This window comes from Myodes glareolus, chromosome 7, assembly GCF_982192425.1.
Source record: "Myodes glareolus chromosome 7, mMyoGla1.1, whole genome shotgun sequence".
NCBI lineage: Eukaryota > Metazoa > Chordata > Mammalia > Rodentia > Cricetidae > Myodes > Myodes glareolus.
In genome coordinates this window covers 17,352,839-17,495,009 of record NC_142032.1, presented here as the reverse complement: position 1 = coordinate 17,495,009, position 142,171 = coordinate 17,352,839, and the positions used below count along the sequence as shown (strand labels likewise).

At 45.9% G+C, this 142,171-nt stretch overlaps 4 protein-coding genes and 1 non-coding gene across 17 annotated transcripts; 2 read left to right on the top strand and 3 right to left on the bottom strand.

Moving 5' to 3' along the window:
* Positions 1–36,957: 36,957 nt before the first annotated feature.
* LOC125403649 (5S ribosomal RNA) lies at positions 36,958–37,076 on the bottom strand. The gene has a single exon (XR_007233016.2). It is a non-coding gene; the product is annotated as a 5S ribosomal RNA (ribosomal RNA).
* Positions 37,077–50,360: 13,284 nt separating this feature from the next.
* On the top strand, positions 50,361–53,839 carry Wnt8b (Wnt family member 8B). The gene is made up of 3 exons (XM_048438978.3): positions 50,361–50,454; positions 51,169–51,311; positions 51,472–53,839. The coding sequence occupies exons 1-3, from the start codon at positions 50,376–50,378 to the stop codon at positions 52,015–52,017; spliced, it is 768 nt and encodes a 255-aa protein (XP_048294935.2). The 5' UTR covers positions 50,361–50,375; the 3' UTR covers positions 52,018–53,839.
* On the bottom strand, positions 53,723–86,091 carry Sec31b (SEC31 homolog B, COPII component). Of its 13 annotated transcripts, XM_048439169.3 has the most exons (27): positions 85,823–85,887; positions 83,560–83,809; positions 83,149–83,272; positions 74,438–74,633; positions 74,155–74,250; positions 72,789–72,932; positions 72,297–72,439; positions 71,211–71,310; positions 70,947–71,108; positions 70,381–70,515; positions 67,398–67,628; positions 65,341–65,415; positions 64,999–65,100; positions 64,617–64,716; positions 63,920–64,098; positions 63,553–63,679; positions 62,883–63,028; positions 61,651–61,824; positions 61,033–61,194; positions 59,703–59,877; positions 58,640–58,957; positions 58,349–58,407; positions 57,992–58,117; positions 57,623–57,733; positions 57,111–57,182; positions 56,804–56,920; positions 53,723–54,567 (listed from the first exon to the last, which is right to left on the bottom strand). In XM_048439169.3, the coding sequence occupies exons 2-27, from the start codon at positions 83,636–83,638 to the stop codon at positions 54,508–54,510; spliced, it is 3,513 nt and encodes a 1,170-aa protein (XP_048295126.2). In that variant the 5' UTR covers positions 83,639–83,809; positions 85,823–85,887; the 3' UTR covers positions 53,723–54,507. The 13 variants fall into 13 exon arrangements, with proteins under 13 accessions (XP_048295126.2, XP_048295129.2, XP_087763990.1 ...); XM_048439172.3 differs by lacking the exon at positions 56,804–56,920; XM_087907864.1 differs by lacking the exons at positions 53,723–54,567; positions 85,823–85,887 and adding an exon at positions 85,988–86,091 and having other exon boundaries at positions 55,672–56,920; positions 83,560–83,683.
* Positions 86,092–91,439: 5,348 nt separating this feature from the next.
* On the bottom strand, positions 91,440–96,817 carry Ndufb8 (NADH:ubiquinone oxidoreductase subunit B8). Its single transcript, XM_087907861.1, has 5 exons — positions 96,660–96,817; positions 96,284–96,410; positions 94,667–94,766; positions 93,791–93,946; positions 91,440–91,629 (listed from the first exon to the last, which is right to left on the bottom strand). The coding sequence occupies exons 1-5, from the start codon at positions 96,742–96,744 to the stop codon at positions 91,537–91,539; spliced, it is 561 nt and encodes a 186-aa protein (XP_087763987.1). The 5' UTR covers positions 96,745–96,817; the 3' UTR covers positions 91,440–91,536.
* A 6,396-nt stretch (positions 96,818–103,213) lies between these two features.
* Positions 103,214–117,166, top strand: Hif1an (hypoxia inducible factor 1 subunit alpha inhibitor). Its single transcript, XM_048439162.3, has 8 exons — positions 103,214–103,422; positions 103,656–103,906; positions 106,496–106,644; positions 109,120–109,265; positions 110,235–110,341; positions 110,700–110,763; positions 111,051–111,161; positions 111,936–117,166. Exons 1-8 carry the CDS (start codon positions 103,246–103,248, stop codon positions 111,978–111,980), a joined length of 1,050 nt encoding a protein of 349 aa, XP_048295119.1. The 5' UTR covers positions 103,214–103,245; the 3' UTR covers positions 111,981–117,166.
* Positions 117,167–142,171: the final 25,005 nt, after the last annotated feature.

Here is a 142,171-nt window from a genome sequence, read left to right as displayed (position 1 = left end):
TCCTCGTGGCAATGCACAGATTAATAGAAATGGGTTAATTTAAGATGTAAAAGCTAGCTAGGAATATGTCTGAGCCATTGGCCAAACAGTGTTGTAATTAATATAGTTTTTGTGTGTTTCTTTGGGACTGAACGGCTGCAGGACTGGGTAGGACAGAAACTTCCATCTACACCTTGGTAAAGAACCTTTATGGTTTACTGTCTAGACTCCTAATTAAAACCACTTGGTGCTTGAGTCCAACACACAGTCAAAGGGAGACAAAAGTTTAAGATATTTTACCACAATTATTTAGTCTCTTTCTCTTTTATTATATAATTCTATCCTCAGAGTTTGAGCTAATTTTAGTTTAGGGGTGTGGTTAGTTTGAATGTAATTGGCCCCCATAATCTCACAGAGAGTGACACTATTAGAAGGTGTGGCTTTGTTGGAGTGGGTATGGCCTTATTAGTGGAGGTATGTTACTGTGTGGCAGGTTTTGAGGTTTCCTATGTTTAGGATACTGCCCAGTATGTCAGTTGACTTCCTATTGTCTTCTAGATGTAGGTATCTCAGCTACTTGGTCAGCACCATGTCTGCCTGCATGCCACCATGCTCCCCATCATGATGGATATGGGCTGAACCTCTGAAAGTATAAGTGAGTCGCCCAATTAAATGTTTTCTTTATAAGAGATGCTAGAGGTCATGGTGTCTCTTCACAGCAATAAAAATCCTAACTAAAGCCATGCGGTGGTGGTGCCTGCCTTTAGTTCCAGCACTCAGGAGGCAGAAGCAGGTGGATCTCTGTGGGTTCAAGGCCCGCCTGGTCTACAAGAGCTAGTTCCAGGACAGGCTCCAAAGCAACACCAAGAAACCCTGTCTCGAAAAAAAACAAAAGAAAAACAACAACAACGAGAAACCCTAACTAAGACAGGGTGAGTGTGTGTGTGTGTGTGTGTGTGTGCGTGTGTGCTTTATTGTCAATATTGGGACATTAACTTAGGGCCTGGCATGGACTAGACAAATGCTCTACCACTGAGCTGTATTCCCAGTCGACACATTAATTTGTATCCATGTATCACCAATTCTAATGACAGGCCACGAGCTTTATTTGTTACATACACCAAAGTTGTTACCTTGTGCATAATCAACATTCCATCTCCATTTTATTCTCTCATGCACTTAGCATTTATTAGGGGGTTTCTAAAGGGCAGGCTTTCCAGGACCCAAGAATGTATCACTGAATGAAACAGACATATGCCCCTGCCCCATAGAGCTGATGTTTTAGTGGGATTTATATTTGTTCTTGAATAGCCCATTTTGAGAAGGATTCCACTTTTGGACTGGGGGAGAAATAAGTGGACAGAATCTTATATCAGTGGGCAATGGCAGTCCAGCATAGGGACAGGGCTTCTGCAGCTACAGTGCAGGATAATATGACTGCATTTATCTCTGGCTGTGAAGATCCTCTTTGCTATTTTTGGCCTTAGTTTTTTTTTTAATGTTTTATTCAATGGTGTTAAATTTCATGAATTTGAAAGTCCTAGAAAAATGAAGGATTGTTCTGTTATTCCAGGATATATAACAGGCATTTATTTGTTTATCTATGATAAATTTGCATACACTGAAAGACACAAATTTCATAGATTCATTATTTTAATATTTGTTTACTTACGCCATGCTGTGCCAGCCAGGCGAGTGTTCTACAACTGAGCTCTATCCCCATCCTGTGCTTACATTTTTAAGTAAGGATATGTATACCTTCCGAAGCTACAGTGCAGGATAAAATGACATATTGTGTTGAGAGCAATGATCCCGAGACACTGCAGGATGCTGAATCGGTAAGAGGAGATTTAATTATGTTCATTAGGCTACTTATTAAATCAAGGAAATGGACTGAGGCAGTTTAGAGAGATTTCAGACAGAAAGTGTCTTCTCATTAACCCATAGTTTATCAGAAACCCAATTAACCAGCATGCTCTGCTCCAGGATTTCACTCCTTCCAGACTCACTTATTCTTCTTTACAACTGTGACCAAATCACTGGTCCAGATCCCACCAGCTCACAGTTACACCACAGAAATCAATGCATGACTTTGCCCCCAACAATATGAAAAAAAAAAAAAAAGCTTCCAGAGAGAAGCAGTCACCAGTCACCTCAGAGACTGGGAGCTGTTCTGTTTAGAAACAGACACAAAATGGCACATAAGGTTTGAATTTTGCTTTAAAAACACTCTAGAAGTAGCATATTGGGTATACTAGTTAGGGTTACTATTGATGTGGTGAAACATCAATGGCAAAACAATCTGGGGAGGAAAGGGTTTATTTGGCTTTTATTTCTACATCATAGTTCATCACTGAAGGAAACCAGGACAGGAATTCAAACAGGGCAGGAAACCTAGAGGCAGGAGCTGAAGCAGAGGCCATGGAGGGGTGCTGTTTACTGGCTTGCTCCCCAAGACTTAGACTGCCTTCTTATAGACCCCAGGACCACCTGCTGAGGGATGGCACCGCCCACAATGGTTTGGGGCCTCCCCCATCAATTACTAATTGAGAAAATGTCTTACACGCCTGCCTACAGATCTCAACAGAGCTTCCTTTCTCTCAGATGACTCCAGCATATGTCAAATTGACATAAAACTAGCCAGCAGAATAAATGCATGCAAAAATGACTTAAACAGTTATTTTTCAGGTGTGTTTTTATTTTAAGTTGGCATGCAAAATGGGGTTGCATTGTGCATTTTCACACCTGCATGTGACATAGTTGGCTTATACTCAGTTCCTGCAAATGACCCTCCTGTGCCCCCACTATAGGAACTGTATTATACAGGCCTATATTTTTATACTGTATGGCAGCCAGAACTTTAGGGCACAGTTTGTACCTGCCACACAGAAGGTGGTCACCTAGCCCTTTGAGACAAACTGATGCCACCCTAAACAAAGGATCAGCATATGCTAATGTTGCTCTGCTCCTTTGATTGTAAGGAGGTTGTCTGGGAAAGAGATGTTAATTTAGTCTATGTGACAGAGCAGTCATAGTTGCGACTGTGACCTAAGTCCTGCTACCCAGGAAATAGAATGCTAATGAATGTTTTCCTCAGTTTACCTTTTGATAGGAAAGCTGTTTGGATAATAAACATGGGTGAGCGTTAGGATTTAAGTGAATGCTGAGACTCCCTTCTGACATTGCCGAGTAGACTGTGTCTCAATCATCTTTACACCCCAACTCTGGTTTGAGAAATGGTTTGTGTCTGAGCTGGACCCCGACATAGTGGCTGATTGTTAAACCCTAAAAACACCAAAAAAGTGACCAGACATACAAAAAAAAGTTTAAAAACCTGCAAAAAGTTATGCCACAGGTAAAACCATGAGTAATAAATGCTCAAAAATAAAAATAATATTAAAAAGGATAAAATAAAATAAAACAATAAATCAATTTTTTAAAAAAAATTATAAATATATAAAAATATGGAACAAAACCCAAAACAATCAAATGGCTATACAGTTAATTAAAATATATTAAAAAATAAAAAACAAAAGTACAAAATTTTTAAAATTTATAAAACAGCTATGCCCTTGGTTTTCTGAGCACAAGACTTTAATGCTACAATGTTAAAAATAAAGTTAAAATAAACATTCAACATTATTATAATTATAAACCAAAAAGCATCCCTAATAAATATGCTTCATTTCTAAACGCTAATACAAAAAAATTGAACATAAATCCCAAACAACAAAAAATACTTCCCTTTAAGTCAATTAAAAGGGAGATAATACTCTTTATACCACCAAAGGAGTTGCTAAATACATTTACAAAGCTGAGTAGTTACAGTTAATCAAAGCCTAATAAATTAGACTATGAAGGGGACCCTGAGACCCACCTATCCCTTTACTTTCATGGTCTTCATCCCCCGCTCCCTTTCATACACATAGGAGAGAAAAACGTGATCCCTTGCTTTCTGCTTGGCTTACTTTGCTTAACATAGTGATCTCCAGTTCCATCTGTCTTCCTGAAAATGCATCCATGTTTATGACTAAACAATACTTTATGAAGTCTATATACCACACTTGCTTTATTCGTGTTGATGGACTCTTAGGCTGATTCCACGACTTAGTTATTGTGACAATACTGTAATGAACAGAGTGTATGGGTACTTCTCCAGTGAGCCGTGATTCTTGGGGGCATATACCTAGAAGTGGTCTTGCTGGATCATGTGAAAGTTCTAGTTTAAGATTTTAGAAGTGTTCATGTTGCTTTTCATAGTGGCCAGACTTACCCACTGCAGTTTAAGCAAGCACTATGCTTGCTTGCTGTTAGCTTCTTTAGCACGACGGACTCTTGTCCCTCTGGAACTGTAAGCCTAATAAACCCTTCTTTCTATAAATTGCCATGGTCATAGCAATAGAAAAGTAACTAAAGTAGAAATTGGTACCGGGAGTAGGGGGTTGCTGCGGTAGACCTGACCATGCTGTGTTTTGGAAAAATGTGGAAGACTTTGGAATTTGGGATTGGGAAACTGGTTTAACACTGTAAGCAGAGCTTAATGGTCCAGCCTAGTAGGAGCTCAGAAAACAATAGTGCTGATAGCTATGTGGGCTGAGGAGGCCCAGCTCAAGAGGTTTCAAAAAGAGCAATACTTGAAACTGGACTAGAGATGATTCTTGTGAGGCATCAACAAAAACTGTGGCTATTTTTTGCCCCTGTCCTAAGAACTTATCTGAGACCAAGTTTAAGGGAAAAAGACTAAGTTATTTGGCAAAGGAGTTTTCAAGATAGCCTCATATTGATTCTGTCGCATGATTATCGGTGATCACTCCTATGGTTTACAATGAAAAAGATCAATGAGGCAGAAGAAAATGTAAATTTAAAAATTTAAAGAGGAAAAGTGCATCAGGAAACTTTATTTTACAGCCAATGTTTGTGCTGAATAAGATATTTTTAAAAAGCCTGATCTATTCTGGAATAAAGGGAAGTACCCTCAGGAAAAGACCCCACTTGGCTCAGTCTCCAACTTGGGAAAGGAAAAGGCATAAGCCTTTCTTGATCCTAAAAAGAAACTACAAGCAAAGGCTGGTGCTACTGTGGTTCCACGGGGTGAGGATCTGTCCAAGCTGGCAGTGCCATCATGTGGCGAGGATTCGGGATCTTCACGGCCTCAGAGAGCTGCTGAGGCCAGGCAGTGTGTGGGAGGAATCCCTAGGCCCCATGTGAAAACCTTGTGAGGACCAGTGACCCTAAGAGACCATTGCGGAAAGCTGTGTAAGGGAAGCTGGGTTGTGCTTGAGACCCGAGAATTCGGAGGCCCCAGAGCTGTGAGGCGTTCAACGCAAAGAGCTGCATACAAGGAGTGGACTGCGTGCAGCAAGGCTGAAGAAGCAGGGCCCTCTAAGTAAGCCCTTTGACATTTGCACATAAAGCTACAGGATTTGGAATTTACCCTGCTGGGTTCCAGCCTTGCTTTGGGCCTGTGTTTCCTCACTATGCCTCCACTAGTCCCATTTGGAATGAGTGTATTTTCTGTGCCATTGAATGTTGGAAGTTTACAATTTGCTTCTTGATTTTAAGGGACTTACAGTTAAGAAATTGCCTTGAGTCTCAGAAGAGACTTGGACTTTGGACTGACTGTGAATGACTGCGGATATTTTTGTAATTGTACTAAATATATTGTGTATTACGCTATGCTAACGAGCTGGTGAGGCCTTGGTAGTGATCTGAGAATGGCTTGTCTGTGTGAATACTCATTACCGTCTGGTGGGACAATTTGAAAAACTTTAAGAGGTGTGACGCTGGCAGCAGGCTTTGAGGTTTGAAAAAACTCATGTTATTCCTAATGTGCTCTCTCTCTTTCTCTGTCTGTCTGTCTGTCTTGAGGTTATAGATTAAGATGTGAGCTTTCGGTTGTTCTTTCTCCTCATCACCAGGTTTCTGGTATCAACCACCTCCTTTCCTTGGTGAACTAATATTTTAGAGACATTTAAAAAATTTCCTCCCTTTCTCTCTTAGTTTCTTTTCTCTCTCGCTCTTCAAATGGCTTTCCTCATCATTCAAAGCCTCAGCCTTAATATTTGTATCGTTCAGGCAATGCAAGTTCACTGATGTGAGGCAAGCATTCTGAAGGCATGAGAGATCTCGCTGTGAAGCCTTCAGTAGGAAAAGTTCAGAGTCTAAACAGGGAGAGAGATAACGTATCAGAAGCAACAAGTGGACCCAGAAACCATCCCAGGAAAGCACAGGAACTTGGCTTTGAGGGTAACTCTAGAGTGCTGAGCAGATAGAAGGCAAAGTGGAGAAGCAAACCAACTGACCATCTGCCAAAAAGCTTTATGCCAATTCAAAAATAATGGCAACCTTCTTAGGGCTCCTCCCCACGTGCAGGCCCAGGTACGTCTACTAAAAATAAAGATCTGGAGATCTAGGCCAGTGGAACAGAGTTTGCTTAGCATACGCAAGGACTGGGATTCAATCTCACCCAAAATAGAGTTAGAAAATAGGATCATTGCTACAGAGAATGAAAATCAGTGAGGTATTATGAAAACATTTTGGAGGTTCCTCAAAAGTGAAAAACAGGGAAAAGGTGCTGGGACATGGTTAAGTGTCCCCATTGCATTTGCTGTGCAAGCACCAGCACATAAGTGTACACATGCGTGTGCACACACACACACACACACACACACAATTAAAGATAGGTCTGCAACCCCAACACTAGGAAAGTAGAGGCAGGAGGATCAGAAGCTGAAGGTCATTCTCAGCTATATAGTAAGTTTGAGGCCAGTTAGGGCACACAAGACCCTGTCTCAATTAAAAAAAAAAAAAAAACAACAACAAAATGCTGAAGTACTGAAACACCCTACTACTGGAACTCTATGCCAAAGAGACACCTGAACTGTCATGTTTATTACGCCATCGTTCCCACAAGTCAAGATCTGGAAGCAACCCAAACGCCAGCCAAGGAGCCAACGACTACAGACTGGCAGGGGCGTCCTTGCATTCTCTGGTGCTCTTGCTGTTGCTGACTGCTGTTCTCTCAAAGCTTGATGACTTCTCTTAAGGTCATGTTCTCGGGGAAAAAGGGCTTCCTGCCCCTGCGTGGAGACACGGACCTTGAGAAGATCCTCCATGAGTTTCCCGTGGTTCTGCAACTTCATTCCCACTTCTCTTTCACGGCAAACTTGCTCTTGTAGCGCCCGGTTTTGAGAAGCTGCTCCAACACCAGTTGAGAAATCATCTGCTCCTTGCCCCGCTTTTCTGGCTGCAACCACGAGGCAAACATCTCCCAGGGAGTTTTCAGCAAATGCTTAGCACAGGAGTCATTGCCATTTGGGGGAAATTCTGAGCCGAGCACTTGGCGTGTGAGAGGTGTCTGCTCCAGACCTCACAGAAGAGATCTGGGTTGGAATAAATCTCGCGTTGTCTAATACGCTGTCATTTTCTGGTAACTGGGACTTAAAGGAGTCTCTAAGGTGTGAAGCCATTCTGCTGAGAATCCTCAGAAAGATTCAATTACGGCAGCCCAGTGTCTGTCTTGTGACTTGAAGATCTCCTTCTAGGGTGGCTTTCGAGGGTGAATCCAGGAAGCAGTGGTAGCTGATGAGTCGGCAGCCCTGTGCTCTGCTTCATCTGAGGTTCTGCTCTAGTTGATGTCCTTTGGTAGTGCCTGACTTCAACGAGTCAAGGTCAACCAGAGCCAGGAGACTGCAGATGGAGCCCTCTGTTTCCCAAGCTTATGGACATTTGTCTTTGTTGAGAGTTTTGGTTACAAGTTATTATGGACAATGGTCAGGGGGGGAAAAAGCTAAACAAAGGAGATTAGATTTAGAGTTCTTGTTTTGAAAAGAAAAAAAGGGTAAATGCTGTGGGATAATGCTCTTGTACACTGTAAAGATTTACCACACATATTTGTTAAGAAAACGCTGGTTGGCCAGTAGCCAGGCAGGAAGTATAGGTGGGGTGACCATACTAAGAGAAATCAGGGAAGAGGAAAGGCAGAGACACAGTCACTAGTCAGATACAGAGGAAGCAAGATGAGAATGCCTCACTGAGAAAAGGTACCAAACCATATGGTTAAACAGAGACAAGAATTACGGGTTAATTTAAGTTGTAAGAGCTAATTAATAATAGGTCTGAGCTAATAGGCCAAACAGTTTATAATTAATATAAGCCTCTATGTGTTTCTTTGGGATTGAACAACTGCAGCATGGGTGGGACAGAAAATTCCGTCTACAAGCATGAGAGCCAGAGTTTAAATCCCAAGCCCTCACATAAGAAGCTGAGCATGACCATGTGTTCCTGTACTACCTTAGCACTGGAGTGTAAAGACAGGAAGATCCTGGGGCCTCACCCAAGTCAAAACACTGGGCATCAGTACACATGCCAGTAGCTCCAACCATCTCACTGGCCAACCAGCCTACTCCAGATAGCAAGTACAGGTTCAGTGAGAGGCTAAGCCAGAAAGTGACTGAGGAAGACACCCAACATCCTTCACTGGTTTCCACATGCATATGCATGGATACACATACCGGCACACACGTGGACACTCACTTACACCACATATACACACGCACACACACACACACACACAATTAAAAATAGATCTTCAATTCTAGCACTAGGAAGGTAGAGGCAGGAGGATCAGAAACTGAAGGTCATTCTCAGCTAGCTATATAGTAAGTTTGAGGCCAGTTAGCGCACACAAGACCTTATCTCGATAAAACAAACAAAACACTGAAGTATTGAAATACCCTACTGTATACCAAAGAGACTCCTGAACTGTTTATTATTATTTATTATTATACCATCATTCTCACAAGTCAAGATATGGAAACAACCCAAATGCCAACCAAGGAACAAATGACTAAACAATTCAATCAACCAAAACAAACAAAATAAAAACCTATGGTATCAATATATGGGATATTATTCAGCCATAAAAGGGTGAAATCTTGCCTTTTGCAATATGTGTGGGCCTGGAGGCCTTTGATCCACTCTGAGCTGATTATTATGTACAGAGAGCAGAGGACCTAATTTTATTCTTCTGCGTGGAATGGATATGCAGAATGCATAATGAATCCAAAAGCTAAACACCAGGGACTGGAGAGATTGTTCAGTGGTCAAGAGCACTGGATGATTCTCCAGAGTACCTGGGTTCAACTCCCAGCTCCCCCATTATGCAGCTCACAATTGCCTATAACTCTAACTCCAGGGTATCTGATGCTCTCTTCTGGTCTCTGTAAGTACCTGCACACACACACACACACACACACACACACACACACAGAGCATACTCAGACACATATGCATACATATAGGTGAAATAAATACATGCCTAAAAATAATAAAAATAACTCTTAAAAATACACTCATTGACCTTCGCCTCATCCAGTTAGGATGGTTATCATCAAAGAAACAGAAGAAACAGCAAATCCCAACAAGGATGTTGTTATAGGGAACATAAATTATAATAGCCATAAAAACAATATGGAAATTCCTCACAAGACTGAAAATAGAAAGCTATAGAAATCAGTGAGTCCACTTCTGGTGTAAGTCCAACCATTACTATGGCTATTGCCGAACAATTCATATAATAAAAATGTGGGATCAACCTACGTGCCTTTTAGTGGATAAAAAAGTTTGAAATGTGGTGTGTACAATGGTGTATACAATGGTGTGTACAATAGATTATACAATGATGTGTACAATGGAGTATACAATTGTGTATACAATATACAATGGTGTGTACAATAGAGTATACAATGGTGTGTACAATAGAGTACACAATGAAGCATACAATGGTGTGTACAATAGATTAAACAATGATGTGTACAATAGAGTACATAATGGAGTATACAATGGTGTGTACAATAGAGTATACAATGGTGTGTACAATAGAGTATACAATGGTATGTACAATAGAGTACACAATGGAGTATACAATGATTTGTACAATAAAGTACACAATAAAGTATACAATGGTGTGTACAATAGAATATACAATGGAGTATACAGCAGTGTATACAAGAAAGTATACAATGAAGTATACAGTGGTGTGTACAATAGAGTATGCAATGGAATATACAATGGTGTGTACAATGCAGTATTATTCAGCCACAAGAAAGAATGAAGTCCTGTGATTTGCAGCAATGTGGATGGAACTGGAGGTAATTATGTCAAATGAAATAAGCCAGACACAAAATTACAAATACATTGCAGTCACATTTATTTGTGGAAACTATTAAGTTAATTTTTTATAGAATGAAATTGAATGGTGATTACTGGCAACTGGAAATAGAAGGGGAGAATGGGAAAGAGGGGCAGAGGAAGTTCAATAAGGGCTTTCAAATACAGGTAGGGTGAGAGTCTTCAAACACAGGTAGAGTGAGGGAATCACTTTGGTTCTTCTTTACCACAGGTGACGGTAGACTATTAAAAAAAAAACCCTTCCATCTATTTGAAATTGACTATAGAAGGATTAAATTTCCAACATATAGAAATGATCAAGTTTGGGTTGACCAGATGGTGCCGTGGGTAAAGACACTTGGTATGCCTAATGGGCTGAATTTGATCCTCAGATCACACAAAATGGAAGGTGAGAACCAACTCCCACAAATAGTTCTCTGACCTTCACACGTGTGCCGTGGCTCATGCATGCCCACACACTTACACACAATAAATAAATTAATGCAATAAAAATTTAAAGTAATTAACTTGTGTTTGAAGAGAAATAAGTATTTATTATCCCGATTTGATTACTATACATTGTATTTTCAAAAAGAAAACAATCAGGCAGTTGGCAGATTTATGTACACTTCATTAACTATCACCCTAGGTGTATTGATTTAGCACGCCGCTGGAAGGGGTGTGTCCAGGTACAGACATCAGAAATGTATAATGGAAGGGGAGAGGAGAGGGAGGGAGGGAACTTTGCCAGGTGGGAACCGATAAAAACAAGCTCAATGTCCCAGTACTAGGGAGGCAAAGGCAGGTGAATCTCTGAGTCCGAGGCTAGCCTAGGCTACATACACAGCAAGTTCCAGGATATCCAAGAACACACACAGGAAAACCCTGTCTTGAAACAAACAAACAAACAAACAAAACTCCCAAAACATGCTTAATTAAGCCAGATGTAGTGGCTGATGCCTTTAATCCCAGCAGAGGCTGTGGAGCTCAGAGAAAGAGACAGAGAGAGACTAAAAACAAACCAAGCAAACAGCAATGAACACAATTAAAACAACTTTCCCTGGGCTGGAGAGATGGCCCAGTGGTTAAGAGCGTGTACTGCTCCCGCAGAGGAAGGGTTCAGTTTCCACACTCAGATGAGGCAGCTCACAATTATAGTTCCCATTTAGGGGGTAAGAGTCCTCTGGCTTCTGAGGGCACATGCATGCACGCAATACTCATAAACTCATGTATCCTCACACATATACAAATAAAGAAAATCAATAAATAAACCTTAAACAGACCCACCCCACCACCACAACAAAACCAGTACTATAAGTCACCCGACCCTGTCCCACCAACAGAAACCTATGCACCATCTTGAAATATCACTAGAAATCAAGCCTACTGTGTTCATTAATGTCTGATTCATGAGCACACAAAAAGGAATTCTCTCCAAGGAAATGTCTGACAGTGGGTACTTGTCAGACTTGTATTTAGAAAGCCAACCAAAACATTGGTGGTGGTACCACAGTCTAACACCAACCAGGACGGTCATACACCATAGGTTTAACTTCAAGACAAGGCTTGTTCGTGCCGCTGCACTTGGTCTCTTCCAAGTTTATTCTAGTTTCACAACGTGAAGGATTGAGGTTTCAGACCTAGCACAGATCTCCAACCTCACATCCTCTCGAGGGATTGCCTAAATACGTAGGGGCGTGCTGCCTCCTGCAGGACACGCGGGCACCTGCAGCCCCTGGCTCTACTAAAGAGCCTTCCGGCTGTGCGCGTAGCGCTGTAGTGTTTGTTCCTTTCCACTGTGAGGCGCTGCTGCTCCAAATGTCACTGTCCTGCTCTCAAGGGTCAGGAAAAACTTCATGACTGTAGTAACCAAACATAAAGAGGGGGACGACAGAGAGGTAAGAGAAGGGGGAGGTTGAAGAAGAAAGCTAGCTGGTTTTCTGCCCATAGGGCTTCCTTAGGCTCCCCCATCTGACCCCTTCAACGAGGAAAACTCCCTCCGCTCGTGGGATGCATCCAACAGTTCCCAAATCTGGTTCCCCACACAATTGCCAGGGGAACTGTCTTATACATAGACTCCCAAATTGCATCCCAAGAAACTCTGATTCCTAAATCTGGGGAGACACCTGATCACCTTTCTCTAAAATCTCTTTGAAGATCTTGATGTGTGGTTTATAAAGAAACGCGAGAACAGAGGCCATTTTAAGGGGCTTGGGCCTGTGGGACTCTGAATACAGCCTCCCTTTCTCAGCTCAGTTAGTTACAACCAAAGCATTGCCCATGCACAGGCGCTCTCCGGCAGACAGGCACTCAGCTGTGGAGGATGCCCACTGTATCCCTAGGGATCTGCTTGCTGAGTATAACCTGTTCAGTTTCCTGCAGCCCATTTAGTGCAGTGACCCCGGGGACCCACCACGTCCCCGACTACAAGAACCAGCTCGCACCGTCCGTCCCCCTCTGTGTGCGGGGCTCCCTAGGGAGGGAAAAAGGGCAGGGCTTGGCTGTCCTCAGCATCATTCAGACCTGGGTTTGAGTTCTGACTTAACAGTTGGTTACCTGTGGATGATTTTAAATGTCTCCTAACATTTCCTAATCCTGACCACAACCGGAGACAGTCACCTGCCTCAGAGGCTGCAGTAAGCCTCAAATGTGATCCCGGCTGTCCTGAGCACCCTGGCTGCCTGTGGTGTCCAGGGCTAGCTCTTCCCAGCAGTGGGGACAGCCTTCTTCCCTCCAGCCTGCTGATGGCCCACTGAGCAGACTGCTGTTACCACCCAGTTCGTCATCCTGCCTCTACTTTCTTTGCTTTCAGTAGGAATATAACATACCATTTATAGCCTTGACCACTTTAAGTACTATAAACCCGCAGAGTTGTGAAACAATTCTGTCCCACTTATTTGACCTCCAGATCAACGGTTTTCAGTATCTCACTTCCTCACGATGGAGCCTGTCATTCAGATGCAACGTCTCAGTGTGGATCTCTGAGCATTTCCATCCCACAAACTGACCCTCACTGGTCCCGTGGTGTTCTGTGGGTTTCCTCAGCCTCTGGGATACCATTTATCTCATTGCTCCCTGTCTGATTCTGGTAACGCCACTCTAATCTAGATCTTTATTACTCCTCCTGTCTGATGCAAGGGTCTTCTCAGTGAGTCCCCTGCCGCGGGGGCTCTCACTCCAGTCTCTGTTTTATTAACTGGGGCAGGGAGGGAGGTATGGCAGGGATAAAACCCAGGGTGGAATATTCCTGTACTCTGTGTGAAGATGTGTCATTGTGATTGGTTTAATAAAAAGCTAAATGACCAATAGCTAGGCAGGAGGTATAGGCAGGACTTCTGGGGACAGAGAGAGTGTGGGGAGGAGGAAGGCGTCAGCAGTCAGATGCAGAGGAAGCAGGATGGGTGAAAAGGAGATGAAGAAACGAGCTCATGAAAGAACGTAGATTAAAAAATATGGGTTCATTTAAGTTACAAGAGCTAGTTAGAAACAAGCCTAAGCTAAGGACAAGCTTTCATAATTAACAATAAGTCTCTGTGTTGTTTTTTTTGTGAGCTGGCAGCCCAAAGAAAAATCCATCCACACTCACCAACTCTAGTTAACATTGTCTATAAATGCTTTTAATCATGACTTTCCTTTGTTCATAAACACTTTCATTGAAGCTGGGCATGGTGGTTTGCCTGTAATCTCAGTACTCAGAAGGCTGAGGCAGGAGGAGCAAAAGTTCAACACCAACCTAGCCTACAGTCCTACAAGGTCAGCCTTGGCTACATGGCACGACTGTTTCTCAAGGGGCTAGAGTGGTTAAAAGCACTTTCTTCTCTTCCAGAGGACGTGGATTCTGTTCCCAGTGCCACAAAGTGGCTCACAACTACCTGCAGCTCCGGTATAAACATGGTGCACATGTACTCATGCAGAGTAACTTAAAAGGATTATTATTATTAAAGATTTATTTTTATTTTCTGACTGTGTTTTGCCTACATGGATGCATATTCGCCAAATGGATGCCTGGTGTCCACAGAGGCCAGAAGAGGGCAGCAGATAGCTTAGTGGTAGAGTACTTGCTTAGCTTGCCCAAGGCCCCAGGTTTTGATGCCAGATACCACAAAGACAAACATCCCTCTGGCACACAAGCTTCTGTTGACATGCCCTAACTCAGCCTTCTGATCCTATTTCCAACAGGCATGGGATGATTCCAAGGGTGCAACCAAAAGGAAGTACCATTGCTGATGTAAGAAGCATAAAACATCCCCATCAAGACATTCTCTAACACCACAATGACACTGCCTTGGCTGGGGCTCTCATTTCTAAGAATGGCCTTCCAAGCCTCAGATGACAGACACACACCTTTCGGAAAGCATTGATACAAACCAGTCTGATCTGGTTGGGAACCCCTTTAAATCTCAGCACTCACAAGGCAGAAACAGGGGGAAAGTTCTGCGTCTGAAGCCAGCCTGGACTACATACCAAGTGCCAGGGCAATCAGGACTAAATAGAGAGACCCTGTCTCAAGCAAACAACAATAACAGCAAAACAAAGTCTCACACATCTGATTGCTTTAATTAAAAAAAAAATAGAAACATTGATTCTTTTTGCTGTCTGTTGCTTCTGCCAATGGCAAAATCACCCTTGTCTTTTACCTGGACAAGAGCAGAGCCTATCTACATGGTCCTCCCTGCTCCTGGACCACTGGAGAGCCTGCTGGCATGATCCTCCCTGCTCCTGGACCACTGGAGAGCCTGCTGGCATGATCCTCGCTGCTCCTGGACCACTGTAGAGCCTGCCTGCTTGGTCCTCCCTGTTCCTGGACCACTGGAGAGCCTGGCAGCATGGTCCTCCATGCTCCTGGACCACTGTAGAGTCTGCCTGTGTAGTCCTCCCTGCTCCTGTCTCACGAGTCCTTTAATCCCTTCTTTGCAGAGCAATCCAGTCAGAGCACATGTGTCTGAATACAAGCCATGGCATCATACCTCCCTGCTTAAAAGCCTCCTGATGCTTCCAAGTGCTCTTAAAACAAGACCTAAGCCTCTAGAAGGTTCTTCACTTCTCTTGAGTTACTGTGCTTCACATAAAGACCTTTTCCTTATGCCCACCCCCGGACCTGCCTAACTCTCTGTACTCAGCAGGGATGCCCATTTGACACATCTACAGAGGCCTTTGGTTGACACGTTGTTAAGCGTCTTTTCTTCATACTGTATATCACATGAAAACCTTTGCCACTGACTCATTTTCCACTTCTCCATGACATCACCAGTTCCATGGCAACAAGGGTTTTTGCGCATCACTGCTGACTCCCTAGCGCCCAGACACGACACACACGCTGAGTGGATGAACGGACTACGTTTGAGCAATGCTGGTGGAAAGCAGCCTGCTTCCTCCTTTGACATCTACAGGGAAGACGCTATGTCTTTCTGACAGTGAAGCTATCAAGTTACCCTTTGCAATCAGCAAAAACCTTAGCCTTCACAGCACCAGTTGCGGCTCTCGGGATCCTAACATTGCTGCTCTCGCCCACTCTTTGTCAAAGTTCTCTATGAAGTCCAGCTGTCATGCAAATATCCTGCTCGAAATAATGGCCATGTGAGAAAGACACCACTCCTAAGTACCCATCTTAGAGAGCAGTTTTTTTTTAAAAAATAACACCACTTTTTTTGTTGTTGTTGTTCTCACTATGTAGTAGTGAGTTCTTGGTTGTCCTGGAACCAGGCTGGCCTGGAACTCACAGAGATCCACCTGTTTCTGCCTCCCGGTGCTGGGATGAAAGACGTCACCACCATGCCAGAACCTTATCCCGTTCTTCGTCTTTGTCCATGGGTATTAATCTTTGTGAAGATACTTGGATAGTCTCAAGAGTCAGCAGGTTCAAGCAAAAGACTTGAAAGTACTGAAGGATGCAGATCCTATAATTTCCTACCTGTGTTTTGACCACTCCACTAAAAACAGGTTATAGGACTGGACCGTGAGGGCACTCATCTCCATCCCAGTACTCGGGAGGCAGAGGCAGGGGATCTCTGAGTTTAAGGCCAGCCTGATCTACAGAGTGAGTTCTAGGACAGCCGGGGCTACAGAAACCCTGCCTTGAGAACAAAACAACAAAAACAAAATAATAATAACAACAACTGATGTGGGAGGTCCTTCTGTCTGTGTGTTGTTTTTATTGGTTAATGAATAAAGAACTCTTTGAGCCTATGGTAGCTAGGCTGTATGCCAGAAGAAAGAGGGTGGAGTCAAGGAGCTATGGATCCACCCCTAGAGATAAAAGTGCTGAAACTTTGCTGGTAGGCCACAACCTAGTGGTGATGCACAGATTAATGGAGATGGGTTAAATTAAGATATAGGAGTTAGCCAATAAGAAGCTAGAGCTAATGGGTCGAGCAGTGATTTAAATAATATAGTTTGTATGTGATTATTTCGGTTCTGAGAGGCCGGGATGAACAAGCGGCCTCCTCCAACAAACAACAACAATAATAAACATGTTAAATAGGGACAGGACTGAAATTTGAATTTTCAGTGGTCTAGAAGCCAAAACAAATAATAGTAAGGGGATGGCTCAGTGAGCAAGGGCTTTAGCCACACAGGCCTGAGGACAGGAGTTCAGTCCCTGGAGCCTACATTAAAAGCGATATGGAAAAGGGACAACCCAATGCAGACGCACACATCTGTAATCCCAACACTCCTGTGATGAGATGGGAGACAGAGACTGAGCTGCCTGGAGCAGTGGTTCTTAACCTTCCTAGTGCCGTGACCCTTCACAGTTCCTCGTGTTGTGGTGACCCCCAAGCATAAAGCTGCTGTGGTTGCTCCTTCATAACTGTAATTTGGCTACTGTTATGACACATAATGTAAATATCTGATATTTGACTCAGTGAGAGTCATAACCCACAGGTTGAGAACTACTGGCCCAGAGGCTTTACAGACCAAACAGCCTGGAGTAAACCTGAGAGCAGCAGAAGACCCTGCTTCGACAGAGTGGAAGGCGAGAGCCGACAAGTGGGCACTGGGAATCAAACCTGGGTCCTCTGCAGGAGCAGCAAGTGCTTTTAACCTCCCAGCCATGTCTCCAGCCTCTGCACAGGACATCTCAAACACCGTTGTGAAAACTCTATGTCTCTAAATCCAGTAACCTCCATAGGTAGAGCTTTTATTCTTCTTTTCTCCTATGGACGTTTCTATTTTCTTAATTTTTTGTTAGCATGTGTCACTTTTATGCATCTGTCATTATGCCTTCTTACATGTCCTGTGCAGATATTGACGCCCTGCTAGACGTACAGCTGGCAGAGACATTCTCCTAGTCTGCAGGCTGCCTCTCCGCTGCGGGGCGTTGCCACGGCTAAGCAGAAGCTTGTGTATCTTATGCAAACGGATCTATCATTGTTTACTATTATTCATGTGAACTCCAAGCACTTCACAAAGTCCTCGCCGGTGTCTCGGGAAGCATTCTGTCTGTATTTCCATCCAGCAATCTCAGATCTAGGTCTTTGTTCCATTTTGAACTGATTTTTGTGCCAGGCGAAAGGTAAGAATCCGGCTTCATTCTCTCACACATGCTGACTCATTTTCCTCAGTATCGTTTATTACAGAGACTGTCTTTGTTCATCTGTGTAATTTTGACACCTTTGTCAAAGACGGACCAGTCATAGCTGTGTGGCCTTGTTCCTGGGCCCTCTATCCAACCTCATTGGTCTATGTTGTTTGATGTTTTACTCTTTTGGCTTTTGGGAGGGACAGCACCCAGCTCCCAAATAAACCACACACGGAGACTTATTTTTAATTATGAATGCTTGGCCTTAGCTTGTCTTATTTCTTGCCAGCTTTCCTTAATTTAAATTGTACCGACTGTCTTTTGCCTCTGTACTTTTTACTTTCCTCACTTCTGTGAATCTTATTTTTATTCTTACTCCTTGGCTGGCTGGGTGGCTGGCTGGCTGGCTGACAGGCTGGCTGGCCCCTGAAGTCCTCCTCTTCCTCTCCTTCTATCTTGCTCCTCCTCTTCCTTGTTTTCTCCTTTCATTTATCCTCTCTGCCTGCCAGCCCCGCCTATCCTCACTCTTGCCTTGCTATTGGCTGCTCATCTCTTTATTAGGCCCATCAGGTGTTTTAGACAGGCAAAGAATCACAGCTTCACAGAGTTAAACAAATGCAGCATAAACAAAAGCAACACAGCTTAAAATAATCTTCCCCAACAGGCCTACCTGCCCATCTTTGTGCCGACACCTTGCTCTTGCTGGTGTTGTTCCTGCGGTTTTGTAGTGTAGTTTGAGATCAAGTATTGTGATACATCTAGCACTGCTCCTTCTGCTTAGGGCTGCTTTGGCTATGCCAGTGTCTTATGCTGCCATGGAAGTCTTAGGATTGTTTTGTTACTTCTATGAAAAATGTCATTGGGATTTTTGTGGGGATTGCTTTGAATCTATAGATCGCTTTCTGCAATGCAGTCAGTTTTACAATATCAATTCTGCCAAGCCATGATACCGGGAGGGCTTTCTATCTTACAGTGTCTTCCCTGGTTTCTTTTTTTAGTATCTTAATGTAGATTGTTTACTTTCTTGATTATGTTTATTTGCAGATTGCATTTTTAAAAAAAAAAAAAAGGTCTGGTTATTGTTACCACCCTTTTGTGAGGTTTCCCCCCGAATTCTTCCTTGCCAAGTATTTTACTGGAAAGCTACTGATTTTTGTATGTTGATTTCTTTATCCTGCTATTTGCTGTACGCGTTCACCAAATATGCTTTCTGGTGGAGTCTTTAGGGTCTGTCAAGTAGAGTATCACGCCGTCGGCCTTTCCCTTCCTGTTCGTATCCCTTTCAATTCCTCATCTTGTCTTCCTAGCTAACTCTGGCCAAGACTTCAAGCATCTATTAGGAACAGAGACGGCAGGAAACCTTGTGTGGTTCCTGATTCTAAAGGAAATACTTTTTTGCTTTTCCCATTTAATATAAAGCTGGCTGTAAGCAGATATGTATGTATACGTATATATGTATATATGTAGCATGTGTTCATGTATAATAATTTATTTTTTCAGATTGAAGCAGTAGTTTATTTATCATTTTAGTGTTGTTAAAATACTTTTTGCATTTTTTATTGAAAAAAATTCCACATGGTGCATTCTCGTCACACTTTCCCCTTCTCCAACTCCTCCCAGATCTTCCTAACCTCCGCACTTACCCAGCTCCACACCCTTTCTTTCTCTCCTTAGAAAACAATCCAAGAGGTAAACAAACAAAATAAAATCAAACAAACCAAAACCACAAACACAGCAGTTAAGATAAAACACTCCCCCCAGAATCCACAGAAAACTCTCTCTCTCTCTCTCTCTCTCTCTCTCTCTCTCTCTCTCTCTCTTTCTCTCTCACACACACACACACACACACACACACCAAAAAAACAAAGCCAAAAAACAAATCAACAAGAAAATGAAACAAAAAATTTAGAAACACTACATTGGAGACCATAATATACAAGCAAAACACCAATAAGACAATTTAAAAAGAAAAGAAAAGAAAAGAAAACCCAAGGAAAGCCATATGCGACCAAAGGTCCACAACACTGAGTTTGTACTCTGCCGGCATCTGCTGCTTGTGGACTGATGACTTTCTATCTTCTTCCTTCCTCCTTGGCTCTGGAGTGTGATAGCATCCTTTCTATTTTATGACAAGAGATTCTGGCAGAAATAGACCACAAGTCCATTTAGTCCTGGGCTTTCTTTTTTTAGGAGACTGCATTAGCCTTCCCTTGTCTCCCTCATTTAATCCTCCTGACTTATGTTTTGCAGGTCGTATGTGTCTAGGAGTTTATCCATTTCTTCTAAATGCTTTTTTTTCTGCTTTCAAAATATTCCCTAATGATCCTTTGGGTTTTATTAGAATTGATTGTAGCATCCTTTTTTTTTTATCATCACTAAGTTTATAAGTTTGGGGTTTTTTTTTCCTTCTCTCTCTTCTGTCTCTAGCTCTCTTCCTCTCTCCTCTCCCCCTTTCCCTCAGGTTGGCAAGCAATTTTTTTGATCACATGACAGACATCAGGAAATTGCCAACTGAAGGACATGAAACAAAATATTGAATAATACTTCTGGGAACTGCCACAGTCATCAAAAACAAAGAAAGTCTGAGGAGCTATCAGAGCCAAAAGGACCATAAGGAGGCATTCCCATTCAATGTTATGTGATAAGCTGGACGGATCCTACAACAGAAAAAAGATATTTAAACTAAAGCTAAGTAAATGGGAGTATGTTGTAGACTTCAGCACTGTTATTGACTGGTTAATAGGAGTATGATGTAGACTTCAGCTGATAATACTGCACTGTTATTGACTGGTTAATAGGAGTATGTTGTAGACTTCAGCTGATAATACTGCACTGTTATTGACTGGTTAGATGCACCATATTAATCTAAAATGCTGGCAATGGGGTTAAGTGAATGTGGGGCCTGTGAGAACTTCATATTACCTCTGCATTTCTTCTATGAACCTAAATCTGTCCTAAAAATGAAATCTATTTTTAAAAGCAAAGGGCATATGTGGAACTGGAGGGGTGGATCAGTGGTTAAGAGCACTGGCTGCTCTTCCAGAGGACCCTCGTTCAATTCCCAGCACCTACATAGTGGCTAACAACTGTCTGTAACTCCAGTTCCAGAGGCTCTGATGTACTCTTCTGGCCTCGCCAGGTCTCTGTATACACATACACCAATGCAGTCAAAACACTCTGTACATAAAAATACAAAAATAAGTAAATCTTTATTCTAAATTGGTTGGCCTATTAGCTCAGACTTATTATTAACTAGCTCTTACAAATTAAATTAACTCATGATTCTTATCAATGCTTAGCCATGTGGCTTGTACCTTACTCAGTGAGGCATTCTCATCTTGCTTCCTCTGTATCTGGCTGGTTCAGACAGAGCCTTTCCTCTTCCCAGAATTCTTCTAGTCTGGTCACCCCACCTTATACTTCCTGTCTGGCTACTGGCCAGTCAGTGTTTTATTAAACCAGTACAAGTGACAAATCTTTACAGGATACAAGAGCATTATCCCACAGCAGGGAAGTTGAGTTTAAAAACCAGGTTTTGGGCTATAGATGGCTCAGCAGATAAAGGCACTTGACCCTGAGCTTGGCAACCTGAAGTACATTTCTGGGCTCCATGTGATGTAAAGAGAATTAGCTCCCACATGGTGTGGGAGGTCCCTCTGTCTATGTGTTGCTATCATTGATTAATGAATAAAGAAACTGCCTTGGCCTGTTGATAGGGCAGAACTTAGGTAGGCAGAGAAGATGGAAATGAATGCTGGGAGGAAGAAGGGTGGAGTCAGAGAGAGGCCATGGATCCTCTGCCTGAGACAGACACCAGTTAGAATCTTTGCTGGTAAGTCACTGCCATGTGGCAATATAGAAATTAATAGAAATGGGTTAAATTAATATAAGAGTTAGCCAATAAGAAGATAGAGCTAATTGGCCAAGCAGTGTTTTAATTAATACAATTTCTGTGTGATTATTTCGGTTCTGGGCAGCCAGTAGAAACAAGTGGCCTTCCTGTTACACCCACAGGAGGTCTGGTATAGGATGTAGGAAGTCCTTCTGTCTATGTGTTGCTTTCATTGGTTAATAAAGAAAGTGCCTTAGCCTGTTGATAGAACAGAACTTAGGTAGGTGGGGAAGATAGAACTGGATGCTGGGAGAAAGAAGGGTGGAGTCAAACAGAGACACCATGGTGTAACAGGAGGAGGGAGGGCCCACTTTTTTGTCCAGCTGCCTGGCTAGTTTAGCCCTGAAATAACTACACAGAAACTGTATTAATTAAATTATTGCTTGGCCCATTAGCTCTAGCCTCTTATTGGCTAACTCTCACATCTTGATTTAACTCATTTCTATTAATCTGTGTATCATCATGAGGTCATGGCCTATCAGCAAAGGTCCAGTATGTCTATCTCTGGCGGCAGATCCATGGTGTCTCCCTAACTCTGCTTTCTTCCTCCCAGAATTCAGTTCTGTCTTCTCCACCTACCTAAGTTCTGTCCTATCAAAAGACCAAGGCAGTTTCTTTATTCATTAACCAATAAAAGCAACACATAAACAGAAGGACCTCCTACACCACTATGGAGCCACCAGAGACATGCCGAATCTTTGCTAGTAAGTCACTGCCATGTGGCGATATACAGATTAATAGAAATGGGTTAAATTAATATAAGAGTTATCCAGTAAGAAGATAGAGTTAATGGGCCAAGTAGTGTTTTAATGAATATGGCTTCTGTGTGATTATTTCGATTCTGGGCAGCCGGCACAAACAAGCAGCCTTCCTGTAACAGAGGTCTTCTCTGTTATAAACAAATAAATGTAATTAAAGCTAAAGGCTGGAGGGAGGGCTCAGCAATTAAGAGTACTTACTGCTCTTCCAGAGAACCTGAGTTCAGTTTCCAGCTTTAGGCTGCTCACAACCATCTGTGATTCCAGCTCCAGCAAATACCTTTGGCCTTCACACACACACACACACACACACACACACACACACACACACACCATTTTTTTAAAAGGAGAAGTTGGGTAGATAGCTCAGAAGTTAATACACTGACAGCTTTTCCAGAGGACTCACGTTCAATTCTCAGCACCAGCATGGCAGCTCACAGCCAACTCTAGTCTCAGGGGATCCTGATGCTGTCTTCCCATCTCTGCAAGCATTAGGCACACACATGATATACAGAAGTACATACAAACAAAACATCAATACACACAAAATAAATAAATGAATTTTTTTTTCTAGACAGGGTTTCTCTGTAACTTTAGAGCCTATCCTGGAACTAGTTCTTGTAGACCAGGCTGGTCTCTAATCTACAGAGATCTGCCTGCCTCTGCCTCCCGAGTGCTGGGATTAAAGGCTGCATTACCACTGCCTGGCTTGAATATTTTTAAAAATAAAAGAAGGCTGGCAGAGGCAGATAGGCCAGTGTGAAAGGTGTTAACAGCTGTATTCTGATCCCACATGAACCTCCGCAGCCCTCCACTTCCCAGGGGCTCTGCTTCTTCTTACTTCCTCTCTGCCACGATGCTCCGCCTCACCTCCGCCATGAGGCCGAGAGACAAGTGCTCAAGGGCACTGAAGCCATGGACCAAAATAAATCCATTCCCTTTAAGGCAGTTTCTCTCCAGCATTTTATGAGAACGACAGAAAGCTGACTGACACATAAGTGATGTTAAAAATACCCAAACACAAAGGCAACGGACCGGCTTGAATGGGAGCTAGGAAAGTAGAATGACAATAGACTCTTAGGAAATTTAGATAGTCGAGGGATGGCAAGATGGCTCAGTGGGGAGAGCTTGAGCACTGGCCTGAGGATGTAAACTGTTTCTAATCCCAGTAATACTTGCTTTACCATCGGAAACGTCCAATATAATTCAGCACATTTGCATACTAAAGATAGATAATCTACTACATGGGTAAACTGCATATAAAAAATCAATTCACTTTTTATTTCAATTTTCAGTTATTATTTTATGCTATGTATGTAGGTTTGTTCCTCTAGAGTATATCAGATCCCCTGGAACTGGAATTTCAAATGGTTGTGGAATTTCATAATGGTGCTGGGAATTGAACCCAGGTCCTCTGCAAAAGCAGCAAGTACTTACAATAACTGAGCAATCTCTCTACCCCCCCCCCATTCATTAAAAAAAATTATATGAGAGGCTTGACTCTAGAAGGGTTCCCAGGTGTCCACAGGGATGTCCCCAGCTAGGACCCTGGGCAGTGGAGGAGAGGGTGCCTGAACTGGCCTTGTCCTGTAGTCACAATGATGACTATCTTAAATAACATCATAGAACCTTCATCCGGTGACAGATGGAGATTGAGACAGAGACCCACATGGGAGTACTGGACTGAGCTCCCAAGGTCCAGTTGAAAAGCAGAAGAAGGGAGAATATGAACAAGGAAGTCAGGACCTCGAGGTGTTGGTCCATGCACTGAGACAGTGTGCCTGATCTAATGGGAGCTCACCAAAGCCAGCTGGACTGGGACTGAACGAGCATGGGATCAAACTGGACCCTCTGAATGTGGCTGACAATTGAGGCAGACTGAGAAGCCAACGACAATGGCACTTGAATTTGTCTCTATTGCATGTAATGGCTTTTTTAGGGATCCTATTCTATTTGGATGCATTCCTTCTAAGCCAGGATGGAGGTGGGAGGGCCTTGGACTTCCCACACGGCAGGGTACCCTGCCCTCTCTTAAGACTGGAAGGGGAAGAGGGAAGGGTGAGTGGGGGAGCAGGAGGGAAGCGGGAGGAGGGGAGCAAGTGGAAATTTTGAATGGTATTATTTATAAAGTAATAAAAATTATTAGAAAAAAATTATATGAGGCTAGACATAGCCATTACTGTCTTTAATCTGATACAGTCTGCAAACCTCCTTGTACCAGCTGTCCTTTGGTGTGCATGACAAACCAGTCTGAAACTTAGCAGAGTAACTCTGTGATAAGAATCTGTGTTCTGTCCCAGTTTCTACGGGCTTGGAATTAGGGAAGTCTGGGGTGGTCTTAGCTTAGAGTTTCTCATGAAGTCAGGTCAAGAATGCTAGACAGTATGGCAGTCACCTGCAGGCTTGACTGAGGCTGGCCCCAAGGTGACTTACATTGGTGTTACACGTTGGTGCTGGCTGCTGGCAGGAGCATCTTTGCTGCACTGATGTCTTCAAAAGGGTGCTTGAGTGTCCTATTGTTATTCCCAACATGGCCTCCTCAGAGCAAATGAGCCAAGAAAGCCAGGTAGAAACAGCGCATTTGCTACACCCAGCCTCAGAAATCACATGTGATTGTTTCAACAGTCTAATTTTGTTCTGGTTTGGGATATGAATATCATGCAAAGATCAATAATGCAAAATTGTCTTAGTTTGAGTCTATTGCTGTGAAGATACACCATGACCACAGCAACTCTTATAAAGGAAGGAAAACATTTAATTGGGGCTGACTTACAGTTTCAGAGGTTTAGTCCACTAACATCATGATGGGACATGGCAGCATGCAGGCAGACATAATGCTCGAGAAAGAATTGAGAGTTCTACATCTCGATTCACAGGTAGCAGAAGAAGACTGTGTGCATTACTGAGGGTAGCTTGAGCATATGAGACCTCAAAGACCACCCCCATAATGACACACTTCCTCCAACAAGGCCACACCTCCTATTTAGTGCCATTCCCTATGGGCCCAGCAATCAAACACATGAGTCCATGGGGGCCATACCTATTCAAACCGCCATACACATCAAAAAAATGTTTCTTAATAATTATGTGTATGTGTGGGTATATCAGTGTTGGTACCTCTGAAGGCGAGAGGTGACAGATCCCCCCTGCCGGAGCTGGAGTTACAGATGACTATGAGCAGCCTGGTGTGGATGTCTTGAATCAAACTCAGACCTTCTTCAAGACCAACCCATGGTCTTCACTGCTGAGCCATCTCTTTACCCCAATACAGAGTATCTTATTTCATGGCGAAACAGGAAAAATTCCCATGTCATTTCACAAAGAAGTCAAAAGTTATCGCTATCACCATTTCTGTCCAACACTCAACCAGCAGTCTTAGCTGGTAAATAAAGCAAGAAAAGGAGATGGACAGAAGAAAGAGTATGTGCCTTTTTTTCCCCACTTGACAGAAGCAAGCCTGAGGGATGGAGGGCTGAGACAAGTGACCATAGACATGAAGGCTTAGAACAGCGCACATGCATCTTCTTACATCAATGAGATCAGCTTCAGTGGACCAAAGCTGAAGTGACTACAGGACCACAGTCCCTCCAGAGGCGCTTGAGGGAAACCTGTTTTCTTGCCTCTACCTGCTCTGAGAGCTGTGTCCCTGACTCACAGTCCCGCCTGTCTTCAAAGCCAGCAGCAGGACATACTCAAATATTCCTCCCCTTCTGTTGTCAAACTGCCTGCTGCTTCTCCCTTAAAAGGACAACTTCGGATTCAATATTGAAGAAACATAAGCGTATGGATAGATAAACAAGAATTCTCAGACCATTCAGGAGCAAACGAATACTTTGGTGAAAAATTCGACTAAACCTGGTAAGATGGAAGACCACACTTTAGATCAAGAATTTCATTGGTAGTTAGGTATTCTGCAGAAACTCTGAAGCTTCGGTTCCACAGACAAGACCGTCTGAGTAAAAGAAAACCTAAATAGCCACCAAAAGAGAATGAATACATCGTACACACAAAGGAAATGCTGAGCAGTCTAAATAAAGGAGCTGGGGCTGGAGAGAGGGCTGAGCAGCTGGGAGTGCTTCCTGCTCTTTTCGAATTCGGTTCCCAGCACCCACATCAGGCTGCTCACAGCTCTAGCTCCTGATGATATGAAACCCTATTTTTTTTTTTTTGCCTCTGCAGAATCGGTACAGCATGAATGTGCACACATATGCACACACAGTCAGGCACGCATAATCACATAGATGTGGGATTGAGATCAGAAAATATTTAAATGAAGAAACTTGGGCATAATATGAGAAAGCGAAGATGCAGGGCTAGACAGGAGTATGACTACGTCGGTGTATGTTTCAGCAACGTGCAAAACAGTGCTATATATCGATTGCAAGCACTGCTGTAAATATGGAGCATGCATGGGAGTTATAGCATCAAATCATCTGGTAAAGCATCTGGGGAGAGGGGAAATGGCCAGCAAGTCTGGGACATTTGTTTATTTAACTTTTAGGTGAGGCGCAGACATCTAAGCGTTTGAATTTGATGGAGCTAGATAATGCATGCAAGCATTTTTTATGCCTCTGTTCTAAATGTGTTGTATTTTAAGATACTTAATATGTAGAAAACCCAACAAGAGTGATAGTTAAGGAAGGCCAAGGTAGTCAGAACTCTGCCCCTCCCAACCATGGCACCTGACCCAGATAACATCACGGGAGAGTTCTTTCCCTGCACCAGCGAGCACTTCTATCCGCTCAGTCATCTTCATGGCCAATCCCAGCGGCTTTCAAAGGCTCCTTGGATTTCATATCTCTTTTGAACACAGTGTGTTGAAAATATTCCCATTTCTGTCAGTCTTTCTATTTGGTTTGTAAGAAGAGGTTTTTGTTTTGGGAGAGTTTTAATTCCTGGTTAAATTTTAAAGGATGCTTTTATTTACGTCAGTGCCAAGCTACTCCTGGGCCTAGAAGCCTCTGTTGTCTCAGCTGGTGACCTAAACCAGGCACCTTCTGTTCACTGCCACACATCAGCCTTTGTCTTTCTTTACCTGGATTTCTAAAATTGGGCTAAACTGTCTTGGCCCCTGGTTCTACTCTGTTCTATCCATCTCTCATCAACGCCGAAAAAGTCTCTAAGCCACAATAATTGTATATTGCTTAAAACTTCCGATGGGAGCTGAGGGATGACTCAGAGGCCAAGAACAATACCTGCTCTTCCAGAGGCCCGGTTTGGTTTCCAGAATTCCTATCTGATGGCTTTTAACAACCTATAATTCCAGTTTGGGGGATTGATACCCTCTTCTGGTCAATGCTAGCACCCCTGACCATGTGCAAATACACTCCATTTATCCATGAATAAATAATAGAATTAACGTGTATGTGTGCTCATGTGCATGTGTGTGTGCGCATGTGCATACGTGTGTGTGTGTGCATGTGTGCATGTATTTCTCCTAGCTTTTAGATGGACTCCAAACTCCTTATCACAGGGCCCTTCTACACCTGCACCCTACCTTATGTTCTGGCCCAGTCCTATGCTGCATGTATTTCCGTCACACTGACCCATGCAGCTTCCCTAAAGAGGACTGCTGTTTCACACATTTTATTCCCTTACCCTCCATGTAATCTTTCCTTTGGTTTTTCATTAGTTTGTTTTTCTTTCTGTTGTCTATGTGGGCCGAGCTGGTCTTGAACTCGAACTCCCTTGCTTCAACTCCCTGACTGCTCCGTGGCTAGGAGGGCTTGCTGGGCAATCAGGGAAGCCAGAGTTTGGATCCCAGCACCCACATAAAAGCCCAGAGACCTGCAAACACCTGTAGCTCCAGCTCCAAGAATGTGGCATCCTCTTTTGTCTCACACACACGTACACACACGCACGCCAGTAAATAAAATAAATCTAAACAAATAAGCAGAGCCAGGTATGGTGGTTCATGCCAGGATTAAAGAATCCTGACATTCAGGAGGCAAAGGCAGGCGGATCTCTGTGAGTCTGAGGCCAGCCTGGTCTACAGAGTGAGTTCTAGGAGAGCCTGTAATGTCTTACACAGTAAGACCCTATCTAAAAAAAAAAAAAAAAGTAGAAACTAAACAATATAGTATAGAGTCAGTATTAATAATTTAAACTGCAATGTCACTAGGTGTGGTCAGTGTTTTGCTTCTTGGGTTGTTTACCGTCATTGTCATATTTTTAGGTCTAAAATATTTCCAAGAAAACCCCCCCACATAAAGTAAACTAAATAGACAAAGATTGAGAAAGCCAGTTGTTCAGAGGGCAACAGGTGAGAGTAGGGTGAAGAATGGGATGCACACGTGTGGGAATGTCAGAGTGAAGCCTATTTGGTACAATTAACACACAACAATATCAATGCCTCAGTAATGATTGGGTTGTAAACTGTTTCAATGCGTCAGTTTTTGGTCTATCCCGGGAGATTAAAGAGCATCTAGTGTTCTGAGTGGCTATGGTGCACTTCTTTAATCCCAGCACTCAGGAGACAGAGGCAGGTGGATTGCTGTGAGTTCAAGGCTAGTCAATTGGTGCAAAGTGAGTTCCAGGACAGCCAGGGCTGTTACACAGAGAAACACTGTCTCAAAAAAAAAAAAAAAAAATCTAATGTCTCTATAATGGTAAAAACAATCAAATGAGAAAATTGCTGATGAATTATGCAAATGAATGTAATTCACTGTGGCATAAGGCCTCTGATTTGAAGCAGCAGGAAGGATCTCCAGCCTCAGGACCTGGAAACGATGAAGGGAAATTCAAGGGGCTATGAAGTTCAAACAAAAGGACAATAGGTCTCATATCATAATATATTGTATCTAATCCACTGAGACAGGAGCTTTATCTCAATAAATCAGGGTCTTTTATTCTATGCCAAACTAATTGAAGTACCAATACTTAAAACTGAAATGAATTTGAAAGTTATTAAGTCCTTTATTAGAATGAAAACAAGCCAAATATTCAGCAAAGCAAGGTTTCTTATTACACACCTGACAGCTTACATAATCCCAAACTTAAAACACATGCGCACAAAGACTGAGCTCAGATACTCAGCAAAATAAGATTATCTGCCTGGTATGGTGGCTTGGACCTGTATCCCAGTGCTGAGGAGACTGAGACAGGAGGGTTGCTGTGAGTTCAAGGGTAGCCTAAACTATCATGGGAGACTCTATCTCAAAAACAAAGTAAGATCGCTTGTAATCTAAGCCAATTATACTACCCCAGTATGGAAAACAAGCCCACAAAAGAGAAAAGAGGAGCAGATATGAACCCCCAGAAATCTGCTGCTGTATTTCTCCAGGGGGACAAAGTAGCTAATGTGGCTGAGCTCACGGTGATCTCAAATGAAGGCCTGGTCTAGAGGTTTCTAAGCGGACAATAAATTTATCGGAATACCAAGGGCTAGACCTCTAACTCATCTGGCCTGAGCAATGCAGATAACAATTCAGCTCAGTAATTCTTTGACTTGTCGGTGGCATCAGTCAGGCCAGAGAGCTGGAAAGTCAGAGGAACTCTAAAAGAGGAGCGCGGACTCTGGGAAGCCGGGAAGCAAAGTGGCAGGAATGCTCAGACAGAAGATGGCCGATCAGTGTGAGCTAAAGCAACCGTCCTGGCCCCAGAACCTGAGTTGAGAAGCTCAGGAATCTGGGACCACTTCCGTCTACTTGAAATCTCAACCCTTCTTTGAAACTCATGTTTTATGTCCCTTAGAAAACTTTCCCCGACTCTTCCAGTGAGATTTACAAAGTCTGATACTTCATTCACCCACACCATTTTATTATCACAGTACTGTGTGTGAATACATAACAGGTCGAAATCATGTGTGTGTGTGTGTGTGTGTGTGTGTGTGTGTTTTGCGGGGATGTGGGTGCAACTTTCCAAGTGTCTTGTAATGGGCAGAGGATGGAGCAGGTGTGCCGTTGTTAATGAAAAAGTTGTCAGGGCATCAACTTGCCCCAATTCCCAAACTTTCTTTTCATCTAGAAAGATACACAGGCTGCAACCCCAGATCAGAGGGCCTGTGGCTCCCGGGTGTGAGGAAAGCTATCCCAAATGCAAATCCAGCCCGAAAGTGCTACAAAGACCAACCAGGAAAGCACAGTCCGCTCTAAATCCCTCTTGGGGACCAGGCTCTCCCTGTGTGGATCTGTCTGTATAGACATGTGCTTGGGTAGGGGGACAGTTGTGGTGCGGTGGGCAGAGAAAAGCAACTCCACGCAGTAATTATGTGGAGGGGATTTGCTATGTCTCTTTCTCCCTCCCTTCTTTGTCCCCTTTCTCCCCGTCCCCTTCTGCATTTGTCTGGGAGGATCCTGGAGTGTTCTTTTGATCGACTCAATCTTTCTCTGGCACTTGAGTTCTGATTGGCTGAAGGACTTAGAGGGGGAAAAAACTTTAATTAAGTAGATAATCTCTTCTTTGGATGTTAGGTAGCTCCATTTCACCTCCCCTTAACTCTGCTTGGGATCGCTTACACACCAAGGAAGTCGAGCTCTGAGGAGAATTCCATCCCTCTGCCTCCGAGAAAGAATACTCTCCTCTCCCTGTCTCCCAATTTTTGAGAATCTCTGCCTCTGTTTCTAAGAAGACTATGCTCCTCATGAAGCCGGTCTTTCTTCTCGCTTGTGCCCTCCACCTCAGCCGCGCCTGGTAAGTAACCTACTTGGTTGTGGGATGTGTAAGGGTGTATGACAGGTTGCAGAACGTTAGCTTTCATGTCTGGACAAGTAGGAGGCCTTGAGATCTCTCTTGGGAAAAGCCATTCTACGCAGTAGGGCTTGCCCTGAGTGTGTGACTGGTCTCAGCAAATCTTTAGGATTCTTGCCTGTAAAAGATTGGATTTAAAAACAAGGGACTTTGTATAGTTTTATAAATGACTATACTACAAATTTTGAGTGATTTGGGGAGACACAGACAGTAATCTGGAGCGGACTCTGCTGTGACCCCAGAGGGCACAGGCTCCGGAAACATCACACCTCTGGAGACGGAATGGACAGGATCTGATTCTGCGCTTCCTGACTTTTCTTCAGAATATTATAAGAAAACACTCCTGCTAGCATTCCCTAGACATTACAAGTCTGTTGGAGCTACTGGTATTGGGTCAGTAGTCTAGAAACCTGAATATTTCTACAGACATTTTTAAGTTGCTCAATGTACAGAAATTCCTAAATCGCCCCCCAAAGTCCGATAACATGTGAAAGTGCTTTGCACACTCTGGGGCAAATGCTAGGTAATATTATCCTTGATCTTGGGAACCATGAAAAAAGCATCAGCACATGCAATTGTTAATAAGCAAGAATATGATAATACGGGGAATGCATGTAGCTAGGCAATTTGGAGCTTCTCCTCAATTCAGATGTTCTCTGAATCAACGCCCCTCCCAGCCCCCATCAGTTCTCACTTCTACTTAAGACACAAATCCAACTGCTTCACATCCTATCCAGCAAGCCAGAATAGAAATGCCTTTGCTGGAACCCGCTTCCTGTGCTAATTGAGAGTGTATTCTTATCGTAAATGAGCCTAGCAATCTCTATTAAAGTGTTGATTTCAAAGTTCGCCAACTTAGCACAAGTACTCACCGCTAAGCGTAATGATTTGCAACATTCCTGATTATGAGCAAAACCGCCAAATAATTGGTCAGTTTTAATTGGCTTTTTAATTGAATATTTCAACATGAAAAGGGGGAGGGAAAAAAAGCCATCTCTGCCTCATGAGAACAAAACCACAAAAGGACCGGGAGATTATTTCAGGGCGTTTCTACTGGTGTCCAACGTGCTCTTCCGTCGCTTCAATATCAGCAAAAGAGAAACACGAGCTGCCCCTCCCTTGTCACCAGGGCAGTGGGAAGAATTGTTCCATAACAAGCACCTTCCCCGCTGAAGGGGGTCATGTGCACTTCAGCCCGGCACTGACACAGTCACACTGAAGGGCGGTTGGGCTGCTTGTCTGTCCAAATTCAAGTGTCTGGATTCAAAAAGAAAACAAGAGAAAAGAAATGCTAAAGTTCATTCTAATTTAAGCCCAGGGCTTGAGAACCCCTCCTTGCCCGGCCTGACTTAGAGGGGAAATGCCCGGCTCTCCAGTACAGCACGCTTAAACTTCAATTCCTTTCTCCTGTGAGTTTCACTTGGAATTAAAAATGTATACTTTGCCAAGATTCTGCTTTTAGGTAACATTTGAAAGGTGATTTTTAAAATTTAACGTTTTAAATATTGGTTATTCCTCTAACGAAACACTCTGGGTTTTGTATAAGGTCATCATCCCCATTGTACCAGGCGGAGAAATTTGACAAACCATAGCCTTTGACATGTCTCTCTTAGCACTTCATTATCAACCTTTTATGTAAGGACCTCAAAAGCATTTGACAAACAGAGAACCGCAATTTCTGCTTGGCTGTTCAATTGTTGGGCCGCTTGAAATTACTGTCGAAAAGAGTCCGGTAACAGGCGTTCCCGGGCGTGAAAAGAAGAGAATGACGCCGACTTTTCCGTACAAGGTTCAGCTTTGCCGAGAGAGCAGCGGAAGAGGGATTTAAAAAAAAAGAGGATTTGCCACCATCCCTTGATGGTGGGACGTTTCTGGGGAGCGTTATTCCTCAGTAACTTTAGAAACTTTTTTTTTTCTTAATCTTTATGGCTCCTTAAAATAGATAATAGGAATGTACAAAACAGCCAAGGAGAGACATAGTGACAGCTTCAGTGGGGCCAGAAATGAAATGAGGGCTCCTTCCTGATGCACTTTCTCATTGGGGAAAAAACAGACATGAAAGGTTTTTCTTTAACCATTCACCCCACTTCACTGGAGCTAACATCCCATAATAACAGTGTGTGACCAGGTCCCCATTTCTATTCTGCAACAGGGCAAGAATTTCTATGAAATTATTGTGTCGTAAGACAATATTTGGAAAACATTACCCCTTGGGTCTCAGTATTTGGGTTTTTACAGTAACTTTTTAACGGATATTGAATTTGCATCTGATATTAAAGTGCTGAAGCCCTGATTAGGAAAGGGTTCGTTTTTGGTGATGCTGGGGGTGAAGCCCAGTGTCTTCCTGTGTTGGTGAGCGAGTCTACTCCTGAGCGAGGGCTCAGAACAGGAGTCAGCTACTGTCAGGATCTTTACACGCCAAGAGTGTGCTCTCTGAAGACATCTGCCACTATGTCCAAATGGGTGTTTTAGAAAGTAAAATACAAATTCATGCTTGGCGTGGTATTGCACGCCTTTAATCCCAGCACTCAGGAGGTAGAGGCAGGTGAATATCTGTGAGTTTGAGCCTAGCCTGTTCTATGTGGTGAGTTCTAGGACAGACAGGGCTCCAGAAAGAGACTCTGTCTTAAACTAAGATCTCCCTAAAACAAAAACAAAAATAAAAACAAAAAAAATACAAACTTACTTAAAACTGTTGAACTCATGAGTGAGTTTTCCCACTAGCATAAATAAAAAGAGGAATCCAGTCAAGGACAGGTCCACTAAAGCTGGTCCCACCAGCAAGGCACACTCTTCCACGGAGAGCCTGCGGGTCTCTGAAGTGACAAAAGAAGCGGGATGTGAGGAGCTGCTTTGGAATCTAGGCAAGAGCCTGCTAATGTGAAACATGCCCTAGCCAGTAGCAACCCTGGACTATCCACAAGTACATGGTTCAAAACCAGCCAGGACGGTGGAGCAGCTGAAAGGCAGCCTAGCCAAGCAGCTGCATGGCTGGCCTCCAGCCAGAGACAGGACCAGCAAAGGTCAGCTCCCACTAACCCTTCGTTTCCCCAACAATGGGAGCCTGTGCCTTCGTTCAGCCTCTCTACCTCTCCCATCATAGATGGCAACAATGCTATTACTATTACAATAACGGGGATGAAACTCATGAGGGACTGAGAAGAGACAGGATTGTTGTTTTCCTTGTGATGAGGAGGATGCTCTGATGTCCGTGGTGTGTGCATGTGTGTATGTGTGTGTTTGTGTGTGTGTGTGTCGAGGATAATATGGCACAGAGGGATGTTTTGGAACATTATATAGAAATAAAGAGGACTGAAAAAAGGACCGGAAACAAAGGCCTTTTCATCCACACCTGCTCCCTTCCATGCGAAGAGATTGTTTCTTTTCCCCGGCTGGATGGCTGGTTCGATTCTGCTGTTGGCGGTGCTTTCTCTCACAGTTCGATTAATAACGACCCTTTTTCATGGGCTCCAAGGACCCTCTCCTATTTCCATCAGAAGACAGAGAATTTGTACAGCTTAGGGAGTGAAGTCCAGGCAATATTGTTTAGGATAAACCCTTTTATTTCTGAAAATGGATTTTTTTTTCTTACTAAGCAAAAGATCAGGGTGGGTTAGCAGCTGGGGGAAACCATGTGCTTGGTTCCTATCAATACAGTCCCCATTGCTCCCATTTGAAATGTGCCTGAACCCTGAAGCCTCTTGAAAGAAATGGCCATCCACTATCGACAGACCCACAGCATTGTTAAGAGTCAACCTCTTATGGCTCGTTTTTCCTCAATCTTTTCTGCAAGCCCCTGGTATTGATCATACCATTTTTTTCTATGCTTCTGAGGTTAGAGTTTTCTCTCAGAAAAAAAAAAATCAGACCATAAGAGGGCATTTAAACCCAGCACTATTTAACCACTCCCAAATTCACTGTTTTGAAAAGTTTGTGTGTCCAGCATCCCCATCCTCCATCCCAATAAGACTCCGTAAAAAGGGGGCTGTCAGTCTTTCAGTCAGCCTCTGGGGATGAGACTTTCTTACGGTCTCCAGGCCAGACTTAAGCCATTCCGCAGAAGGAAGGACTTCTCTCCATTGGGCAGCGTGATGGTCTTCTGCTGTGCTACACCCCAGTCTGTTTCTGTACACTCAGACCCCACGTTCCCTACCCTGCCAGTTCACGACAACAGCACAACAGGCGGTTCCCACTGTGCTGCCTGGCCTTTCTTCAGCTTCATCCGGGTGTCTGTGGTGCTCAGACCAGGAGCAGCCACCTGTTTAATTGTAAGTTTGTATCCCGGACTCTTCTCCTCCGCGTGAGCGGATACTTAAGAAACCCCTGCAAGTGAGCTTCTCCCAGTGTCAGCTCCTGTCCAGGCTGCCTCACCTATGTTCATGTAGCTATGTTCAGTAGCATTTCCAGCTACATAGAGTTCCCTTACCAAGCAGTTCAAAACAGGAAGAGGAAGGGCACGGAAAGGAATCTTCTGTCTTACATCTGAGAGACATGGGGTCAGCAAGCAGAACGAATCTTGGGGAACAGTATACAGCTGGTTGTCCTTAGAGCAGCCCAGAATAGTCATTAAGGCGAGGAGGAGAGCCATTCAGATACAGGCTTTGGTTTATTTGTACTTTGGGCAGCAAAGGTAACAAAATGAGTGGCCAGGGCAGACTGGAAGAGAGAGGTTTCCCTCTCCGCTGAGTTTAGTTCCATTAGGGTAGTGAAAATGATCCTAAAATGTGATGTCTGTTGATTCTGTTGCCTCCAGCCGATCACCTGCTGGTTTGAGAAGGGGGGTGGGTAATCCCTACGATTACCCGAGGTTTCTTGTTTTGGAAATCAGTGGTTTTGTGTCCATCTGTGCAACAGGAAGGAATACTTTCAAGTCTAAACCACAGAGACCCAGATGACGAGGTCGGGAAACATAAGCTGGTTGCACAGTGACGGGGCCAGAAGCTGCCATGATGTCAGGCTTCTAGGGACAGGGGCCTGGACTCCCCTTCAGTGGCCTTCACTTGGAGGCCAGGGAGAGGGCAGCTGCTGTGTCCCTTCCCTCCTCATTTAAATGCCAAGGGCTGAGAGCTTTCCTGCCGCTAGGCTTTTGGCTTTCTTGGCAGAGCTTGCAGCAATACACAAAGGGTGGAAATGGGGACGAAAGGCAGTCATGGCTCTGTAAGATCCCCTGGACTAACGGCATGTCCCTTGGCAGGGAAAAGACTACCCTTGAAAACTGGTGATTTCCTCAGTTGGGGGAGGGGGAGAAAGAAACCCTTCCACACCTGATTGGCAGAGTTTCATGTCTTGAAGCTGTCCCAAAGACTGGCCACTGGTCTCTGCCAATAATTATTTGGCAAGGGCTGGATTTGAACTGATGTGGCATTTTAAGGCCTATATAACGTAAGGATGGCCATTGAAACTGAGACTCCTGCTTATCATTTAGTTTTAGCCAACTAGCTTATAAACTAACTTTCATATAGTACCATATAGAAACTTCACATTAATAAAAATTTTTTAGACTTATTTGTAGGACTAAACTGTGCTTGCAGAGCATTTTAAGCCATGAAGCAGTTATGAGAACCAACCCCGAAGCCATGAACTCCTGAGTTTTGCCTTTAAAGCCATCATGAAAGCAACAATAAACCTTCATTTGGCCACAGTGGCCACACAATTCTGTCTGCTTTCTCTCAGCTCTTCCAGTGCCCTCTTCTCCCTTGAGGCCACATTGGCTGCTTTTCCTGTTTAAGTACTCCATTCCCAGAATTCAGCTTGTGTTCCGTACCCTGAACAAGACCTGGTCCATATGAGCTCCCTCTCACCCCTCCCTCCTCCTCTGCTTCCCCATCCAGTGAAGGGGATGTGAGCTAGGGCCTTACTCCCCCAGTGAGCTCTATCCCCGGCTTCCTTATGACTGTATTTTTATCTTTTTGACACATTTGTCTTTTTTTTTCTTTTTTTCTTTTTAAAAAAGCCTACAGCACCCGGTATTCCCAGGCAGTCTCCCATCCAACTACTAACCAGGCCCGACCCTGCTTAGCTCCCGAGATCAGACGAGATCGGGCGCATTCAGGGTGGTATGGCCGTAGACGTCTTTTTAACACATTTGAAGGTGGAAGGAAATTGATCTCTGAAATTCTACCTGCTTTCTTTCCTCTAAGACTTCAGATGTCTGTCCTCCTGTCTGTTCCCTTCCCCCAGCCATCATAGGGTCAGTCCCCATGATTTACAGTTTACAGCGTAAGAATTAGTCACCCAATTGATTTCTGAAAACCTTTGACCTTTTTCAACTCCTTGTGCAGTGGGAGGCTCCTGGTTTAAATATCCCTGGACGTTGTCAGAGGGCAGTGAAAGGAACTTCTGGAATCCAGTTTCACAGTTATTAGTGAGACCCTTGTCTGTGTAATAGTGTGTGTGTGATTGTGTATGTGTGCTCATGTGTTGTGGGATACAGAAAACCATCAGGAAAATTCCAGAAGGTGTTGACGACTCAACTTTCCCCAGCCCCAGGCAAGATGTGAACTCCATTCCGAAAGAAAAGTTGTGAGGGAAGCCTTTCTAGCTGGAGCCCCAGGCAGCTTCCAGCTCTGGAGCCTCTGGCCCTCCTCCCAGAGGTGCCTCTGTGCGACTCTGGGTGAGAACAGCTGTTCACCCCTGCCCATCACACCTCCCCCCCTTAGCCTGCCACCCCACTTTAATAGAACCCCATGGTCTGAACCAAGAGAGACCAATGGGCATACCATCCCTTTTGTGGGTGCTAGGAGATGCTAAAAGATGAAGGAGAAGCTAAAAATGTCAAAGGCCTGTAAGGAAAGCGAAGAGAGGCTGGACCAAAGTGGGGCAGGAGGGATACGGATGAAGGTTGGATACTGGATAGAAGACATGAAATTCTAGCAATTCACACAAAAACCTTTGTCTTTACAAAGCATGAGTGGGTCAGAGCTAAGGGATCTGGTCTGGACTGGAAGCTGGTCAGACAGGTCTGGCACAACAGCCTCCAGGGCTGCTGCCTGTGGGGAGCTCACTGAATGAGATGGAGTGGCCTTGTGGGCCAGGTGCCTGAAATTAGCCCAGTTACAAGGTTCTTGTCATGCTAAGAGACAATGCAAACAGAACACTTCTGGTCCAGGCCCATCAGTCCCACAGGGAGGCAGTATCCTGACCATGGCTGAGAACCTGCTGACCCCAAAGTGATGTTGTTATACAAACTACCTTGAAGACTCTGCAGGTGTGAAGGGTCATCCCCAAACTGTGGTGAGGGCTAGTGGCTTCGACCCCTACCAACCGCCCCATGCTTAGTTCCAACCGGCAGAGACAGGGGCTGGCAGTTGTCTCGTAACTCCCTGAGCTGGATAAACAGTGCATACCTCTTCAACAAGTGTCGAGTAGAGAAGGATTTTCAGCGTGTGTGTGTCTTTGTGTGTGTGTGTGTGTGTGTGTGTGAAATATTAGGGGAGAAACATACATCCTTAGGAAAAGAAACTTGGAGACTTTCCAGACATTGACAGAGCAGCAGCGTCATTCATATTTGAATTGTTCTGAAGTTCCTCCTCTCCTGTTCCACCTCCCTGAGGAAAACTTTCCACTGGGGTTAGGCTGATTGTGGACTAGGGTCCGGTGGGTAAACCAGCTCACAAGCGTCGTGCCCTAGAGAAAAGCCGTGTGAATCAAGCAAGGCTAGACTTGGCTACTGTCTGGTCTCTGAGGTTTCTCCACGTGAGAAGGTCCCTGAGTAGAGAAGCAATGGGAAGGGAGGTAAACACAGCATGGCTCTGCTGGGAAGACCACCCACACAGCCTCAAGGGAGCCCTGCGCCAGAGCCTGTAGCTGGATCCCAGATCCAGCTTAAACGACGGGAAGGATAATTACCATGACAAGCACAGCGAGGATTTAGAGACTCAGGAAACGAATAGAAAAGAACCTCTTCACCACTGCCTGAGTAAGCGGAGCTGTGGCTGCAGGGGTTGAGGTCAAGGACAAGAGGACAGGACCTGGCTAAGCAGCTTGGCTGGGAGCCTGAGACAGCAGAGCGGAGATGGGGATCTGACTGTTCTCCCTAATCCTCGTTGTAGATAAACTTGCAAAGAAAAACAAAACAAAACAGGGTGGCACTAGTAGAGTCTAAGAAAAGATAAAAGAGCAAATCTTGTGTTGAAGGTTCATCCCAGGAATGGTAACTGGAGCGGAGAGATGGTCTAGGGGCACACATGAGTAGCTGCTGCGTTAGAGACGTCCAGAAGGAGAGGCAGTGAGCGGAGAACCAGAGAGGGATGGGTGGGCTTTGACCAGGCTCAGAATCCCTCATGGCACAGTCTACCTCGGCAAGCATTTTGTTGTGCTTTGGGGAAGAGGCCATGAGTCAGTCACAATGTGAGGAATCCCCCCGAAGTGCTAGGAGAGACAGAAGCCAAGAGCGAGAGCTGCGTAGATGTGCACATGCGCAGACATCCAGTCCTGCCTCAGCCTCCCGGCAGCCTGCGGGAGTTTGGTGGAGAGCAATTGTGGGGTGCAGTGAGACCTGATGGCTCTCTGGGAAAGATACTGTCACCAAAACCACCTCAGACACCTGGGACATTGACAGAGCTGGACTCTATTGAGGAATTATATTAATCTGGGAGACCCTGGTGCCTATCCGTGGGTTCACTTTGAAGTCTGTGGAAACTGCTGACCCCCAGGCCTCAGAGTCTTCTGTTATCAGCAAGTCTTGGAGTGGTTCTCGAGTGCCAATGTAGGGTAGGAAGAATGTAGATGAGCTGAAAATAGACCCTATGCCAAGGCTGAGCAGACCCCTGTAGTCGCCAGACCCAGGAAGTGCAGTGCCAGAAACCAGAGACAACTTCTGAATCCCTTTTCTTTGCAAGAATGGCACTCTTTGAATGGACCACCCTTGGCAAGGCTCTGAGGTCGGTACTACTTGGATTTGGCACATCTGGGCACACCTGGTGCTTCAGGCACAGGTCAAAACCAGGGACTGAGGATTTGCTATGAATGCCTTTGGTCTAATGGGAAGAACTGAAGGAGGCCACAAGAAGGGCTTACGTAATTTTCTTTGCAGCTACTCAGCCAATGAAGGGCTTGGAGAGTCACGGATGAGGGGGGGGGGCACTAAACAGCAAAACTCAAAAGAATTGAGCAAACCTTACCACTCTCTTTTGCAGAAATGACAATGTAGAAACCCACACAGGAAGATTAAACTCCAAGGGGATACAAGACATTTTGTATCTTTACTGCTTTAAAAAAATCAATACACATTTTTGTTGTTGTTGTTTTGAGACAGGGTTTCTCTGGATAGCCTTGGCTGTCCTGGAACTCACTCTGTAGATCATCAGACTGGCCTTGAACTCACAAAGATCCGCCTGCCTCTGCCTCCCTAGTGCCGGCATTAAAGGCATGCACTACCACCGCCTGGCTCAATATACATTCTTTAAAAGTCAGTTTTATGTTTGTAGAGAAAAACTGAGCAAGAAGTGTAGAGTTTCAATATAATCTCCCTATCTCCTTCCATAAACCCCCCTTGTTTATTTCTATGTCGTCTACACAAGAATCAGTGTGAGCAGCATCAGTTATGGAGGGATCTGGTAGTTCCCAGAACCCTTGCTCCTATGGGCGTGGAAGCTTAGAAGGGAGTACTGGAGCATCGCAAAAAGAAAAATGTAGCCAAGACCATGTGATCACCATCTGGACTTCCTTACTGAGTACAGACGTCCATCACACAGTAGAACGTCATCAACATTTCCAAACTATCCATTATGACTTCTCAGAAACGAGAGTCCTAGATCAGCAGAGGGACTGAAGCGGAGGAGGCAGGAGTCCCATTTTCAGCCATGCATAGTCTAGACCAGTGGTTCTCAACCCGTGGGTCATGTCCCTTTCGGGGGGCCGAGTGATCCTTTCACAGGGGTGGTGTTTCAGAGATTGACATTACAATTCATAATAGAAGCAAAATTACAGTTATGAAGTAGCAACAAGGTACTTTCATGGTTGGGGGGGTCACTACAACATGAGGAACTGTATTAAAGGGCCACAGCAGTAGGAAGGTTGAGAATCACTGTGCTAGAAGGAGATAGCGTATAACCCTGACCTAGTGTATTATACTGCCTTGACATACCACAGTGCAGCTTGTGTATCTGTGGAGAACAGATCCTATAACTCTTGTCAGGCAATTGCATGAGCTTCAAGCATTAAAATACTTAAATAGATGTGCTGCGCACAACATAAACACTGTGTTGGGTAGTCATGAAAATTCATAATGTAACAGGCAAAGTACTGCTACCCTGACACATCTGACGACACCGGCTGTTATAATGCGACACGAACTACATTTTATGTGACAGCATACTTTTCTGGGACAAAGTCTCATTATAGAACCTTGACTAGGACTCATTCTGTAGACCAGGCTGGCCTCAGACTCACAGAGATCTGCCTGTCACTGTCCCTCCCAAGTGCTGGGGTTAAAGGATTGTGCCACCACCCCTGGGACTGTGACATCACACACGCATATGTTTATAGATTATATATCATGTATAAGAGTAACAAAAGGAAAAGAAACAAAATATTTACTTGGCAATATAAAAGAAAAACTACAGTTATTTGTGCAAACTGCGTATGCCCGTTCCTAATTACTACGAAACACAATGATGATTATCCATGGCCGCCTACAGATGCTACAGATGTGTCTACACTAACCACTGTGTGCACACTAACCACTGTGGGCATTCACTCTGTGCTCCTGGCTTTCACCTTTGTCATATGACCCCGTGCCCAATTAACAAATAAGAGGGAGCTCTGCTTGCCCCAGGGTTCTCCCTTGCATCCCCCAAATCTTTTCTTCACCAGACATTTTAGTTAAAAGTGTAAGCGTTCCCTATGAAGAGTCCTGAGCACAAAGAACATCCCAGTACAAAGATCCAAGATCTGGGTCATGCACACTTCTTGGTTTGTAGGTTCTGGGGGGCATTGCCTTCTGGACTGAGTTTGGAAAGGTTTTAGAAAGAATGGAAAAGGAGCCCCTAGTTTTGCAATCTGTGGGTTCCTCTCTGTCTCTTCTTTCCCCATAAATCTTTTTTTTTGTTTTGTTTTTGTTTTTGTTTTTTTGAGGCAGGGTTTCCTCTGCAGCTTTGGAGCCTGTCCTGGAGCTAGTTCTTGTAGACCAGACTGGCCTCGAACTCAAAGAGATCCACCTGCCTCTGCCTCCCAAGTGCTGGGATTAAAGGCGTGCATCACCACCGCCCAGCCATAATCTTTTTGTAACCCCTTCCTTCTCGAATTCCCCATTGGCTCTAAAGAGCCCTCCATTACCTTCCCTTTCTTAACTCTAATCCAATGCACTTACACAGAACACTTTCTTTTTTAAAACTTTTATTTATTTAATTATTATTATTATTAAATAATTTTAACCTCCTCCTCTCCTCCCATTTCTCTCCCCCTCCCCCCATTCCTATGGTCAGAGGAAGATAGAAGAGAATCTGGGCAGAAGGCAACAGATACCTCTGGCAAGCCATACTTTTCATCAGAAACAAGGCCATAAAAGGAAACCAAGGCCAGTCTGAGCTAAACAGTGAGACTTGGTAGGAGGTGGGGAGGTCACTTTGATACCAACTATGGTGGTACACACCTATTATCCCAGCCCTTCGGAGGCCGAGGCAGGAGGATTGTGAGTTCAAGACCAGCCTGGACTATAGGGAGACCCTAACTCACAAAAGAAAAACAAGCAAGGGCTGGGGTGTAGTTTGTGGCCGAGCAACTACCCTGGATTATTGGCATTAGGAACTTGTCTAGTTAGGGTGAGGCCTTGGGTTCAATATCCATCCCACTTCCCCAAACACCTGTAGTGAGGCTTCAGGAAGTACTGACTGTGGAGACTGGAGAGATGCTCCAGAATGTTCACTGCTCTTGGAGAGTACTCGGTTTCGACTGCCAGCACCCACATGGCAGCTCATACCTGTCTGTTAACTCTAGTTCCAGGGATCCAGTATACTCTTCTGACTTCCATGTGCTCCTGCATGCATGTCATGCACACAAAGTCATGCAGGCAAACACAAGGGCACATAGATAAAAATAAGCACATAAAGAAATTAAAAGAAGTAAATATTTGGACTAGATATTTACCAAGAATAAGAAAGACTTATAAATGGTGGCTTTATTGACATAGACTCCACACATAAAATGCACCTTTTTGAAGAGTAAAAACTAGTGACTTTTAGTAACTCCACATGCCTGTGCAACCCTCAGCACAATCCATTTCTGAACGTTCTCACCAGCCCTGAAAGAAATTCCCTTTCCATTCACAGTTAAGCCCCAGTGTCTCCCCTGGGTCCTCGATAACTGCCGATCTATTTTCAGTAGCTATATAATGGTCTTTTCTAGAAGTTTCTCATAAAATCAAGAGCAAGACTTCACATAGTTCTTGATCTTTTGCGTCTAGGTTCTTCCACTTAGAGCAATGTTCATCTGTGTTGGAGCATGTACCAGTACTTCATTTATTTTCATGGTTAGATAATAGTCTGCCGTGGATATACCAGATCGCTTGCACCCGTTCATTAGATGCTAGACATGTGGTCAGTGTTAGTTTTGACTCCTCTGCTGTGAATATATATATATGTGTGTGTGTGTGTGTGTGTGTGTGTGTGTGTGTGTGTGTATGTAATATTTCTATGAGCACATATATATGTTTTGTTGAATATATGTCTGCCTAGGAGTAGAACTGCTGTGTTATATTTAACCTATGGAAAGGAATTACTAAACAATTTTCAAAAGTGCATGCATGTACACATGGGACAGTGGTGGCATATGCCTTTTGTCCCAGCACTTGGGAGGCAGAGGCAGATGAATCTCTCTAAATTCCAGGCCAGCTTGGTGTATAGAGTGAGTTCCAGGACAGCCAGGCTACACTAAGGAATCTGGATGCTTTGAGTTTTCATCAGTATTTTTCTTTTTTTTTCTTCCTTCCTTCCTTCCTTCCTTCCTTCCTTCCTTCCTTCCTTCCTTCCTTCCTTCCTTCCTTCCTTTCGACAGAGTCTCTCTGTGTAGCCCCCTGGCTGTCCTGGAACTCACTATGGAGAGCAGGCTGCTATCTAACTCAGAAAGATCCTCTGCCTTGAGTGCTCCTGAGTGGGTCTAAAGGCACACACACACACATCCAGTCTTCTTTTTGTTTAGCAGCCTCAGTGGGCATGATTCTTGTGATTTTGTCCTTAGATGGCAAGTGATAGTGAACATCTTTCCATGGGTTCAAGGGAGCATCTTCTTCGGGAAAAGGTCTATATGCAAGTCATGTGCCTGTTTGTAAACTGAGTTGTTTGTCATGGCTGAGTGTAAGGAACTTTTCATATAAACTTGAACTCAAAATCCTCCAGATACACCCTCCCCAGTGCTGGGATTACTGGTGTACAACCCCACAGTGAACCAATTAACAGACTTTCCCAATAATCCAGACCAAAGGTGGTGGTGGTTTGAACCAGAGTGGAATTAGGTGAGATGTTGAAAACTCTCACTACATCATGAGCTGCAGTCAACAAGATTTGAGGACATATTGAGTACAGAATAAGAAAAGAAGCGTCAAAGATGACTTGCGGGGACTTTTATCTGAGTGAGGAGGGACTTTCCGGTTTTGTGGTGGAGTGACCACTGATGGAGCAGGTTGAGGTGAGGAGTGGGCAAGAGTTCACTCTGAGGCAAATGAATTCGAATGCCTACCAAATCAAGACTATTGTTGAACGTACAAGTCTGGAGATTGAACCAAAAGGTCTGAGAATAGTTAGGAAGATCCAGGAAGACAAAAGCCCTTTGGAACGGTACTCAGTGTGGGCAGCGGCAGCGTTCTCATGGGGAATGGGAACCTCCATCTGAGAGTACACATCATGACCACCCATAGAGAAGCTGCTATCTACGAAACAGACATTGTATCGTCCATGTCTGTTAGCAGTGTCTTCCCTTCAGTCATGTGACTGTCTCCAGAAGGCGCCGAGCCCCTAACAGCGCTCAAATGCCTTCCCTCCTCATTCTCTCCATATTACCACACTATCCTTCCACTATGCCTTCCACAATCTTTCTTTTTATTGGCTCAAAGGACAGCATAGCACTGTCTCGTTAACCACACGGTCCTGCTCTGGTGCTCGCCACGAGGACACAGAATCTTTTCTTGATGCTGGATGGTTTGCATCCAAGTGAGGCCATCACATGGACAAAATATATTTACAAATAACAACATAAGCAAGGGAATATTGTCCAAAGAAGGCCCAAGTCTTGTCCCATGACAGGTGTATAGCTAAACTTGTCACTTTAATTGGCTCAGCTGACAAGCATGTTACACATGTCTTCTTACTGTAGGCTGTAGGAGGGGAAAACCCACCAGGTACTCCATCCCTTACTAGCCTGCTTTCCTAACTTAGATTCTTTCATGGAGAGACTCTTGACCCAGGCTCAGCCTTGGTAAAGCTTCATCCTTTGTCATCCATGTTTTGTTTCATTCTGTCTTCGTTCCCAATAATGTCTGTCCTGTAAAACAGAAACTATTCTGTCTGGTCTGGCAATGCCTAGCTTACAAGCTCTTCCAAACATAAAGACTGCTCTTTTGAGGCAGGGTGAGTGCCTCGACTTTCCTGATATTTTGGCACCAGTCTTTTTTTTATTGTAAATAAATTTTTATTTAAGGGATTTGATTCCATCTTGAGTCGCATGGTTTCCAGATTCTTTCATTCCCCTTTCACTCTGATTGTGCTCTTTAGCCCTTTTGGTACCAGTCTTTTAAGGGTCAGAAATTTAGCTCTGAACCTAGAATGGCTTTGACAATCGTGAATTCACTGAAATCATCTTGAATCTCAAATGTAGGTGTGGACTCTTTGGTACAGATCCCAGGAGAGCACAGCTTTGTCTTAGTTGATTGAACTGTCTGCCAGGCTCTCATAGGCAGGCCTTCCTTTTGCTGACTCTGTGGACTTCTGTAGTTTTCTATGCTTTCTTTCCCCCTCTTTCAAAAATCTCTGTCTTTTCATACGGAAGCCTTCCAACCTGCTGATATTGCTTCTCCAAAACTACCCACATTGTGGATGCTGTGTTTCATGTGGAGAGTCCACCAATCCCATTGGTCACCAATAAGAGAATGACTTTCTTTAGCTATTTTGTTTCTAATTTCCTTTTTGAGGTTAACTACCTTTCCAGGCTTCAAAATTGCAAGGGGATATGAGTCTTTGGGGTACAGCCCAAGGAGTCCCATGTTACTTGCCTATGATGGAAAGCTATCAGATAATATATTTTGATTGATATAAAATGTCTATTTTGAAGTCATTCCCCAAATATCCAAGACTTCAGATCATATGTGTCTAACTTTACATTTTTATATAACTATAGATTTGCAAAAGTTGCAAAGAAACGTTTAGGAAGTTTCTGTACCCTTTCCACAGTCTTCGTTGATGTTCCCATCTTACAATTATTATCCAGTAACCCTAGAATTTATTCAGACACTATTTTTATTGCATCCCGATGCTAATATATTTGTGTGTGTAGGTGTGTGTGTAAGAGAAATCCTGATGCAAATTTGCCATGCTGTACCCTTGTGTAACCATGACCGTAGTTAAGACCCTTACCATCACTAAGGCTCATGACTCTTAATAGCAGCATCCATCTCTCCATTCCAAACACCTGGCAAAACACTAGCCTGTTACTAGCTACACTACTCTGCTTTTAGCTCCATAATCACATTACTTCAGCGTTGTTATGTAAACATCCCCCTTTTGTGGTAATGAGAATTGCATGTTTGGTGAGTGTTTAACTAAATTATAACTGCAGCTTTCTTTTTTTCACTTTGAGAAAAAGCCTCATAAATTGACCATTCTGGGCTCGAACTTGCTCTGTAGCTCATGAACACCTTTAATCTGTGATCCCCCTGCTTCAGTCTCCCAAATGGTAACAACTACAGGACCAGACCCAGAAATACATATTCTTTTGATATTGACTTGTTCAGGGGGGTGTATGTGTGTGGCATATGTGCATGCGTGTTTATCTGTGTGGCACTGCACATGTGCATACATATAAAGACTATAGGTTGACATTGGATGTCTCCTGAAACCCTCTCCATTTCATACAGTGAGGGAGGCAGGGTCTCTCATTGAACCCAGAGTTCACTGATTCAGCTGGCCAGCTAGTCAATTTACTCTGGGATCCTGTCTCTGTAATCACACAGATGGCTAAGCCATCACCCCAGCCTGGGATTGACTTTAATTTCCTGAGGTTCATCCAAATAATTGAGGGTATTAATAGTTCCTTTTCTTTATTGCTGAGTAGTATTCCATGGTGTAGATGTTTGTTTGTTTGTTTGTTTTAAATACATGGTGATTTTTGTTATTATAATAATTTTTATTGTCGCAGTGTTAAGGCTTGAATTCAGTGGACTTGTGTATGATAAGCAAGGCTATAATTTGCTTTAATTTTAATTTGCTTGTTTTGTTAGTTTGAGACAGAGTCTCAAGTGGTTCAAACTGGTTTGGAATTAGCTATGCAGATGGGGCTGGCCTTGAACTTCTGGTTCTCCTGCTGCAAGCACCAGCAAGTCCAGCAAAGGCTCTGGCTGTAACTTTCACACTCAGAAGTTCAAACACATGAATTCCTAGGTTAAACAGTTTTCATTTCCCCGAGATAAAGTCCGAAGAGCGAAGCCATTTAGTTTTCAAGTAGACATCAAGCTACTTTTCAGATTCAGCTTGATTTGGGGATTAAATTATTGAGACCCTGGACAGGTTTTCCACTGTTTTCTCTTCCTAATTAGGCAGGTGTTCTTCTACAGTCCAGTGAAGTCAGATAAACCTGGATCAGATCCGTCATCCCCACTTATTAGCTGAGTGAGCCTGAACATGTAGTAAGCTGTTTTTCCTTAGATCCACACGGACAAAATCGAGATAAAAATGTATGGGACAGAAATGATTTAAAAGAGCTACATATGAAATACTGAGTAGCGTCTGGTACCCAATTGTGAGTTAATGCTAGCTCTGTCTCCAGACTGTGGCAAAACAATAATCAATCATTATTTCCAGTTTTTATGGTATTGGAAGCTGTAATTTTAAATTGTTTATGGTACTGGAAATTATAGCTGACTTTAAAAATCCAAAGAAATGGGGCTGCAGAGATGGTGTAGTGGTTAAGAGCACTGACTGTTCTTCCAAAGGACCAGTGTTCAATTCCTAGCACCCACATGGCAGCTCCTAACCACCTGTAACTCAGATCTAGGGGATCTGACAGCCTCTTCTGGGCTCCTCAGGCATGTGATATGATATGCACACACAGGCAAGCACTCATATACTTAAAAATAAGCCTTTTTTAATCTAAAGAAATATATACTCTCAATTTATATTTTTAACTAAATGGGTTATCTTTAATTTTTAAAACTATTTTAAAATTTATTTAGGATGCGCACGTGTTGGAATCAGCATACATGCTACAGCACAGGAGTGGGGGTCAGAAAACCCTTGCAGGAGCTGGCTCTCTCTTACCATGTGGGTTCCCAGGATCAGACTCAGGTTGCCGGGCTTGGCAGCAGGCACGTTTACCGCTAAGCCGTCTTGCTGGTCCTGCGAAGGCTATCTTTATTAACCTGCTCATAAACATCTTATGAAAGCTAATTGTCCTTCCTCAGTGATATTGTGGTAATGATCTCTGTGACTCTTGGAAGCAGAAACAAACTGGCATCTCTCCACTGTGCTCCTTCTCCTTCTTCTAGGTCAGTGAACAATTTTCTGATGACCGGCCCAAAGGTAAGAAGTCTTTGACGAACTCAGGTGTCTCTAGCTTTAACTTGTTGGCTGAGGATAGCACAGGTGGTTTCATTACACCTACAGCCTCCATCATGTTGCAGTGCACAGCACAGACAGAGACTTACTTGCCTGCAGCCTCAGCAAATCCCAGAGCTCAGATGAGAACTTGGGTGGGTTGTTACTGAATGTATGGCTGGAAATCTCCAGAACCAGAAAAGGCACCAGCTTTGACAGGAGTAGTGACCCCCTAATGTTCAGGAACTGCACTACATGGAAGTAGTTCCAGAATAGCAATCCTTACCTAGTAGTGGGGTGAAGAGACCTGAGATTTCAAGAATTTTAGAGAGATGCTTTAGTATGATGAGCAAAGACTGGTGGGAAGTAGGGCTTGATAGACATCAGATTCAACCCCTCCTCTGGCCTTCTGCCAACTGTGAGGCTCTGGGCAAAGCAGTTCTCTCCGAGCCTTGGCGTCTTGACCTCGCGATGGACAAGGACACCGACGCTATGAAATGAGATAGTACCTGTAGCCTGCTTTCTCAGCCCACGCTTTAGGAAACTGGGAGTGTCAGAGTGTCAGAGAGTTGCTCGGGACAAGGGTCTCCTAAGTTGAAGCTAAAGTTTGAGCCCATATTCCTGTAGGCTTACCTCGTCTACTCCAGCAGTGTGGCAGCTGGTGCCCAGAGTGGTATTGAAGAATGTAAATACCAGTTCGCTTGGGACCGCTGGAACTGCCCCGAGAGAGCTCTGCAGCTGTCCAGCCATGGCGGACTCCGCAGTGGTAAGGAAAGCCTTGGCCTCTGCTCCAGAAACCCCTGGTCATAGCTTGGGCCCCTCTTTTTCTACATCCTTAATTTTCACCCAGTCTCTTGGCTCAGTACATCACACTCCTCTGCAATCTTCTCTTTTCCTTCTCTGCCCCATTTGTTTCCTACTCTCCTCCTTTCTCTTCCTTCTTTCCTTCCTTTCTCTCCTCTCTCTGTCTCTGTCTCTGTCTCTCTCTCTCCCTCACTGTCTAATACACTTTGCTTCATCTCCCGTCCTGTACTGCCCTTGGCTGCCCAGCTGGCCAAAGGCTTCGTCACACTCTAAGCAATACCAAGATGTAGGGTAGGGTCATAAACCCTCACACTGCTTAGTCTGTCCTTTCAGCAGGCTTAGAGAGCGGGGCTGAGCCAGGAGAAATGTGGAGACCAGGTTACCACAGAGAAGATTAGTAGTATTGAGAAGGCAGCCCATTGGAGGAGATTTCAAGACTGACACAGGCTTTCTGGACTTTCCAGGAGGAAATGGGCTGGGTTCTTTGCCTTCAGAGTCATCTCTTCTTCCTCGGGTTCTTTCCGACCTAACTCCTTTAGGAGCACCCATCAGGGGTCTAGCCAACCACTCACAAAATGTGTGACTTGGAAAGGTGGGAGGATGGAGGTGAGGACTGAGCGCAGGGAGGGGATGGATCCTGAAAGGGGGCAAGCTACAGGATTCCTCTCAGTAGAGCTGAGGAGGGTGCCTGTGACTGTGGCGGTAAGAGAAAGTAGCACATTAGCATTTCTTCGGGCTGCAACCTCTTCTTCTAACCCTCGAGGGACTTTGGCTCCCCAGCTAACCGGGAGACAGCGTTTGTACACGCCATCAGCTCTGCTGGAGTCATGTACACCCTGACGAGAAACTGCAGCCTTGGAGACTTTGACAACTGTGGCTGTGATGACTCCCGAAATGGACAACTGGGTGAGTAGAAATGTGGGAATGGGGAGCGTTGTGTTCACTAACATAACGAAAAGCATGGTGGGGACTTGGAGGAATACAACTGTATTCTTCTAAACATGAGGGAAATTCTGCCAGAGCAGGGCGAGCCAGTTCCAGCCCCCACACACTGCAGTGACAACCCTGCTTAAACAGTTTAGGCCTCCTCTCCCCTCAAATTTTCCTTAACTTAAACACAATAAGAAGGGAATCGTATGTAGACTCACAGGGGGACTTCTCCTGTTGCCTTGTCCTGTGCTCATCCCTCATCCCACGATTTTCCATGGCCTTCCACATCCTCTGGGCCCTTTCACTCCATTTCCGGCTTCGTGTCTTCCTGTTATCTCTGTTTAGTTCCTCTTCCTCTCGCAAAGAGTTGAACTCTTGTCCCTTCCCAGACTCCAACCGCCTACCCACCAGACACGTGCACCCTCCTGCGGAGAAGCATGCAGGCAGAATCCATGTGCCAACTAGTTCTGTCAACTAGGCCTGAGAGGGGATTGGCTCAGGCTGAAAGAGGACAGAAAAGGTGGTAAAAACGAATCAGGATTGAAACTAATCCAGAAACATGGCACTCAACCAACCTTAACCCTTTCCTATTCCAGAGTCTCCTCCACAGATCCCACCACTCTACCCAATTAGAAACAGGAGTCCCGGAAGTTGTAGACTTAATGGCCTTTCCTGCCCCTGCCTTTATAGGAGGCCAAGGCTGGCTCTGGGGAGGCTGCAGTGACAACGTGGGCTTCGGAGAAGCAATTTCCAAGCAGTTTGTGGATGCCCTGGAGACAGGACAGGATGCCCGGGCAGCCATGAATCTGCACAACAATGAGGCTGGCCGTAAGGTGAGTCCTGCAGCCCTTTACTAGACAGCTGGCTTCATCCACTCCCAGCTCCAACACCTCGGTTCTTTAACAGACTCTACCCAATCGACTGGCTACTCCCTAGCTAGGCTCTTTGCAATTCCTCCGGGCTGGGACGGCTTACGCGCAGCTCTTTCCCCAGGCGGTCAAGGGCACCATGAAACGCACGTGCAAGTGCCACGGCGTGTCTGGCAGCTGCACCACGCAGACGTGCTGGTTGCAGCTGCCGGAGTTCCGGGAGGTGGGCGCGCACCTGAAGGAGAAGTATCACGCGGCGCTCAAGGTGGACCTGCTCCAGGGCGCGGGCAACAGCGCGGCGGGCCGTGGCGCCATCGCCGACACCTTCCGGTCCATCTCCACGCGCGAGCTGGTGCACCTAGAGGACTCCCCCGACTACTGCCTGGAGAACAAGACCCTGGGGCTGCAAGGCACCGAGGGCCGAGAGTGTCTGCGGCGCGGACGCGCCCTGGGCCGCTGGGAGCGGCGCAGCTGCCGCCGACTGTGCGGGGACTGCGGGCTGGCGGTGGAGGAGCGCCGCACCGAGACGGTGTCCAGCTGCAACTGCAAGTTTCACTGGTGCTGCGCGGTCCGCTGCGAGCAGTGCCGCCGGCGGGTCACCAAGTACTTCTGCAGCCGTGCCGAGAGGCCGCCGAGAGGCGCTGCGCACAAACCTGGGAAGAAACCCTAAGGGTCTCCTCCTGCCTCCTTCCCTGTTCGTCCCCGGAAATAGAGGGACCCAGATTGGGGACCTCGCACTCCCTAGCCCAGCGATCCTGACAGGCAGAGGCCGCGGTCTCCATCGAGTGCCACTTCTAAACTGTTTCCCGGATTCCTCTGCATGGTCTTCGTAGCTCACTCTTAGGTCTCAAAACTGTTCTAAAATTCTGCACAGTTCCTGAGAGAAGGACGAAAACAGGCGATTCTCCTCACCTCACCCTACCCTACCCCGGACCCGAGCTGTCTTAATGCTGGACCTAGTTTACCGGGCCGGGCTGAGGAAAGAACCCTCTCAGATACGCAGAGTCCAGGTAAAGACATGGCCCTTCTGCCCACCTCAGCTGCACCTCCCTCCCAGGAACGAGAGCCTCTAGGGCCTACAGTCTAGACGTAGATCCCGAGGTTGACGCCTCAGGAATCTAACACTTTGTCTTCCCATTTCTCTACTTGCCTGGAAAAAAAAACCAAAACAAACAAAAAAACGGGGAACAAGAAAGCATTTGAATATGGGGACGAGGTAACCCCAGAGCCCACGTCACTGATGGACTTCATCAGCTGAGCAGTGACCTTCCTAAACACCAAAGAAGATCCAGGCACACGCAGGAGGTCTGGGTGGTAGAGGGCGGCAGTGGGCAGGTTGGCGATCCTTTCCGGGCCACAGCAGTCTTCTGTGCCTTGTCTCCTCCTCCAAAGGAGCTGAGACACTCTGAGCCAAGACAGGTAAATCAAGACAACTTTTGGGTCTGTACCTGGGAAGGCAGGGTCTAGGGAGGAGGAGCCCCGCCCCAACACCTGGTTCTCAAATGGGCAGGATTCAGAACCTTGGATGCTTTCCTGGATAAGTAATCCCCCTGCTATGAAACTGTTGCTAATAGGATGTTCAGATCCCTTGACCTTTTAATTTATTTCAGTCTCTGATACGTGCCCCTCCCCTCAAATCCTGAACTCACTGGGATGGTGAGGGGGAAGGCAAAGTTGAAACTTAACTTCTAAGCTCTCTCTCCTCCCTCCCACTTTGGCAGGATACCATCTCCCTGGAGCCTCCCCTGATGGCCTAAGTAGTTAGCTTGATTTGACTGAGGTTAATCTGCCAGGGATTAGTAAATCACCCACGTAAACCTTCCACTTGGAAGCCATAAGCTTGCTGCTTCTGGATCTGAGGTTCTTTTCTCGGAGAAGGGCAGTCAGTCTAGCAGGGGCTTGTTTTGAGATAGGGACTTGGCAACAGGTGAGCCAGCTCAGCCCAGACCTTCCCCATAGCTGCTGCCACCCTAGGCTAGTCCTGGGTGTGGGCAGCCACAACATTTCTGGAGCAGAGCCAGCCAAATTCTTTACTTCATTCCCTTTCTCCTAAAAGAAGAGCTGAGCTCGCAATGCCAAAGCCCCGGGGGCTGCCCTGAAGAGTAGACTGCCTCTGGCACTGGCCAAGTCAGACCACTATGCAATTTCTGGTCCTGTCAACACTTAATTGGGGGCGTTTTTCTCTTCTTTAACAGGGGATCCACTTCTCCTGCAGCTCTATCAGTAAAGGGCTCTTTTTTTCCTCCCTCAGTTTTTATCTGTGCCTTCTTAGTCTCCCAAGTTATCCTTTCTTTTCCCAAATCAAGCAACAGTATAGTTAATCCCACGGTCTCGCCCGACAGTTACTTGTACAGAAGAAAGTGTGGCAATGCGACTGAAAACTAAAGATTCAGTGTTGGAAAGTAAAGCTGCATTTTCCAGAGCACTCAGCATGAAGTAGAAGCACCGTGCTTCAAATTTCAGAACTTTAAAGTCGGACTCTAAACTCTAAACACTGTCATTTCTTTCGTTGGTTGCTTTGTATTTGCAAGCAGGTATGACTGACATCCAGTTGATCCCAGTTCTATAAAGAAATACTGCTCCCTATACACTCCGCCTTCATGCACTCTTCATGCAGAGGACCCTGGAGTGGAGATGGCTAGCAACACCATCAGCATCCCTCAGTTCAAGGCTTCTTGGCTTCACTAAATCTCTGTGGCTCTGCAGACAACTCTAGACTGCTGATGGGAAGGCTAGGCAGCTCTGAAGTCCGCTAGTCAAACCTTTTCTCTACACATTTGAACTGAAAGGCCCAACAGGCTTGTAAGTTAGTGTGGGGTGGCACAGTCACCCAGGCCCCTTCCCTCCTGTGTGCTCTCAAGGAGCCCATCTGTCTCCGTCTGAGGACAGAAGTAGAGGAGGCCTTGAGAGAACACTGGGTGGGGTGAGCAAAACACTGTCTCTTTCCTGCCCCTGGCCTGTGAGCCTACACATAAGCAGGCTTTCTTTTCTTTAAAAGAATCCCAGCCTCACTTGGCCTTAGGAGCAGGTCAGTGCAAAGAGAGAAAGGGTCGTCCTTGGCAAGCTGGTAGCGCGGGTGGTGGTGGGAGGGAGGGCAGGCCGGGGCACTCGCCTATTGTCGGTCTGGATTGGATGCTTCCAGTCATTCGTTTCCTTTTAATTAACCCACATTCCTGGAGGAGAAATATTTATGTTGGCTCCCATAGAGGCAATCCTCAGACTGGAAAGAAGAGGGAAGAAAGCCTGTCTTAGCAAAACAATATCTCTAAAGAGCTCAAGAAGAGAAAATAGGGGAACAAAATGCCATTAAAACAGCCTTCTACCCCCGCTGGAGTCAATGAAAACTTCATTTCACATGTTAATCCGCCACTCCGCCCCCTTCTCTCCTCACAACACCTTTTCCGAAAGTGTTTGGGAAAAGTCTCCGCAGTCAGTACACAGCTCCCTGCAGCTCAGACTTCTCCTTGTGTTAGTTCAGGGCCCCAAGTGGGGCTCTTGCTCCAGCAGCAGCCCCCACCCCTTTAATTTAAACAAAGACTTCAGAGTTCATCAACCTCCCACTGAAATTCACAGCTGCTGAACAAACTAATCCCCTCTCCCGGCCTTTCTTCCCTTCAATGGGCTCTTGGCTTCAAAGACACTTTGGGAAAGGACTTTGCTGGGGCTCACACTGCTTCATCAATAGAAGTTAGCACAAGTATTATCTGAAGAGCAAGTGGCTTTACAAACAAATACTGCCTAACAATCCCTTCCTCCCAAACACACACATCTAGCCTGCAGACATGATGGGATCGACAACAGGATTAGGGCTGCTACCCCCTGGCTTCACACCCAGGCCCTTTGTGCAGCTGAGCTGGGCCCTGAAGTGGTGTGGGGGAAACCCTGCAGCTAACTGTCAGGCACAGATGGAGACAGTCAGAAGGACAGACAGACAGACAGACAAACAGACACACACAAACACAGCAGTGTGCCTACAGACATTGCCAGGAAAGGCCTGCAGTACAAGTCCATGAGACTACAGATAAAAAAAATTATTTTCTTGGGGTGGAGAGATGGCTGCTTTTCCAAAGGACATGGGTTCAATTCCCAGCACCCACTAGGTGACCTCTTCTCGTTTTTGTAGGCACCAAGTACTAAACGTAATACACAGAATATATGTAGGTTAAAACATTCATACACATAAATTTTTAAAAGTTCTTTCCCTCCACATTTTAGTTCTTATCTCTCCCCAGAACTCTCTCCTGCCTGCCTTAGTACAGGAAGCAAGACCTCCCAGTTTAGCCAGGGAAACATCAGCAAAGAAGGACCCAGAGGAGACGAGGACTGGGAAAGGACTTCGGAAAGCAGATAAGTTTATTGCACTGTTTAAGAGGTCAGCATGAAAACGTGGCCAGAGAAAGCAGTTTGGAGACATAAGGCAGCGGAGGGGAAGCCGGGCTCTGATTTCAGAACTGGCCTTAAAAATCAGACTGGATAGTTTAAGATCTAGGGCCAGGCTCAAGCCTAGGGTCAAGGGTCAGCCTCTACAGCAGTGGTTCTCAACCTTGCTCATGCCACGACCATTAATGCAGTTCCTCAGTGTGATGCCCTAACTATAAAATTATTTTCCTGCTACTTCATAATTAATTCTGCTACTGTTATGAATTGTAATTAATATCTTTTCCCATGGCCTTAGGGATCCCTGTGAAAGAGTCACTCAACTCCCAAATGGGTCGTGACCCCAGGTTGAGGGCTGCTGCTCTACAGGCTTCTACCTCACAGTCTCAACCAAGGCACTGCACCTCCTCCACTTACCACCCAACCCTGCCAGCTCTGAGGAATGCTAAGACATGGGAAGTTCCATTTTTAAAGGGCCAGTTTCTTCTCTTGATTTTGCTCAATACCCACACCCAATCCTCATGTCCATGACTTGTTGAAAAAGTGAACATTAACCAATTCTCTCCAGATCCCTGAGGCTGCAATAAATGTGAACCTTAAAATATAAAGACAGAGGCAGGGGGAAGTACAGTTAGAGAAAGAACAAAAAAAAGAGCTATCAGATGAGTCATGGCAGAGACAGACTGAACTAATGACACGTTTCCCTCTCTGAAGCCATCCAAACAGAATATGCCTGTGTGAAACATTCTGGTGCAGGCCCTGCAGGACTGCCATTAGGGAAAGTAACACTTGACTCCACTCTACCTCCCAGGCTGAAAGGCCAAGAAAAAGCCCCAGGTGGGCAGGCAAAGGGTAAGAAGCAGGCACTCAGCTGGTTGGAGCCAAGCCCTCAGTCTCATATACCAAGCAGCAAGGGAAGAGGACTGGGAGCTAAACACAGTCCGCTGAGAAACTCCCCCTTGCCACCAGGAGCTCAAGAAGAGCAGAAATGGCCTCCTGGTAGAGTGGCTGCTGGCTCAGCCCTGCAGCTTGTGTGCGATGGTGAGAACAGCCTTTAGGACAGGCATGAAGCTGGATACCTCGCTAAAGCTGCTGCAGCCTGCCACCTGCGCATGCACTGCCAGTCCCTGTTCAAAGTGGCCTGCATCCACACATCGGGCAACTTCATGGAGCCCGGCCAGGACGTGCGGTGAGAGCTGTGGAGGGATTGACCCTTAGATTAGATGAGTCCAGCCCAGCCCCGACCCTGACAGTATCAGAGGACTCGAGTCCCAGACCCACGTTCAGGAAGATGGCTCTGCGACTCATGGAAGGGGCACTGGACCTCCTCTGAGTGTGGGTGGCAGTGGGGAGGCCCCAGGCAGAGGCAGTCAGTCAGGTACTTACTGTCCCCTCGCAGAGTTTTTCATATAGACATTCTAGACGTTGGGCTGCCTCCTCCAACTTCTTTTTTGTTTTCTGCAGGGAGAAAAAAATGAACTCTGACCCTCCCCTAAGGCTCACACTGCACCGCACTATAAACACCCATGAGACACAACAGCTAGAATGGCCGGCACAGTGCCATTTCCTTTATTTCACAGATGAAGCAGAGGCCCAAAGATGGCAAGAGACTTGCTCAGCTGACACAGCTAGTGAGTGAATGGCAGTCTTCTCTGCCAACTCCACCCATTTTCTAATACATCTTGCTATTGTAAATCCCGATGCTCTTTGGCCCTGCTATTGAGAAATGGGACTTAGGGCAGACTCCAAGCCCTCCCCTACTTCATTTGAACATCAAAGAAGTACAAGATACAATCCGTGTGTTGGGGACAGTAAGAACCTCCCTCTGTGGCACTGGAAGCCTACTGAGCATGCTGTAGGAGGCGCTGTAGGAGGCGCTGTAGGAAGGTGGGACTCACCAGGTCAGTGGCAGACAGGGAACAACGCTGAAGAAGAGCCTCAAAACTGTCCTTCAAGCACTGGTGTTCTGGGGGCAGCTCCTTCTTTTCCATCTTCCCAGGAGGCAGCTTCTGAAGTTGTTAATGAGGAAACCGTGAGGAATAACTGGAGGCAAGCTGTCCTCATGTCTTCCCTAAGGCTTAGTCCCCCGTGACTTAAGGCCCTGCTTCCCATCAAGGCAGAGCTGAGAGCCACCTCTCGCCTTCTCTGCAGGAAGGACATCCTCAGGCTCAAAGGTTACTTCTACCTTGAACAAGGAATCCAGTTTCTAGGATCTCACTTTTCTTGCCCAAGTAGTGCTGGAAAGCATCTCAGCGGTGGGGACTCACCTGCAGGCTGCGTTCTCTAGGGGCTCCTGGAGGAGACCAGCTTACACTAGAGGCCTGTCGTGGCTGGGGGCCAAGGCTCCTGACTGGAGCCGTAATTGGTGCTGGAGGCACAACTGTCTCAGGCAACTAGCGAGATAAAGAGAAACATATGAGGGAAGCAGGAGACACTACAGCTCTGATTTTGAACAAGAGACAGCATGGTGAGTAGGGAACCGGGAAACAGAAAGATGTGTGTGGGAGAAGAAGGAGCTGCTGAGAGGCAGAGACGAACTCTGGGAAGAGTAAAAACGAGAAGAGTGGCCCTGAAATCCTAATGAACTAACAAGTGGGTCACTGGGTAGGGAAAGATGCGGTGACCTTTTTCCTCTGGAGGTTTTCCCGGGTGGCTGGAGCAACTTGCCAGGCATCCTGGGGTCCTAAGGAACAAAAAATGGGGGATCTTAGTGACATGGTTAAGGACCTTAGAAATGTTTATCTAAAAGCTGGGAAGGTTATTTCAGAGTTTGTCATACCTCCCTCTGTACACCAATCACACTCCTAGCTGACAGGGGCCTTAGAAGAAGAAAGACTCCCAAAGCAGGGGTAGGAACGGGAGGAGAGGATGCAATGACCCCCCCGCCAGGAAGAAGCTATGGAAAGAAGACTGACCTGGAGGAGGAGGAGGCAAGATGCCAGTGCTCGGGAGAGTACTGGAGCACGAAGCCCCTGGCCCTCCAGGAGGATAGGCCATGGAGAACCTGACAGGACAGGCTAAAGGCAGGGAGCTCAGCGGGTTGGGACCTGGTGGTCCCACAGGAGGCAGAGGGAGCAGTCTAGCCGTCTCGGGCAGCAGGGGGGAGCCGGGCTGCACGGTGTCTGGGGATGCCATGAGCGGAAGGGGACAAGGGAGAGGCCATGTTCCAGAGAACCCAGCCGGGTTTGCAGCTTGAACACTCGGTCCTCCTAATAGCGGCAGCTGGGATAAAGCTGAAGGAGAGCAGACATGGAAAATTCATCATCAGACCTGATTTCGGGAGAGACTCGCAGAGTGTCATAGAGGGCAGTCAGCACCGCGAGAATAAACGTGTGCTGTATGGTGTGATGGCGACGGCGCACAGTGTAGTGACACCTGGGGGGCGGAGGAAGGGCTTTTGAGACCAGGAGTTTGAAACCAAGGAAGAATCCATCCCCCCAAAAATTGTAAACCCACAACTGATAATAACAAGGAATGGCTAGCACATGCAGAGAGAAATCTACAGTTTTCACAGTGCTTTTAACTGTAGTCCTTATTTGACTCTCAAAATAATATTAGTGATTTTAGACGACGGATGTAACTACTTTGATATATTGACCAGAGAGAAAAACAGACACAGAGACAGAGAGACACACACACACAGAGACAACATGAGAGGGATTCAGTAAAAGACACTATTAGGAGTTCAGACTTCAATCTCAAAGCAATTTCCTCAAATAGGAATTGTAAAAAGTTATTAAAAAGACAAAACAAGCTGGGTATACTCCTGTAATTCCAGCACTTGGGAGAAGCAGAAGGATCAGTTTGAGGTCATCCTTAGCTACACAGCAATTTTGAGGCTAGCCTGGGCTACACAAGACCCTGTTCCCAAACAAAACAATGTTCTCTCTGGGCATTGTCAGCATGGACTGAGGAGGCAGTATGTCTGTCTTTCCTGAAACCTCCTTAGTCTGCCAGAAGAGAGCTTCACTTACTCACCGGGCCTTATTTCAGGGCCAAAATGCAGAGGTAGAGTTGCCTGGGGCCCAGGTACCCTGTAGTCACCTGTAGATGGTGACTGTGAACCCTGAGAAGGGCTGGGATGGGAGAGTGTGAAGGGTATCACTAATGATGGCTGAGCTGGGGCCCTTGGCCCTCCAGATGGGGCTGGGACCTGTGAAGAGAGGAAAGGGCCAGGGAGCTGGTACGGTACAGACGTTTCTTCCAGGCACCCTCTCCAGAGCAACACCAGGGTCAAGCCTAAGTTTTTCCATACAAAATGCCAGATTCTCAGTCCTCTACTTCCCACCCATTATTCCTCTATTTAACTCCATCCCAAGACTACAACCCATTGAAGTTTTAGTGGTTCCTCAAAAAGCTGTTGTTTCCTCCTTTTTTGGGGGAGGGGGGTGGGTTTGCACATCTGTCCCCTGTGCCTGAAACAGACTTAATGTGCTCACTCCCTTGTCCAAACAAATTAATCTTTAGTATCAAATCAAGGGCTGATGAGATAGCTTGATATACATGGTAGGGAAGGAGAGAACTGGTTCCCACAGTTTGTCCTCTGACTCCTACACATGCATACGGCATATATGCATCCCCACACATGTACATATGTGTGTGTGCACGTGCACACATACACACAGAGGAAATTTCTTTTTCTTCTATATAGTCACATAACACTCTGCCCATACTGAATCATGACTATTCTGAATTCTACTACATTCTCAAATACATCTGTGGTGGTTTGAAAGAAAATGGTCCCCAAAGGGAATGACATTATTAGAAAGTGTGGCTTTGTTGGAGTAGGGTGACCTTGTTGGAGGAAGTGTGTCACTGTGGGGGTGGTCTTTGAGGTCTCATTTGCTCAAGCTATACTCAGTGTAGTACACAGTTTACTTCCTGTTGCCTGTAGATTCAGATGTAAACTCTCAGCTCCTTCTCCAGTGTCATTGTCTGCCTGCATGATTCCATGTCCCGACATGATGATAATGGACTAAACCTCTGAACTGTAAGCCACTTTAATTAAATGTTTTCCTTTATAAGAGTTTCTTTGGTCATGGTGTTTCTTCACAGCAATAGAAACCCTAACTAAGACAACTTCTATCTTTCTACTAGATGAACTACTTGAGGACAATGATTATAGTTTGTGTCTCTTATATTCTAATATCCTAGTGTTTGTTCAACAAACAGTTACTAGAAAAATAACTGAAAGCTAGGAATTTTCAGCTGGTTTTGTTCACTAAAATATTTCAAGTGTCTATAACCATGCCTGGTACATAAACATTTCTGAACAGATGAATAAATGAATTAACAAATAAGTTCTTACCTGGTGACGAGACTGGGAACCCATTCTGTATGATAACGTCTCTTTTGGGTGGAGGGTAGTTCCCACAGCAACCCGGGGAAAAGGGAAAGTTGGAGCCTGTTGGCCCAGGACAGCAGAACCTTGGGCATGAAAAAGCCGATCTCTCAGCTGCTGAACTGCTGGCTAAAGTTGTAGTAAGGAAGCGCTGTTAGGAAACTAAAACAAGTGCACATCTTCTTACAAGCTCGGCCTCAGTCAACAAGCTTTGGATTACTCTCTCTATTCCTCAGTAACCTCAAGAGACCCAAGGTTCCCTAATCCCTGTCCCACACTTCTCTCGGCCAGGAGTGCCCTACAGGCACTTCTCTTTGAAGGTCCAGCTCAACTGTTTAAGCACGGAACACCTTCCTTCACTCCCCTAGAGAAATTGCCTCTTCCCCGAGGTGCCACAGTGCTCAGTGTAATCTTCTGTTATGACTCTGTAAGTCACTGACCTGATCTCTCCCACCAGATTGCGAGCTGCCTAAGGGATCTTATTTCTCCAGGAGCTGCGGCCTTAGCACAGTGCCTAAAGCATGCATGTGCTCAGTGTTAGATAAAGGAATAAGATGATGTGGCCTTTATCATGGCCACTCTCACCTGGATGCAGTCACTGGGTAGGAAGCTCATGGCAATGGCCAGACTACCCTGGGCTGCCAGGAGATTGGCATACTGGGTGAGCCTGTAGGTTGTGGCAGGACCTGGGCTCACTTTGTCAGAACCCTGCAGTAGCTCCAAGCTCCTGATAAGGACCATCACCTTCTCCATCAGGTCCTACAGGGACAAGGATGAAGGTGATCAAAACGTCTTCCAAGTACATCTTGCTCTGTCCAGGTGGCTCACCCAGGAAGATCATACCATGGAAAGGAGAGCACCTGGACACGCCATGATGAAGGCAGCAGACAATCACTTGTAAGAGACATGATAGAGGAGGTCTCACTTCCTAGCCTGTTAAGACTGGGATTGATGGGCTGCATCCAGGCCTTGGATTCTTATGCCCCTCTGTCTCTTCTTAACACTTTTGGTCCCTTTCTGCTAGTGTGTCATCAACCAGACTCTGCTATACTAATTGTTTCCTGTGAGTCTCTAGTCTCCTCACATGGCTATGATTTCACCTTCTCTGCTTACCCACAGAGCACCTGATACTGTTCAGATCTATAGAATGTCTCACAGAAACTACTAATCAAATATTAAATTGACTTGTATGATGAACCCTTGAATGGGAAAGGCTTATGAAGGCTCATGCCCAAGCTCGGCATCCCAAGGGAATAAAGTGGTGAGTCCATCCTTGGAGAAGGCATCTTGGTGCGGGAGAATTGTCTATATTCTGTCAATGTTTTAAATAAACACTGACTGGCCAGGCAGGAAGCACAGGCAGGTCAACCAGACAGGAAGTAGAGGTGGAGCAAAGAGAAGAGGAGTATTCTTGGAAGCAGGAAGCTCCCTCTGCACTCCTGCCCAGACTCCTAAGAAGCAAGATGTGAGCTGCCCTCCTGAGAAAGGTACCAAGCCATGTGGCTAACATAGATAAGAATAATGGGTTAATATAATCTACAAGAGCTAATAAGTAGCTTGAGCTAATGGGCCAATCAGTTTTATAACTTATGGAGATCTCTGTATGATTTTCTTTGGGACTTGCCAGCTGTGGGGTACCGGGTGGGACAAAAACCCCAACAAGCCGGCCCTCATATTACACATTTGATACGGAGGGCTCTGTTCTTCCTAATACTCGGCTCTAAATGGCTCACTTCTCTTATCTGCACAACCCTACCACTAGGGATATATCTCTGCGAAGAGCCTGGAGTGGCCAGAGCCCTGCAGAGAAGAGGTACCTGCAGAGCCAGGGGGCAGGAGGCTGGCTGGAATTTTGCCCAACTCTCTACCAGCCGCTCCACACTTCCTGAGCACACGTAGCAGAGTCTGGCTTCAGAGGTGAGTGCCCTGCCTCCCTCCTGCTCCAGTCGAGTTCCCAGCATGTCTGTGGAGAGAGGCAGACTCAATTAACAGCACGGCTTCCCTGTGCTGTTCTTCCTTGACTGGAAACAAGCGGACTACTGTGAGCTCTGATGCGAGAGTCTAGAACAGCTGGTGAGGAGCACACACTGCTCTTCTACAGGGTGAGGCTTCAATTCCCAGAGCCCACACAGCAGCTCACAACTACCTACAACTTCAGTTCAGGGGATCTGCCTACTTCCGTCTTCCATGGAGACCAGGCATACACATTCACTTATATACATGTAAGCAAAATATCCATACACATAAATAAAAATAAAAACAAAATCTTTTAAGGAAAAGCTAACTTAGATTAACCTTGCTCTACAGAGAAAAGCAAAGGACTTGCCACAGATGTGACAGTGGAATAGAGAACACCCGCGACACTCCAGGAAATGAGAGGCTACCAACCATCCTTGTCTCCTGACTGAGCCCGCTCCAGGGTCCAGGCTGATGGACCCTTGCCTCCTCCTTGCATAAGTCTGTTGACATGTGCTGGGTCACACTCACCACAGAGCTCAGGGAACGTCTCTGGTCCTGAGTATGTCAGTAGTAAGGCCAGTGCTTCTTTCCAGTTCTTCAGGCTGCAGGCACATACCAGGTCTCTCCAATTCTTCTTTACAACACAGGCGAGAAGCTGTACTGGGCAGAAAGAGAGAGACCCTCCGCCTTCCACCCAGCACAATCAGTAGCTGTCACATGCAGGGATGTTCTAAGAAAGCCACTCATGTCAGAACCCTCAGCAGGGCTGGCAATGAAGTAGAGGCTGTTAGCATAGGGAGGCAGTGGACTCCAAACACCAGGCCCAAGGCATGGGCCTCCACTTGTCCAGGCCCAGGCAATCCCATTCCTTCCTCTCCTGCGTGATTGGCAATACCGGAGAGATTCTGGTTCTCCTCTTGGCCAAGTAGTGCTCTTGTGTCCACTTCAGCAGCTCTGCACCCCCAGCCTGAGCCAGGATGATGGCATCAGCAAAGCGTTCTTCCTTCAAACACAGCTCCACGGCAGACCGAAGCTCCCCGAGCAGCAGGGCCTGGCTCAGGAGTCCATCAGAGTCTGCACACAGAGCCCCCCACCCCATTAGCCGGCCCTCACACCCTACGTCTTGTCCCCCAGCCTGCATTACCTCCCCCTTTGGTTTCAACTTTTCAAAGAAGGCTGAGGATGTGTTTGGAGGCCTGTCTGCAAACTCTAATTCAGTCTGCCTGGCTCCACGAAACTCCCACGTTTCATTTCTGGGCAACAAAACAGTGTCCCAGAGTGTGCTTGTCCAACTGAAACTTTCTAAAATAGGATTCAAAACAGAGAGGGCCTCGTGTGCAGGATCCCAGGCACAATGTGTGCTTGCTTAGCATGGGGAAGGCTGCAGTCGTTTTAACAAGAAAACTAAGGGATGGAAAAAGACCACACTAGAAGGCCATCCATAGGCAGCACCCATCTAGACTCTGACTAGAGAGCACCCTAGTAGGTAAAAGACCTACCTGTAGTTGAGGTTTTAGGTGGGAGGCAGGAGACAAAAAGGGACTCCTTAAACCAAAAACTCTGGGCCCACCTTTTTCCCCAGAGCAGGGTACCTTCTGTTGTGGGGATCTCCCATGGAGTCATGCTCTGAGGAACCAGCTCATCAAAGAAGGCTGAGGATGCAGAGGTTGCCTCGGCAGTGTGTTTGGAGGCCTGCACACAGGAGGACAGATATGACTGCAGGAACCGAAACCAGAAAACAGCACACGTTATCACCAAAGCTCTGCTATCTGAGTCCTAGTGGATAAAACTAAAGAACAGACAAGTAGGTTTGGGAAGTACCCCATGACTCTGTGAACTCCTCTGACTCCAAGAGAGCAAAGACTTCTCCAGAAGCTTACCGAGAACAAGTGAAAGGGCCAGCAAGGAGCACATTCCCTAAAAGGCAGGTCTGCTATGCCACCTCAAGTCAGGTGGCCTGGCCTCCTACCTTACCTTGTGGCAAAAGGTGTGTGGCCCGTCGCTTTTGAGGTCAACTGCCTCAAACTGAGAAGGGCTTCCCCCCAACTTCAAGTCTTTCTTCAAGCATGCGTCCACCTGCGAGGAGAGTTATGAATGCCACCCTTTCAGGGCAGGCTCCCACAAGTCTCTTGCCCCTCCCCCTTGCCCCACCCACTATACTCTCCAAGACTCTTCACCAACTTTTCTGGAGAAAAGGCTAATTCAAGGAAGTAAAATACACATCTGAGGTGAATTATGGCCAGATGACCTGGGGCAGTTCGCCAACAGGGTTATTTGCTCTCTATGGCAGGCATGTTTCAGACGAGAAAGGCTTACCTTCTTCTGAAGCTCATCTTTGCTGAACCCTAATAGCCTGAGGAACTGCAGCCTAGAGTCATGCTCTGAAGTCACCTAAGGACCGAAAAATCCAGAAACATTTTCATTAAATGAGTGTGAATGACCTTTTCCCTATACTACGATGGACAGCTATATGAGTGTACCCTCAAATACGTGCCACCAAACGTACCTTCTCAACAGTGATGTCCCCTTACCTTTCTTACTCACATCTGGTTGCTGGGCTGTGGACAGAATTATCACAACCCTTGGCCACTTCTACATGAGAATTGTACCTTCAGTTGACTCTCTAACCCACTTACCCTGGTAATCTGATGGCTGTCTGGAGACACTACTGCTTGTGATTGATTGGTTACTGCATCTGGTCTGGAACTATGCAACCCATAAACAACTGGCATGGACACCATGTCAGTTTTTTGCCTTCACAGACTCTGGTTACTACTGGGCATATCCCTCCGGGAACTCTGAAACTGACCCTTGGCCTTTCTGCCTGAGCAGTTCCAAGTGAGGGCACCTTAGACATCTGCTTGTGTCCAGCTGGGTCATCTTGCAGCTGGTCTGTGTGGGGAGCGACGGCAACTTTGAATTGCTGCATGAACTACTGAAAAGACTGTAGAGGGTGCCGCTGGCACTGCCCTGTGATAAGCTGTGCTCTGCTCTCCAAACCCTCCGAGGAGACTGACTCCACGTGTAACTACAGTGGTCTTGGGAATCTAAACACCGAGTTGAGAGAACACTGGCAGATGCACACACAGGTACAATGCATAAAGTCAGAGTCCCACTCAGAATCCCAGACACCAAGGGCCAAGAAGCTGGGTCAGCTGACCTCCATTCTTTGTTTCTTCCACAAGGAATAATAGATACTGACTACAATCTTTCTGACAACCTCTTGACTTCCCCCTCCTTCCATGCTATAGTGATATTTTATTTATGTTTTATAAATAAAGTTAGCCTGAAGAGCAGAAGGTAAAACTAAGCCACTAGAGGCCAGACAGTGGTGTCACACACCTTTAATCCTAGGATTTGAGAGACAGAAGCAGATGGATCTCTGTGAGTTCAAGGCCACCCTGGACTACATAAGATCAATGCAACAGATCCAAGTGGTGGTGGCTCACACCTTTAATCCCAGCACTAGAGAGGAATATAAACCTGGATGGGACAGGAACTCACTCTCTCTCAATCTGAGGATTACTTAGAGGTAAGAGCTCTTTACTGGCTTGGTTGCTTTGCTTTTCTGATCTTCATATTGAACCCAATATCTGTCTCTGTGTTTTATTTATTCTTGCTACACTATGCTTTTCTTCGGAAATGGCCCTCCACACCCAGCTTCAGAAACCATCATGATGGACAGTTTTGATATCTTAGGTAACATTTATTCACTTATTTTGTGTGTGTATGTGTATGGGCACATGTGTGTGAATATATGCACATGTGCTTTTATATGTGTTCATGTGTGTGTGTGTGTGTGTGTGTGTGTGTGTGAGAGAGAGAGAGAGAGAGAGAGAGAGAGAAAGAGAAAGAGAGAGAGAGAGAGTTATAGTACCAAGCCTCACGCACTAGGCCAGCACTCTGCCACAAGCTAGTTCTTGCATCTGCTGACAAGCACAAACTCCTCCATGTTATAATTTGACACAGCAAAGACTAGAAATACATCCCTGGTGCTAAAGTAGAGTGGACCAACAGGGACCTGCCCTGGGTTACATCAAACAAACCCCAAAACTCCTTATGTTCATGTATCCCTCCAATGAATCTTCCCTTTGGCATAATACTATGAAAGCATTTGCCTTGGCTGGTAAAATATCCAGGACACCAACAATAGCAGTAACCCCCACCCTCTGCCATCTTTTCAAGTGACCTTTTGAGTCTCTAGAAAGGGTAAAGGATAAAGGCCCTGTGTCCAGAGAACATAAAAAACATCAAGTCAGGGGATGGGCTTCTTGAACGTGTCCATCTTGAATGGGACACTTGCTACACCTCCTAGAGTGACAAGGCTAGAGTTCTGGGACGTTAGGGAGATCAGGCAGCCTTCAGCCTCCCACCTTCAGGAACTGCCAGAGCATCTTCTCACAGGGCGGGGAACCTTGCTGAATCTTGCTCTGACAATAACTAAGGAGATTCCCGGATCCCAAGGCCTCCTGCAGCACAGTCGATCGTGTCAGGAATTCTGATTCTGTGATGACTTGACTGATATAGACAGGACGGGGACAAGGCTGTGGCATCTGCTGGACAGGGATGCTGGGAAGGCCAAAGGTAATCAGCTTTCCCCCAAACTGGTAAGGAAATGTAAAAAAGGAAAAGGTTACAATTTCAAGCCAATAGCTAACACCCAGTTAAGATTTCAGAGAAGGCTAGCTGTTGGGCAAGCCTTGGATTCAGAGAGAGAAGGCTAGCTGTTGGGCAAGCCTTGGATTCAGAGAGAGAAGGCTAGCTGTTGGGCAAGCCTTAGATAGTGTAGTGGTTTGAAAGAGAATAGCCCCCATAAGCTCAGATATTTGAATGGTTGTACATCAAGGAGTGGGAAGGATTGGAAGGGATGGCCTTGTTGGAGTAGGTATGACCTTTTGGACGAAGTGTGTCACTAAGGGTGGGTTTGAGGTTTCAAGGGCCCAAGCCAGGCCCAGTGGCTTTCTCTCTTCCTGCTGTCTACAGATCCAGGTGTAGATCTCTCAGCTGCTATGTCTGCCTGCATCCTGCCGTGCTCCTCATCCTGCCATGCTCCTCCACCTTGATAATAATGGACTAACCCTCTGAAACTGTAAGCAAAATGCTTTTTTTTTAAAATAAGAGTTGGCTTGGTCATGGGTTTGTTCACAGCAACAAAACAACGACCAAGACAGATGGAAAACTAACAAAATTGTTAGGATGGAACAGGACCAGGAATTGAGTGCCAAATGGGTCCTCATTATAATAGCAATTATTATAATAGCAATCTTACTATCAAAAGCGTAAAATGTCACCACATGGTACTCTCTCCCACTTCCCACTCCTAGTACGACCATTCTCAGGCACTTAGCACAAACAAGGCGGTTCTATCACAGGCTATATATACCTCTATATACCACCACCGCCAAGCTTATGTTCAGTGTCTCCGATGCAGACACTCTCTTTCCCATACCCTTTGCTAGCACATCTACATTACCAGAAGTGCTTGCTAGCCTTTGTCTTTTTCCATTCTTCTAGTCCAAGGCTTAGAGTCTATCCTATTGCTCACACAACCCTGTTGCTACCCCCGGGTGGATAATGGTTTGACAGACCACAGGAGAACACTTGCATACCTCTGGTACTCACAAAACCCCAAAAAGTTAGGGACAAACATGTCTACCCCAGCATCTTTCTTCTTGGTCATTTATGTGCCTGCTCCACACTCCCAAAATGATTGGTTCATCCCCGCTTCTGTGCCTTTACCTACAACACCACTCCACTTGATGTATCCAGCCAGTCAAATCTGACACTTTTTATCAAGCAGATGGCACAAAATCAAAGGTTAATCAAAGGTTTAATCCTTCCTCTGCCCATTCTCAACCTCGGCCACACAGCACAGCTCCTGGGAAGTTCTCCAGTCGCCAGGCCACATCCCAGACAACGACACCATTGTTTCCCTTCCTACATCCCACTTGCTTAGTGACTTTTCTAGTCATAATTATATAACTTACAGAACAAATTTTAGAGCACAACTTAGTGCTCAACAAAGCCATTTAAATGATTATAACTGGCACAGTATTTGACAGTGTTACAGTATGCTGGGCAGGCACTACTACTTCTGTCTTATAAATAAAATCCTGAAGTCCTGAGGGTTAAATGACTTCTCAGAGTCATCTAACTAATCAGCCTCAGAGCTATGACAAGAGCTCTTCACCTTACTGTCCCTGCCCTTTTTGGTGGTGGTGGTGGTGTGGGGCATTTAAACCCAGGGCCATGGGCATGCTAAGCAAGCCCTCTCCCAGTGAGTTAGATCCCCATGCCTACTCTTCTTCCTTTATAAAGACATTCCTAAGTCACACCTTCGTACTAAAACTGCTGACTCTAAACATGAACGCCTCCTCCTATACATCTTTTTTTTCAAATAAAATCTACTATCTAAAGTAGTGTGTTAGGTGCTTCAGGGCCTCCTTGCTACTCAAACTGCTGGTCCTCAAACTATAAGCAAACATACCATCTGGGAACTTTCTGGAAAACTGGAAATCTTGAGCCCTATATCAGATCCATTGAACCAGATCTTGAGTTTTAGTAAGATCCTCAAGTGACCTTTATTCACACTAGAGGGCTCTCTTCTGGGGATATGAAAATCAACAAGGCACTTCCTAGCCTTGCAGGATCTATTGCTTAGCAGGGTCTCCAGATATATATACAAAATATGTTTTATATTATATTATACAGAATATAGAATTACAGGAATACAAATCTCTATAGAATGGAGGCTGTTAACTAAGATTAAGAACAAGTATCATGGAGGATGTGGTATTTAAGTAGGAGGTCTTCAAAGTCCACTATGGCGTTCAGTGGGCACAGGAGAGAAGATGAAGGATAAGACACACGAAAGATGAGGAGTTGCTCATAGGACAGAAACAAGTCACATGTAACTGAAACACAAGGAACTCGTGGGAATGAGACAGAAAAAGAAACTGGGAAGGTCAGTGGAGCCCCATGGTTGTATAGCCTTAAGCCTATGGGGGAGGGGGGCTCAAAACTTTTACGTAGAAGAATGACAGGAAAAAAATCTACCTTTTTTTTTCCTTCCTTGCATTCCTTGCCACAAGTCCAGATATTTAAGAGCTACAGAAATTTCAGGTAGAATCTCGGGCTGTTTGAAATAAGCAGAGTGTCTAAGCAACAGGTTTTTTTTTAGATAGGATTGGCAGGTCAATCAGGTTGCAGAATGGTGACATTCAAGGGAGAAGCTAGATTAACCCTCTGCTTAAGAGGCAGAGCGAGACAGGTACCGAGAACAAATGTCCTGAAGTTAGCTCTTGATGAGCACCAGAGAGGCACTGCACACACACAGCACACATGAGCAACACTTACAGCAAATGAAACGCCGGCTGGCCTCCTCATCCACTTGGGAGGCTTCTTCAAGGGAGGTATTAACGAGGCTTGGGCCACTGGCTCAGGCACCTGCACCACTGGGAGAGGCTGGCCTTTGCTAAAAGAGGAGGAAATCTAGAGGGAAAGGACACCTGTGTCACCAACCTATTTAAGAGGCATCTTCGTGAGGAACTCCACCTACAACCACAGTTTGGGATGAATCTCTGTGGTGCCCAGTTTGCTCCAGAAACAAAGAATGCCATAGTCTAGGAGACGGGGATTAGAGTGGAAGCGAACGGGAGACTCAGATGTGCGAGCCTCCTGGAAAGCTATATTTAAAGTCTACACTGGACTGTGACATAAAGCAGGTGTACAGCACAGGAGTTATACCAGTTCATACTATTAGATAACAGGAAGTCAAATATTAATGAAAGCTATAGCCCTCTTAAACCCACAACCTGGTCTCCCTCTCTTCAATAGCTCCCATTTCTTCCCAAGCTGTGTCCTCTTTTCCCTAAAACACAGACAGTGCCTCCCTCCAGCACTCTCTACCAAGCCCTTCAAACCTTGTCAGCCTGCCTCATGTGCTGGACCTCCCAGTTCCTACCCATCACAGAGTACAAACTGATCCAGCCATCGAAGGAGACAGCAGAGAACACAGGAGGGTTCCGAGGGCACCACTGAACATCAAAGCACCAGCTGTTCTGTGTGGGTAGCTTGTACACCACCTGCCGTGAGAGCATAGCCATTAGCAGTCCAGGAAACACATAGCTGGGGTCCCTCTACTGCCACATCTCCATCACAGCATGTCCACAGAAGGTCCAGCCTACCTCACTGCTTGCCAGACTCCAACAAAAGATCTGGTTGTCTTTGGCACTGCTCAGCAGCAGTTCAGCATCCGCCTGGCTCCATGACATCGACAAGATCCCCCTAAAAATGAAAACCAGCTGAGTAGGTGCCATATACATCTTAGATAAGGCTCAGATCTCCAAAACAGATGATCTATTAATCTTTTAAGCAGAGGTCCTGAGTTCGATTCCCAGCAACCACATGGTGGCTCACAGCCATCTATAATGAGATCTGGTGCCCTCTTCTGGCCTGCATGCATACATGGAAGGAATGTTGTATACATAATAAATAAATAAATCTTTAAAAAATGAAAACAGCACTGTGAAAAGTGAGTAACTGCCAGATATAGGCAAGAGGACTTGAGATCAATCCCTAGCACCCATGTAACCAAGCTTGACAAGGTAATACATACAATCCCAGCACTGGGCAGTCAGAATCACGAGGATCCCTGGGGTTCACTGACCATCTGACCTTTCCCAGTTGAAGAGCCTAGACTCAGTGAGAGGCCCTGTCTCAAAAGACAAGTAGACATCTACTAAGGAACACCTGAGGTTGACCTCATGCATGCATGTATGACCGCAAGCTCCAAAGGAAACTCCTCTTAGAGAAAAAGCTAGTATTGGCTGTGCTCTCTGAAAAGGCTTTGAAGACATGGAAGACATTAGTAGCTAAGATGAGGCCCGAATGTGTGCATGGGTTAGAGATGTACCTGATGTGGGATTCCCCTTTGCATGCTGTGAATACCATTGGATAATAAAGAAATTGTCTTGGGCCTGCATAGGGAATAGAGGTAGGCAGGGAAACTAAACTGAATGCTGGGAAAAAGAAGGGCAGAGTGAGAGAGAAGCCATGTAGCCCCTGCTGGAGCCAGGCAGAACTTTAGCCGGTAAGCCACAGCCACGTGGTGGTACACAGATTACTAGAAATGGGATAAATTAAGATGTAAGAGTTAGCCAATAAGAAGTTAGAGCTAATGGGCCAAACAGTGTTTTAAATAATATAGTTTCTATGTGGTTATTTTGGTTCTGGGTGGCTGGGACAAACAAGCGGCCTCCTCCTACATCTACCTGCTGTGGCTTTCCAGCACCGTCAGGGGTGAGGAAGCAAAGCGCAGGTCCCACAGCTGGATCACCGGAAGCCGGTCATCTTCTGAGCACAGCACTAACTGGGTGGCTATGTCTGGGTGCCACGCCAGGCCTGAGCAGTTCATCTGTGGACAAAGTAGATCTCGATGTCTGATAAAACCTAATCTTTCAGATTATGAACCCGTTCTGCCCAGCAGCAATGAGACTACTCCAGGGTACCTTTGGTCTCTTCTCTCTGGCTGGGAACAACCTAGCCATCAGAGTATATGGAATGACATGATCAAGCAAGGCATGCTATGAGACTCCAGGTCATCTGGTTAGCTTCCCAAACAGTCACTCTAATAGGAACTCTGCTTTGGGGCTGAACCCACACTCCAACACTTGAAAATGGATCCCTGGCCTGGCGAGAGCAGCTCCAACCGTCTGGCACAGAGAGGAGCCAGGGCCCAGGCCTGTGTTCTGACCACTGCTCACCCTGCTGCTGTGGTCACTGACTTTGATGATGGGCTCATTCTTCCTGAGATCCCACACAACTGCCTTGCCACTGGGGTGAGCAGAAGACAGAATGTGCTGGACTTGGCGGTTCCATGACAGTGCTTTGATGTCTTCTGGGGGGACCTGAGACCAGATAGTGAAAGTGACAACCTGTCATAACCTGATTAAGAGACAGCTACCATTCTGTTCCTCGCAACAACCCACACAAAGCCCGAGGGAGACAAGAGGTTCCTCCCACTAAGACAGCCTCAGGAGCTGAGGGTACATTTCCCTAAAAAGATGCATTAAGATATTGGTACAATACTCTTTTCCCATTATGTAGGGTGGTATTTTGTTCTATTGATGACATCCTTTGCTTTATAGAAACTTTTCAATTTTATGAGGTCCCATTTATTAATTTTCGACCTTAGTGTCTGTGCTATTGGTGGTCTGTTCAGGAAGTTGTCTCCTGTGCTAATGTGTTCAAGATTATTTCCCACTTTCTCTTCTATCAGGTTCAGTGCATCTGGATTTATGTTGAGGTCTTTGATTCACTCGGACTTGAGTTTTGTTCAGGGTGATAGATATGGATTATTTGCATTCTTCTACATGCTGGATCACCTTGCTGAACCTTAATACAAGTCTTACTAAACTTGATATGCCATGTTTTGTTGATACTCATGGGGGATTTGCCCTTTTCTAAACAGAAATGGAGGAGGAGTGGGAACAAGGAGTGGGGCGGGAGGGAGGGACTGAGAGGTGAGGAGGGAGGGGAACTGTGACTGGATGTAAAATAAAAAATTATTTTTAAAAAAGATATTGTTATGGAAGTGGGAGGGACCAGCTGGCACACCTGGGTTTATCTCTACTCATGGGTTCTCTTAAAAGTATAGCATCAAGATTGAAAGATAACCCCCCTCTCTAGGACAGAGGAGAGGAGGAGAAAAACAAACACGAAGAGCCCCAGAAAAAGTGAAGCAGAGAAAAAAATATGCATATCTCTCAGGCCACCAAGTGATAGCCAACTCACATTACTTCACAATACAGCAAAGGCAGAGAAATGCAAGAAGACAAGCCAGCTCCAGACTGACGGAGAGGCCTGCCCGAGGCACATCTGCCCTTCACTCTTCCAGGAATTCTTTGAACAGCTAGTGACCATCATGAACCAACTTCTAGGCATACCCTCTCCTGACTCTTCGGTGGCTAGCAGAGTGTCTGTGTCTATCTGTGGAGTTTTATTGCCCTCCAGTGGTAAAGCCTGAAATCTCTGGTACTCTGCAGGCTCCAGAATTCATAATTTTACCTGAGAAAACCGGCTGCACACACAAAGCCATCCACAGCCCGAGGCTGGTGGGAGCCTCCTCACCTGTGACTTGGATCCAGGGGTCATTGGAACGCTCAGGTTGTTCAAATCCCAAATGAAGATTTCAGAATCACTGGCTCCTGAAGCCAGGAGATTTCCCTGTATAAGGATAAATATAAAAGATATTTCTAAAGACTCTCCTCCCATCTCAGAAAGAGAGAAGGAGGAGACCCACATTTGGGGAACACAGAGCCTCCCTCATTGCTCCAGCCTGGAGGCTACGAGAGAATGCTTCCATTCAGACAAACCACACCATGCTTTGACCAGATCAACTAAAACACAGTACCTGGAAAGGATTAAAGTCCAGGGCCCTGACGGCCCCTGTGTGTTTCTGTCTCTGGGCAATTAAGGGCTCCTGTCCTGAAGAAAGGATGTGGGTCACATTGTACAGAGTAAGCAAGCCATTGTCTCCACCACCGGCAATAACCTCAGAACTTTCCTGAAGCCCATGGCCAAAGCTTCCCCAGATTAGTTTGTGAAACCTACAAAGGAAAATAATTTAGTTACAAACAGTATGCAAAGGACAGACATCTTTGCCTGCATCTACTCTCCTGTAGGCTTCCCCAGCCCAAGCCTGTATCTGTTTGTTTTCCTTATTCTCCAAACCCAGAAGGGAAGTCTCCTCTGCCCGGACTTGCCCTTTCTTTAGAAAAAAATATTTTGTCTATGTTAAACTAGAATCCAGAAAGCCACTGCTTGGGTAATGTGGGAGTATTTTGTTCCTTTTGGTTTTGTGTTGTTGGTTTGCTTGGTTTGGTTTTCCGAGACTGGTTTTCTCTGTGTAGCCCTAACTGTCCTGGAACTTGCTCTGCAGATCAGTCTAGTCTCAAACTTACAGAGTATCCACCTTCCTCTGTCTCCTGAGTGCTGGGATTAAAGGTGTGTGCCATCATGCCGGGCATTTGTTTTTTGTTTTATTTATTTATTTGTTTGTTTGTTATGGTTTTTGGTCTTTCTGTGTATCCATGGCTGTTCTGAAACTTGCTCTGTAGACCAGGTTGTTCTCAAACTCACAGGGCTCTACCTACCTGTCTCCCGAGTGCTGGGATTATAGGCATGTGCCACCACGCCCACCTTGTTTTTAAGGTAACAGGAACTATATAAACACCATGATAACTACTTCATATAGAGTACATCACTTGGTCCTCACATCTCAAACAGTAAAACCTGACCAGGCATGGTGTCTCCTGCCTGTGATCCCAGCATTTGGGAATTAGAGGCAGGAGGATCAGAAATGAAAAACTATCCTCATCTATATAAGCAAGTTCAAGGCTAGACTGGACTGTATGAAAGAAACCCTGTCTCAAAAAAAAAAGTCAAGCTGGGCAGTGATGGTGCACATCTTTAATCCCAGCACTCAGGAGGCAGAGGCAGGCAGATATCTGTGAGTTTGAAGCCAGCCTTTACAGAGAAAGTTCCAGGACAGGTTTCAAAGCTACACAGAGAAACCCTGTCTCGAAAAAAAAAAAAAAAGTCAGCCTCAGTTATTGACTACCTGTCATGTAACAGGGAGTCTTTCAAGTGTTTTACAAGTGTTCACTAATTTAACATTTAGCAGGTGTAATGATATTTCATTTGTATTTTAATAAATAAAGCTTGCCTGAAGATCAGAGAGTAAAACAGTCACATTGGTCAGCATTACAGACCAGGCAGGCACACACCTTTAACCCCAGCAGCCACACTAGATAGCCATAGAGACCAGGTGGTGGTCGCCTTTAATCCCAGCACAAAAGAGGAATATAAAACGGGAAGGGGTCTCATCTCAGTCTTATTCTGAGGATCGTGGAGGCAGTATCACCATTTCGGTTTAAGGTAGAGGTAAGAGCCAGTGGCTGGTTGCTTTGCTTTTCTGATCTTCAGTTTGAACCCCAATATCTGTCTCTGGGTTTTTATTATTCATGCTACAGCAATTCTATGAGGAGGTTCTATTACATCCAATTACAAGTTAAGGAAAGTAAGCTTGGAGAAGTTATAAGCTTCTGTATGCAGAGATAGTATATCAGCTCATCTTCACAAAGCTAAGTGAGGAAGGTTTAGAGTCCAGCCCATCTCACCCCAGAGCCCACCCTGTCTGAACTAGAACTGGGCTCCCCAGAACAACTGTTGTCCCATCTCAAACTGGGAATGAGAAAATCTTAGGGCCTCCCATCGCCCTGTCTTTCCCATGTGGCTGGCCCATGGGAATGGGCATGCAATGGGCCAACTTTGAGACACAGAGGCACAAATACTAAATCCCCCAAGTAGGAAACATTTTCCTGGCTTTCTTAGGACGCTTATAAAATAAAAACAAAAACAAAAAAAAACTAGTACCAGAGTTTTGCATAAAAGAAAAAGTCAAACCCTGGGTCTCCTACAAAAAGTTTGGGTCTTACACAAAGCCCCACAGGAAAACATTTGAAAGCCAGAAGGCCTGAGTGTGTGTGTATGGGGGGGGGGGGGTGAGGTGTCTTGTCTCTCACTTTCACTGTGGCTAAGCCACAAGAAAAGATGTCACATCAAATGTCACAAGATTCCTAAGTGCAATGGAACTGAGTGAACACGAATTGGCAGAGCAAGAATTCTTTCCCAGACCTTTGAGCAGAGAGAGCTTGGCAAGGGCATGAGGCTGGGCACTGGTCCAGGCCGGGCCCACATCTGAGGAACAGGAAGAAGACACAACTTGAATGGCTCTGCGGCTGCCACCAGACAGCGAGCAGTGTCTAAAGCGGCACCAGTCTTCGTGGGCAGAAGAATGAGCTCACATGGACTCAAGAGGGCGTCTGTCGTCCTGGAACTGGAACTCTATGGGCAAACCATCAAGGCTGGCAGACACAGGTCACACAGGAACCAGAGATGAGAAGGTGGCAGAAACCAGAGCACAGCGTATTTAGATAAGAGTAAAAGGACCTGGACCTCAGGAAGAAATCGCCGTACGGCAGGGAAAGAGGAGAATGACTTGGGAGAGGCAGAACACAGACTATGACAAAGTAGTTCTTCATGCACACAGCAAATACATTGCTGTTGTTCACTGCCTTGTTAGTGAGGTGAAACTAGCTCCCGGAGAGGCTGTGCTGGGGAGCAGCTCGGAGAATGGGCACACATGGTCAGTTACTCACACATGGCCTCCAGGACTGTCACTACTCTACCCTCTAAGTGGACAGGGAATTAGAGCATCATGGGGCATAGGGAAATATGAGAGCACATATGATAAAAATGTTAGCAGCAATATATTTAAGTGAAGGTTACAGATTGTTTGTTATAACTTCTATAATCTTCCTGTAAATTTGGGATTTTAGAAGATAGTTGGGCTGTGGTGGCATTTACTTTTGATCCCAGCACCCAGGAGGCAGAGACAGGTGGATCTCTGTGAGTTCAAGGCCAGCCTGGTCTGCAGGGTGAGTTCCAGTACAGCTATTACACAGTGAAACCCCGTCTCAAAAAACAAAAACAAAAACAACAAAAAAAGAAAGCTAAAGGCTGGAGAGAAGGCTTAGTGGTTAAGAGCACATACTGCTCTTGCAAAGGATCTAAGTTCAGATCCTAGCACCCAAGTACGGTGGCTCAAAGCTGCCTGCAACTTCAAACTCGGACCAGGGGAGCCTACACCTCTGGCCATCTTAGGCACCACCAAGCGCTTACATGTACACACCCACACATAAACACAGATGTGCAAATAAAAATAAATCTTTTTTAAACAGGAAATGCAGGTAAAGGTAAAAATAATAGAACTGATCGTGAAAAGAGAAGACAGGTTTGTATAGGGAAACAGACTATATTATGAGACTATGTGGAGTTCTCTGATAAAGGTGTTCCTACGATAATGATGAGCTATATCTAAAGAATACACAGTTCACTATTCCTACAAAAGGCCTGGAAACCGAAAGTCCAGAGAAGAGACAGACCACCAGAATCTACATTTTTAACAGATGCTCTAAAGTGATTCGAAGAAGCAGCCAGGGATGAGAGTCAATGGACAGGATATCAGCATAGAAGTGTCCAGGTCCAGCCTTAATGGGGTTGCACATCCAGGATAGGGGCATGAGGATTAGAAATACTAGGCAGAAGGAACAGAGATGCAGAATAGAGCCAGGAGGGCAATCCAGGGAATACTGAATTCACCCGAGTTTATTTTCCATATGCTTATAGACCACAATCCAAAAGGGGATGGGAGGGAGAAGGCAGCAGACTGCTTTAACACGATACAAGGAACAAACAGAGCAATTGCCTGCTTTAATATCTGAAACATCAAGCAACTATATCCTGAGTTAAGTATTCTGTTGTTTAGGCAGGAAATGCAGTGACTACACCTTAGACTAAGCATCCTCTAGGCAGCCACTCCCTGGGTCAAACCTCCTGTCATATTTTTGAAGGAATAGGAATGGGCCTGAATTCACTCACCTTTGGTCAGGGTGGAATGGATTCACCTCTGTGGGCCATTTCAATACCCAAAACACCAAGTAATCAGACCCTAAGTCAAGAAATCTTGTTTGTAGCCACACCTTAAGTCAGACCTCTGGCCAATAACCTTGAAAGGGCAAGAGTAGACTTAAACTCTCCGACCTTCATTTCAGTCAAGGAGTGGACTCACTTCTGTGGGCCTCTGCCGAGGAGATGCTAGAATTCATAGGTAGGCACAACCCTAGCAGCCAGATCACATTTCTGACAAAACAAAAAGAGATGAGAATAATAATAAACTGAAGCCTACAAGATCAGGAGGCTGAACTAGCTAAGCTTATCTGAGACCAGAATTCAGCACCTCGTGATTACAAACACTTGCTAGATAAATTCTGCCATAGCTTGATTCACTTCTTCATTTTAGATTTTGCTTTCATTTCACTGAGTTCCTTTTGGAAAATTCCAACTTCATAACAGTTAACTAAAGTTTGTCCACATCTGGGGCAAAAGAGCGGGAGAATCCAGTCTCCTTAGGAGGCAGAATGGAGAAAGCAGGCCCTCGCTGGAGAATGGCGGCGGGATGGACGGGGCCACTGGAGAGGCAGCACGCTCTTCTCGATGCCTGGCGTGAACAGGCATTGCTGTGTTTCTACTTTATACCCTGAATTAATAGTGGAGAAAATGCTCAGAAAGGTTGTATTCCATGCCCAAGAAGACAGTAAACAGCAGAACTGAGGTTAAACCTGCATGTATGAAGCAATAAAGGCCACATGCTTTCTACCATATGATTTCGATGCAGCTGGAAAGTGAGTCTTGAGAACAGAACCACCAAGCACACAGAATGACTTTCTTTACAGCTTAGTGTTTATTGCCCCTTAGCACCCCAAGAGAGGCCAACTTTGTTCTCAAGTATCCAGAGAACTAAGACAAAGGTACAGAGCAGATGAACCACCACTGTCCCCTATGTTGTTTTTAAACAGGAAATGAAGGTAAAGGTAAAAATGATAGAACTGATCATGAAAATAGAAGACAAGTTTGTATAGGGAAACAGACTATATTATGAGACTATGTGGAGTTCTCTGATAAAGGTGTTCCTACGATAATGATGAGCTATATCTAAAGAATACACAGTTCACTATTCCTACAAAAGGCCTGGAAACTGAGAGTCCAGAGAAGAGACAGGCCACCAGAATCTACATTTTAACAGATGCTCCAAAGTGGTTCAAGACCAGAAATCTCTATATTAGAGTGGGCAAAAAATTTACTGTGCTGTAAGAAAAAGATTTACATACTTAGTCTAACTACATGTGTGCATATATTATCAGTAGTACAGTAATTACTTATGTATATTACATATACTAAATATGAAGTGGACTGTAATGAATATTGACATATTTTCTGTTGGTATAAAAACTTACAGATTATTATATCAGACTATAAGCACCATCTTCACAAAACCCTTAAAACAGCAACGAAGAGTCAGGTACAATAGCACACACCTGTAACATCAGCTGCTCAGGAGGTTGAGCTGGGAAGATTTTGAGTTCAAAGCCAGCCTTAGCAAGACCTTGTCTAAAAAACAAGAGCGGCAAAATAATAGGAAGTAGACTTAGTAGGCAGATGGGAACATACTTAAATTCCAAGCCCAGCTTCTCACGGTTTCTAATACCCATGTAAAATGGAAATGATGGCATTTATAATTTAGGTTTAATCTGTGGAATGAATAAAATACACAGGGTCCTGATGCGGGAGAATTGTCTGTATTCTGTCAATCATATTTTAATAAAATGCTGATTGGCCAGGCAGGCAGTATAGGCGGGAAAGCCAGACAGGAAGTAGGAGTGGAGCAAAGAGACTGGGAGTATTCTGGAAGCAGAGCTCCCTCAGCACTCCTGCGCAGAACACCGAAGAGGCAACATGTAAGCTGTCACACTGAGAAAGGTACTGAGCCCATGTGGCTAACATAGATCAGAATAATGGGTTAAGATAAGTTATAAGAGTTAACAAGAAGCCTGACCTAATGGGCCAATCAGTTTATAATCTTATGGAGTCTTGTGCGTGATTTTCTTTGGGGCCTGCCTGCTGTGGGGTACTGGGCAGGACAGATACCCCAACAAGCCAGCCCTCATACGACATATGGCGCCCAGACGTGGATAGGTGAGTCCACGGAAGGCCTGGGAGAGTTTGGGAAAGAGTAGAGTGGGGTATGTTTTCTTGGTGGCAGCAGTTTTTCGGTTCTGCTCTGCTTGCTAGAGGCGGGCAAGTGCTCTCATCTAGGAGAGGCTTCTTGACTCAGCCTTGGCTGCAAAACCTTGCAGCTCATTGGGAGGTCCTGCCACGAAACACTTGGATGCTGTTGGTGGAGAGCTGAGCGCATGCTTTTCGGTCGTAGCAGGAAAAAAGCTGTGCTGTTTTGAAGTGCCGGCTTTCTGGGCTGTCCTGCCAGGACAAACTCTGACTCTTGCAGGCAGGCAGTCCGACTGAGTGTGGTCTGTGAGCAGAATGATGCAGCTTGCTTGCTAGCAAGGACCTTGAAACACGACAAGTTGTGGCAGTGAACACAGCTGTGGCTGGTATCTCAGCTATGAGTCTGGAAAGCTAAGGAATGAGCTGGATCTAGCTGTCAAAGCCACGGCTTCCCATATTGCTTTGTAAATTAAAGGCTCATGTGGTCAGAAAAAGAGAGATAAACAGTAAAGAGAGATTCAAGGATGAAGAAAACCTCTAAATGGTTTACAGTGTGTATATGCAGGCTAAAAGTTAAAGTTCTTAAAAGTTAAAAGGAAAGAAAGAGAGTAGTTGGGTGTGGTGGTACACACCTTTAATCCCAATGCCTGGGAGGCAGAGGCATATTGACCTCTGTGACTTCAAGGGGTAGAGGTAGATTGACCTCTGTGACCTCAAGGTGTGGTAGTACACGCCTTTAATCCCAATGCCTGGGAGGCAGAGACAGATCTCTGTGAGTTCAAGGTGTGGTAGCATACACCTTTAATCCCAGCACTGGGGAGGCAGAGACAGGAGGATCTCTGTGAGTTCAAAGACAGCCTGGTCTACAGAGTTATTCCAGGACAAAGATATACAAAGATCCTGTCTCAAAAAGTAAAAGTAAAAATAAAAGAAATAGAGGTTAAAATAAAGCCACATAAAGATGGAAAATGCACAGAGAATCTTCATACTGTATGCTATTATGCTCTCTTTAAATTGTTTGATTGCTGAGGAAGGAGCAACAACTGCTAAAAGACTTTTGTTTATAAATGCTGCTGAACTAACCCAAGATAGGAATTTTGAAAATACCTTGGCTTCAAAACTGAAGTCAAAAGGTATGTTACTTTGGAGAAGAGATTTTGCTTTTGTTTCCACAGAAAACGAGAGACTCTGGATTTATTCAGAGTTAAGAATAATCACCTTTGACCAAGGGAGGCCACCTGAAAAATCTCCGATAGGAACAGATGGCCCAGATATCTGAGTTCTTCATCCAGAACAGGTTCAAGACTGCTGCCTGAGATGATCAAGACTCACAGGATATTTCAGTCAGGACTTGATGATAATTCTAAATTTTCTTTAGGTCCCCATAAGATTATCAGCGCCCCCAACCAGCAGGAAGTAGCCTGAAATACTACGCCCATATTCCCCAACAAATGGACTATGGGTATTTTCCTTTGTTAAAAAAAAAAAAGAGGGAAATGATGCGGGAGAATTGTCTGTATTCTGTCAATCATATTTTAATAAAATGCTGATTGGCCAGGCAGGCAGTATAGGCGGGAAAGCCAGACAGGAAGTAGGAGTGGAGCAAAGAGACTGGGAGTATTCTGGAAGCAGAGCTCCCTCAGCACTCCTGCGCAGAACACCGAAGAGGCAACATGTAAGCTGTCACACTGAGAAAGGTACTGAGCCCATGTGGCTAACATAGATCAGAATAATGGGTTAAGATAAGTTATAAGAGTTAACAAGAAGCCTGACCTAATGAGCCAATCAGCTTTATAACTTATAGAGATCTCTGTGTGGTTGATTTTCCTTGGGGTATGCCAGCTCTGGGGTACCGGGCGGGACGGAAACCCCAACAAGCTGGCCCTCATGTTACAGGGTCCCAATGATTTTGCCTTGCATACTGAGCTCTACAAGGAGTTCCTGTAGATATTTCCGCCAATAAAGGAGACAGTGACTCATCCCCCTTTTCATTGCTGTTACACAATATACCCAAGAAATCCATGGCATCCAGCTTGCCAGAGCCATGAAATCTAATGCATACCAACCAGGACCTAAGAGCCATGAGGAGAGATCATTCATTCTCCTGTTGGCAGAATATGACATGGTGTAAGGCTGCTGCCTTCACAAAAGCCGAGGGAGGAAGGAGTCAAGATTCCTGCGTTCAAAAAGAGTCCTGGTGCGCATGTCCTGGCATCCTACCTAATAGTACTGCTGCTGCTGCTGCCTGGTACATGAAAGGGATTGGTTTTCAAATCCTTTTGCACAGAGTTAGCTCCTCTGAGACTTAACAGAACTCCTGTTCTCCATACGTATTGCATCGTGATCCCTGAGTTGCACACACCACCCCCAGGACCCTCTATTAGTATATCCATCAGGGTCTGACCTGCAAACCCATGCATAGTCCCAACATAGTACCTGCTTGAGACAGAAAGAATCCCTTTGTGTTTCAAGTCCAGAGAAGAGTCCCTGAAATCAATCTCAAATATTTCCAATGTGGCATTTGTGCTAAAGGAAGCATCTAGTTGCTGGGCAGATGTTCCTAGTCACAGGAAAAGTAAGGAAAAGGCAAATGAACAACAATATCTGCATGGATTTAGTTCATAAATACTGTAGGGAGTGGAAAGCAAACAACAGGAGAGTTAGGAATATCCTTCCTTGAGAGGCAACTCCAAGGAAAGTATGCGAGGCCACCTGTAAGCCATGGTCCAATGTGGTTACCAGCTACCCAATCCTACAGCTTCCTCTCAGGTTCATTAGAGTTCCAGATACTAAGTTTTCCTTTGACATATGACTCCCAGTAACTCCTGATCCGAATTATCATCATACCTGTGGCCAGATACACAGGGTACTGGCTGGCTGGGCTCCATGCCTGGACAGCTGGCCTCTCAAGTTCCTTCAGCTTCATGGTCTGTCCTGTAGGTTGCAGAAAACATAGATGGCCCTTGGTTCACTGAAAATAGAAACCAAAATTCTTAGGGCCAGAGATCCAGGGAGCATCTGCGGACACAGGTATTGTATCTCTTCTCCACAAGATGAAGTTTTCAGACAAAATGCAGGATGAGAAAAACAAGATCGTCTGTGGAGTTAAGGACAGTTCATTTATACAATTGCTAAAACAAAATTCTCTAAACTCCCAAGGTATTTAATCACACTGGTTACCACAGGCCTAATGATAATAACCACCAAACTAGATAATTTCTCAGGAACTTTGCCTGAGATTTCCTTGGCTTTAAATACTGTTTATGAGCCAATGAACCCCATATTTATGTTACTCCGACACACAGCTTGTCCTCGGAGCACCAATTTCTATATGAAGCTGCTAATTAAATATTTCTCCTTGTGATGCACATCTATAATCCTAGCACTCAAGGGGCTGAGGCATTAGGATACTAAGTTCAGGCAAACCTGGGCTACACACATAGTAAGACCTTATCTGGTTTTCCTCTTAGGCTCTGTACCCCAGCCGCACAAGCCTTTTTCCATCTCGTGGCTTTCGCCCACACAGGAGCCTTTGCAAGCACTGTTTCCCACATACTGTATGTTCTCCCCTTCGCTCTCTGCATGGCCAGCTCTTCACCATGCCTTCAGAGGTGGCCTGCCCAACCCAAAACAGTCTCACTGGTTTTCTTTCTAACAATTTGTTTAGTCACACTGTGAGTCTCTCCTGTTAACATGTAAGCTTCATAAAAGCCAGCTTCTCGTCTCACGATGTTCTAACTACTGCCCAAACCCATGACCGATACAGAGTAGCTACTGAGTGAGGAAATGAACGAATGTAAATACTTTACTTTTTGTTTTGCTTCATCTTTTCAATATTTATGTTTACTTTATGTGTACGAGTGTTTTGCCTGCTTGTATGTCTGTGTACCATATGGGTGCCTAATGCCTTCAGCGGTCAGGAGAGTGCTAGATCCTCTGGGACATGAGTTATACATAGTTGTGAGCTACAGGGTAGGTGTTGGGAACCCACCCCTAACCTTCTGCAAGAATGGTATGGTGCGGCCCCTACCCATAGCACCATATTTTCTTTCCTTTGGTGTGGGGATGGTCTCCCGTAGCCCAGACTCGCCTCAAACTTGCCATGTAACTGAGAATAATCTTGAAGTATCAATCCTCCTGTCTCTTAATTCCCAGGTGCTGGAATTACAGGTGTGAACCACCACACCGCATTTGTGATTTCCACCTCTAATGTGCATTTAGGGTCTCATCCTCACAGGTTCGAAAGGGGCAGAAAGGAAAAAGGGAAGAACTTAGAGCCTACTGTGATCTGCTTGAGCAAGTCAGGGCAGTCTCACTTATAAAAACGAGAGATAATGTTACTTAATCTCTACTGTACTTTCTAGCTTGAAGAAGGCCTAAAGCTGTCAGTTAAGCTAAGATTTTTTTTTTTTTTTTCTGGGAACTTTTAAATACTTGAAGCTCTGCTTCTTTTGCCTTTTGACCATCCAGCTATACGATTCCGCCACCAGTGCCACCTGCTGGTCAGAGCCATCCAGTGCAGAAGAGCAGCGATCAACAACAGCGCATTTGACAGGGCCAACTCTTTAGCACCCCTCAAGAGTTCTATAAACTGTCATCCCCATTTAGCACAGAAAACAACCGGCTAAGCCGCAAGGTAAACCCCGTGCTTTTAGTCATTATATTAATTTAAGCAAAACTCATGGCGTACTTAAACCATTGACTGAAAGAACAGGAGAAATGCGATTTCCATACAGTTTGCGCGAAAGCGTCATTTATAAAAGCCCCCGTTAGGGTCGGAACGGCTGTGGCAGTGGAGGGGTGGGATGGGGTCGGGGAACTAGAACCCTGGCGCCAGCGACCCTTGGCAGTCCAGTCCTAGGGAGGTCAACACAGTTTCTCGCCCGTGAGGCACTTGGCAGTCGGTTACGAATAGCCAGGACTATCGGGGCCCAGGGTGGAGGAGAAGGCGCACAGCGCTTCTGGACCTCGGTGGGGCTGGGGGAGCGGGACCGCGTCCAGTTGGAAGCGGGTCACGGCGGCCCCGGCGGGGTCTCGGCGAATGGCGAGCTCCCCGGTCCCTCCACGGGAAGAGCGTGCTCCGGGGCCCCAGGCCCGCGGGGAAACCCACCTGTGCAGAGCGCCCGGGCCACGGGTCACGGCCAAGCCAAGGACTTTAGGGCGCCTCGCACTGCGGACGGCGGCTGCCGAGGGCCAAAAGTAAACTTGCTTTGGCAGCGACCCGCGACCCGCTCCCTCCACTGGCTCTGTGAAGCTTGGTTAAACGAATACGCACCGACAATGCAGAGGTTTCCCGGCTCGGCTGCCTGACTTGCACAATGATTACACAGTTCTGGCGCCCAAGATCAGTACATTCTAGTCTCTTCTATTTCAGCCGGGCTCTGCGAATAGCCAATGAATGGAAAGGGAAAACACGAATTCAATTTATTATGTGGTTACTAAAGTGGCCCTTAGCCCATGAGCTCTCGGTGTGATCCATTTAGCTAAAAAAGATAAAAAGCAATCGAGGCTGTAAAAAGCAGTGACACCCACTGAAGCCCACCAGTAGCGGTCGGTGTCCAAGAATTGCTAAGGGCTGTGTGTGGAAGGAGAGACGACTGCTGACCAGGGGCTTCATGGGAGAATTCAGGCACACCAGTATCACTCCTCGGAGCTGAAAGATCACCAGGTGATAGATAGTTCAACAGAAGTGGGCAAAGCGGCTAGGCATACTGACATTTCCCACCGCATAAATCAAAGAGACTGGACGAGAATGGGTGCCAGAGATTGTGGAATACCAGCTAATTCTGCGGTTCACAGGAATTACTGAAAATTTTGGGCCAGAGGCTCCAATGACGATTGCATTTTGCATCTGACAGTATGAATCCCCTTGCAGAGAGACTAGCTGGAGGCAGAGATCTAATTATGAGAGGAATAAAACAATCCTATAACCGGTGAAGAAAGTCTGGATTCATAGTGGAGACTGAAGAAGACCTGCACCTGCTCTCCTGACTGATAAAGGCAAGGACTGAAGGCTGCTGTGGCTTTAGAGCTGTGGGCAGAACGATCCTTTCACCGGGGACGCCTAAGACCATCGGAAAATACAGATACTTACATTATGATTCATAACAGTAGCAAAATTACCGTTATGAAGCAGCAACGAAAGTAATTTTATGGTTGGGGTCACCACAACATGAGGAACTGTAGTAAAGGGTCTCAGCGTTAGGAAGGTTGAGAAGCACTGCCCTAGAGTCGGGGAAACTGGCACTGTTAACAGAGCTAGAGATACTGAGGAAGAGAAAAGAGAATGTGAAGATACCACAGATGCTCTTCAAGTTGAGGAAATTGTGGCAGGTGAAGATAACCAAGTTGATTCAAAAGTTCTGCTTGATTCATGAATTGTATGGTGACCCCTTCCTGACTGACTCTCCTCTAAAACTAGGGTACCCAGTATCTGATGTCGTACTCAGTAGATCTGAGCTCAGACAGAAACCTATGCATGGCACTATGTGTGCCAGGACCATTCTTGCTACATAGCAAGCATTTAGCATACTTTTTTTTTTTTTTTGATGTCCTAGCACAGAAACAGGTAAGACCCGTGGTGAAGCGGGGAAGTGAACAAGGTCAATGGCTAGCTGAACCTTAGGGGCTGGGGGTGTGGGTCAGCTGGTAGACTGCGTACCCCATATGCTTGAAACCCTGGCTGTATTTCCCAGCATCACATACGCCAGTTGTGGTAGTGGCTACCTTGTAATCCCAGTTCTCAGGAGGTAGAGGAAGAAGGATCAAAAGTTCAAGGTCATCTTCAGCTACAGGGCAAGTTCAAAGTCACCTGGACTACATGAGACCCCTATCTCTCCCTCCCTCCCTCTCTCTCTCTCTCTCTCTCTCTCTCTCTCTCTCTCTCTTCTTCCTTCCCTCCTCCCCTCTCTCTCTCACACACACACAGCTGAACCTTGGTGGCCAATACCCTAAAATTAGGGAATAAAGCAGAAGTATCAACCATACTAATGGAATACTACAAAAAACATCTGAACTAAAGTCATGAGGTTCAATTACCAGCACCCATATTGCAGCTTCTAACTTTCTGTCTCTAGTCTCAGAGTATCTAGTGCCATCTTCTGGTGGTACACAGCCATGGACATGCAGGCAAACCATATACATAAAAATAAAAAAATGAAAATTACAAACTAAGACACAATTAAAGAGTACATCTTTCTAAGAAGTCTTTTTAAGATGACACTCTGAGTGCATGTATGTAGATGACACTTACTCTGAGTGCATGTATATAGATGACACTTACTCTGAGTGCATGTATGTAGATGCACAGATGCTATAGCACAAACTGTGAAGGCCAGAGGACAACGTGCAGGTGTCAGGGACTGTAGGCCCCAACATAGAAACTATCTTTCCCTATCTGGACTGGTACGGAGGCGCGAGGAATAATCAGACACAGTTCACACAGTCATCACGGAAGGGCATCTCAGGCTTCCTCCATCCTGAAGATCTACCCGCGTTTATTCCACAAAACATCTTTTATCCCCCAGGTAAACCAAGGTGGAAGCTCATTAATATTCTCTTTCCGGGGGGGGGGGACATAGAGCTAGGAAAACACCTGCAACTTAGTCACCAGCTTTAGCAAACACCTCTTCCCAGGCGATCTATATTTTTAGCAAAGGAGAAAGGAGCAACACATCCTGGCCTTTGTTAGGGCTGTCTCACTTGTTAGGTAGGGTTGCATCTGTTTAGTAGCCAGTGCGCCTGCCTATAAATTATTTTATATGAATTATATGGGTCCACATGCAGGAATTAATTTTCTTCTCTAGTGATGTATGGCCTGGAGATTGAACTCAGGTTGTCAGGCTTGGTTGTCAGCAAGCACCTTTATCCACAGAGCCATCTCAGAAATCCTCAGTACATCTAAAATTCTTCAAAACGTGACATTTCCGGTAAAACACCACTCCCTAACTTCAAGGTTCTCTTTAACTACCCAATCAGCACTAACAGAGCTCACATCTAATTTGAATGGTGCAGTGGTTTGAACAAGAATGGGTCCCATAGATCATAGATTCCAATGCTTAGTCATCACAGAGTAGAACTCTTGCAAAGGATTAGGAAGTATGGTTTTGCTGGAAATAGGTTGTGGTCGTTTGAATAGGTATGCCCCCCCAGACTCATGTGTCTGAATGCTTTGCCCACAGAAAGTGGCACCATTGGGTGTGGCCTTTTGGAGGAAGTATCATTGTGTGGGCAGGCTTTGTTCAGTGCGGTACACAGTCCACTTCCTGCAGATCCAGGTGTAGAACTCTCAGCTGCCTCTCCAGCGCCATGTCCGCCTGCACGCTCCCGTGCTTCCCACCATGACAGTAATGGACTTAAACTCTGAACTGTGAGCAGCCCCAATTAAATGTTTTCCTTTAAGAGTTGCTGTGGTCATGGTCTCTTCATAGCAATAGAAACCCAATAGAAACGTGTCAATTAAGGGTGGGTTTTGAGGTTTCAAAAGTGCATGACAGGTCCAGTCAGTGTCTTTCTCCTCTCTGTAGATCAGAATGTAGCTCCTAGCTACCTCTCCAGCATTATGTCTGCCTGCCTGCCAGCCAGCCACCATGCTCCCTACCATGATGATAGACTAACCCTCTGAAGCTGTAAGCAAGCCCCAACTAAATGCTTTCCTTTATGAGTTCCCTGGGTCATGGTGTCTCCTCACAACAGAACAGAGACTAAGTCATTAGTACAGATCACAGGAGATACATGCTTTCTTATGGATCAGGCTTCCAAGTGAAATAAAAAATGTTCTTTTTTCTCTCTCTCTCTCTCAACAGGGGTTTCTCTGTAGCTTTGGAGCCTGTCCTGGAACTAGCTCTTGGGGACCAGGTTGACCTTGAACTCGCCGAGATCCTCTGCTTCCCGAGTGCTAGAATTAAAGGTGTGCGCCACCACTGTCCGGCTGAAATATTCTACTTTTACCCTCAGCCAGGGCTGTATAGTTAGGCTCTGTAGAAAAGACGAAACCCAAACGGTGTGTTGGCTCAGCTGAGAAAGCAGCTGCATTGACACTAGGGGCCCTGGCCCCCTGGAAAGCTCCTGATGGATGCTGTGACACAAGGGCCCCTGGCCCCCCGGAAAGCTCCTGATGGGTGCTGTCCCAGTCTCATCTGTGGATGTCCCTCCTAACACACCATAATTTTCTAAAACCCAGAGATGATACAGCGTTTCTTTTATTTGCTGGAGTTTCAATCAAGAACCACACTTCCTTCTGCCAACTGTTACCTCCTGAAAGTTTAACAAATAAGTGCTTGGATTGCCTTGAAGCCCAGACCACCCAGCCTCTTCAGCGGTCACACCAGTTACTCCATGCGCCTCACTGCTTAGTTGACAAGACTGCAAATGTGGCTACTTTGTAGATTATTCAATAACCACCCTAATGCATGTTACTGCTTGCTTATCAGTTTTAGTCTGGTAACTATACTTTTTAGTCCTTCTTTTGAATTTTTTTTTTTTTTTGAGATAGGGTCTTACTATGTAACCTTGGTTGGCCTGAAACTCACTACACAGACAAGGATGGCCTCCAACTCAGAAATCTACCTGCCTCTAGTCCCCATGTGCTAGAATTAAAAATGTGTGCCACCACACCCAATCTTTGGTTTTGTTTTTTAAACGAGTGTTTGCCTGAAATATGAACACACATAGTGTCCCTGGAGGTCCTAAAATATAGCCCTGGCTGACCCAGAGCTCGAGAGATCTGCCTGCTTCTGCCTCCTGAGTGCTGGGATTAAAACCATGTGACCAATTACTATAGATCTGAGAACTTTAGACTGTGTCACTTCCAAACATGACATCTAGAATAGTTCTCAGTAACACATGTTCTTTTTAGGCAAAATGGCCATGGTGTCCTTGAATAGTCTTTGGTGATGTCTGCATATAATTTTTATCTGTGGTTGACAAGGTATGCTTAGAAAAATTTCTTAAGAATAGACATGAATTATTATAGACTCTCAAAAACATGGTTTTCTTCTAAGGCTGTCATAGGAGCTTGGATTCATTCTAATTCACATTACAGGCAAAGCCTTGCTTTGAAAGGAGAAATGCCGAGATGCCACAGCAATAGAGCAGTCCTCCCCGACTATCATCACATACTTGAAACACATTACTTTCTTTTAAAACCAAATTATTATTGAAGAGTTTAAATAAATGGTTTATTTTAAAACAGTCTTACTATACAGTTCAGGATAGCCTCAAACTCACTACAGGCCTAGATTAGTCCTGAACTCATGGAGATCCTTCTGTCTTATCTTCCCAAGTGCTGGGGTTAGAGGCATGAACCACACATCTTTTAAACCCAACAACTAATAAGTTTCAGGTTGTTTTGATTTTTATAGCCTCACTATGTAGCCCAGGCTGGCCTCAAACTTGTATAATTCTGCCTCAGTTTTCTATGTGCTAGGATTATAGATATGTTCCACAAAAATGGTTTTTAAAGGAAATAAATCTTGTTCCAAATTGGGAAGTCCTTTCTTCTTTGACCCAGTAACTGAGAAAAGGACTGGTCCTTTACTACCCGCTGTGAAACCTGCAGATCTCAACCACCTTCAGAGCCCCAGTGGAACGAACTAATGTCTTCTTATGCTTATTTCCTAACCTTCTCTCCCGTCCTTCTGAGTTCAGAGCAGGCCAGCAGTAGGCAGAGGGAAGCACAGGGGGAGGCTCTGACAGCAGTGACTGTTCCTAGGGAAATGAGGCACAGGGACCACGGTACTGAGTTTTATTAAGGATCTCATTAAGGTTAAACCTCTAGGAATGAGGGAGTCCTAGTCAGAGGGCACGAAAGCCCAGGAAGCCTCCTCAGATCTCATAGTGAACCACCGGCTCAGGTTCTTTGGTAGGATCACCGCCTTTTTCCAGGTACAGATTATTGTAAGGGTATTGCTTCGGCCCCTAAGGAAGAAGACAAAAACCAAAAACCACATAGGTCAGCAAGAACAACAGCCAGCCAGCTAATACCTGACTACATCCCACTCTAGTTAACGATCATGCAGAGCAAATGGGTATACAGTAGCCTCTGGTCAGATCCAGCTGAGTTAAAATGGCAGAAGCAACGCTCCTTGCCCCTGCTCAACCCACAGCAGAGAAAGAGCCTAAATGGTAAGAGAAGTGGTGCCTGCCCTGCAAGTGAGAGGTTGGGGGGGGGGGGGGCGGGGGGCGGGGAGTCCGAGCCAATGCTTTCCAAATGAGACGACGCATCCATCCATCCTATTCTCTCTCGGGGTTGAGACAGACTCAATCTCCTTTAAGTCACTCAGCCTCTAATGGTTCCACCACTAAAGTGGCCTAGCAAATGAGGCGTGCAGGAGCTGCGGTGGGGGAAAGCGCAGAGGAGACACGGCTGGGACATGCTTTAGGAGCTGCTGGCTTTACCAACAAACAGCTGCCAGAGAACACAGCTCAAAGGGAGGAGAGAAGGGTGACGTGCTTACAGAACTGAAAAATAGAAGAGCCACACTGTTCCGCGCTCTCCTGAAGTGAAGTTAGTGCTCACCACAGCACCACATGCTCTCCAGCAAAGAGTCCCTGAGGCTCGGCAAGAAGGCTCGTGTCAGTGCGCACAGCCATCCAGCTACCTCCAGGACATTATTTCTGTGGAGGTAGCACCAGGCCGTTGACTGCACACACGGCAGCTTCCCTGCATTTGCCTCTCTCTCCAACATACCCTGGAGACTACTCCCAGGTTAATCTTCCTAAGAACGCGGCCCTCATCATGTCAGTCTTCCAGTCAAAACCCAAAAGCAGCTCCCTAGTACCAGAGGCGGCCCAGGACATCCCTGCACCCCACCCCCTAGACCCCATCCCCTGGCACAGTCTACATCCAGTACAGAGCAGAGGTTGCATAAATATTTGTTCAGTTAATGCACCACTGTCATCAGGTTCAAATCCTCAGCTATGCAATAAAAGCTGCCCAATGGAACTAGTCAATTCACCTCACAGTGTTTTTAGCATAGTGATCTTCAATTCTAAATGCATTTTATAATTACCTAGAGATTGTTGAAAATATTGATTCTAGAACACTATTGTGGAGCCAAAGAATTAGAGCTTCCAAGAACCAGGCCTGAGGAATACGAATGTATTGTAGTTCTCTAGGAAACTCACATAGCTGGTTATTTAGGAACTGTTTCTTTTTTTAATGGCTGGTTTAAATTTTTGAATATTTCAAATTACATTTGATTATTTAATATGTAGGTATGTGGGTACACTCTTGCCATGGCACTCACGCAGAAGTCAGAGCGCAACTCACAGGAGTTAATTCTCTCTTTTACTATGTGGGTCCCAGGGATTGAACTCAGGTCAGTAGGCTTGGAGCCTGGTGCCTTTACCCACTGTGCCATTTCATTGGCCCTATTTCTATATAACACCTAACTCACCATCCTTCCTCCTCCGACTGTTCTCGTTTATCCCTCATGGTTTCTCTGACTTCCCCACCACCCAAATCCTATTTTTGTTGTTGCTGTTGTGTTTTGTTTTTAGCCTCTAGTTTCTCACCCTACTCTGTGCATTTACTATAGGCATACATATACAAACCATGCCAGGCTCTCACATAGATGTTCAAATGATGCTCATCATGTCTTTTAGCTACAACTTCTTAAAGCTTCTTTTAAGCTGGAAAGTATATTCTCTATGTCCATTGAATTCTTTGAAACAGGACTGTCTATGCTTACCATTGACAACTATTTCTAGTAGCCTTCAGAAAGTGCCCTTCATGTGTCCACGACAGGATAAGGTTCCGGCTCTAGACTCTGCCTTGAAAGGCCGTTCACTAAAATATAAGGATAACTCCCATTGTCAAATGGAACTCTGAAGATTAGCTTCCACATTCTCATCCACTGTTTAGTGCTAACATCTGTCTTTCAATTAGACTGATCCACGGTGAGCAGGGGTAGAGCAGTGCTTTGCTGCTTCGAAGGGTTACTGCCCTTCATCTTCCTATTTTCTAAAACTTGAGGAAGCCAAACTCGGTATTGGCTCATTTCCTACTCCAGAGACTTCACACCCTCAGCAAAGGAGGAAGATCAGATAAGTTTTGGGGAATCCATAAAATACTCACCACAGGCTGGTAGGAAGGGAAAGTATCCCCAACCCAGAACATGAAAACCATGAAGGCCACGAAGCCGAAGAGATGTTTACACATGACATCCCAAGAAACAGGTGTAGGGGATGTGTCCACACGATTCCTGATATACATGTCTAGGTCCCAGTGGATCTGTGGCAGAAAGGCATTTAACCATTACAAACTACTTCCTGCAAGCAGGTGTGCTGGCTAGCCTTATGTCAACTTGATACAACCTAGAGTTATCTAAAAGATGGGAATCTCAAATGACCCTGGGCTGGTGGTCCTGGGTTCTATGAGAGAGCAGGCCAAGGAAGTCATGGGGAGCAAGTCAGTAAGCAGCACCCCTCCAAGGCCTCTGCATCAGCTCCTGCCTCTGGGATACTGTTTCGAGTTCCTGTCCTGGCTTACTTTGATGATGAACAGTGCTGAAGAAGTATAGGCCAAATGAACCTTTTCCTTCCCAGGTTGCTTTTTGGTTATGGTGTTGCATCACAGCATTAGAAACCCTAACTAAGACAGCAGGCAATCTAGAACGGCCAGAGCCCAACATAGGGCTTAACAGAACCGTTCCACTTCCTGGGAGCAATATTCTGAGAGCCAGGTCCAAGACACAGAGCCAGCAAAGATGAATGCTGGCTTCACCAAAGGTAGCTCAAGCATGGCATGCGCAATGTTCACAGTACACAGGACTCTGGGATTTTCTGTCCGTTCCATCCCATATGCCATACGTAGAACTTCGGGTCTCACGTCCCCGGACATTGCTTCCTTGAGCAGAAAAGTTTAGCAAAAAAAAGTACTACATGAACTAAAGAGAGTCCTGGCAAACTTAAGGACACGGAGAGAAAGCGAAATGGGCAATGGTTTTCTCACCGTTTCGCCCCAGTTCAACCGCAGGTCGGGGTGGTCCCATTCATACCATGGATCCCTCTCCTGCTGTGAGCGGTCAGGGAGCTTCGGGTAGTCGCCACGCCTAAGGGACAGACAGCAAGAACTTCTGGAAAGGGCTGTGAGAAGTCACTGACAATTCAGAGCCTTCATCTCAAAGATCAGAAACAAAGCGATGGCTATAACCACTTCACTTAAGGATAGAAGAACACACCCCAACTCAAGATCTCAAGTTCTAGTACTAATAAAAGAACAAAAAAAGGTTCAAGCTACAATTAGAGGTTATGTTAAATTCTGAAACGACATGGCCTTATCCTCTTTTACAGAGAAAAGCCACACAACTCTATAATTAGGATTAAAAGAGAATTTTAGCAATCAATTATTCCATTCCTTCATCAGACAGGCTCTAAATACAAAGCCATCCACATTTGTTGGAATAAAAACTAAAAAAGGGTATGCATTAGAAAAGCCTTTTTTTCTCCATGGTTACTGTGTTTCTTTTCTTTCTTTCTTTCTTTCTTTCTTTTCTTTCTTTTTTTTTTTTTTTTTGGACTGGGTTTCTCTGTAGCTTTGGAGCTGTCCTGGAACTAGTTCTTGTAGACCAGGCTGGCTTTGAACTCACAGAGACCCGTCTGCCTCTGTCTCCCGAGTGCTGGGATGAAAGGCGCGCACCACCACTGCCCAGCACTACTATGTTTCTGAATCACAAGTTGATATACAGTCTCATGCTTTAAACGCTCGTAGGAGGTCTTGTTTAGCTGGGTTCTACAAATGCATGTTCACAGACTACTAGTCAGGCTGTTCCTGTTCACAACACAATAAGAAAGAAAGAGAAAGGAAAGAAAGAAAGAAAGAAAGAAAGAAAGAAAGAAAGAAAGAAAGAAAGAAGGAAAGGAAGAAAGAAAGAAAGAAGAAAATGGAAGAGAAGGAAGGTAGGTAACTGGACACATGTCAAAGAAACTGACAGGGAAGCAAGAACAAGAGGTGCTAAAAGGAGAAATTCTAACACAGGAAGTGAGAGTGATGTTTAACCAGTATACATAATTAACCACGCTACATGGACACAGGGGCTGAAGGGACTTACACCAACCGGAGAATGAAGGTTGACGTTTAATTTCCTTAACAGTTGATTCGATTTTCACATCTCTAACGTCAAAAAACGTCATTTTTGATGAGACATATATAAATACCGTGTACACCACCCAGGATAAGGTTCTCGTGACAGGAGTACAGCTTCAGCCTGATCACGTGCCAAGCTGACAGCACCTGAGCCCAGCAGATGCTCAATCTAAACGAAACCCAGTGCTCTGGATGGAGCCAAGGAAGAATTTTGCTATTCTGAAGTCCTCGAGGGAGGCATTAAAACCTCGGCTTTCCCATTTGAGGAAACAGCCCGAGCCAAGGAAAAAATTGAAGTCCTCTCGGCTGCAGCTGCTCACTCACCCACTCCCACCTTCCCCCACCAAGCAAAGCACCCACGCCCATGACTCTGACGGGGTCAAAAGCAGGTTCGAGAGAAAACGTCAGAGTCGCACCACCCAATCCAAAGGTCTTCACCCATCACTGTCCCTAAAGCGAGTAGACACCCCCCCCCCACCTCACCCCATGCCATCATCCGGGTACGGCTCGTAGTCTTCCACGCGCATATTATACTTCTTGGCGGCCGCGGCGCGTTCCTCTGGAGTCCTAGGATACCGCCCTGGCAGCATGTCCTTGGTCATATGGAAGGCTGGACGCAGAGGGATGCATGTCAGAGGGACACGGTGCTCTAGTCACCCAGAAGGCCGCATTGATTTCAGAGGTCGGAGCTCCGCACTCTGCCGGACCACTGCAACCCTCCATCACCTCTCCTGGACACACTAATTCACCTGCCCCCCGGCCGGTATACCACCGCCACCGTCCCAAGGATGCCCCCTCCCGGGACAGCAAACATCAGGCACCCCCTTCCCACACCGGCGTCACGCGCGTTCTTGCGGACCTCTCCATGACCCCAGTGGCACCATGCGGCGGGTTGCCCTTTGCAGCCACCGGACTCCCAGGGCTGCAGCCCCGGGCGCCGCCATCTTCACCTTCGCTGCCGTTCACCCTGCACATGCGCAAAGGCGAGTCACGGTGGCTGAGCGGGGCCAAACGCGACCGCTGAAACCGGCGCAGAGGTCTCCAGGGTCAAGCTGGGCGGGCTTTAAATACGTTGGTTCTACCTGGGCGGGGAGCGGACGGCAAGGAGAGAAATCAAAGCTATTTCTTATTTGGTATTTCAAGTCATGGTGTTTCGCCTTCAGGTCACTGATGTCCTTTCAGACATCCCACCGAACATCTCAGACAACTGACCAAAGTAAAATCAGCTACTCTTTCCTCAAATTGCTTGCCTCCCACCACTCTCCCTACTGACGTTTCGCCTTCTGTCATCACAGGTCATCATCACACGTAGTCGTTTTTCAAATTTAGCTCTTAATTTTGTTTGAGCCTCCAAATCGGTTGACGTCTTTCCTTAGCTACTCGGAGTTAGTTTTAGTTTCAATTCATCTAAACGTCCCAATCGTATAAAACCAAGCCTCTTACCAGAGGCAGCTCTCCTGACACTGCCCAAACGCTCCCATTTGCCGGGAAAACCAGATTTCAACCGAACACAATTAACAAAACTCTAACACAATAGACTGGGAGACAAGTTTGCATATTATTGAGTTTTTGTTTTACTTACACAAGTAGGGTTTGAATATCTTACGCATTATGAGGACGCACATATTTCTATCAACTCTTAGGATAAAATCACTGGACTAGAAGCGGTTCTTTTTTTTTGAATATTTATTTATTTGTTTATTATGTATACAGTATTCTGTCTGCAGGCCAGAAGAGGGCACCAGGCCTCATTACAGATGGTTGTGAGCCACCATGTGGTTGCTGGGAATTGAACTCAGGACCTTTGGAAGAGCAGGCAATGCTCTTAACCACTGAGCCATCTCTCCAGCCCCCTAGAATTGGTTCTTAACTGTATACTAGAGCAACAAATACAGACAGTGTAGTATCCAATGTATAAATCTGAGAAGGATTAATGTAGTGCAGTTTGTCCTCTTGTAGAACTGCTAGACATCACCAGAATTAATTTGATAACGTCTGCATTTAACTCATACATAGCAAGCCCTGATGTCATGTGGTTCAAGAAACAAAACTGGTCTAAATTATTTGTTTAGGATATCATTTATATACAATATAATTTATTCTTTTTTAAAAGAAAGTTAAGTGCATGGGTGTTTTGTTTCCATGTGTATTTGTGTACCACATGCTGGAGGAGGTCAAAAAGGGCATCAGATGCCCCTAGAACTGGAGTTAGTAGGATCCAGACTCACAGTGGATGGTTGACCCTCCTGTGGGTGCTGGGAATTGAACACTGGTCCTGCATCCTTGGTTATCTGGAAGAGCAGTCAGTACATTTAACCTCTGAGACATCTCTCCAGCCCCACAAAGTACTCTAATTTTTTTCTTTTTTTCCCAGCAGATTATTTTTTATTACTTTAGAAATAATACCAACCAAAATTTCCATTTCCTCCCACTTCACTCCCACTCCCCCAATCCCCTTCCCCCTCCAGTCCTAAGAGAAACAAAGTACTCTTCTAAAGAACATGACAAGAGCCCAGCGAAGGTGGTGCATGCCTTTAATCCCAGCACTTGGGAGGCAGAGGCAGGCGAATCTCTGTGAGTTCGAGGCCAGGATGGTCTACAAGAGCTAGTTCCAGGACAGGAACCAAAGCTACAGAGAAACATATCTCCAAAACAAAACAAAACAAAAACGAAAACAAAAAACACAACAAGCCTCACCTGATGGTGTAAGACTTTGGTAATATTAACACTTGAGATGTAAAGGCAGAACAGTCAAGAGTTCAAATTTAGCCTGAGCTACATAATGAATTGAAGGCAAATCTGGGCTACTCTGTCTCAAAAACAAAGGTGTATGATGACTTTTAATGCACATCACAAAGGTATGTAACCATCTCTTCTGTCTAATTCTAAAACGTTTTGTCGCTCCCCCAGAAAAATCTCATACCTGTTAACTTATTTCCTCTACTTCCACACATTGGCAACCACTAACCTACTTTTTGTTTCTATGCTTCTGCCTAATCGGTATATTTATAGAAATGCAATCTTACAATATGTGGCCTACTTTCACATAATGTGAGTCTTGTGTAAATATAAAACACTTTACACAATTAATGAACATTTGGGTTGTTTCCACTTTGGGGCTATTGTGAATAATGTTTCTGTAAGTATTCTTGTACCATTTTTTTTTCTGTGAGCTTACATAGTATATTTTCTTTTTTCTTGTTTTTATGAATTTGTTTTCCTCTTTGGTCTTGTTCAGTGGATTTTTGGGGCAAGGTCTCACTCTGAAACAGCCTGTCGTTGAACTCACTCTGAAGCCCTGAATGGCCTCCTGCCCTGGCCGACCAAGTGCTGGATTACAGGGATGAACCATCACACCAAGTTTGGAGTACATTTTCAATGCTCTCGGCAATGTCCTAAGATTAGATTTGCACACTCACAGGATGTCTTGTATGGCTCCTTTTCTGAAAAACTCCCAGCTGACTTTTCAAAGAAGTTGCACGATTTCCCATCCCCAGCCCACGGTAGCTGGGGCTCCCCAGTGTCTTTTTGTCCCCATCAACACTTACTACGGTCTTTTCTGTTGTAACCAGGCTTGTGGGTGTGGATAGCATCTTTCTTGCTCTGTTCCGGGAGTGGGAACTTCTAATAAGGGTTGAGATCTATCTTTTATAGTTCTGGATTCTGAGAGATCCAAGGTTGAGGGTCCACACCTGGTGATTGTCTCCTGATATGTCATTCACTGGCAAAAGGCAGAAGGTGAAGGACCAGAGATCACATGCAAAAGTCTCAAGTTCTTTTATATTAAGGATAGCTCATTCATGAAGGTGGTTGTCTCGTGACCTGAACTCCCCCCACTAGGCTTTGCTTCTCAATACTTGGGGGTTAAATTTCCAATACATACTTTTTAGAGCAATACAAGCAAATGATAGCAGGGCGGTGGTGGCATGTGCCTTTCTCTTGTGGAGACAGTCTCATGTAGACCATACTTCCCTTGAACTTAATATATACCTGAGGATGATCTCGAATTTCTGATCCTCCTGCCTCTACCTCCAAAGCACTCTGGGGTCTTGGGCATGCACTACCATGTCTGGTTCATATGGTGTTCGGCAAGAAACCCAGGACTTGGCATGTGCTAGCAAGTACTCTACTGACTGAAATATATCACCAGAGGCAGACAGATCTCTCCAGGCCAGGCCAGTATGGTCTATAGAGAGAGTTCTAAGAAAGTCAGGGCTACAATAAACCCTGTCTCCAAACAAAACAACAAAACCACCACCAGCAACAGCAGCAAACGGGGTGGGGGGAGCAATAGGTTAATCTTCAATTTGATGGCATTTGGAATTAACTGTAAACAAATTTCTGGACATCTCTGGAGTTTTCCAGATTAAGGCAATTGAGGTGGGGCCTGTCCTAAAAGCACTGTTCCATGGGCTGGGTTGCAGACTAAATAAAAAGGAGAAAGGGAGCTGACTGACAGCTTTTATCACACTCTGCTTCTTGACAGTGGGTGCATTGTAACCAGCTCTCTCAAGCAGCTGCCGCCATGACTTTTCTGCCATGATGGCCTGGCATCAAATTCTACAAACTCTAAGTGAAAAGAAAGCCTTAAATTGTTATTGATAGGTTTTTTTTTGTCTCAGCAACAGGTAAAATAACTAATACAGGAAGAAAGAATTATTGGAAACAGTAAAAAGAGCATATGCTATGCTAATGTGAACTGGTAGACTGTGTAAGAGGGGCCCAAGAATCCTCTTGCTCTACCTCCTCCAAAGTGCTTGAGAGTATTGGCATGTGCCATCACACCTGGTGGGAATCCCCTTTCTGCTCTCCTCCAAGACTTGAATTTCATTTATATGTACCTTGTTCTGTTCTTTGCCCAGGGGAAAGAAATAAGCAAACCATGTTTGCACAAATGATTCGTTTATTTCTTGAGCACAGAAATCCTTGTGTCTCTTCAGATAGTTCCTTCTGCAACAAATTGTCCTCCCCTGAGCATCTTTTCATGTGCGTTTCGGTAATGACAGCTCTTCTCTGGAGAAATGCTCATTCAAGGCTTTATTTTTAACTGGGGTTTCTTTTTCATTGTTGAGTCTTAAGAGTTCTTTATGGACTCAGATGTAGTTTCCTTATGAAATATATGATCTGTAACTATTTTTCCTATTTTGTAAACACAGTCTTTCTTGAGATAGAATCTCAGTTAGACCAGGCGACTCTTGAACTTGGTATATACCTGAGGATGATCTTGAATTTCTGATTCTCCTGTCTCTACCTCCAAAGCACTGGGGTTTTAGGCATGCACCACCATGGCTGGCTCATCTAGTTCTCGACATCAAACCCAGGACTTGGTGCGTGCTAGCAAGTACTCTACCAACTGAGATATAGCATCGTTCCTGTCTTTTGGATGATGTCCTTTGGAACTCTGCTTTTATCATGAAAACTATCATGTTAAAGTCTATCAAAAGCTTCTACTATGAATGTTGAGATGACCTTGTGCTAATTTTCTTCTATTAATATGTTACATTGATTAACATTTCAAATGTTAAATAAACCGAGCATTCCAAATATAAGTTCCATTTAGTTATGGTGCCTAAACCTTTTGTATGGTACTACGTATGTTTTGCTGGGAACTTTTGTGTGTGTGTTCATATGGGTTATTGATCAGCTTTTCTTTAGCTGTCTTTATCTCATTTTGATATTTGAGTAATGCTGGTCTCATAGAGTGAATTTGGAAGTCTTCCTCCTCTGTTTCTGGGGATTGTTGTTAATTTGCTTTTAAGTGTTTGGTAGGATTCATCAATGAATCCATATTGTTTTAGGCTTTTCAATACAGGATTTTAAATTTTTTTCCAAATGTAGTTTTGATATGGGTCCTGTTATATTTTTCTATTTATTTTTGAATCTGTTATTATAGTTTGTGCTTTTACAGGAATTCCTCAATTTCATCTAGATTCTCTATTTTTTAATTACACTTGTTTATAGTATTTTATATGTTCCTTTTTATATTTGTAAAATCTGTATTATGATCCTGCATTCATTCCTGATTTTAGTGATATGAACTTCCAGGTCTGGTTTATTTTTAATTTCTACTGTTATAAATTGGTGTATTTGAAAAAATTCAAATATTGCAGGTAAAATCTTGACTGCTGCCAAACCTGTTCATGGAAATAACTCTGTTACCAGTTGGTTATATCACAGTTACTATGCAATATCATTATATAATTAGACAGTGTATTAATTTCTATTGCTGCATATTAAGTTAAAGTTTGTTTTAGTGTTCTTTAAACAAGTCATAAATTAGTAGCCCAAACAATACCAAATTATTATCTCACATTCCCAGGGGCTCACTACTCTGAAATCAGGGTGTTTCCTATGTCATCTGAGGCTCTGTATATAAGCATGGAAGTTATTGACAGAATTCAATTATTTGAATTTATAAGACGATGTTTCCACTTTTTTGTTAGTCTTTCTCAGCTTGTAAAGAACTTACCATATATGGTCCTTCAAGGCAAACCAGAGAGCATGTGCTATGGCTTCAAATTTTCAAGACTTCTTGCCTAGATTTAAAGAGCTAGAGAGATTTCAGTCCTATTCAAGATAAGTCTCCATAATGTCACCAAATTACAGGAGCACTACTCTGTCACATTCACAGGTTCAGCTGTCACTTTAAGGGAGAGACTTAAATAGGACATGTAAACGGTGGGGTGCAAATCATGGCTTCTGAGAGGCATACATTAGAACTATCTAGTAAGCAAGCAAAGCAATTGGTATGGTCTTTTATAACCAGTATACATTGTTTAAAAATGTGGATGTCTGTGGTTGAATATCATTGGTCTCATTGCAAGCATATATTTAAGTAGGAGAGATGGTTACATATTCAGAAAACTCAGGTGATACTAAACTAAAGAATTCTTCCTTCTAAAGAGATAGTGACTTGCCTTGTTGCCTAGGCTGGTTCTGAACTCTTGAATTCAAATGATCTTCCTTCCTGCTTCAGCCTCTGGAGTAGCTAGAACTATAAGCCCTTGGTCTTCCCTTGATTCTGAATGAATTCAGCTTGCCATTTATCATACCCAAGATCTATGTGAAAATTGATTTTTCTCGTGATTCCTTAAGTGGGTCTAACGTTGGCTTCTCTCGGCACTCATGAGAGCAAAGTTTAAAGCTTAATTATATTTGCCTATGTAAGCTTGAGCATGCCCAGGCAGCGATATTTTGTACTATTTTTAATATTTTGTTAATTATTTGTTAGTTCCTTTTCTGAGGGAATAAGGAGAACGGCTGAGTGGAGCCCAGGCTGTAGTGCTGCAGGTCACCGTTAGGGAGAGCTCCTTCAACCTAGGGCCCCACCTTCTTAAAGGCTCTGGACAGGTTTCTCTTGCAGTTTGTCTCTAGTGGTGTACGCTGTGGTTGCTTCCGGAAAGGGCGGAACTTCCGCTTCCGGCGGGGCCGTCCCTAGAGCAGAGATGGCGGCGACGGTGGCCGAAGATGCGGCCTCTGGCTCTGGAGAGCCCCGGGAAGAGGCGGGAGCTCCGGGCCCCGCCTGGGATGAGTCCCAACTGCGAAGTTACAGCTTCCCGACCCGGCCTATCCCACGTCTGAGCCAGAGTGACCCTCGGGCGGAAGAGCTCATCGAAAATGAGGTGGGGGGCGGGGCTGCTGCTGAAGGGGTGGAGGAAGGGACCCAGTTAGGGGGAGAGCTGGGAAACTGACCGGGTTGTGGACTGAGACTTCTGGGGCGGGAAAGAGAGATGGTGTGTCAGGAGTGCTCGGTAGGAGAAATTGTTGGGAATTTGACAAGTACAAATATCGTCGGAAAGAAATGATTAGCTCCTTGGAATCACTTGGTTGATCTTTTTCTGGTGTTTTTGCTTAGGAGCCTGTGGTGCTGACCGACACAAACCTTGTGTATCCTGCTCTGAAGTGGGACCTAGAATACCTGCAGGAGAATATAGGCAACGGGGATTTCTCTGTGTACAGTGCCAGCACCCATAAATTCTTATACTATGATGAAAAGAAGATGGCTAATTTCCAGAACTTTAAGCCAAGGTCCAACAGGGAGGAAATTAAATTTCATGAGTTTGTTGAGAAGCTACAGGACATACAGCAGCGGGGAGGAGAAGAGCGGTAAGTTGCCCAGTCGGTAGAAGTAGGGCATCCACTTTCCTGTACTGGTTTGAAGGTGTGGTGGAATTGGGTAAGAAGAGATTGGCATTGCCAACGTCTGTGTTCCATTACTAACGAATGAATATTCCTCTTTACTATCCTGTAAGGGCCTTGAGTTCTTGGTGGTTCTTTCTAGAAGCTTGAGGGATGAGAATATTGTTAGCCTTGAACTGTGAATCTAATTTCCTATCTTAGGTAGTGAGAGTGACAGTTGCCTTGCAGCGTCAATAGGATGAAAGAAAGGCTTGACTATGTCTAGGCAGAAAGTTTAAAAAGGCGGAAGGTGTATATCCTGTTGGAAGTAAGAAGTCATTGTATGGGTGTTTGTTTTTAGTTGTTTTGGGTTTTGGTTTGGTTTTGGGGGGTGGGGCAGGCTTTCACTCTATATCTCAGGCTGGCCTGGAACTTGCCATATAGACCAGACTGACCTCAAACTCACCAAGATTCTTCTGCCTCTGCCTTGACTGCTGGGATTAAAGGCGTGTATGGGTGTTTGCACGTATGTATGTCTTGTGCCCTGTGTATATTCAGTGCCCATAGAGAAGAAGGTACCCTATTCTTTGCAAATGGAAAAACAGACAATTGTTAACTGTCATGTGGGTTCTGGGAAGTGAACCCCAGACCTCCCTGCAGGAGCTCTTACCTGCTGAACCATGTCTCCAGCCCCTTCTGACTTTTTTTTTTTAATTTTATTTATTTTTATTTTATGTATGAGTACCTTGCCTGTATACCTGCAGCCAGAAGAGAGAATCAGGTCCCATTGTAGATGGGTGTGAGCCACCATGTGGGTGCTGGGAATTGAACTCAGTACTCTGAACCACTGAGCCATCTCTCCCGCCCTACTTCTGACTTTTAACACACACACATCCAGAGAGACAGAGACAGAGAAACAATAATTCTATGTTAGATTTAGCCTGAAATTGACAGTTTGCAGTCTCAGTTCTAGAATACTGTCTGGGGACAGTTCATGCTGAACAGTCCAGTATTTGGTATGGATTGGGGCTAAGGGATATCAGGATCTTTTAGTATTGGGAAGATCAGATCCCAAAAATCACTTGGAAGAGTGCTTCTTTCTTCCTCTTTGTTTTTATTTCCACTTCTGAGGGCAGCCCAGTTATGTAGTTTCCAGTCAGTCCCACAGTGTAAAATTGCCCCTGGAGAATTTCTTTTGTTGAGTACTTGATGGTGCATGACTGTCCTGCTTTTGGCCATGTCTGGAGTTCTCTAGAGTCCCCTATCTTGGTTCTCTTCCTGACTTCCTGTCAGCAGTATGTACCTAAGTGAATAGATTTTAAATGTCTGGGCCAGTGAGTAAAGGTTCTAGGTTCCAAGTCTGTCAGCTTGAGTTTATTCCCAAGACCTGCATGGTGGAAGACGAGAACTGAGTCCCACAAAGTGTCCTCTGACCTCCACATGTATCCTGTGAGATATTTGAGCTTTATTATTAAGTTGTAATAGGGATGTTGTTTATCTTCATTTTTGAAAGTGTCTCTAGCTCTCTAGCTCTTTCTTTTTTGGTAGGTATGTATGTTATAGCCAGACATGGTGGTCCATGTCATAATCACAGCACTCAGGAGGTAGAGGCAGAAAAATAAGGAATTAAAGGCCAGGCTCTGTTATTGTGAGAGAGTCTTGAAGGTTCCTTATAGATAGCTTTTCCAAGTTCCTGAAATTTCTAATTAGTTTCACCTTAATGGTTAGGTAGGATTTAAGGCAGGGAAGTCCTTATCTTTCACTCTCAGACAAGTTTGTCAACGGTGGCGTCATCTTCTTGAGTCTCGGACCCAAATTGCCCCAGTAGTTACAATATGAAATTTTGCAGTTGGATTTAACAAAGGGCAAAACAGGGTAACGTGGAGTGTTTCTTTTTTTTTTTTAATATTTATTTATTTATTTATTTATTTATTATGTATACAATATTCTGTCTGTGTGTATGTCTGCAGGCTAGAAGAGGGCGCCAGACCTCATTACAGATGGTTGTGAACCACCATGTGGTTGCTGGGAATTGAACTCAGGACCTTTGGAAGAGCAGGCAATGCTCTTAACCACTGAGCCATCTCTCCAGCCCCGTGGAGTGTTTCTTATATACTTGGAGGCAACACAAGTTCCTCTGTGGGCATTTCATTGGTCAAAGCAAGTTAAATAAGACTATGGGACCAAAGAGTTAACTTTCCACAAGGAAGGCCTGGTGAGCAGTTAGGATCAGCCACAGTGACCATCAAGGAGAGTCTGGAGGAAGGCCGATTCATCATGACTGTGTGGATGGGCTTCCAGGAAGCTAAATTGTGAGACTTTGCCTGTGTATGCACATTCTTAAATGAATCTGTACTGTGACCCAGGAGGTTAAGACTCTCAACTCTAAAGAACTTGTTGTGGAGCAGAGCTCAGACAGGGAGCAAGAATTCCTCTCTGTGAATCCGCATTAAAGTCCTGCATGACTACAGTCGTTCTCTTTTGAGAATGCTAGTGACAGACTGGGTTCCAGACATGGGGGTTATACTAGGGATCGAGCTCATGGACTGATGGAATTTCTTTGCTTGGGGAATGTAGGTTGTATCTGCAGCAAACGCTCAATGACACTGTGGGGAGGAAGATCGTAATGGACTTCCTGGGTTTTAACTGGAACTGGATTAATAAGCAACAAGGGAAGCGTGGCTGGGGGCAGCTGACCTCTAACCTGCTGCTCATTGGCATGGAAGGTAAGAGTCTTCTGAAAGCATAGCGTCACATCGTGCAGATGTGAGTGTTGACCCTCCACTTATTAGCTCCATGACGTTGAACAAGTCACTAAACTTTTTAAAGTTGCAGCTCCCTCATCTGCTGAAGAACAAGATCTTACAAATGGCTACCACAATTAAATGAGATAATGTGTATTTTAGTCTCTTGGGTAGTGTCACACAATCTTAAGTAAGTTCTTTCCCTTTCTTGCCAGGTGGTTTGGCAAATGCCTTGAATCCCAACACTTGGAAGCAGAGGCAGGCAGATCTCTGTGAGTTCTGGCCAGCCTGGTCTACAGAGCGAGTTTCAGGACAGCCAGGACTACACAGAGAAACCCTGTCTAGGGGGAAAAAAAATCTTTTTCTTTCTTAGTTGCTGTGTGAGCACAGACACTAAGTTAGTGAGGCCTCCTTGAAACGTCACTGTGTTCCACTGCTCTTCAGTGTAATGAAGAGTTTGTTTGTTTGTTTCAGTAAAAATGGAAACTTTTTTTTAAAAGACGGGGCCTCACTGTGTTCCTCTGGCTGTCCTGGAACTCACTCTGTAGACCAAGGTGGTCTCTAGCTCACAGAGTTTCACCTGCTTCTGCTTCCTGAGTGCTGGGATTAAAGACGTGTGCCACCATGCCTGGCAGAAACTTTTCTAATATGGTAAAACCTTATCTCTTAAATACACTTTTATGAGTTCAAAGTTGGAAGAATATAAGTAGGTTTTTGACCTTCCTTTATTCCCAGTTTCTCAGGTTCCCTCCCGAGAGGCTCTTCATGGTTTACTTCATGGTTTGCGTGCCTTGCTGGAGATTTTATATGTGCATAGCTAAATGTGTTCTGAGTTTTTTAATGGTTTTTAAACGGCTGAGCTGCCTCTCTAGCCCCCTTGTTTTTTGTTTTCAGTAGAAAGAAGTGTCTAAGTGCTGTTCAGGAGAAGGAACCCTGCTTGCAGGGCACGGTTATTATTCATTTCCAGCACCATCAACAGCTGTGTCATAAGTGGTGGGTGAACTTCGTTGAACAAAGAGGCAGAATAACTATTGGATATTCCTGACCTAAAATGAGCCCTCAGTCTTCCTTCATTGCTGTTTCCTCTGGTTTGAATGGTTGCTAACATGGTAACCAGGTTTCCCACGTGCAGCTTATGAATTGACACTTATCTGTTCCTTTAAAACCAAGTTTTGGCTTTGCAGAAGGAACACAGTTCTGGTTTCCTTGATTGTGGGTTAATCTCATTGCTTTCCTTTCCTGAGACCAGGTGCAGGGAAGCAGATGCCCCGGTAGAGATGCGAGGGCTTTTGTTTGAGGATGTGCTTGGACTCTCAGTGGTGGGAAGACAGCTGTTTTGGCTTATTTGGCTGTCCTCCAGGATGTTTTGTTTTGTTTGTGACAGGTTATATACCCCAGGTGTACTGTGAGTTTACTGTGTAGCTCAGGGTAGCTCACAGCCACAGCAACTCTTCTGCCCAGCCTCCCTGGTGCTAGGGTTATGGTGTGTACTACCATGTCCATCTGGGAATGTTCTCTAAACTCAGAGATTGTCAGAGTATACAGATGTGACCCTAGTTATACAGGCATAGATGGACTGTGCGTTAGGACAGAACTAATTCAAGGTAGCAGTATATGTACTTGTGTGCACACATTTAAATTTGTAGTGCTGAGCATTGAACATAGGCCTGTGCTTGCTGGGCAAGTGCTGCACCACTGAGCTGTCCCAGCCATTTAAAAAACATTTTCATGTTGAATCAGAGTCTCACTAAGTTGTCCATGCTGGCCTTGAAATTCTGATATCCCTGCATAAGACTCTTAAGCAGTGGGAATTACAGGCCTGCACTCCAAGGCCTTGCCAAGGTGACATTCTAAGCAGTCTCTCTTAAATTCTACAACTCTTTCTTCAGTAATTTAGTAATCTTTCTCTCATCAAGAGTCAGCAGCCTCAGTGAGCCCCAGTGTTGCTCTGAGCGATGCTGCATCCCGTAGGTGTTGGTGAAGTGAGAACAGCAGTTGAGAATCTTTGGGCTCCGGAAGAGCTCCCTGAAGCAAGGGCATATTCTTAGAACCCAGAGTGACTCGTTAGCAGCTCAGAGTAGATCGTGTGCACTGGTGGCACCAGTCATGTCTGTCGTTTCTCACTGTTTTGCTGCCTTTGGATTCTTGCCATAGTCAGGAGGAGTGCAAGCTTGTTGCCTGCCAGACTTGTTTAATGAGCTCTTGCTGCCAGTAAGGGCATCAGCCAACATTGAGGACAGTCTACTAGCTGATGCCTTACTGTACAGTGGTGGTTGCTAGAGTTTGCTGCTCAGAAAATCTAACACCTGACTTACTAAGAGTTGTAACTGTAATGTCCTGATCCTGTTTCAGATTTAACTTTTAGCTGAGGGGACAGCTAGACTTCATTCCAGCACGAGGCTCTGTCTGCCTTTTACCTGTGCTGTCTCAGCTACGAAAATGTCTTTTTTCTTCCAGGAAATGTGACACCTGCTCACTATGATGAGCAACAGAATTTCTTTGCCCAGATAAAAGGCCATAAGCGATGCATCTTATTTCCTCCAGATCAGTTTGAGTGCCTCTATCCATACCCTGTCCATCATCCCTGTGACAGGCAGAGCCAGGTGAGCTTATGTGGTCTGAAGAGGGTGTAGATCTCCAGGTTCTAAGAATGCCTTTGAAATCAGAGGCTGGAATACGGTTGCCCTTCCCTTTGGGGGTTTGTCAGGTCTGCACTACTGTCTGGTCTTGCCTTACAAACAAGTTCAGAGAATAATGTCACAGTGTGGCCTACATGTTCCAGGCTCCAGTGATGGGCCCCAGATATTTGTAAGTATAAATAGAGCTAATTGTTGGGGAACAAGCTCCATCGTTAATGTTGGTAGACTCAGGTTACTTAGCTTGATTCTTTTTTGACTCAGTTTCATTAAAATATGACTTCCTCCACTGACATTAATAATTGTTTTCTTTTATCATGTATGCTACTTCTTTTTGATAGGGAGATAGGTAAATAAAATATTTTCTGTATATGAGTGTTTTGCCTGCATGCATATATATGCACCATGTGCATGCCTGGTGCCTGTGGAGGTCAAAAGAGGACGTTGGATCCCCTGGAACTGGAGTTACAGATGGCTGTGAGGCCACCATGTAGGTGCTGGCAATCAAACCTGGGTCCTCTGCAAAAGCAACAAGTGCTCTTAACTGCTGAGCCATCTCTCCAGCTTCCGACATCCTCTTCTTGAGGAGAAAGATGCCTTGCTACTTCATGTAGGAGTCTTCTGGTTAGACTTTGGGAGAAAATGCTGGGAAAAGTTTGGGTGATGGATGAATCCTAATTCCTCATATCCTCGGGCTTTTGAGGAGTTCTTCAGAGCTCGGGGGCACTGAAGTCTAGAAGTATTTATTGTGTAACAAATGAGCATGGGCTTCCTTAAGTTGTTCTCTGAGCGGGAGGGAACAGTTCATATCCATTGTATCTTCTGGATACAAACTCTGAAATCATTTTTTAAGTCTCTCTTTCTCTCTCTCTTTTTTAAAGCTGCCACAGCCAGCAATCACTGTACTGATCTTTTTTTCTTTTTCTTGACCCTTAGGTGGACTTTGACAATCCTGACTATGAAAGTTTCCCCAATTTCCGAAATGTGGTTGGTTATGAAACAGTGGTTGGCCCTGGTGATGTTCTTTACATCCCAATGTACTGGTGAGAAGGCTAGGGATGGGGGCCTGTTGGGAATGCTTTCTTTCCTGTTCCCAGAAAGCGTTATCTGTGTCCCTTTTGAGTTGTGGCAGGGTTAACCTGCAGGAAGATAAGCATGTCCAGACATGAGCGTACTAAGCATAGAGGACAGCTCTGTCTCTTAAGAAGAGATCTGTATTCCTGTATCCACCTCTTCAGTACTTGGAGACTTAACACCACAGCCTCTAGCCCACTGTGTGTTTTACAGGATGAGCTTAAACTCCTGTCTTCACTGTTTCCTTAGCTGGACTATACTAGATTCCCATCCTTGTCTTTGGAGAATAAACAGAGCCCTCCCCCTTCTCTCTTTTCTTTTTAATAGGTGGCACCACATAGAGTCATTACTAAATGGGGGAATTACCATCACTGTGAACTTCTGGTACAAGGTGAATATTGGTGGGGTTTTGTTTTTGTGGTTGTTGACACACACACACACACACACACACACACAGATTTTTATTTTATTTGTACATGTGTTCATATGGAACTGGGGCTGGAGTGAAGGAGTGAGGCGTAAGTGGTTTTGGCTGGGATGGGGTTATTGATTATCCCTGGAAGTGATTCTCAGGGAGATGGGGAAGAATACAATTAAACTGTTTTTTAGAAGGGAATATGCAGCTAGAACTGAAAGCCTGTGTTAAAGGTATTTCCTGAGCTACTGCTTCCTTTGTAGGGGGCTCCTACCCCTAAGAGAATTGAGTACCCTCTCAAAGCTCACCAGAAAGTAGCCATCATGAGAAATATTGAGAAGATGCTTGGAGAGGCCTTGGGGAATCCACAAGAGGTAAGGGTTGGTGACATTCTCTGCAGCTCCTCTTGTTTCAGCAGCTACTGTCCTCTCCATAGACTTTATTTGTATATTTAGGAAATCTTGTTTTCTGATGAGAACTGGGCTTGACTGGTGGATCTATTATAATCCGTTCCATGCTAGTAGTAATGTCTGCCTTGGGGCATCTGTGCCATCTGGGGACCCCTGAGAGGATTCTTCTGGAATAGGACGTGTGTAATAAAGCTTCTCCTCATGCTCTCCCAGCTGGGCCAGCGCTGCTCTAGGTAGTCCTACTTCTCACTCAGGTATGTCACTGGTCCCAAGGGGGTGAAAGAAGGAGGTTTGAATTTTAGCTGCTTTACCTCCTTCCTGTGGTTAGCCTCAACATCAGAGATGCCTGTGGGGTTGAGAGCACCAAGACTAACTGCAGGTAGCCTTTTGTTAGAATGGAGAAGCATTTAAAATTTTTGATGCACATTGGAGGAACATGCAGACACCCTTTCAAGTGTTTGGGGCTTATTAGCTCCTCAGACCATCTTCTGTCTGATGGGTGATGCTTGTAGATACACAGGGAATTGTAAAAAGGAAGGAAAAATAAACTGGACCTCTAAAAGGTCATGCCCTAGAATACTAAGTTGACATTCAGGAAACTTGATTAGAACATTTACAGGGTTCAGTGATCACTTATCCTTGTCCATAGTTGAATAGTAAATGTCTCCAGGCACACTTATTCCTACTCCAGGATCAGGAGACAGACAGATCTGATGGGCTCCTCATATCTCTTTACAGGTGGGGCCTTTGTTGAACACCATGATTAAAGGCCGTTACAACTAACCTGCCAGAGGTCAAGGCCTCCTGCCAGGTGACTGCTATCTCGTCCACATGCTTCGTTGATGAGGACAGGACACTCCAAGCACTAGTATTGCACGCTGCACTTAATGGACTGGACTCTTGCCATGGCCCTGGAGGCAGGTGTTGGAGCGAGGCAGGGTAGTTGACTCCACTCCCATTTGGAAAGATTTCTCACCCTTGCCTTTTGAGCCCCAGAACCTTCCCTCTTTGCTCCCCTAAAGTCCTGCATTCAGTGTGTGGAGTCCCAGCTTCTGGTTGTCATCATGTCTGTGTTAGTCTGTCAACCTCAGGGTGTGTGTGTGTGTACATGTGTGCATATGCATATGTACATACACACATGCATGTATCTGTTCCTTGTTCCCTCTTCCTGGGTCAGGATATCACTTCTGGCTCTCAGCTCCTGTCTCCTGAAGCCTCAGTGCCTCAGCCTGAGAGAGGAGATGCTCCTGTATCCCTGTGACATCTGGGTTGTGGTGCCAGAGTGGATGTGCTCATCAGTCTGCCTTCTGCCAGTTTTTGCAGCATAGTCAGGCTACAGGCCAAGTAGCAATAGCTGCTGGGTCCCTAATGGGGACATTGAGAAGGAGGCTTGTCTTTGGGAGCCTAGATAGCCTTCTAGTAGAAGAAGATAGGCTTCTGGTTGAGAACTACAAACTCAAGCCATACATTGAAGGAAACCTTGGGAACCAAGGAACAGAGAATTGTGCGTATGTTCCAAATTACAGACACATGCAGCTATTCTTTCAGTACCAGCTCTTGCCCCTGCGCTAGGTATTGAGGGAGTTCTAGCTCTGACTTCTTTGGGCTCTAGGGGTATGAACCTCTGCATATGTGTACACATATGCACACATGTGTGTGTTCACACTTGCCATCTTCTTGCTTACCAAGGTTCTCTACTGCTTACCTTGTCCAATGTGACAGTACAGTGTGAACCCCAGATACTGCCTGATTTAGCCTATAGCTTTCAAACTCGGATTTTAGCCATCCTATCTTGATCAGATCTCACTGTAGCCTACCTAAAGCTGACTGGCTTGAGCCTCCGGGTCCTACATCTTTCCCTGTCCAGGCCACATCCCCTGCTTCTGCTGAGCTTCCTGGCTGAGTAGATGAAATGGGATCAGACTTAGGCAGCTAACTCAATACCTTTCATCCACCTCAGAGCAAGGGCAAACGTGGCCTCTTGCCTCTTGGAGCCAGCGCCTTTGCCAGACCCAGCATACGTCGCATGACTAGAGTAGAACAACCGGTAGAGCATGGAGATAGAATTTTCTTTTCTGTTGGTAGCTACGTGTGGGACCTCCTGAGGGCAGCAGCTTATGGCTGGGCAGCTCAGTGTTACACAACTCAGAGTGCCATCATTCACATATGCTCAGAGGGAAGGGGCCCCTGCAGTTTGCAGAGTGGTGGCCCTGTGTCCACTTACCTCAAGTCCTTTCTCCATCTTTTTCTCTAAAATCTGAGATGGAAGTCTAATTTTATTTCCTTCTCTCCCACTTTTTTACTTCCACCCCCTTAAGTTTGACCTCTAGTGTCTGAGCTGTAGCTCTTTGCCCTGAAGCTCAGCTTACAGTACCCCGTGGACTGAGAAGATGCATGCCCATGCTTGCGTGCACCTGTGTACATGTTTTGGGGCGGGGTCTTTAGTACCCCATTCTGGGGTTTTGATACAATGTGGGTATGCAGACCTGGTACCTTCTCAAGTATAGCTCTTCAAATACAGCCAGTGCTGGGCAATGTGATTGCAATAAACTGCATGGCCTCCATTTCCTTTGGGAAAGAGGAGGAAAGCAAGAGAGCAGGGCAAAGCAGGATTAGTTTGGCCATCATGGCAGATTGTTTTCATTCTCAGCAGAATGTCCTGCCACTGCCCTCAAAGGTGTTGGGATGTGTGGGAGGGAATCTGGGTCTTCTTGGTTTATCCTTTAGAGTATTGTGCCTCATTTAGGTCTGACCTTGGGTTTCTGAGGGCGAGAGAGAAGGTAAACTTTGGGACTGTCACAAGATTGGTCTTGATGCTGGTATGACGTAACAGCCACTCCTGGGCTTAGATACCTGATGTGTGCTGTTGCCTTTAGCTCTGTCCCTCCCAGTCCTGCATGGTAGCTTCTCACTTCACGGATGATGACACGGCTCAGAGTAGCTGAAGAGAGTCAGGCAAGACCAAACTTCGTCTGTTTGGCTATAAGCCTAAGCCCTACTCCTGCTCCTCCTCCGTTTCTTCCAAACTCTCGGTTCTCTACCTGTCCTCAGGTCTTGTTTCCTAGGCAGTGTGCAGGCAGACTCAAGCAAGAGGGTGTGGAGAGATGAAAGTCTTCAGGGATTTTAGCTAGAGACATCCAGAAGCTGCCTGGAAGCAACTGTAGAGGAGTGAGTTCTAGCTCTGCTGAGGATAGGGGTACTGGGTACCCTTTAGTGGAGGTCCCATAGCTCCTGTCAGCATGCCTCTGCTTCAGAGCTGAAGGAGTTCTAGACCACTGGGGTCCTCTTCTGCTGGGTCACTTTCTCCTGGGGAGGAGATGCACATCCTTCCCTCATCTAGGTTAGGGCTGCTCAGGTTCAAATTCTACTTGGAACGCAGGAAGCATTGCTGCTACAGAGTTTACCATTCTAACCCGCAACGTGGGATTCAGATATGCCAAGGAAGGTGAAGACTTGGGCTTGTCTAGGGGTCAGCCACGCTGCAGACTCCCGTTTTCATACCAGCAGTACAGTGAAAGCTACTGTTTTGTGAAGTCAAATATTTGCTGGGGGGTTGGAGTTGTGGGGTGGAGGAGGGGCTGTCCTGGGCATCAGTGGAGCAGATGCCCAGGATGCCTGGGGGAGACCAGCTTCCCTACAAATCAGAGCTCTAAATTACAAGGTTTTACCAACGCGAACAGTTGGGGGAAGTCGTCTGCTCTCATTTGCGTAATGGTTTCTGTCACTGGTGATTAGACACAGGATGAAGGAAAAGAAATTTGACAATTAGGAATGAGCCATCATTAATCTGAATCTGTTAGGAGACGGAGAGGGAAGGAGCCTTACTAGTGGGCTGACCCAGTATGGGGAGACACTCCCTGTCTCTGACCCTCAGAATCTTCTGGGCCAAGTATCCTTTTGGAGTTCCTACAAGTGTGGGTGGAACGTGTGTGCCTTCACAGACTAAGAGTCCAATCCCAGCTTGAGGTGGCTTTAGAAACAGATTTTCCTGCACGAACCAACAAAGTTGAAAATAGATGAGTAAGTATTAAATACAAGCCCTAGGGCGAAGAATAACAATAGGGTAGTTTGATGTGTGCTTACTGTCATGGGCAATGTTTCTCTAATAGTCAACACTGTTGATCTCCCAACTGTGACAAGTGTTTGTCACATTCCGGCACTTCAGGTTGGTCAGGAAACCTGATCTTTATCAAACCCCAGAAACGACTGGAAATTGCAGAGGAGACCCCGAGAAGTAGCAGAGCTCAGATCCATGCAAGGTGGGCGCTGTTGTGAGGAAGAGGATGCACAGCACTGGGCTCCCTGAGGAAGACACTCACCCTTCAAGCCTCTCTGGATCAGTGCAGTGGTGGCTATGGGGACATTGAGGTTCTGGCTCAGACTAGTGACAGTGACCCAGCTAACTATTAAAAGGTATGGAAAATCCAGCTTAGATCTTCCAGTGTCCCTGATTTTACCTCAACATTCATTCTCTGTCAATATCAATCTGCACCAAGATGTAGTAAGTCCTTGTCATTCGAGTATCTCTTAGATCCCAGGCCCCCTCAAGGGTTGGGATGGGTTTGTCTGCTTCCATGATGTGAACTTCTCAAGGATGGTGCTATCTCACTCCTTGAGAGAGTTCCCTACCTCTGTTGTCTTTTATCCTTCAAAACTTGGTGCAGAATTTAGCAAGGGCTACCAGCAGTGACTCTGACCAGTTTTGCCTAGATGGGATTAGGTGTGGAGATGGACAGAAGTAGCTCAGAGGTTCTAGAGGTCCAGGCCTTCCCAGTTTCCCCACAATTGCTCTTGGTGTCCTCTTAATGTACCTCTAGGTGGGTCTTTGATTGAGCTTGCTCCTCCCCAGGCTCTTAGTGGCCTCTACCAAGGCTCTTTTCCTCAAAGAAGCTCTCTGGTTACAAGTGCTGGACAGCTTAGCTCTAGGGTCCCTCTCCACAGGGTTCTCCCTGTTCCCTCTTAGTTTCTGACCTCAGGTAGCTCTGTTGATGTGTTCCTGGTTAGTCTGTGTCCTGTCTGCTCTGTCCTCTTGCCATTACTTTGTCTTTACATGCTGGTCAGCTTGTCTCGTGCTGGTGGGCCTTTCTGCTTGTCCTTCAATCTACTCTGTTTAATTAAAGATCCAGGGGGTCCTGACTGGAGCCCAGCTGAGCACTGTGGGGACATTTCTGGAGGAGCAAAAGCTCAGAAACTGGTGTCCTCAAGGCCCATAGCCTGTGAGCAGTGACGCCTAGGAGACAATTGGGGAGGTACCTAGAGAGGCAGAGGACTTGATGAGGAGAGACTGCTAGAAAGAGGCCATGCTTGGGAGCCAGGCTGGAAGAGTGACCTTCGTGTTTCCATCTGAATGTGTTCTTGTGCCTTAGGGTCCAGCAGTTCAGGGATGAGGGACATTTTCTGAATGTCTCCTAATTTCTCTCAGGTCTTTGGTACAGTGTCACCAAGTTTGACAGACCCCTGTGTGCCAGAGGTTGCTAGAAGGAAGCAGCATAGTAGGCTGGTGTCAGGAACGGAGGCCTCTCATGAGGAAGGCTGGAATGGTATGGAGCAAGAGAAAGGGACCCAGTGGTCAGCTTCTCATGGGATGGCACTCTATTCCTCCAAGAGAATAAGTACAAGGTCTAATTCAAGAAGTCAGTTAAACTGCTCTCCCTCCTCCGTAGAGCCTTGTTTGGGGAAGGAATGTGTGTCCTTTAACTTTCAAGGGGAAACAGTCTAGTGTTTAAAAGCATGCGTTGTGGGCTCTGATACCTTCAGTACACATTTCTAGCTTGCTACTTACCAGCTGGGTTTGACTTTGGTTGATTCCTTTAACCTCTCTGAGTCTCAGTTTCCTTTATTATAATAATATGTGGGGGTGGGGGTTTGAAAATATCTACCTCAGGGTTGCTGGATTAACTGAAATAATGTCTGTAAAGCTTTAGCACAGTGCTGGCGAGCACTTAATAAATGGCTGTGGTGGTGGTTCATAGTATGCAACTTATTTGGCTTCGGTGATGTGTGACAGGTTTCCAGTGACTCGTCCTCCTCTTCAGCCTGCTCCGCTAGACTCCTGCTCGTAGCAGCCTGGGCCTGGGGAGTTGCTGACATCTCTGAGCATCTCACCATGACTCCCTGTTCCACCTGGAAAATTGTCCCTCGCATAACTGAGGCACTAGTGCAGGTGTGAGCACCCACCCCTGCTCATGTCAGTCCTTCCCCCTTGTTGGTCACATCTGGCTGTCACAAGAACCTGTCTCACTCTCATCTAAACTCCTCAGTAAGAGTGTATCACAGCTAAGGCCCTTTCGAATTACTTTTATGCCATTCAGTGTGTTTAAGTTACAAGTGTGTTAAGTGGCAGAAGGAATTAAAATGGAGAAAAATGGGTTCTATTTGTTAAGTGCTGTTGTCCCAGGCACCATGCTAGTTTCTTGGACGGAGTGCTCTCAGTTCAGTAGGGGAGTTAGGGATGTACAAAGACAAGCTCCTCCCTCCACTTGGATACTCACAGTAGGATGGGCCTTCTACAGGAAGTGATCCAGCCTAAGCTTATGACTGGAAGATATTAGCTACCCAGGGCTTGTAGGAAAAGTAGATGGCATGTTTCTGCCCGGATTTCTCTTGCATAGTCCAGAGGGTTTGCCTTGAATCCTTCCAGAGAGAGGCCAGGTGTAGGAACACAAAAAGAACAAAACCCTTTGGTTAGCTATGGGAATCTGAAAATGGTTGCTGGGCCCACATTTGTTACGAAGGGCAGATAGATTTGGAGGGCCCCACTGTCCTCACAGACCAGCCTCTGAAGCAGACCTTGTGGAGAAGGTGTTGAACCAGGCTTCTCACACTTCAGCCTGAGATACACTTGACTGGGTGGGATTCTCTGCATCATCCCCAGCTTCTACCCGCCCTCCGTCTCATGGTGCCAAACTTCAGCAGTTCCCCGCCATAGGCTCTCAGCTTCCCAAGGCTCTGGCATTGGCCCCGTAGGGGAAGATGCCTGATGCCAAGCTATCCCTCTGGGCTGCAGGGCGTTCAGAGTCACCTTGCAGTCATCTCTTTCTGTGTAACTCTGGCCCTGGGCCTTGACTCTCTTCTCTATTGCACCAGCCAAATTTATTGGCTTATTCTGTTTGCTTAAGCCCTATTCGCTTGGTCATTAAGGTCAATCCTGTCTTTGGGGAAGCTCTGTACATTAACCCAAAATCAGTGTGTGTGTTTGCGGGGGTGGGGGGGACGGGACTAGGTTTTTATCCATTTGAGTATATAGTGTGTAGGGCAGTGGAGGTGAGAATGAAGAGTGCATACTGGGTCTGCCGTTCTGCCGGACTTTGAACAAACTGCCTGCACATGACCGCTCTGTAACTGCTCTACCCTGCTTCTCCAGGTACATTTCTCAAAGAATTCACAGAAGAGGGGAAGAAAGCAAAATGGAAAAGATAAGGTGGTGGAGGACCGGAAATCCAAAAGGCAGGGCCTTTTGGGGTCATAGATGGTTCTCTTAGGACAAGATCTTGAGTAGGAATGGAGGCCTAGCCTGTGTTGCCATGTCAGCCCCCAAACAAAGGAAGAAGGGCAAGAGGGTCAGTGTGTGAGAGTGGGAAGAACTTAAGTTTCAGGGACAGACTAAAGCACAGAGTGGGTGACTCCAGTCTTGCTGTGCCTTAGTTCCTCATCTGTAAAGTCATGAACACTACCATGGCCTTTCAGAACTGGTGAAAGCGTTAGAGAAAACCAACGCTGTAAACACTCGATCCTGAGCTGTTCCTGAGAGTGAGAGTTTAGGGGAACTTTGATAGAGAGGTGGACCACAGAAGGTCAGACATTTTCAGATTAGTTTGTCATAGCTGTGGCTGGAAATCTGGCAAGGCAGCATTTCCATCAGAATACTGTCTCTGCCACATTTGACTGGCTGGATTATCTTTAAGAACTAAGAGCAGTGTGTACAAGAGAACCTTTTGGAGTTGTGTAGACTAGGTTTGAATCTTGGTTTTACCTTTGCCTTCCATTGTCTGTCAAGTTACTATCTCTGTATGTGATTATTTTAACAGGTTGCCACCATGTGGCTACTAGGAATGAATGAGACAAGTGAGATTTTTGACTCAGTGTTCATTAAACATTAGTTTCTTTCCCTCCTCTGGAGACAGCTTGTTTGTACAGCAGAAGAGGGAAGGCTTGGTTGTCTCTGTCTTAGCATGAACAGTGCCAAAATTTTCTCTCTCTTCTGGGGAGATCTATGGTCCCAAGGGAGTAAGAATAGAGTCATGGGGAGTTGGGGTAGAACTCCACGGTCTTGAACATGGGGTTCTTTGATCAAATCCTCGTGGGAATTGGGTGATATAGTAGACCTAGTGGTGAAGTCTTAGGAAAGAGGGTACCACCGAGTGCTGTAGGGGAAAGCCAGGCAAATCTAGAACACAGCGAAGGGTGAGGAGAGAGAACTGTCAGCAGAACTCTAGGAATTGGGACCACAGGTCGCAGTCAAGAGAGATCCTACAGCCTGCCAGGCTTCATTGAAGGTCTCTAGGGGTGGTGTCCACTAAAAGAAGAAATAGAAAGCAGACGTTATCAAAGTGGAAAGAGGTTTTAATTTTTTTCAGAGCCAAGAAAACGTACCATCCAGTCAAGGTGGATGCCAAATCATCTAAGCTGGTTTCCAGACTTAAGCAAGCAGGTACAACTAGGTGCAGAAGAATCAACCCAGCATGTAGGCTGACTGACACTTTGATTTGTGGCAGGAACCCTGTGACTGCTTTACACACCCATACATAGGGTTTCTGGGGCTCCTTCAGAATCCTGTCGGTGCCTGACCAAAGTTTCTGGCTATGTTGTAATCTCAAGCATCTGACACAGTAGCCCCAAGTTCATGGGGCAACTTCATCGCTTTCTTGCTAGGTAAGCATCTTGTGATGGAGGCCTCAGAATAAAGGTGTATCAAAGCCATATCACTACTATTTGCTTCTAATACTCTGTAGGTCTGGGGATCTTTTTTGGTTTTGACTTGTGTTTGCCTTGAATTTGTCTTACAATGTAACTCAGGCTGACTTTGAACTCACTGTCCGCTTTACTGCCTCAACCTTTAAGTCCTGGGATAAAAGGTGTGCATTATCACATGCACTCTCAATTTGTGTTTTAAGTCCTTGACATATGGAAGAGAGTTTGTTAAGATAAGTAGGTTTGCCATGTAATACCAACATTTAAAAAGTACTGAATATTTAATTGATTTTTAAGCTGAAATCTTACTTGTTTCTGTGTAGTTTGGGGACATTTAAAATGACTAAAATTTGCCTTAAATCCTAATGAAAGTTAGTTTGGATCAGAAAATGAAGTACTTAAAGAAATCAGAGATGGGTGTGGTGGCACATACCTGTGTCCCCAGCATTTGGGCATTGCTGAAAGTTTGAGGCCCTCTGGGCTATAACAAGACCTTGTCTCAAACAAACAGAAAGAAAAGGCATCAAATATATTTGCCATTTTCATACTTAAAGGAGTCGAAATGTAACTGGGATACTCTGTCCGAAAAGCAAATAAATCCAGAGACTTGTAAGCTAAACTTAAGAGCTTATCGAATAATTAATTTCCAAGTAGTTGTTTCTGCAGAGCAGAAGGATCATCCCCATGGCATTAAAAACAACTCAGCAAGATTTCAGCCCATGTCACCTGGCCTCTCCAAGTACCAGGCAGCTGTCAGCTAAGAGGGGACCATCATGGGCAGTCAGAACACAGGTGATCTGTTTGGCCAATAACTGCTTTAAACGTCTTTCAAAATTGATAGCATTAGAGGTTGAAATCCCCATCTAAAAAGATTTCTGACTCCACTGGAAAATCAGCCAATCTAATAACAATAAAGTCGGGTTTCCTACATGACAGTGGTTGGCTGGAGCTAAATAGCTGTTCTTTTTCCCCCACCCGTTTGTGTTCATTCCCGTAGTCAGTCTCCATTCCTCATTATCAGGCCTCAACACCTGGTTTGTCTCATGTGACCTGTGTGCCCATATGGACGCTTGAGAGTGTGACCTCTGAACATAAGGCTTTCTGGGCTTCCTAATAGCTGATATTGTGTAGCTGTGGATAAGGGCTCAGGAGGAGAACAAGCCCTGCACTCCTCTCCACTCTCAGTATCTCCAGCCAGGCTGTCCTTGCTTCACCTCTTGCCTCCAGTCCATATAGGAAACGTGAGAAAATCCCATTTAGACTCGTGCTGTTCCAGTCTATGACCAGGTAGTTTGCTGGCCTCGGCCTTACCTCCATTCTAGTGGACTTCACCTGCTGCGTTTGACGCAGCCTGGCTGAACTGAGCGGTAACTCCTGGATCTACCTGGTCTTTCCTGGCTTGTGAATCTCCAGCCTCCTTGCCATCATCACATCCCACTGTCCTACAGCCACTGAAGCCCTCGGAGTGGGTTTGGAAGGGTTTGGTAGATGCCAACCACCATTTAAGGGCAGCTAGCAGAGAGCTCTTTAGTTTATAGGCAAGGGAGGCCACTGTGCAACTGTAAGTAGGGGAATCTCCAGAGGTGCAGAGTGATAGAGTGAAGTAGCAGACACAGAGTCTGATGCTCAGAAGGATATAAAATAGAAGATACTCCTAGGGACATCCTGAAGCTTCGACTCATGCAGGAGGGGGCACCATTGGAAGTCTATAATCCCCTGAAGTTATGACTGAATAGATACGTCTCGGAGGACATGAAGAGGGCAGGTGCAATCCGAGGGCAGGAGGCATCTCCACAGCGACTGACAGAAGCCTCATGTTGTCTGCATATGGGGCAGATACATCTGGACTAAGTAGCCATGAAACTTTGGTGAAGAGGCAGATTCTCTGGGAGTTGATTAATGGAGCCACATCAGTCTGGATATGGGGGAAGTCTCCAGAAGTATACCTTAGGGCTCAGTCTAGGCCTGTGTCCTGTCTGACATTTTTATTGACAACTGACTGAGGCATCAGGGTCATCAGATTTGCAGGTGATTGCCAGGAGTTGGGGGCTGGGGGTGGGTACACAGTTAATACTTTGCATGAAAGAGTCAGGATTCAAAACGATTTAAACAGGCCGGAACACTGGGCTGGAACCAACAAGATTAAATTTAACAGGGATAAATGTAGAGGCCTGCACTTAGGTTAAAACAAAATCAATGGCATAAGTACTGGATGGGGGGTGGACCCAGCTTGACAGCAGTTCTCGGAGAAAGGACCTGGGGGGCTTAGTTGACTGAAAGCTCAATATGAGTCAACTGTGTGATGTGATTACTAACACCCTAATATAGTCATGTGCAGCATTAACCAAAGCAACAACTAGACGGAGGTGTGCGCCATTGCTTGCTGGGATGGTTAGGCCACCTCTGGAATACAGAGTCCAATTTTATAATCATTCTTTTCATTCTGTTTTTAAGAGTGGGCACACATGAAGGAATTCGGTTGGTAGGTAGCCAGAGGATGGTGGGCATGGACACTGTCAGAAGCTTGCCGGAAGCTCTGGGTGCTGAGGTTTGGGAAATGGACATGAGTCCATTCCCAGTCTCCCAAAGGCACTGAAGCTCCTTCCTGAGATTCAGGAGAAATAGTGTGAGCTACATCCCCTTGCTTCCTTTGGGTAGACATGTCAGGGTTAGGAATCAGAAGGGAGTGTGGGAGGGAATCCGGACATCTCCAGCGTGCTCCCTTGGGCCCAACCGCCCCTGCTGTGGCCACAGCGTGGCGCGCTTACTCCATGCGGGGATCCAGGCCAACTTGGGTGGAACTGTGCTACCCACACTGCCCACTGCGGGGAGCCTTCGAGCTCCACTCTGCACAGGCCAGCTTCTGTGTGACAAGAAGACAAAAGTCTGGAGATGAATTCACAGCCCAGACACTCATGGACTCTGGCTGTGGCACCTGCTGGCACCCTGCTTCTCAATCTGAGCTACATTTCTCGTGGCCTGTTTTCTGGAGAGCCCAGCATGCCAGGGCCAGTCTTCTGACACAGGAGTCCAGAGATCAGGAGCTCCACAGCGGTGGGGTCGTGGAAGGCCCTCTTTTTGGTCACTCACAGGCCGTGTGGCTGGCACTAGTTTACCGCAGCTCTGTTATGTCCTGGAATCTTTAATCATGGAACTTGGCTAACACTGCTGAGAAGTTCACAGTCTTAGAAGTGACCAGTCTTCACCTAGGGAAGAGGCCCGGGACTGGAGATGAAGAATCACTTAGTTCTGCCCAGGAGTCTTGACTCCTCACCAGTTCCCCAGCGGATCCTGGTGTCCTCTGACTATGTTTTCTCAGAGCCCAACTGGGAATGGTGTGACCATCATGGGTCTGGGCTGGCTAAAGGAACACAGGCTTGCGTTCCAGGTAACTAGCCAGATGGGGGAGGAAGATAAGTCTGTGGAGTGGGGACACAGTAATCTCCCAAGGGGTATTTGAGCCCTGAGAAAGCAGCCATAGAGGGACTTGACTGTTGGTGCTCAGAGTGGAGCGATGGTGCTGGTGTTGAGTGTAATGAGCTCCTGGGAGAAGTGCGGTCAGAATGCATTAGGTGAGAAGAGGGAAGAGAGCAGAACTGGAAGTGAGGAGTCTGTGGGAGGACTGAGAGGAGGGCTTGCTATATCCTGCCCCATGGGGGCAGCAATTCGTTGTGATTTTTGCTGAGACCTTGAGCCCCAAGATACTATGTGATGTTCTGAATTAAGAGAGAACAGAGATGCTCCTTAAGAGCATCTACGAGAACTTACCTGGTTCCCTGGGAGTGTAAGTGAAGCTAATGTGTGTGTGTACCGGAAGGCTGGCTTACGTGAGATTTCCAAAAGCCTCTTTCTGGGTTTCCTGATGGATTCCAGGAAAATGAATTGGTTTCCAGGGCGCTCCCATCACCTTTGCCCACCACTCCCAGGTCATTTAACTCTAATAGTTTCTTGTGGGGCTCAGCGCCCTCAAAGAAGAGCACTGCTGTGAGCAGCTCATGAACACACATTTGTGAGCTGACAATGCCTTCAAGAAACTCCTAAGACCTCTGCAGGGGAACATCCTGGAAAGAACTCTGAATTTCTGAATCGCCGAGCAGTAGGACTTGCATACCGTCTAGCACAGTCACTTCGGCTTAGTCATAGGAGTAGATGTCCGTGTAGACACACAGCATTGTGGGATCCCACCACCTGGTGTGGGAGGTGAGACGCACAGCATTGTGGGAGCCCACAGCCTGGTGTGGGAGATGAGACACACAGTGTTGTACACTTCTGGGCATCCCACAGCCTGGTGTGGGAGGTGAGACGCACAGCATTGTACACCTGTGGGCATCCCACAGCCTGGCGTGGGAGGTGAGACAGCGTTGTGCACCTGTGGGCATCCCACAGCCTAGTGTGGGAGGTGAGATGCACACGTTGCCCACAGAAGAGGGAGGCACAGAAGTCAAGTAGAGAAGTCACGAGTCTGCTGACAAAGGTGAGAGGTGAGCCCCAAGCTCTATGGAAGAAAGCTCCTGGAGCTGCAGACACTCAGCAGGTAAGAGGCAGGTAGCCCAGGTTGAGGCTAGAGGGTTATGGAGGAAGGGCCAGAATTGCTGGTTGGGAGTCAGAGAAGTAACTCTGATGTCGGCCTCACTGCCAGTATGATTGGGGGACTGTGGAGTGGGACACAGTTGGATAGTATGGTCTGACTTGATCCCTTACTAGCAGAAAGGTAGGGCCAGTGTGTATGACCTAGAGCAGCTCCGGGTACAGAAGAAAAGGAGCGGTGCAGAGGGGACCCCCTGCTGAGTGCTGTCCTGTGTCACTAGTTCTAACACCCATGACCCAGATGGCATCTTATTCTGACCAGGAAGGTGAAGTTCAGAGAGCAGGTAGCCCAGTCAAGATCACACAGAACTGATACTCAAGGTTTTCCAGCCCTTGGTAAGTCTATACATGACCTTAGGCAAGTTGTTTAAACTCTCCCTCCACTTCCTCATCTGAAAGAAAGATGGTAGCAATAATCTCCTATTCCAGGGAATGTCGCCGTTTTTGTTATGCTCTCACCCCTGGCCAAGAACTAAAGCTATAGAGGCAGGTGAAAGTTCTGCTAATTAAAAGAGGGTCACGGGAAAGGTGAAGAGAGCCTTCCACTGGTGTTGTCGACCAAGGACGTTTTTATTGTCACAGTGTCCAGGAGGAGCCTGCGAAGGGTGGGAACCAGGACTGCTAGTGATTAGTTGAGATGCACATGAGAAGGCTGTCGGGATTTAGCTCCCTGGAAGAGTACCAACCCCAGTGACTGGGGTTGCCTGGGTAAAAGTCCCCATTAACATGAACTTGGGATCCAAGAGAGACGAGGGAAAATGGTACCCAGTTGTAGAAAGAACAAGACAATGAAGGCAAGTCAGATCCAAGAAGGCCAGGCTCTAGTCACTGAACAGAAGCGCAAAGCCCAGGGTTCTAGGCGAGGACTCAGGCAGCCAGGGAAGAGGACAGATTAAAGGGGTGGATCTGGCACCCATTCACAGAGAAGTAGCCCATCTACAAGGGCTCCTGCGTTGGTCTGGGGTTTGGATCCATGTGCAGAGAAACAATAGAGACACTTGAAGGAAGGTGGCCAGTGTGAGCACAAGGGAGGGGTGGGGTGGGATCTGGGCGAGATCTGTCAGGTGCATGGTGGGAAGGTTAGGGGGTGTGGCTAGAGAGAGATGGGCTAGTTTGGGACTCAAGGTGATCACATTGAATTTAAAGTGTGAAAGGTCCCCTGGGGGGAGATGTCCAGTGGGGAACGGGAGCTCCTGGTTGGAAGCCAGAACCGAAGTACCAATTTGGGAATCATCAATCCACATTCATCGAGTACCCATGCTCAATAGACTTTTGAAATAGGGCCCCTTTGAGGACTGTTCCTATGGTGAAGTTGCTAGTTGCGTTTGAAGTCCTGGTTGTCGAGGAGTTGGCTGTGGGAAGAGTGTGTGGAGGGGGGAAGTGACCGAGCCTAGGCTGCTTCATGCAGAGGCTCAAGAAGGGCTCCTGTGGCTCTACCAGCAGCTCCCTGTCACCAGCCCGCTTGCTGCTGGACGGGGCAGTGCGCGGGGGGGGGGGGGGGGGGGGGGGGGGGTCGGGTCGTAGGAACTGACTGCCATCAGAGCCAGTGACTTGAGAGAATGGCGCTGCGAACAGTGGAGTTGAGCCAATGAGGGGAGGACGCAGTGGAAGAAGATGGATGGGGGCTGCAGAGTAGCTTGTAGGCAGGACAGAATTGTAACCCAGGAGGCAGATGTTTGAGTAGTAGATGCTGAGGCTAGAGGAGAAAAATGCAAGGGTCCTCCTACCCCAAGCACACTTCAGACCCAGCTTGAGGCTACTTCTTTTTCCCCAGCCTCTAGAAACTCAGAGAAAAGCAGCCAGCGTCCTGTGGCCATCCTCATTTATCTGGCTTTCCCGGTGTTTCCTTGCCTTCCCAGGATAAATTTCAGCTCCCTGAGATGCATGACATTAAGAGTGTGTCCTGTCTGTCATCTTCAGTGTGTGTGGGCTTTTCAAATAGTTCACAGCGCCCACCCCTCCCCATCCTCTGCAGCTCCTATTCAGTCCTGCTTGCTTTTTTAGCTGTTGCTTTGATCACTGTCCCTTCCATTAAGTGGTGACCTACCTCCTCCTCCCATCAGGTCTCTGGTCTCTTTAGGTCTGCCACAAGAGTTAGGAATCTGCATGGGATGTTGAAAACTACTACTACTACTACTAATAATAATAATAAAAGAACAAAAAGAAAAAAAGAAAACTCCTAAGAATCCTCCAACTGGCCTCATGCTGTGCTTACTGCTCTTTTCCTCTGCCGAGTCTATAGATTGGGGTCCCCTTAGAGAACTGAGAGGGTAAGGGTCTGAACAAGTTCTGGTCTGTATTTGACCCACTCTTTCCACTGCATGGCAGCATCCCAGAGGGGGAACTAGAGATCACCTAGTCGACAGGCTCCAGAGCTACTTTTAACTTTGGCGCCTTCTGTGTAGTTTTGAATGCATCACCATACAGACACATAATAGCGGAAGGGCTGTGTGTGTTGGGGCACTTCTGGGGTCCCAGCGCTTGGGAGGTGGAGGCAGAAGGCTCAAGACTGTACAATAGTAAATGGTGATAATAACAGAAGTACCATGGCTGAAGCATGCTCACCTTGCCCCCATGGCATTGCATGCACAGCTCTGCTCTGAGAGAGAACCCCTGGAGCAGCGCAGAGCACTGCCAAAAGCCAAGGAGACTGAAGCCTGCGGAAGTGAAGGGCTTTGCTTAAGAGCACCAAGGGCAAATATGGGATTTCACTAAACTGCATCAGATTCTAGCATCCTAGGACTTAGCCTACGGTCAAGCACTCTCTACTGTTCTCCTCTCCTCTCCTCTCCTCTCCTCTCCTCTCCCCTCCCCTCCCCTCCCCTCCCCTCCCCTCCCCTCCCCTCCCCTCCCCTCCTCTCTCTTTGTTTTTTGAGACAGGGTTTCTCTGTAGCTTTGGGTGCCTGTCCTGGAACTAGATCTAGACCAGGCTGACCTTGAACTCACAGAGATCCACCTGCTTCTGCCTCCCTAGTGCTGGGATTAAAGGCGTGAGCCACTGCTACCTGGCTTCTGTTCTTTTGTGTGCATTGTGTTTGTCATTCTTGCATCGGACAGGTTCTTTGAGGACCTGCTGTGTTCCAATAGACAGTGTGCTCTCTTAGGAATAGTAGGTGCCAGCCCGACAACTAATGAGAAGCGAAGGCAGGCACTGGGACCCCATGGCACCTTTGGTCAGTGTGTTGTGCTTGGGGGCAGCAGGAAAGCTATGTCTGTGAGAGGCAGCATTGAGGGAAGCTGAGTATGTGTTAGAGAAGCCTTGTGGGGGCTGGATCTCACCGGGCTAGGAAGTGACTCACAACTAAGGGCAAATTAGGAGAGCAGAAAAGAAAAACATAAGCCTACTCACTGAGTCTGGAGCTTGGGAGCTATGGCAGTCGGGGGTGTTATTTTAGTATTAAGTTTATGTTTCAAAAAAATGTTGGTAGGCAGTGGTGGCGGCGCATGCCTTTAATCCCAGCACTCAGGAGGCAGAAGCAGGCAGATCTTTCTGAGTTTGGGGCCAGCCTGGTCTACAGATGAGTTCCAGGACAGCCAGGGCTATTACACAGAGAAATCGTGTCTTGAAAAATCGAACAACAACAACAAAAAAGCAAAAAACAAACAAAAATGTTGTTGGCAAAGGTAATATCCTATCTCAGCTCAATCTAGGTCAGGTTTTTTTTTTTTTTTTTTTTTTTTTTTTTTTTTTTTTTTTTTTTTTTTTTTTTTTGCTGGAGGTGGGGTGAAGTGAGGGTTACAAGACAGGGTTTCTCTGTGTAGCCCTGGCTGTCCTGGAACTCACTCTGTAGACCAGGCTGGCCTTAAACTCAGAGATACTCAGAGATCCACCTGCCTCTGTCTCCCGAGTGCTGGGATTAAAGGCAAGCACCACCACCGCCCCAGATAGGTGCCTTTATTTCTATTTCTAGTCTCTGTTCTTCTGACCTCAGTCACATGCTGTTTGGGGTATTCTTAGCCAGACTTGTCTAGATGTTTGTTAGATATGTATGTAGGATATATGTGATTCCTAACATGTGTATTGAGTGTTTCCATACTGTAATGGTCATCATACTTGCCTGCCATAATATGTGTATCATTGTGTGCAGACATGTGATCACTATTACCTACTCAGTAAATATGAGCCAGACACGTTTACGTTACATGGTCAGCCGGCATCACTGGTAATTGTGTTTCCATGCAGTAGTAGTGTTCTATGCCATTGCGTGTGAACACGTTGCTCTACAGGTGCCGTGGTGTGTGACTAGCCGTCTCCGTGACTGTTGTGTGGAACTTCATTGATATTGATAGTAGCTCAGGGAATGGCTAGGTGTGTGTTTAGCTGTACCGTGTCAGTGTGTGCTGTGGGTGTCCGAGCGAGGTCTGACTGGGGCGATGTGTCCTGTGTCACACTCCTGCTGTCACTCCAGAGGAGTGTGAGCTCCTGGGGACTCCTCTCAGGCGCCTGAGGTGACTGATGGAGGCAGTGGAGCCTCTGCCTAGCAGCTCTGAGATGTTGAGGAGAGGGAACTTCCTCTTGGACACTTGGGGAGGAGGTAAGATGGGGGTGAAGGGGCGGGTCTGGCTGGTCAGAGGGGACAGATTAATAAGGGACCTGGAGGAGGGAAAGGCAGGGCAGGCTGGCTGTGGCTGTGGCAGGCAGGAGGCCCATAAGATGAAAGTGGCCCGGCTGGCGGGTAGGCAGGTGGCCTCTCCCTGCGCTGTCAGCACTTTTTAATGTCCCCTTGGTGAGGATGTGAAGGAGGGGCGGGGCAGAGAAGCTGGGGCTCACCTTTCCCAGGCCCCAGGAGGTGCGGTTTTGGTGGAGCAGGAAAGGCTGCTGACTGGAAGTGGAAGCGCCCTGTTCGTGCCCCTGCTCCCCACCCCACCCCCACCCGAGACTTCACTGGGCTGCTCTGTCTGGAGGAGGCAGGGGAGTGAAGCAGCCAGAGAAAAGGAGAGGCAGAGTGCAGAGGACTCTGTGAAGGGGTGGGGACACGCTTGCAGGTTCCTGTCTGTGGATGTATTGGAACCTGAGTAGATAAATGCCCGGCAGGCTGAGTTCATGCGGATGTGTGAGCAAAACCACACGTGTCTCTGTAGGTTGGAATTTAAAATTTGAAACCATGCCGGGTCTCGACTTGGCCTGCTGCTCATGGGCGGCTCTGGGCAGGTTATTTAGCCCATTTGAACTCTGTTGCTTCATCTCTAGGTTAAAGATGAGATGCTGTTTCTCAGGAGGCTTGGGCTTAAATAGAAATGTCCGATGGGAACTCACTATAAACATACTGGTCTTGAACATGCTTGGCAAGTGCACTACCGCTGAGCTCCACCCTGTGCCCCCAGCATCATTATTAATAATTGCTTGTGGGGTGTGTGGGTCACCATGAGTGATGGTGTTGGAGGGCTTGGGGGTCTGGGGCCTTTGTGGCTCAGTCACAGGGGCACCTGACCAAGAGAATAAGAAGGTATGGGGCTGTGGGCTCTTTGGGGTGAGTCTGTGTGGGGGTACAGATGTGTAGATGTTCATATTGTGGCTGTTGTGGGGTGTGTGAGCAGATTTGGGAAGATCCAGGGTGGTGAGTGTGTGTGTGTGTGTGTATGTGTGTGTGGTGAGCGTGTGTGTGTGGTAAGCATGTGTGTGTGGTGAGCGTGTGTGTGTGGTGAGCATGTGGGGGAGGTGAGCATGTGTGTGTGGTGAGCGTGTGTGTGTGTGTGTGTGTGTGTGTGTGTGTGTGGTGAGCATGTGTGGGTGGTGAGCATGTGTGTGTGTGTGTGTGGTGAGCATGTGTGTGTGTGGTGAGCGTGTGTGTGTGGTGAACGTGTGTGTGTGTGGTGAGCGTGTGTGGGTGGTGAGTGTGTGTGGGTGGGTGGTGAGCATGTGTGACTAGAAGTGTGGGTGTGTGCTTGTGAGATTCCTTTGCATCTCCTGGGGTACATCTGATTGCTCTGGAGCCTTTGATGGACACACACACCTCAGAGGATGTGCTGGCCATTCAGGGCAGGTGTCGGGCAGTGTGTCTTTGTGTCCCTGGCTGTACATCCCAGTGTGAATCTGGCTGAATGTGCCTTTGTCTCCGTCGTGTGAGTGTGATGGCGGTGTGTGGTGCTTGGTGTGGCTGTGTGTGCCTTTGGATGTGACAGTGTGTGTGCGTGTGTGAGCTTGAGCGTGTGTTTGGTGAACGGCTCTGCTGCCTTAAGCACCTTTCGAATACATTGGCCACAGCTCATTGAATCCTTTAACAATCTGACTCTGCTCTTCCTTCCCCGTTTTTTCTAATTCAGTTCCTCTTATTACAAAAATAAAAAATAAAGCACTGCCCCTTTCCAGTGGCTGGCCCTGCGGAGCCCCTGCCTCGGGACCAGCCTCGTTTCACTCCATTTCGGAGAAAACGGGAAGTCGGTAATTTTAAAAAATATTTTCTACTTTATTTGGGATTTAATGTTCTTACAGAATCCTGCTGCCTCCCTCTGTCCCCCCACCCACCCTCAGCCCCGCATGCAAGAGGTGTAATGGCCCGTTCAGCATATTAGGGGAGCCAGGCATGTGCGTGCGTGTATGTATGTATGTGTGAGTGTGTGTGTGTGTGTGTGTGTGTGTGCACTTGAATAAAAACACACAGAGTTCCACAGCAGACAGACGTACAAACACACAGCAGTTCAAATGTACATTCTGACATGACCCCAAGCACTTCACCCTAATACTGAAACACCCCACATCAACAGAGAGCCATTCTTAGATCCACACACTCCCTCCATGGAAACAAAATTCAGAAGAATCACTAGGGACATGTGGAGCAGGCAGCCAGAGACAGGAGGAAGGAGAAAGATGCAGGCACAGTGAGAGACAGATGGGAAGTAACTCCTGTGCCAGAAAGGGATATGAATAGAAGGGGGTGTGTTTCTGACCATCTCTGTGCCATGAGTTGCCCTGTTTATACCAGAAACACTATGTAGCCAGGAATGGCTCTTCAAGGTCATGGAGCGGTGGGAAGAGAAATAAAGAATACCACCATACCCTGTTTGGGAGGGGTCCCATGGAAGTAAATGATCTCTCTCTCTCTCTCTCTCTCTCTCTCTCTCTCTCTCTCTCTGTGTGTGTGTGTGTGTGTGTGTGTATGTGTGTGTGTGAAGATATGCTGCTTTAGAATAGCATTAAAATGCCATCCATATATGAAGCCCAATGAACGTTGGCAGAGACTGATACCGATTGGGTACAACTGTGTATGTATAAGTGTGCATCTGAAAAGCTGCTACATAAAGCTGTGTAAGAACCAAACTAATCATGCTAATCATAGCACACGGAAGATCATAACTCCAAGCCCAGCCTGGGCTATATAGGAAGTGATAGACTACACAGTCAGATCCTGCCTCAAAAGACAGAGTCATAATAATAAGATTGTGGCAGTGTGGTTGCGTCTGTGTATGGACTCTAAGGCTCAGAGAAGTAGAAGTGTGCCTCCCCTGCTCACATCTGCTTCCTCATCGCCTAACAAAGGCCTGGTGCCCAGTAGGCACCCAATAAATATTTACTTAAGAATAAATGAGTGTCATGATGAAACTCATTATTTGGGGGAAAAGTAATTAAAAATGAATAAAATAAATAATTCCAGATCCCCCTCCCCATTAAAAGAATGAAAGACCTGTGTGGTAGTGGTGCACACCTTTAATCCCAGCACTTCTGAGGCAGAGGCAGGCGGATCTCTGTGAGTTTGTGGCCTGTTCTACAGAGCGAGTTCCAGGACAGGCTCCAAAGCTACAGAGAAACCCTGTCTCAAAAAAAAAACAAAAAACAAAAAACAAAAAAAAAAAAAACCAAAGCAAAGCAAAGCAAAACAGGGAAGGAAGGAAGGAAGAAAGGAAAGAAGGAAGGAAGGAAGGAGGGAGGGAGGGAAGGAAGGAAGGAAGGGAGGAAGGAAGGAAGGAAGGAAGGGAGGAAGGAAGAAAGGAAGGAAGAAGGGACTCCGGCCTGGGAGGACATGGCCAAACCATAAAAGCTCAGCTTCTGGCTAAACCAGAAGGGAGTGATGGCTCCCTGGTAGGGAGATAACTATGGGGCCTTGCCCCTACCCATTGCTGTCCTTCTTGCTTGGGCCTTGTGGTCTGTGGTCTGTCTAGGGTAATGAGTTTTGTGAGTTAAAGTGTTCCCTGGGAAAAAAAAGAAACAAAAGAGCTGTCTATATGTTAAATGTAGGGCAGGAAGAAGAAAGAAGGGCAATAGTGGCCAGAAATACAAGGCAGATAGATGGGCATGCTGACTAAACACAAACTGATGAGTGCATTTATTTCTAGATAGACCAAAAGACAAATAGAGACACAAACAGATAGATGTGCAGATGGACACACAGACTGACAAGGGTAGACAGGCAGGGAGACAGTTCTGAAGACTGACTGACAGATAGGACAACTGACAGGCAGACTAATCAATCAACAGATAGATAGATGGACAGCTGATTTCTCAGAGAGTGAATATACAACTTGGTGTACAGAACGGAGCAGGCCGTACTAGTGGCCTGCCCAACTGCTCTGCCTCACTTCCGAGCATCTCTTTGCAATGGAACCCACTTTCACTTGGTGTTAGGAGTCCAAGTACTTAGAAGAAGGTTGAACTCTTCCCTTGCCCCAAAGATGAATCCTAACTGCTCATTGGAGTATCTTTATAATTCCATTTCTTTTTTTTAATATTTATTTATTTATTTATTTATTATGTATACAATATTCTGTCTGTGTGTATGTCTGCAGGCCAGAAGAGGGCACCAGACCTCATTTCAGATGGTTGTGAGCCACCATGTGGTTGCTGGGAATTGAACTCAGTACCTTTGGAAGAGCAGGCAATGCTCTTAACCACTGAGCCATCTCTCCAGCCCTATAATTCCATTTCTTTTGTTAGGGATTAAGAATAGGATAATAAGCCTGGCAAGGTGGGGTCATACTTTTAATCACAGCACTTGGGAGACAGAGTCAGGCAGATCTCTGTGAGTTCAAGGCCAACCTGGTCTATATAGTTCCTGGCTAACCAGGGCTATATAGTGAAGCCTTGTGCCCCCAAACAAACAAAAATGCATAAATAAAAGTGAAATGATAAACTTCTGACTACTGACATGTGGGTCCTGGGAGGGTGTCAATTTAGGAGTCTGTTGAGAAGCTCTACCTCAGTTTTCAGAATGATCAAGCACTTTGCATAAGCGCAAAGACCTGAGTCCGGGGTCCTAGAACCACAAAGTGGTAGCGGTCATCAGAAATCCCAGCGTTCTTAGTTCAAGATAGGAGACAGAAATCGGAACACCTCCGGGAAGCTCACAGGGCAGCTAGCCTGGCACACAGTGGCAAACTATGTGGAAGATAAAGACCATCGTCCAAGGTTGCCCTCCAACTACTGCATGTGCACTGTAGCATGCATGTGTCCCCATGCCCACACCAAGAGTTTGACAGAGAACTGAAAATGGAGAGATGGATGAGGCTAGGGAAAGACATCTGGAGGAAATGGCCAACGGTAGACAAGTAAGGAGGCTGACCGCAACACATAGACAAAAGCAGGCTCTTCACCCAACAAAGAGACAGCCTTAGAGGGATTCTGGGCAGAGAAGCCACGGTGGATTAGAGGAATCGCAATGTGTACTGGAACATACAGCATTAATGGAAGGACTGACAGATGGGGGCATGGGTAACCATCCGGGCACTGCCACTGACTCCTGGAAGCCTTCAGTCTGAGGGGACTCTCCTCCATGCACCTGTGCCCACCTGTACACAATCCTATGTCAGTCCCTAATCACTGCCATTCTATTCCATGATAGGTTCTGTCTTAGTTTGGGTTTTTATTGCTGTAAAGAGTTGCTCTGACCACAGCAACTCTTAGGAAGAAAACATTTAATTGGGGTCGCTGGCTTCCAGTGTCAGAGGTTCAGTCTGTTATCATCATGACAGGGAGCACAGTGGCATACAGGCAGACATGATGCTGGAGCTGAGAGTGCTATATCTTGACCAGAAGGCAGCAGGAAGTCAACTGGCTGTCAAACTGAGGGAAGCTTGAGCAAAAGAGACCTCAAAGCTCATCCCCACAGTGACACATTTCCTCCAACAAGGCCACACCTCCTGGTAGTGCCTTTCCTTTTTGGGGCCATTTTCTTCCAAACCACCACAGGTCCCTTGAGGATAGAAATTGTCAGATCTATCTTCAGTGTCTCCCTTCAGACCAGCACAGATCTGAGCATACTGGAAGTGCTCACTCATTTTGGGAACGAAGGGTTGGAGCTATAGGGAAGAGGGGCTGCAGGAAAGGAGGGAGGGAAGGCCAAGTGATGGGAAGATGAACGGAATGCTGTAGAGAACAGCGGATGAACAGATACTTTGGTGGGGAAGTTGGCAGACCACCAGGGAGGTAGATTGATGCTAGACCATGTAGGTACCTACATGTCAATTTTACATGGGCAGATGAAGAAACAGGATGATCCGTTTACAGATAAATCAAACATGGTGTGGGAGGAGGAATATAGATGCATAGATCACTAACAGGCAGGCAGATGTATTATGGATGGGTGGATGGATGACCAGCCAGATGGTTAAATAGATCTGAGAACAGGTAGGAAAATAAGTGGGCAGGTGGACAAAGGCAGGCACATAGTCAAACTGGCCACTGTAGATATGTCGCTAGTTAGAACAATTAAAAAGCAAGAGGAGAGACATGGACACATGACTGTATAGACTCACACATGGGTAGAGAGAGAAACCAAGGAGCTGAGGGCTGGAAGGCTCGCCAGAACCCACAGATCCCAATGGTCGGGTTTATCGCCTATTAAAGATGTCTATTAACCATGGCATTTTCTTGTTTGGAAAAACATCATTCTAGCTCCTCTGTCTATTCCTAATTCCTTTTCTGCCTCTCTCTTCTCCTTCTGGCCTCCTCTTCTCCATTCCCTGTCTTCGTATATCTCTAAGTGTCCCCATAGCCATGGCTCAAACCCTGCCTCCCACAGCATTCAGATAGCATGCTTGCTGCTGAGTGACAAGCGCAGTCTCTGAGCAGGGCCTGGGAGCGACATGCTGAGTAGCATGGGAGGGAGCATCTGTCTACCCCCGCCCCGTCCCATTTCTGACCACCCCAGGTCGTCCTCTCCACCTGGAAACTAAGTCTCAGCCCACGGTTCTCCTCCTGATTGCCTCTCCTACCTTCTCCTGCCAAGAGTCTAAGAACCTGAGATTAGATCCCTGATGTTGCCTTCATACCCATTCAACCCCAGGCCACGGACTTGAACTGGAAGCATGCTCAGTTTTAGCATCTTTGTCACAGGGAAGTGATTGCAAGCCATGTAGGCAGCAGAGACAGGCCCACCACCCTCCTCACCTGAGCCTGCTGCTGCTGCCGTGTTTGTGCACCCTCCCCACCTAAGCCCGCCACCTCTATATTTGTGCGTCCTCCCCACCTAAGCCCACCTCCTCTATATTTGTGCACCCTCCCCACCTAAGCCCTCCTCCTCCATGATTGATCCTACCTCAGTTCCCAAGCACTTTGTGAATGTTCTCCAAGTCTCTAATTCAATAATGAGCTATTTGAGGCCCGGTGTACACCAGGGACTACCTGGTGCTCTGAGGACAAACCAGTAGAGTCCCATTTCTTCTGGAGTGTTCCTCCTTCTCTTCTCTACATGGATCCTGCTTGGGGTATCTCTGTTTCTCTTAGATAATCTGTCAAGGAATGTTCATGCAGAAGTCTCCATGCCGCCAAGTTCCCCAGCCCCCCCTAGCCCTCCCTCTAGCTGCCAGAGTTAACAGCTTCTAGATCCTACTGCAGGCATCAAGAGAACTGGTGTTTTAAGCAGGCCACTTCCAAGGACCATCTCAGGAGGCCATCCCAAGATGATTCCCAGGTCCCCTGGTTCTCTTCACAGGATAATGAGCCTGTCTGGGGCCAGGGAGTGGTGGAGGAGATTTCACAAGGATGTAGGCAGAAGACACCCTGCATGTACTCCCGTGAGAGCCCCAGGCCTCATCTTTGCCCCGATCCCGCTGGCTGGTGTTTCTTCCTGAAGTGTTGTTCCAGTAAGGCCAGTGTGGGTCCGTGTGGCATTCAAGCTCGGCCCAGCACGGTCCAGCTCTGTGGTTTCTACCCCCACAGCTATCAGGCTAGCTTTACCCCACCTCTCCCTCGCTGTGTGACTTCTTCAGGCCCCGCTTCCTCATCTGCCAAATGAGGTTAGTGATAGTGCAACCCTATCCCTAGTGATAGTGTGGGGAGGAAGTGTAAGTGGGGTGCTTAGGACAACCCGGCAGACAGCCTGTCATGTGAAAGTTGGCTGCTTTTCTGTTGCGTTCTGCTCTGCGAAGTCAGTAGCTCACGTTCAGAGAAGGGAGCCATTGGTACTAAGTGGCTCTTTTGTGCTAAGGATCCTGCTGTGATGTCACTGGGGAACCCAGGAGAGAGAGGGCTTTGGTAGCCAAAGGGACAGGAAGTAGAAGATGTCAGACTGACCTGTGACTGCTCTGGTTCCAGACCCAGCACTGCCCTTCTGGCTGAAGGACTAGGACCTGGCATTTGGACTTTGTGACTCAGATGTGAAGTTGCCTTGGCTAAAAGCCATTTGAGCATGAGTAACGTGTTCTCTGAGCGGTCACAGCCTTTGACAGACAGGGTGCTGGAATCCCACCGCCATGCACCCTGCCTCCCATCAGCTGAAATCAATCCCCTGACCTCACAGTGTGGTTTGGGGGCTGTAGGGGGAGGGGTTCAGTTGAGTACAGGAGAACAACAATCACCAAATTAATGACTCACCTGGGGTCAGGAAGTCCAGGGCCACCTGGAGATGAATTATCTGGTTAAGAAGCCATGACCGGGTGAATCAATGGAGCCGGGGTTTTGTGGTTTATTACCACACTGTGTCCCTGGGGCTGGGGCTCCCAGAAATACCTGCCTTCGATCCTGTGGGGACTATTGCCTTTCTCAGGAATGCCCAGTCCTGAGTCTCTGAGTATTTGGGGAGCTCAGAGCCCATCTGGGGAGATACAAGCCCTGATGGCCCTCCAGGATCAGCTGCTAGACTGAGATTAATATGAAGGAAACCCTGGGTGAAAAGCTATGGAAGGGAAAAGAAGGAATCAGGACCAAGCCCTGGCGTGGTGGAGCCAGAACAACCTCCTGGCTGTTTCTCATGTTGGGGCTGGAAGGCTCACTTTTGTATCCCACACAGAGGGATCATGGGATGTGGTAGCCACAGAAACAGGAGTCATCTTGGGCAAGACCACTCTCTTTAGCTAAAGCTATTCTCTGTGGGAGCACCATTGGCCTGCTGCTCCCAATAACTGGGGCTAAGGACCCTCAGGATAGGCATCTGGGAAGGCTGTTAGTGCACCCTTGTAATATGAGGGCCGACTTGTTGGGGTTTCTGTCCTGCCTGGTACCCCACAGCCGGCAAAGTCCCAAAGAAAATCACACAGAAGTCTCCATAAGATTATAAACTGATTGGCCCATTAGCTCAGGCTTCATATTAGCTCTTATATCTTATATTACCCCATTGTTCTTATCTATGTTAGCCACATGGCTCGGTACCTTTTTCAGTGAGGCAGGTCACATCCTGCTTCTTTGGTGATCTAGGCAGGACTCCAGAGGGAGCTTCCTGCTTCTCAAAATACTCCTGTTCTCATCGCCCCGCCTCTACTTCCTGTCTGGTTGACCCACCTATACTTCCTGCCTGGCCAATCAGCGTTTATTTAAAACATGATTGACAGAATACAGACAATACCATTAGCAATCATTTGGTGCTTGAAATCCATCCCTTAGCCTCCGTTATGACCTTTTGCCTGATGTCAGGCTGTAGCCACCACCTTGTTTTTGTGACCTGTTCCCCCTTTTCCTAAATCCCTAACTGCAGTTTTAACATAGGACCTCCTCACAAGCAGCTCCACTCCGCACTCTGAGCTTTACTTAAAGCATCTGCTGCTGTTTAAACCTAAGTCAGGGTTTTCAGACCTTGCTGTGCATCAGAACCACATGGGGTAGTGCTCATGTGGATTTCCAGATCCTGCTCCCATGCAGAGTCCCACATCCCACTCCCAGAATCTCTGAGTCAGACTTAGGCCCAAGGTGGAGGCTAAATAACATGATTCTACAAGATATTAAGATATAATTGATGTGCAACTAACTGCATGAATTTAATTCAGTGTTTGGAGGTGAACACACCCATGAAATCAACGCCACAATCAAGATGATGAACCTTCCTACCCCACATCCTGCTCATGCTCCTCCATTCATGATCCTTTGTTCCTCAGTATCCAACCCATCCTAGGCACCCTGGAACCTTTTCCTTTTCTTTTTTAAGATTTAGACTCTTTAATTATTATTATTACATTTAGTATCTATCTATCTATCTATCAATCAATCATCTATCTATCTGGGGAGGAGTGTGCCACTGTACATCAGTGGAGGGCAGAGGATAACCTGAGGGAATTGGTTTTCTCCTCCCACCACATGGATCCCTGGGATGGAACTCAGGTCCTTGCATTGGGCTTGGCAGCAAGTACTTTTACCAGCTGTGCCATCTCTCTGGACCAAGTTTTTTTTTTTTTAATTTTTAAAAGTGTGTGGGGTGTGTGACAGCATGTATGTGGAGATTAAAGAACAACTTTCACATATATATATGTATGTAATTAATTTTATTTATTTATTTTTTACATACCAATCCCAATTCCCCGTCCCTCCTCTCTTCCTGCTACCCTTCTTCCCCCCACCCCAAGAACAATTTTCAAAGTCACTTATCTTCTGCCAGTGCGGGCATGCAGTGCAGGTGTGTAAGTGCTGTGCCCAGTGCAGGTGTGCAGTGTAGTGCAGGCGTGTAAGTGCAGTGCCCAGTTCAGGTGTGCAGTGCAGTGCAGGCGTGTAAGTGCAGTGCCCAGTTCAGGTGTGCAGTGCAGTGCAGGCGTGTAAGTGCAGTGCCCAGTTCAGGTGTGCAGTGCAGTGCAGGCGTGTAAGTGCAGTGCCCAGTGCAAGTGTGCAGTGCAGGCGTGCAATGCAGGTGTGAAAGTAAGTGCAGTGCCCAGTGCAGGTGTGCAGTGCAGTACAGGTGTACAGTGCAGGTGTGTAAGTGCAGTGCCCAGTGCAGGTGTGCAGTGCAGTGCAGGCGTGCAGTGCAGGTGTATGTGCAGTGCGGTACAGGCGTGCGATTGCAATGCCTACAGAGGCCAGAAGAGACCATCTCATTCCCTGGAGCTGGAGCTGTAATTACAGACATTTGTGAGCCCCCCAGTATAGGTGCTGGGATGGGAACTGAATTCCCATTCCTAGGATATATTTAAATGTGTATGAATGCTCTGTCTTTCTACACATCTGCATGACAGAAGATCCCATTATAGAGGCTTGTGAGCCACTCAGAACCTCTGGAAGAGCAGCCAGTGCTCTTACCCACTGAGCCATCTCTCCATCCTGAGCAGTAGGTGTTCCTAACACCTCCCCAACTCCTGGAACTGTTTCATTCCATGCAGATTCTTTTGCAATTTCTAGAATTTTACATAAATGGAATGATGAGATATGTGTTCTTTACTCTTTCTGGATCATCTTACATATCACATTTACACTGAAATTCTCTAGCAATAGCACACATGTGGATGGATCTCTCCTTTTTATTACTGAAGAGTAGCCTCGTCATATGAAGGCGTGACTCTTCGTCTCTCCATTCACCTGTTGACTTAGGCTGCCTCCTAGCTGAGCTATTAACAAGCGAAGTTGCTGAGTGTCTCTTCTTTCTTCTGAAGGTGGCACTCCTGGGTCAAACAGTAAGTGCAAGTCACACTTGAGTGACCTGTGTCAACTATTTTCCAGATTTGTTGCACCATTTTACACACTCAACAGCTGTATATAAACTTCTGTGTATTGCTCTGTCAGAGTCTAGTGCATTTGGCCTTCCACTTTAGGCCTTGCAGGGCGAGTATCGAAGCATATCATGGCAATTTTTAGCACATTTTCTTTGTACCTATTTTTTTTTAGTTATAGCTGGGGTTCTATCTCAGTGGGCAGGGTGCTGGCCTCACACTCCAAAGCATCTAGTTTGATTCCCAGACCAGGAACTGGCACAGAGGCCTGTCATCCAAGAAGGAGGATCAGGAGTTTAAGATCATCCTGGTTTTAGCTAGCTCCAGACTTCCTTAGGCTAAAGAAAGCCAATCTCAAATCCTGTCACAAAACAGAAAGGCTAAATCTCTATGTAGGAGAAATAGCTTTGTGGGGAAAGTGATTGTTACATAAACCTGAGTCCCGAAAGCTGTCCTCTGACCTTCATTCACACTCTCGTCACAGCATGCTTGCTCCTGCAGGCACACAGACACGTCACAGACACGTCACATACACGCAGCAGCAGCAGCAATCATAATTACAAGTACAATTTTTACAATGTTTTAACTTGTGGTATATTGCACACATTGCAAGGGAGCAGTGGGGTGAGTAGAAACTGGAGTACTCCCTGCCCGTAACTAATTACGTTGACATTTTCAAGTGTGTGCTATCCGCTTGTCTTCTTAGGTAAGTGTCTTTTGGAGTTAAGGACCCAAATCTTGTGTATTTGAGAAGCAGACTAGGCTGGGGGCGTGGCTCACTTAATGGAGTGCTGGTCTGGGAGGCACAAAGTCCTAGGCTTGATTCCTAGAGTGGCAGAAAGAACTGACCTACAGCAGACTGCTTGAGTTCGCAGTTGGCAGTCGGATGTTGTGAGGTGTGGACACACCCAGGAGACCAGCACTGCAGGCAAGACGAAGCGCATCCTCACCCCACACCCAGCTCTCCTTGCTCCCATTCATAGTCTTTTCTCTGACTATGTAGAGGATTTGAAGCCAACCTAGGATACATAAAACCCTGCTTCAGAACAATAGTAAAAATGAGTTGTCTACTATTTTACTGTCTTCTGTCTTTAGTGCGTAGGTGTGTGTGTGTGTGTGTGTGGCATATGTGGCATAAGTATATATTTGTGTATATGACTGTGTGTATATGTGCTTACACAGTTGTGCACACATGTACATGGATGCTAAGGGTAACACTGTGAATCTTCCTAGATTCTTTTCCACCTTAGTTTTTGAGACAGAGCTTCTCACCAAGCCAGGAGCTCATTGATTCAGTCCGGACTGGCTGGCCAATGAGTTGCAGATATCCACCGCCTGCCCCTGACCCCAGCAGTAGGGTTAGCTATACAGTGTTGCGCCCAGGTTTTTATGTGGCTATGGAAGATCTGAACTCAGGCCCCCTTGCTTGCACAGCAGAACTTTATTGACTGAGCCGTCTCCCCAGTTCCTCACTGTGTTCCTATACTAACAAGTGTTTTCTGGGTGTGTATTTGCAAAGAATTTTTTCTTTATGTGGCTCAGCTTTTCAGTTTTATTTCGTTTCTGTTTAGTTTGTGACAGCGTCTGACTATGCAGTACAATTGGACCCCAACTCAAGCCTTCTGCTTCTCCCTCCCACGTGCTGAGATTATAGGTGTGCACCACCATGCCACGCTAACCTTTTTAAAAAGCAGTATTTTCTG

What these genes read in the sequence shown, in the direction of transcription:
- Sec31b (XM_087907864.1), bottom strand. Translation starts at nt 83,638, where the DNA reads ATGAAGCTGAAGGAACTTGAGAGGCCAGCTGTCCAGGCATGGAGCCCA. An exon ending in GACGTTCCCTGAGCTCTGTG is followed by an intron (nt 63,029 to 63,552) that starts GTGAGTGTGACC and finishes CTCTCTCCACAG; the next exon opens with ACATGCTGGGAACTCGACTG. An exon ending in CTTGCCTCCTCCTCCTCCAG is followed by an intron (nt 58,408 to 58,639) that starts GTCAGTCTTCTT and finishes TTTGTTCCTTAG; the next exon opens with GACCCCAGGATGCCTGGCAA.
- Ndufb8 (XM_087907861.1), bottom strand. Translation starts at nt 96,744, where the DNA reads ATGGCGGCGCCCGGGGCTGCAGCCCTGGGAGTCCGGTGGCTGCAAAGG. An exon ending in GGTTGAACTGGGGCGAAACG is followed by an intron (nt 93,947 to 94,666) that starts GTGAGAAAACCA and finishes TTTCTGCCACAG; the next exon opens with ATCCACTGGGACCTAGACAT. An exon ending in TCCCTTCCTACCAGCCTGTG is followed by an intron (nt 91,630 to 93,790) that starts GTGAGTATTTTA and finishes CTTCTTCCTTAG; the next exon opens with GGGCCGAAGCAATACCCTTA.
- Wnt8b (XM_048438978.3), top strand. Translation starts at nt 50,376, where the DNA reads ATGTACACCCTGACGAGAAACTGCAGCCTTGGAGACTTTGACAACTGT. An exon ending in CTCCCGAAATGGACAACTGG is followed by an intron (nt 50,455 to 51,168) that starts GTGAGTAGAAAT and finishes CTGCCTTTATAG; the next exon opens with GAGGCCAAGGCTGGCTCTGG. An exon ending in ACAATGAGGCTGGCCGTAAG is followed by an intron (nt 51,312 to 51,471) that starts GTGAGTCCTGCA and finishes CTCTTTCCCCAG; the next exon opens with GCGGTCAAGGGCACCATGAA.
- Hif1an (XM_048439162.3), top strand. Translation starts at nt 103,246, where the DNA reads ATGGCGGCGACGGTGGCCGAAGATGCGGCCTCTGGCTCTGGAGAGCCC. An exon ending in CAGCGGGGAGGAGAAGAGCG is followed by an intron (nt 103,907 to 106,495) that starts GTAAGTTGCCCA and finishes TGGGGAATGTAG; the next exon opens with GTTGTATCTGCAGCAAACGC. An exon ending in CCTTGGGGAATCCACAAGAG is followed by an intron (nt 111,162 to 111,935) that starts GTAAGGGTTGGT and finishes ATCTCTTTACAG; the next exon opens with GTGGGGCCTTTGTTGAACAC.